Source organism: Saccopteryx leptura, chromosome 2 (genome assembly GCF_036850995.1).
Source record: "Saccopteryx leptura isolate mSacLep1 chromosome 2, mSacLep1_pri_phased_curated, whole genome shotgun sequence".
In the NCBI taxonomy this organism is placed as follows: domain Eukaryota; kingdom Metazoa; phylum Chordata; class Mammalia; order Chiroptera; family Emballonuridae; genus Saccopteryx; species Saccopteryx leptura.
This window is the reverse complement of record NC_089504.1, coordinates 224,070,150-224,212,757: the sequence shown is the minus strand read 5'-3', so window position 1 is coordinate 224,212,757 and position 142,608 is coordinate 224,070,150. Positions and strand designations below refer to the sequence as shown.

The window sequence follows — 142,608 nt, the reverse complement described above, 5'->3', positions numbered from 1 at the left end:
TGTGACGATTTGAGTTTCAGATGAGCCCTTCTCTCAGTTCTGCCTGCACGTTACTTGCAGTTCAAAGGCTCCGTGGGATGCAGATCTACAGAACCTGTCAACCCTAACAGGCTGTCTTTTGGTCTTAGAAGGTGTCCTTAAAATTACTCCCAGGCTTTGGCCCCAAGTAACTTCCCAATCCAAAATGATTGGTTGGGTTCAGGACATAGCGGTGTGGATTCTGAAGCAGCCTCTGTGAGCTCATGGCTGGTAAGTGACACGGTGGTGACGCACATATAGATTCCAACTCAAGCCCTAGAGTCCTCATGAAGGGGCGCATTTTGAAAGATGCCGTCATGAGGGAGCCCAGGCAGGACAGCAGCCTGGAGCTGGTTTTCAGGCTGCGAGACCAGATGTGCAGGGACCCATTTGTCTCCTCCCTCTTCCCGATTCCCCCCACCTTTGTGAGACTCATGGCCAATATCTGCAGATGGCAGTTGGGTGAGGGGGGTCATTGGTGGCCATGAGCAGAGAAAGCTAATAGACTCCTAGAAGGCCTGCCCCCTGGCCTGCACCTCATGCGTGTCTTGTGGTTTGCAAACAGACCAGCTAATGTTGTGGTGTTCCACACGGCAATGCCTCAGTCTTCAGGTGATCAGACACAAATATGTATTATCTTCCTCCAATTTGCTTTTCCTCCTTTCTTTTTGTCTGGGCTAGTGACCCCACCCCCATCCTCCCAGGGCCCCTGGTCAAAGACCCACCCTTTCCCGGCTCCCCTAACCACTGCCCCTTCCAGGTCCTGCCTGTCCACAGCCCTCAGCCCTCGTGTTTCCACGCGTTCTCTTATCACCTCTCTTCTCGAAAAACTCTGCAGCCACACAACTGGCTTTCATAATTCCAATTTCTCCTCCCAATCTGCTGGTTCTCAAATTCAGTATGTGCTAAAACGCAGGAGGTTGTTAAAATGTGGCTTCCTGCTCCTGTCTCCAGAGGTTCTAATGGTGGAAGTGGCCAGGGCTCTGTATTTTAACATGCTCCCAGGGACTCTGATCCGGTGAGGAGAGGACCATGTCCGAGCCCTTCTGCTCTCACCTTTTTGGCCACTATGGTCAGAGAGGTCACCCTAGGGCCCAGCTGCCATGGAGCCTGTTCTTGGCTCAAAGCCCCTGAAGGCTCCTGTTGCTTAGAAAGGGCCCATAGACCAGCTTTCAGAGCCTTCTGGGTCCACGTCCACCACATGAGGGGTTTTCAGCCTCCTTTCCCACTCTCCCCAGTAACTGGGTAGTCTAGCTCCATGGATTTCAGCTTTATTTAAGAGACAGAGAATTAAAATAACTACATAATTAGCTCAGAGTCAGTGGTCTCTTTTATACAAGTGGTAGCAGGGGCCAGAGATTTTATTTTAAATTACCCATATGTAAAATTAAGAGAATTTGATAATGTACTCTGGTTTGGGAAGAGAATAGCACTAACATTTTTCAACTTTGTGTGGGTAATACTCTGGCTCAGTTCTTGCATGCTATGATTGGAAGGTGGTGGTTTGGGGATTGTGGTCTAACTCACCCAGGCTATTTGGTTCAGAGGCTTAAGAATTAAACAGTCCTGGATTTAAAGCATGGTCCACAATCCACTGGCCTGTGAGCTATGGCCTGACCTCTCTGAGACTGTAAAATAAGGACAGTCATGCTCACCTTGGGTTGGAGTGGACATAAGAGAGAATGCAGGTGAAGGACTGAACAAACCATCATGAGTAAGGAGAGAGGAGGCCAGAGATGGTGAGGAAAGGCATGTGGCTTGACCCTGAGGGCCATGAGTAGCTCTCCAAGCTGGGAGGGTAGGATCAGGTGTGTGTCCCCAGGAGCATAACCTGCTGGTAATGTGAAAAAGGGGCTAAAGGAGCCGGCCACAGGAAGACAGGCAAGTTAGAGGCTATGGCCGCAAGTCATCCTTGAGGCCACTTGGGCTGACCAAGATGGTGGCAGTGAGCCTGGTAGGACAGGAGGGCTTGGGAGATGCATGTTAAACTACTTCTTCTCCCATGCATGCTCAGGCCATGGTAGACCTCAGGCTTATCAGGAACCATTTAGTAGATGAGAGCCATCAACATAGAAGTGGTTCAAAACTCTAAACTATGCTCTGAACATCCATGTCCTCCCATGTCCATTCTGTTCTTCATAAAACCTAGAATGAACCATCTGAAGCAACAATTATGCTGGGACATATCCCTGTGGTCATCTTCCTTTGACTGCCCACAGGATGAGGTCCATCCCTTCCAGCGTGACCCCAATGCAGCCCTTTGAGACCTGGCCTCTTGCTTCCTCACCGCTCAGTCCCCGCCCAGACGCCCTTCCTGTGCATGCCATTTGTGCTGACCCAATGCCATAAGGTCTCTGCATGTGCCTCCCTGCACTACCCAAAATGTCCTTCTTCCTCTCTCTTCTCCACAAACCTCTCCTTATCCTCTAGGATTCCACTGAAATATCACCTACTATGAGATGTGTTTTCTATGTCTTTTAGAGAAATTAAGGTACTTTGCTGGGATTCCCGATGGAACTCTCTGTGTGAGCCCCATCACAAGAGTCTGTAAACACTCATGTAAGGATTGCTCTCTCCAGGAGGGGACACCTACTCATTATTTCAAGACTCAGCCCACACACTGATTCTGCAAATCCCCAAGTCCAAGGTTGTATCCTTTGTATGCTCTTTCATGAACCTGCATCTTTCCTTCAAGAGTCCTTAATTCCATTTGTAATTTTGCATTCACAGGTGAAATGACCTAACCAATGCACCTTTCCCCTTTAGACTGTCGGCATCAACTAAGGCAGAGGTCAGATTTGTCACCGAGTCCTCAGTGTCCAGCACAGTATGCCTGGAACATAGTAGGAGCTCAATAAATATTCTCTAAATGAATGAATGATTGAAGTTGGGTCCTGAGGAGATCAGCAGATTCCTTCTTCTGAGACCACCTTTTTCATTAGAGATAGTGCTGGGGTTGCAATTTTTCTTTTAAGTTTAAGCATCAAGGGGAAGTTATTGGTTGCAGAGTCCATAAGGTGTGGAATTGGAAGAAATGACTGTGATGAAATGATGGGGAGGCATGACTACAGTTGGAGTTTGAGAATATTGAGCCATGTGCCTTTAATATCACTCTCTGCATTGATTAAGTTAAAACTGGACACTGTAACCAATACTAAGAGTGTATTAGAGCTCAAGCACCATAGAAGCTTCTTTCTTGCTCTCCTGATATTTGCAATGTGTTTCTGATCTGCTGGGGCCTCTCCTCCAACAAGGGACTCAGGGACCCAGGCTCCTCCCATGCTATGTTTTATACATATTCAATTTATAATGGTGCTGCCAAGATCACTGTCCCCATCTGCACTAAGTCAGTGAAGGGGAGGAACCAGGAAGATCAGACCTTTGAGGTGATGGCCAACACTTCTGCTCATGTGCCGCTAGCTAGACCTTAGTCATAAGCTATGTCCAATTCCCAGGGAGGCTGGGACATGGGGTAAATCTGTGAGCCCAGGAAGAAAAGGTATCAAGTTGGATAAACTGCTAGTGCACCCACTCACTGTCAGCTGGACAAGGCTTCTAGTTGCTTTCACTGGGGAGTGGGTGTGTGTGCTTGCACAGCTATGTCCACACAATGCTATGCAGGGGCACACTTGGATGCACAGGAAGGTAGGTGTGTATTGAGGTTAGGCAGCCAAAGGGTGGAATTTTGGGGGAATGGTTCAGCTTTATGATTTTCTACTCTATAGAAACTATCCTCCTAATCTATAAGATTGGACCCCTACATGCCTTGTTGCTACTATAGAACCTGGCCACCCTGGCCACAATCAGTTGGCACAGGGTTAGACACCTGATTGGCCAATGAGATCCTCTCTTCTGGGACTCTGAGATTTGATCAGAGACTCAATTGTGGAGGTGGGGCTTCCATGGAGTGGGGCTTCCCTTGGCCAGTTGCTCATGGCTTGCATGGCTGGGAGACCCCTATGATTGAATTATTTTATATCTAAGTTACTCAAACTGGTGGCTGTTTCTTGCAACCAAAATAATTTTAATTAAAAAAGAGATATAAGGTTTATCTGACCCTGGGCAAATCATCCTAACAGCCATAGATTTCTCATTTATAAAAACGAAGATAGAAAAAGAGAAGACAAGATGGCTATGGAGTAGGTGGATGTACCAACTTCCACCTCCCAGAACCAAAGTGGATTACAAACTAATTTTAAGAACCATCATCTGGAAAAACCAACTTTGGACTAAACTAAGAGGACTCTTCAACCAAGGAACACTGAAGAAGCCACACTGAGACTGGTAGGAAAAGCAGAAATGCGGAGAGGGCTGCCCAGCTCCCCAGAGTGAACAGCAGCCGGGAAAGACTCCCAAGGCAGGAAGTGAGTTTAGCAGAGAGGGGAGGGTCTTGAGCCCCAGGAACAAAGCCCCAGCCTGCAGCCCCAGAGCATAGAAGAGGCGTATGGACAGTATTTAGCTGGAAACAAGACAGGATACTGTTTGTGAGAAACAGGCTGATTTCTCAGACCCAGGATTCTTTTTAAAGGGACCGCACAGAAAACTCAACAACCACTCACTCAGGGCTTCAGGGGACGGGGATAGAGGAGAGGACCGGAGTAGCAGGGAGAGAGTATAATCTAGGAGGCACAGGGAGAAACATTTTGAGAGGCAGCCACCGTAACCCCTGGGACAAGTCACTCCCCAAATCTGAAGTGAATATTTCCCCTGGAAACAGCAATACCAGCAAAGGGAAGCAGGACACCAGCCAAACAAGCTCTCCTGCGGCACTCAGAGCAGAGTCGCTTAGAAGGAGGGAGCTTTCGGGACTATAGTATTGAGTGTTAGGGTCTGAGCTGCAGCTCCTCCACCCACACAGCTGAAGGCTCGTCTGAGGGCAGGCAGTGGTGGGACACAAGGCATAGTTCTATCTGCAAGGGCGGAAGCTGGCTGACCACCACTGAGGCCCAGGTGTGAGCTCAGTCTTGCCCGGCTAGGGAGGAAGGAATGTGTGAAAGTGGTCAAGCCCAGCTGTGGGCCGCCTGCAATTCAGCCTGTAGGGGAAGGGCAGGAGCCCCGGAAGGGGTGGAGACCCACCCTTGAGCAAGGGCGCAGGAGCACAGCTTTGCCCCACCCGCAGAACCGAGGCTCATGGCCTGTCTTGGGAGCCAGCTCCTCCCTCGGGGATGGAGCCAAAAGCCCAGAACAGGCAGAGTCCTGCTCATGGGCACGCAGTCCCACCTGGCCTGTGGAGCCAAGGCTTGTAGCTGTCCCATGAGTGGGCTCCTCCTTCAGAGGTGGGGCAAAAGCCCAAATCAGGCGGAGACTGGCAGCTAAGCAAAGGTGCTCACTCCTGCCCTCAGGGCCGAGCATAACACCACCCATGGGGGCAGGGCAAAGGCCAAGGCCACCGAGGCTTGCACATTCAAGCGTGTGATCACAGCCACTACCATGAAGGAGAGGCAGAAACCATAGCAATAGCCCCAGTGGGCAGGCACCAGCAATGCCCATACCACAATGTCCTAGGCAGCAACAACAGAGGCCTGCAGACAGACCACACCTACGGAACACAGAGGCCACACCCAGTGGACTCCAGTGGCCAAAACCTTCTTTTACACAGACAAAAAGAGAAGGCAGAGAAATGCAACACAAATGAATCGAGAGAAATCCCCAGAAAAGGACCTGAATGAGTCAGATATAACCAAATTACCAGATGCAGAGTTTAAAATAACGATTGTTAAGATGCTCAAAGATATTAGAACAACAATAGATGGTCATTATGAACACCTAAATAAAGAGATAGCAATTATAAAAAAAGGACATTGAAATAATAAAAAAGAATCAATCAGAAATGATAAATACAATATCAGAAATGAAGAACACAATGGAAGGAATTAAAAGTAGATGGATGAAGCTGAGAATTGAATCAGTGAGTTAGAAGATAAGATAAATGAAGGCACAGAAACAGAGCAGAAAAAAGAAAAGAGACTCAAAAAGTCTGAGGAAACTCTTAAGAGAGCTCTGTGACAACATGAAGAGAAATAACATCCACATCATAGGGTTTCCTGAAGAAGAAGAGAAAGAACAAGGGATAGAGACTTTGTTCAAATATATCATAGCTGGAAACTTCCCTAAATTAAGGCAGGAAAACATCTCACAAGTTCAAGAAGCACAGAGAACTCCATTAAAGAGAAACCCAAAGAAATCTACACCAAGACACATCATAATTAAAATACCAAAGCTAAGTGATAAAGAGAAAATATTAAAAGCTGCTAGAGAAAAAAAGACTATCACCTACAAAGGAGCCCCCATAAGAATGACTTCCGACTTCTCAAGAGAAACACTTGAGGCAAGAAGGGAATGGCAAGAAATATTCAAAGTAATGCAGAACAAGAGCCTACAACCAAGACTATTTTATCCAGCAAGGCTATCGTTTAAAATTGAAGGAGAAATAAAAAGCTTTCCAGACCAAAAAAAAAAAAAAAAACTCAAGGAATTCACTACAACCAAATCAATGCTGCAGGAAATATTAAAGGGCCTGGTGTAAACAGATCAAAGTGGGAAAAGAATACAGCAAAAGAGGAATACAGTTTTAAAGACTAAAATGGCAATAAACAACTACATATCAATAATAACCTTAAATGTAAATGGATTAAATGATCCGATCAAAAGACATAGGGTAGCTGTGTGGATAAGAAAACAGGACCCATACATATGCTGTCTACAAGAGACACACCTTAAAACAAAAGATGCACATAGACTGAAGATAAAAGGATGGAAAAAAATATTTCACGCAAATGGAAATGAAAAAAAAGCTGGGGTAGCAATACTTATATCAGACAAAATGGACTTTAAAACAAAGGCTATAGTAAGAGATAAAGAAAGTCACTACATAATGAAGACATAACCATAATAAATATCTACGCACCTAATATAGGAGCACCTAAATATATAAAGCAGACTTTGATAGATTTTTAGGGCGAGATCAACAGCAATACTATAATAGTAGGGGATTTCAATACCCCACTAACATCACTAGATAAATCCTCAAGAAAGAAAATTAACAAAGAAACAGCTGACTTAAAGGACATACTAGATCAGTGGTTCTCAACCTGTGGGTCATGACCCCAGTGGGGGTCACGACCCACAGTGCTTTGGTCGTTTGACCCCCACCAGGGTCGCGACCCACAGGTTGAGGACCGCTGTACTAGATCATCTCAATTTAATAGATATCTTCAGAACATTTCACCCTAAAGCAGCAGAATATACATTCTTTTCAAGTGCTCATGGTACATCTCTAGGATAGACCACATGTTAGGGCACAAAAGTGGTCTCAACAAATTTATGAATATTGAAATCATATCGAGCACTTTCTCTGATCACAATGGCATGAAACTAGAAATCAACCAAAACAGAAAAACTGAAAAATACTCAAACACTTGAAAACTAAATAGCATGTTATTAAATAACGAATGGGTTAACAATGAGATCAAAGAAGAAATAAAAAAATTCCTAGAAATGAATGATAGTGAGCATACATCAACTCAAAATTTATGGGACACAGTAAAAGCAGTCCTGAGAGGGAAGTTCATAGCATTACAGGCATACCTCAAGAAGCTAGAAAAAGCTCAAATAAACAACTTGTCCCTGCATCTAAAAAAACTAGAAAAAGAACAGCAAGTAAAGCCCAGAGGTAGTAGAAGGAAGGAAATAATAAAGATCAGAGTGGAAATAAATGACAGAGAGGCTAAAGAAACAATACAGAGGATCAATGAAATCAGGAGCTTGTTCTTTGAAAAGGTAAACAAGATCGATGAACTTTTAACCAGACTCACCAAGAAAAAAAGAGAGAGGACTCAAATAAATAAAATTAGAAATGAGAGTGGAGAAATAACAACCAACACAACAGAAATACAAAATATTGTAAGAAAATACTATGAAGAACTGTACGCCAAAAAAACTAGACAACCTAGATGAAATGGACAAATTCCTTAAAACATATAATCTTCCAAAAATTAATCTGGAAGAATCAGAAAACTTAAACAGATCAATTACAACAAATGAGATTGAAACAGTTATCAAAAAACTCCCCCCCCCCCAAAAAAAAAAGTCCTGGGCCTGATGGCTTCACAAGTCAATTCTACCAAATATTCAAAGAAGAACTAACTCCTATTTTTCTCAAGCTATTTCAAAAAATTCAAGAGGAAGGAAGACTTCCAAGCTCCTTTTATGAGGCGAGTATAATTCTGATTCCAAAACCAGGCAAAGACAACACAAAGAAAGAAAATTATAGGCTAATATCCCTGATGAATTTAGATGCCAAAATCCTCAACAAAATATTAGCAAACCGGATTCAGCAATATATGAAAAAAATCATACACCATGATCAAGTGGGATTTATTCTTGGGAGGCAAGGCTGGTACAATATTCGCAAATCAATCAATGTGATTCATCACATAAACAAAAGGAAGGAGAAAAATCACATGATAATTTCAATAGATGCAGAAAAAGCATTTGATAAAATCCAGCACCCATTCGTGATCAAAACTCTCAGCAAAGTGGGAATGCAGGGAACATACCTCAACATAATAAAGGCTACCTATGACAAGCCCACAGCCAAGATCATACTCAATGGGCAAAAATTAAAAGCAATCCCCTTAAAATCAGGAACAAGACCTGATTTTACAGGTGCCCCCTTTCTCCACTCTTATTCAACATAGTTCTGAAAGTCCTAGCCATAGCAATCAGACAAGAAAAAGAATAAAAGGCATCCAAACTGGAAAAGAAGAAGTAAAACTATCATTATTTGCAGATGATATGATATTGTATATAGAAAACCCTAAAGTCTCAGTCAAAAAACTACTGGACCTGATAAATGAATTCAGCAAGGTGGCAGGAAATAAAATTAATACTCAGAAATCAGAGGCATTTTTATACACTAACAATGAACTGTCAGAAAGAAAAATTAAGGAAGCAATCCCCTTCATCACTGCAACCAAAAAAATAAAGTACCTAGGAATAAATTTATCAGGGAGATTAAGACTTGTACTCGGAAAACTATAAAACATTGATAAAAGAAATCAGGGAAGATACAAACAAGTGGAAGCATATACCGTGCTCATGGTTAGGAAGAATAAACATCATTAAAATGTCTATATTACCCAAAGCAATTTATAAATTCAATGCAATACCAATTAAAATACCATTAAAATTAATTTTAAAAAAATCAACAGTAAAAATAGCAGCTAAACACAACATACATGTGGAAAATTTTAAATATACTGCTGAATAATTCATGAGTTAAATGGGAAATCACAATAAAAATTACCAAATATTTATAACTTAATAACAATAAAACTTTATATTATAAAAATGAGGATAGTTCCATTTACCCTGTTTGTCTATGGCATGAAGTTGTAGAGCTTCCTCCAAGTATGAAATAGAAGGTTTTCTTTCTTTGTTTAACTTTCATTGCATTGTGGTCAGTTCCTCTCAAGTGCAGGAAGTCTTTATAGTTAGATGTTTACTTTTCTTTTGCTGGATATTTAATGCTTTGATTATTTCTGACACTAAAATTACCCATTTTGGTGTTGCCTCTGCCAAACCAAGCCTGATTTTTGTATTATTATTGCTGTTTGGGGCCATAGTTTGCAGCCCTGCATTCAGATTCTGAGAGTCTGAATTGAGCAGTTATTCTCAGCCCCATCCTACTCAATGCTCTCTTTTTATAACATATCTCACACCCTCTGCACTTTTCTGGAATAAAATTCTATTATTTCGCTATGGCTGCCATAATAAAGTGCCATTGGTTGAGTATCTTTAAAAACCAGAGATGGTGATTCTCAGAGTTCTGGAGGCTATAAGTCAAAGTTTGGGGTGCTGGCAAAATTGGTTCCTCCCGAGGGCTGTGCGGAAAGGTGGGGTCCCATGCCTCACTCTTGGCTGGTAGACGGCCGTCTTCCCTCTGTATCTCTTTGTATTGTCCTTTTCTAGGTGCACCTCTGTGTCCAAATTTTCCCTTTCAATAATGACACCGGTCATATTGGATGAGAGCCCACTCAGAAGGCCTAATATTGACTTGATTATTATAAAGACCCCATTTCCAAATAAGGTTACATCCTGAGGTCCTGCAGTTTAAGACTTTGGTAGATGAATTTGGACTGGAGTGGAGGACATAATACAACCAAGAACAGGAATTAGTCATATAATCTCCTTATGTGCATTGTGTTTTGAAAAGTCAGCATATGCTCTGACTTAAATAAATGGGAAGTAACTGATAAGAGAATGGCGTGTGTTTCTGTGGGTGAACACTCAGGCAGGAGTGTGGTAGAGATGCAGTAGACACTGGTGAGCTGTGCTAGTGACTCACATACCCTGAGGGCACAGCCAGTGATGACAGGTGTCCCAACACTTGCTAAACAAAGGATAGTCTTCCCTTGATTTACATGAGGGTCTCATTCTCAGAAAATTCAGCGTATTTGAAGCCTTCCAAGAAATACTGCATTTGCTTCAAAGAGTATAAAGTCTAATGAATAGATAGAAGCAAGCCCATTCTGCGTGTACAACAGAAGAAAGTTTCTACCTATGTGAAGCTTGGGTGGCACATTTGAAAATCAGGCAGGATGTGGGATAACTCTACAACCAGGGACTGCTCCCAGGCAGAGTAGGGTATTGAGCATTTCACCCAATTCATACCAGCGGAACACCCCTGTCACGGGACAAAAACACCACACACATTCTGCAATAGTTCTGACCATTTAGAACTGCAGGAGAAGAGGGGCTTCCAACAGCCCCCAGGCAGCAGCGGGAAAGATGAGATGGGAGAGGAAACAATTCTGTATCAAGCGGGAAGTGCCATGTCCACCTTCCCAACACACCCCCAGCATCCCCGGACCAAGAAGGGCAGGACAGGATACAGCAGCCTGCACTCTCCTGTCTGTCACCTCGGAGAACTGTATGTGACTTGGAAGTCTCTCTCTCCCATGGTGCTATTTCCAGGGCCCGGCATAGTGCTAGGCTCATAGCAGGCATCCCATAGGTTGGGTATTGTTGAATGGCATCTCAAACTGGGATTAGGTGAGTGAAGGTGAGGAAATTCATTTGTTTGTTCGTTCACATGAACAGTCATTGAACCATGAGTCGACAGTGTGCTAATTCCTGGAAAAACCCACCAGCAAGAGGCAGTCCCTGACTTCAAAGAGTATAAAATCTAACGAGGGATGGAGACAGGAGCAGGCCCGTTCAATGCAGTGTGAGTGAAGTACTGGGCTCTGTGAGGACATGAGCAGAGGGTCACTCCTCCCAGGCTCGGATAGGGAGGTAATAAGGAAATTCTGATCAAATATCAGGATGACAAAGGGGGAGCCCCAGGGAATGATGTGCTCTCCTCAATAGGGACAGAAGACGATGGGGAAATGGAAGGAGAACCCCAGTTTCTCAGACAGAAGATAGGTGAAAGGATAGGGAGCTGAGATGTCCACATCTACCTCGTTATAGATCCCAGTCCCACCCAAACTCCAGCTTCAACTTGGAGCTTTCAGAGTCTCCTCACCTCAGTTACACCCCTTTTTCTGTTCCTTTCTACACCCGTTCTTAACTCTGTCTTCTGGATATAAACTCTGCTCTGACCAGTGGAGAACAAATATTCAAGGTTTGCAGATCCTGGGTTCTCAGTCTGGCTTAAACTTTGAAGAAGCTGAACCTCTTGGGAGTAGCCACAGGCTCCTGGTCCCCTGGACAGTCCCCTAGGCCCATTTCCTTTTAGCCTCTTCCTATGAAGGTGCTGGTGTGGCGTGTTGTACCTTCTGATGTCACTCTGAGCAGTGGGCAAGTAGCTGGCCCTTTTCGGGCCCGCTGCAATCTGCCATTTGTCCTCTCTTCAGCTTCCCCAGCTGTATTCACCATCATGGGTATTTTCTTCACATCCAACTGTCTAACAAGGAGCCCTGGGCTCTGGCTGGAATGCGGGGATGGAACCTTGCTCAGATGCACTCCTCATGTCAGCAAGCAGAACGGAACTAAACAGAAAGCTTCTGAGTGGGGTCCAGAGCCTCCACAAGACGTCTTTGTGCTGGAGCTCAGAAGAGAACTTTGATGAAGGGAACAAATGGGGGAAATGCGGTCCCTGCTCACTCTCCATGAATCTGGAGGCCACATAAACACTTCCAGCCATTCTTCCCAGCCAAGGAGAGAGGCTGAGCGGTAGGCTGGGGCCAACAACTGCCAGGAGTAATAAGAAAACCTTTTAACTGAGTTTTCTCCATCTGTTTAGTTTCTTATGCTGAAAAAGGAGAGAAAAAAAGATAAATAAATGATTCAAAGAAATGTCACATGCAATTACCTCCACCAGGGAAAAAAAAGTAAACAAGGCCCCGCTTCATTGGGAAAGTTCTCATGTGACCAGTGCCTTCTGGTGGGCGCCTCCCCGGCTGGAGGTCTTCCACCTGATGGGCTTCCAAGTTGGGTTGCTCAAACTCAACTTTGGCTGAAACTTGGCTCCAGCATCCAGGCGGGCCCATTTCTAGTGGTATTTGTCCTACTGTCCCGCCCCACATCTCTCTCTTCAATCAAATTGTCTATAGATGAGATCAGGTTAAAGAAGGCATCTGAATAGCCTGGGCAATGAGGTGTCCGGAAAGGCCTGGCCTGAGGAGGCTGTCTGTGCCAGAGGGGGAGCTGACGCAGAGTGTCCTAGCACCAACTGCACTAGGCGGCTTCCAATCTTCCACTGGCTTCCCTGGGATCATTGAGAACACATTACAATATGGTCCCCATTAGCAACACCTTGATGTGTCATGCCCTTGGGACTGATGCTGTCCGATGACATCAGAGCAAATAAAGTGATTGGGACCTTTTGCTCTAATAGCTAGTTCTAGGATGGTGAGTGTTTGCTCTTGTGAGCCTCCAGCAGGGCCAGGACAGTTGGTCATACAACAACCCCCATGAAAACATCATCCTTGGAAAATTCTCCTCGCATTGCACTGAGCCTCAGTGTCTTATGTGTTTGGGTTGTCAATGAACAGATTTGGAGATGGTGAGCGTTAAGGGATGATTGCTTCCTGTGTTGACATCTCTGTCCCCACCCCCATCTCAAGTGGGTGACCACACTTTTCAAAAAGAGCCAAGGCCATGTACCACCAACAACCTCAACTTTTCTGTTCCATATAGCATAGCTTTTCTAGAGCTTCCCTTTGTGCCCTGTCTCCCATCATTCTCTTTTATCTCAGAAGGAGGGGAGTGGGACGTGTGTCTTCATCACTCTACTGATAAGACCCTGACCTATGTCTCGGTCACCTCTGCTGCTTTCTCATTTGGAATCTTTCTCCAGCATTTAATTTTACTTCTTAATTTTTTCCTTTACTGCTGCCTTCTTTATCTTTGTCCACAAATACACATGCAGGTCTGCCAACCCTACCGCCTGAGCTCTGAACTGTCACCCTGGGCTCTCACTGCTGGTAGCTTGTGAATCAGTCCCATAAATACATAGTTCTTCCTGTGCTTCCTCTCATTTCCCTTCTTCAAGGACTCTAGAGTCATCTCCCTAGTGTACCAAAGAGACTCTTTTCCCACTCAGAGTTTCTCATTGGCTCTTCATTGGATGCAGTGTCAAGTCCATACCCCTAAGCTGGACACTCAAAGTCCAACTTCCACCAGGAGAATCCCACCTGTCTTTTTTTTTTCCTTCTCTTTTTTCTCTCTGTCTACTGAAATTTTCTCTCTCCTCCAAAGTCCAATGCAAATGTGGCCTCCTCCATGGAACACTTTCTGACCACCCTAACTGGCCCAGTTGTTTTTTTGTTTAAAATCCCATTGTGTTTAATTTGGATACTCTCCTGGTGCTTGTGCTCTGGATGGATTCATTGGATTATTTGCATACTTGTCTTAGTTATATTCTTGAGGTGAGAAATAGTTCTACTTATTTTTGTGGCCCTTACAACCTCTGTCAAGTATCTCACGCAAAGGAAGTGGCTCGATGCACGCCATTTACTTCTCACTTATGCCAAGTTTAGTTGATGATGGAGTGGTGAGAGGGCTGCTCTGCTCCACATAGTCAATCAGGGGCCCAGACAGAGGGAGGCCATGCCATCTTCAGCCTATGACTTCCAATTTTGCTCTGGGCATTGACATCCAGACAGCAGGTATAGTAACAGAGAAGGGGATAAGGATTGCATGGGAGGTTCCCTGGCTTGGGCGTGGAAGTGATATATTCCATTGTCTAGAACTCAGTCTCATGGCCACATAAGCCATAAGGATTACTAGGGAACAGGGTCAGTGTATGCCAAGAAAGAGAAGAGATAGGTTTGGTGACTAGCTAATCAGTCTATATTTATGGGGTGAATAATTAATATATTGCTATTTATTAATCAGGGAAGTGGGTTGAATTAGTAATGGTGGTCTCCAAACCAGGGTACACACCCTCCCCTAGGGTGTACAAAATGATGTTAACATGAGGAGTGGTATATTAGAACATCTTTTTAAGAATCTAAATAATCAGACCTTCAGCATTGCTGACATTCAGTATGTGAAATAATACCTGGTCCCTACATTTGGTCCTTGTATGTTAGAGTCTCATGTCTCGTCCAACTTAGGAGTCATCTTGGGCATCCTCTGTATGCAGGGTGGACAGTAGCCCCTGCATTCATTCAAATTCAGGGGAACACACAACTGCAAGCTATATAAGTTTAGTTAAGTGGGTTTATGGTTTATATTATCTTGTTTTAACAAAACCAACTCCTGCAAAATGGACATGTGGCTTTAAATGAACCTATAGAGAAATTTTGCAGATAACACTAATAATGAAGGCAGTGGTGAACCCTTAGCAAGATGCCAGGGCCAACTCTCCAAAGCAAGCTTGTTCTTGGCCACATTATGAGGCAACACAGTAATCATCTAATGTGTTCTGGCAACAAGTCACACACAAAAAATTTTTTTTTGAAATGACCACAAAAACTGCTTGAAGTATGATTTACGTCGTGGCCCATTAACCATGAAACTTAAGCCACACATGTATTGCAACTTGGGTTAATCAACTAAAGCTGGTAAGAAGCCAACACTATTTGCAAAACATTTAAAAACTTATTGTCCATTAGCCCTGGCCAGTTGGCTCAGTGGTAGAGCGTCGGCCTGGCGTGCAGAAGTCCCGGGTTCGATTCCCGGCCAGGGCACACAGGAGAGGCGCCCATCTGCTTCTCCACCCCTCCCCCTCTCCTTCCTCTCTGTCTCTCTCTTCCTCTCCCGCAGCCAAGGCTCCATTGGAGCAGAGATGGCCCGGGCGCTGGGGATGGCTCCTCGGCCTCTACCCCAGGCGCTAGAGTGGTTCTGGTCACGACAGAGCGACCCCCCCCCCCCCAGGGGCAGAGCATCGCCCCCTGGTGGGCAGAGCGTCGCCCCCTGGTGGGCGTGCCAGGTGGATCCCGGTCGGGCGCATGTGGGAGTCTGTCTGACTGTCTCTCCCCGTTTCTAGCTTCAGAAAAATGCAAAAAAAAAAAAAAAACAAACAAAAAAAAAAACTTTGTCTTTTTAAAATAAAAATATTTAATGCTAAAAAAAAAAAAAAAAAAAAAAAAAAAAAAAAAACCTTATTGTCCAGAGTAGGGAGGTGAAATTCTAGAATTTTGGAATGTTTAGAACTATTCACTACTCAACCCAGTGTTTTACAATAGTCATAATAAATTTGGAAGTTTCTGAAAAGGCTTACTTAAGTTTTCCTTAATTGTAAGTTTCTTAATGTGCAGTAAACGGTAAAAAACTAGAGACTGCGGAGGAAATGTGTCATTCCTGTTGCAGTGGCGACAGCTGGGAGGAATGCACGATGTGTCATTCCTGTTGCAGTGGCGACAGCTGGGAGGAATGCACGGGACACAGATTGGCCTTAAATTAAAATGTATCCCTTCGTCAGCAAACACTATTGGAAGATGCCTTGAGAGTGTCACTGAAGGTTTGAAGACATGTGGCTTAGGAGAAATTAGACTGCGTGGGAGGTTTATTTACCCTACAGATGTTTCTAACCTGTGGAATTCGCTGATTCCACTCAGTGATGAAAGCGAGACGGACTGGAGAAGATCTTGCTAATGCTAAGTGACTTCTGTAACAAAAACCATATTTTGTGAGAAAATGACATTAGTGTGACAACCCATTTCACCAAAAATATAAAAGAAATCTCCAGGTAACCCTACCAGGATAGAGTCAAAGGTGATTCGCATAGACTTCTGTCTTCACAGGGGAGCTGTCTCTGGGAAGAAGTTGTCACAGGAGGGTATGAAGTTTCCGAGGATGCCACTGAGGAGGCTCACTTTCAAAAACAAAGAATATTAACAAAACAGATGCAAAGAACCTTTAAAATATGCAAGCTTCTTTAGCGTATTCTGGAATGGAAGGGAAGTAATCGTGAACACGTTTCACATTGCACAGGCTTCCTGTTTATCTTTTGTAAAATATTTCAAAGGGGGTCCACCGTGGAGCTGAGGTGACCAGTGGTGACCAGCGGCTACTCGGTCAGTGTCTCAGATTCACAATTCCCATGGCCTGTGTTTGCCTGGGCTTGCTAGCTGGCAGATATTTGTTCAGTAATAAATAAACATGAGCTGTCGAGGTAAAGACTACGTTTTAACTTTGCGTAAGAAAGTTACTAATTCTCAAGAGTAAATCATGCTATGGAGAAAGCATTTTGAAAACAGATGTTTGGAAATATTCCACTACTATGTAGCATTGTTGTCGAAAATGATTTGTTACCCATGAAAACTCGTATCTCCCTGTTAAAAAAATAATAATAAATGGAAACTTTTAAAAAAAAAACTTGTTCCGAAATCTCCCAGAAGACATATTTCAGTGATTTTTTTCACCTATTGGTAAAAGTACTTGAAAAGTTGATGTCTTCTAGATTATGAGAAAGTTCTGTTAAAGTAAGGAAAAAAGAAACTTAGTAAGGCAATTTCAAGAAAAACTGACATGGTCGGTATAAAAGATTGAACAATGGTCTCCTGACCTGGTCAGTACAAACAGTCATATCTTCCATTGGATTCTCTCCTAGTTGGGCAGTAATGATTTTAGCCATGACACCCAGCACAACCAGGTCTCTAAAACCAGATTATTTGTTGTTTCACAAAATATAAAACTAAAACTTGCAAAATGATGAAATATATTAATCACTTCTCATTAAAAATACATTTTTAAGTACCTTTTCATTACAGTTCATTTTCTAGGAAAGACACATGTTGCTTTAATTCCATTTATAAAACTCTTCTGAGCATGTTACCACTCACCAGCTGACTGGAGGTCAGGAGCAAAAACAAAGTTTCTGGGTGATTTGAGGAATCTAAAGGATAGATGGCTTCACACCAGGGTCAAGAAGTTGCCATTTTCATAAAGCCATCCATTGGATTACCTGTGTGGAATTAACATTTGAATAATGCCTGAATTGGGAGATAAGCTGGTTAAGAAGAAACACTCAGTAACATCTTTGTTCATTCAACCTCTACTCAATAAGTACAGTGTCTGCCACATGGTGAGTACCTAAGGCAATGTTCTGCCCTCAAAAAACTTAGAGACAAGATTCTACCAATGACTGAATCTGAGAGTTGTGCCAGAATGCTGCCTAAGAGTCTTTCCTCCTCTTTTACCCCCACTTTCCTCAGTTAAGATTCTTTCAGAAAATGACTTAACTTCAACTCTTCCTCAAATTTCTGCCCTTGCTTTCCCTGATAAGAGCCAGAAAAAGGTCTGTCATAGGATCTAGAAACGTTGCCCTGATCAATTAAAGATCTTTCACCATTTCGGTTAATCTCATCTGCTTTCAACCTGAATATGCTTATAGTCTTGAGATTTGTGTTTTCTGGCTCATTTTTCTTACAGCTTCTTATTAAAAGTCCCATCTTGGAGCTGTTGTTGACAGCTTCCTCTCATCTTCCTCTGGTAGGAAAATAGAGTGACAGGTTAAATTGACACAAAAGGCCATGATCATAGACAACAGTGATCTATGAACATTGATTGTGTTCTTGGTAGTGGGCTGGGTCCTTTATGTACATTATTTGATTTAATCCTCACTTCAACTTTTGACTTCACTGGAGACATTCAGACTTAGAGAGTTATTTCATGGCCCAAAGTTATACAGCGGCAAAGTCATAGCCCATGTTAGTGCAACTCCAAAGCTTACGGTCTAACCACTGAGTATCCTATCTTCCCTCTTTAATTGTACACCAATTCTAACCCCACATATAATACTTAAATTAGTTAAATCAGGCAACAAATATCCTCAGTGATGAGATGCTCCTAGACTCCTCTACCACCTAATCAATAGGTCATGGTTTTGTAATTCAAATATGCAGGAAAATGTACTTTGGTTTTAAAAACTGCACTTGCCACTCCTGTTAGATGCCAAGGGACTGTGCCCTCTCCCTACCACCTCTTTTCCACTTCCTTTTATACCCTTTACTGTGACCACACCAAACTGCTTGCATTGCCAAGTTGGACCACACCTGTCCAATTACACACCTAAAAGTAGCATTTTCCTGGGGTGGAGTGGGAGCTGGCTAGCTCACAGGACAAATACCATAGTGTGCAAGAACTAGAGGCAGTGGGGGAAGAGGGGTGTATTCATTTCTAATTGCTGCTATAACAAGTTACCATAAATTTCATGGCTTAAAACAAGATAAATTGATTGGTCATCTGGTGCTTTACAGTTCTGGAGGCCAGAAGTCCACAATCAGTTTTACTGGTCTAAAGCCAAGGTGTTGGTGGGTGAGGCTGCGTTCTTTTTTTTTTTTTTTTTTTTTTGGAGGTTATGGGGGAGAATCTCTTCCCTGCCTTTTTCAATGTGTGACTTTTTCTGAAGCTCCCCTGAATCATTCTGATTCCCGGATAGCGTGAAAACACTGAGAGCCCTGTCATTTGTATTCCAGCATCCCAGAGACTGGACTTCCAGAACTGGACCCCAGGCTCCGGTGGCTACATTTCTATGACACCCACTGCCTGGTCTAACATACCCCCAGGCGGCATCTGCCTTCCTCCCCATCAGGTCTTCCTTGAACACCTTTAGAATGCACTGGTGCTTGAGAAACACTCTAAGGGGACTCCATGTCCACGACCAGGATGGTCTGTGCTTCTTTGAGCCCCAGAGAGAATGGACTCCTGGTGGAGTCGACAAGGGGAAGCACTTAGTCTCACAGGCATTGGTCATCTGGTGGCTGGCCTTCCCTGGCATCACTGATCCTGAGGGACTTGTCCCAGCAGTGTCTGCCCAAACAGGCCTTGTGCAAGGAGGGTCTTTACTCACCTTCAAGTTGTCTCTCTGCTTACCACACTGGGCATTTCCCAATCCTGACCCCATGAGTGGTCACCCTGCATGACCTCTCCCCTCCCGCAGCTGTCCTGAACTTTGCCTTATACAAAAAGTCTCCATTTCCCTGGCCTCCTGGACTTGAGTTTGACTCCTGGTGTGGCATCCCCATATAGAGACCCATGGCTCTCCAACACTGGAGTCCGCTTGTCTTCGGGTTCTGTTTCCCCCAGCTCTTTCTTTCCCTCTGCTGCCCAAGCCTTGCTCATGACAATTGCTTTTTCCAAGTGTCCCCTTCAAGGTTTCTGTAGGGAACCAAATCTGGTCCCCATAAATATGTGGTAAGCTTGAAACAAAAGCTCACAGTGGCGTTACGATAATGTCCACCAGACACAACTCCGAGAGAACGGGTGGAAACTCAGGGTAGATGAGACCGTGGTTTTCATCATCAGTGTTTTAAGCACAAGGAACTTGGTAATTGGAAAAAGAAGCTCTGTTGTCGACTTAATGTCTTCCTCGGTTCTGCTTGAAGACTTCTTGCTGATAAAGCATAAAGATGCAAATTATTTGTGGGCATTTTGTGGGCTTTCCTATAATAAAAACCACCTGTTTTCATGGTGTTTCAACTTTATTCTATTGTGAAACTTTAGGTAAAAAAAATTGGATAAACTCTTAGCATTCTTTTTTGCACAAGTGGAATTTCACCAGGCTCAAGAATGTCTGTTCTTTCCCTGTCCCCTCTGAATTCACTATCCTCTGTCAGAGAGGCACTGGTCCCAATGGCGCCTTTCACCAAAAAGCAAGGAAGGTGATGATGGTGGTTTGATGTCACCTGGTTCTCAGGTTGTGGCCTTACCACACAGAAGGGCTACCCTTGCTGTGACACTATAAAGAGGGTGGATGTGGGTAGAGCAAAGCTTCAGTAGACACCAGTGCAGGAGGTGTGTCCTTCAGTGGAGGTCAATGTATTCAGGGTGAATAAGGAAGAAGACATCAGCTTTCTTCTTCTAGTCCTCGTGTCTGTGAGAAGTTGAGCATGAACACTCTGTCGCCCATTTGCCCCACCCCATGTCCACACTGCAGCAGATGCCTCGGGCCAAGGCTTCATAACTCATCACATCTCTTCCTTCTTCCCTTGTTGGTGTAGTTGGGCTTTGCCAAGACCCTTCATTACCCTAGAACTGTTTACAACAAAATCAGCTGTTCACAATGTTCGCTTCTCCAGCCATCCAAGTGGCTTGGTATTTGGTTAGTTCACTTATTGACAAGTCTTTCCTTCAGGAGAGAGATAAAGGAAACAGAAGGAAGGGAGGGGAAGGCTTAACTTTGGCTTATTTGAGTGGTTCAAGGAAGTCAGCAAAACCATGCCAACGTAAGAAATGTCCAGACTGAAAGAGAATTTTTGTGAGTTTCTTTGAGCCAAACTGACGACCATTGTCGGGAAGCAAAATCTCAAAGGACTGAGAAAATGCCCCACAGAATGACAATTTTGCAACTTATTTTACACACTAGAATAAAGGAAGAGGTGTAAGAGGGTTACATGAAACCCATCGATGGTAGATTCAGGGGGTGGGAGAAAGCAAAGTGGGGAGAAAGCTCTGGATTGGATAAAATGTAAAATGATGGGACACCTACTTCTTTCACATTGGTGGGGACAGGAGAGTTCATAACATTTGCAGCATGTGGAGATGGTGTGGGGGGCGGGGACAAGATAACAAGGAGGGCTTCTGTGATCTCCTGCTCTTGTGGGAGGTTATGGGGTCTGAGGGATGTGGAAAAGGAGATTACTCTGACATTCCAAAGCCATGTTATCATAGATGCAAAGAGACAATAGACAGGCTCAGTTAAGGCAAAGATTGATCTACGTCAAAAAAAAAAAAAATCTGCAAGCCTCAGATGGGTCTGCCTGCCATGACCCACTTTAGTTAGGAATTTTTATTTCACAACTGTGTGGTGATTCCCTGTCTCTGAGTTTGTAAGGCCCACCAGGCAGGATCCCCCCCTGAGCTTGTCAAATTTAGTACGTGACACTTTGTTGTCCAGAACAGTCTTCCCTGGCTCCATGTGCCCCCTGTCATTTAATCTGCATGCTCCAGAATACCATACATGACATAGACAGAGTTTTAAGAACTTATTGCCTTTCTCCAGGCCCACTCACCAGCAATACAACGAGGAATGCAGCAACCTGTGACACAGTGCTTCTCACCTGAATGAGAGCTAGACTCACTTGGGAGCTTTTAAAAAATGCCAGTGCCCAGCCCTCATTCCAGATCTACTAGGCGAGACTCTCTGGGGGTGAGGCCAGACCATGATATGTTTTTACAAGTTCCAAAGTGATTATAAAAGTATGACCAGGGTTGAGAACCTCTGGTCTAGTAAATTAGTCAAGAGAGTGGCTCTCAAACCACTTTAATATGCGCTGAATATTTTGGAAACTACTGGGGCTCAAGATGTTGCATTTTTACAAGTTCCTAGGTGATGCCAATGTTGCTTGTCCTTATTCTGGGTCTGACTTTGAGAACTATTGGTTGAGAGGCCTGAGATAAAATCGTAGCTGTGCTGTTACTTCACCATAAATTCTAATAATTACTTAACATCTTCTCTTTGCTTTGATAGTTTACAACAGGATGGGCCAACTTTTTCAAGGAAGGGTCATATAATGAATAGTTCTAGTTTCGCAGAACCTACAATCTCTGTTTCAGGTATTCAACTCAGCCATGTAGCATGAATGCAGCCGTGAGCAATGCATAAACAAACGGTGTGGCTGCATTCTAATAAAATGGAATTGTCAGGCAGGATTTGGCCCATGGGCCATCATTTGCTGACCTCTGCTCCCACTTTCACTACCAATGCAGCTAAGTGAGGATTTCTTTGTATGTGTCTTGTTGGGTATGCTTTTGGCTTTCCAAATCTGAGGGTTGGCATCTTTCATTGGTTCTGTAACATTTAAAGTTATTATCTTCTTAAATGTTGTCTTTCCCACACTGTTTCTATCATCTGTTCAGGAGCGCTGGTCTGGTGATATGTAAGGTTTCCCTTCAGCCACACCCCCCTGCCACATGACCATTTTTCCATTTCAGCCTCTGTTTTTCTTTCAGCTGTGTTCACATCTACTTTTCACTTCTAATACAGGGGTCCTCAGGTTATGACACAGTTTTGTTTTTACAACAGTGACGTAACTAGTATTTTGGTATAAGTCAAAACACACACTAACCTAAGTCACTTACCTATCCTAACACAGTTGTAAAATCATATTCTAGAACATAAAAACACAACTAAACCACAGAAAAAGTAAAAGGACATAAATATACTGTACTGTACACTGTACTATGTATTCTCCCATTGCACACAACCAGTTTGTCCACATAGTCCATAAATACAATGCTAACAGCCTAAGCTGAAACACTCACATCTCAATTTTTTAAGGTTTTTACAGGAGTGAGCATCATTGAAATGTCATATGTTCAAACTGTCATAACCTGAGGACCCCCTGTACCACTATGGGCTCCTTATCAAATCTGCCTGACATATTTGATAGCCTCTTGTATCTTCATGCTATATTCAATCCTATCATTTTTTTAAAAAGTATTTTTTTACGCAAACTGATTTTGCACTCTGTGTTCTTCCAATGTCTGTGACCCTTGCAGGGCTCGTTGTGTGGTCTGTGATGTCTGTGGTTATGATCTTTATTCATGGTGGCTCACTTTGTTTGGTGAATTTTGATGCTGAGCTCATATTCCTCAGAACTTGATCTGTGATAATTCTTTGAGGCCAAGGCTCAAATAAGGTCTTGCGTTTGTTCCTGTCAGGTGCCTGAAAGGACTCCCAACCTGGCATCACTTTGTGTAAATTCCTGGTTTTAATGCTACTCAAGTAGTATAAATTTTGACTTGCTATTAAAAAATCCTTAGGGGACACTTCTTTCTGGCCCCACCCAGAGCTGAGGTGAAGAGAGAAATGTGCCCTCCTGGGCCCCTCTGGGGGCAGGCTCTTTTCCTCTGGTTTAATTTTCAGGGTGTTGCCCTTTGGTGGTCTTGGCTTTATGGGAGAGGTCTCCCAATCGCCTTCTCATGTTACCTGTCCCTGGTGCCTGCATAACCCATTAAAACCTTAGTTAGGCCACCAAGAAATGATCCGTGCCTCATAGGCAACCAGTGTCTTCAACATTTGCTTTCCTTCCTGGAGTTGTGCTTTCTCAAGATTTCTGACCTCCTGGGAATGCCTCATTCTAATGTCCGTTCAGCTGTGCCTTACAAAACCCATTTTAATTAATGTGACCTCCAGCATTCTTAGTGACCTATTTAGAAGTGGTGTTTCCATATGACCAGGAACACCAGTGGCTAAGCACTTCTTATTTCTACTTCCTCACTCTATGTGGAAACGCCAGCAGAACCAGGATTTGATACTCCTCTTACAATAAATGGGTCAGTGGTCTTTGTGTTGTTCATGGCATCCTTCGTGGAAGACTGTCATTCTCCTCCTGTGCACTTTGAGGGCAGATGAATGAAATGTTTCTCAGATGAGGCCAGGTTAGTAATAGGAATCTATTTCATAGGTGCCTTAAAATAAAAGGTGCTCAGTGAACATGGTGGATATCTCGTTGAAGTTCTGAGTTCCCCTGTGTGGCGTTGCAATGGGTCATTCTAATGGGGCACCAATGGGAACAGGCTCTGCAGAGAGCCTTGTGTTGGGAACAACAGCTTCATGAACGTACTCAGCTCCTCACCAGCAACCTCATCCTCTGACAGCCTGTCCATCTGCTCTCCATTGCTTTCACAACAAACTAAGGCTTTTGAAATTATAGAACAACGCATTAATTTGTGTGCACATGGAAAGGGGTCAGCAAGCAAAAGCTAAACGTTTTTGTGCGAGCTGACAAGGCAGATAGAGCATGTTGTGCAGGATGGGCAGGAAACACAGCTCCCAGTGGAACTGTGATTCAGGAAGGTGCCAGGAGCCTGTGCAGATTTTCCACATTCTTGACTTGGGGAATTCTGGAAGGACCAGGAGTGCTGTCCCCTGGGGATGACAAGCACCTCCCACACATTAATAAATAGCTTTTTGAAAAATAGAGCTGGGCAGAAATGTTAAATGTAAGAAGAGTCTGCATGCTTTGGCAGATTATTGCAAAACCAAACATGCTCTAACCATACTGTCCAGCAATCTCACTCCTTGGTGGTTACCCAAAGGAGTTGAAAACGGATGTCCGACACAAAAACCTGCACACAGATGTTTATAGCAGCTTTATTCACAATTGCCAAAACTTGGAAGCAACAGAGGTGTCCTTCAGTAGGGGAATGGACAAGTGAACTACGGCACATCAAAACAAGGGAACATTATTCGGTGATAAAAAGAAATGAGTGCCCTGGCTATCTAACTCAGTGGTAGAGCATCGGCCTGGCATGTGGAAGTCCTGGGTTCAATTCCTGGCCAGGGCACACAGGAGAAGCGCCCATCTACTTCTCCATCCCTCCCTCTCTCTTTTCTGTCTATCTCTCTCTTCCCCTCCTGCAGCCAAGGCTCCATTAGAGCAAAGTTGGCCCCAGGCACTGAGGATGGCTCCATGGCCTCCACCTCAGGTGCTAGAATGGCTCCGGTTGCAACAAAGCAACGGTCCAAAGGGGGCCAAGCATCACCCCCTGGTGGGCGTGCCGGGTGGATCCCAGTCCGGCACATGCAGGAATCTGTCTCTCTGCCGCCCTGCTTCTCACTTCAGAAAAATACAAAAAAAAAAAAAAAAAAAAAAAAAAAAAAAGGAAAGAAAGAAAGAAATGAGCTATCAAGCCCTGAAAAGCCATGGAGGACACTTAAATGCATGTGATTAACTGAAAGAAGCCAATTTGAAAGGCTACATACTATGTGATTCCAATTATATAACGTCTGGAAAAGGCAAAACTATGGAGACAGTATAAGAACCAGTGGTTTGCAAGAGTATAGGGGAGGGAGGTGAACAGGAAGAGGCAGGACGTGGGATGTTTAGGGCAGTGAAACCATTCTATGCAATACTGCAGTGTGGGATACATGTCATTATATATTTGTCTGAACACAGAGGATGCACAACACCAGGATCAAACCCTAACATAAGGATGGGCTGCATGATGACAAAGTGTCAGTGTGGGTCCTGTGATCATAACAAACGGACCATTCTGGTAACGCAGGAGGCTGGGGGGGGGGGGGCGGCAGGGGTATATGGGAACTCTCTGAACTTCCTGCTCAATTTTGGTATGAACTGAACACTGCTCTAAAAAAAATAAGTTTAGCCCTGGCCAGATAGCTTGGTTGATTAGAGCATCTTCCCGAAGCACAGAGGTTGACAGTTTGATCCCTTGTCAGGGCACATATAGGAACAGATGTTCCTGCCTCTTTCTCGCTTCCTCCCTTCCTCTCTCTAAAAATCAATAATATAAACACTTAAAAATAAAATTAAAATTAAAAGGTAAAGTTTATTCATTAGAAAAATTAAAAAAAAAGAGTCTGCAGAATGTAATGAGTTGGAACTTCAGTGACTTTATGGAGTGCTTGTTTTCCCCTGGGAAAAACAACCTACCTGAAATAAGGTGCAGGACTCTGCCCCAGTGCCTGCCTCTTCGGGTTTCCACCTGGCGCCTGGCCTGGGGACATAGACTGAAGTGGGGGCCTTCTCCCACCAGGTTGAGACGTTCCCCTGCAGAGAGGTGAAGGGAAGCCAGGAAGCAAGTCAGGTCACCTGGCATTTCCTGCCTCCCTAAGTATTATAGGGGCAACTAACTGGGAAGGCTGGAGTGTTGGGCAGAAACTTGCAGTTCTGGGAGTGTCTGGATGAGCAGGGAGAGGCTAGAGGGCAGCTGGAAGATTCCACCTCTAGCCTGCCTTGATTCTTAGCAAAAAGTAGAACCTATGTATAGACATACACATTGGCATATATGAGAGCAAAGGCACAGAGGTAACCAGATTGATGGGCAGATGTTACACCCACATGTTCTGCAGACATTTGCACAATCACGTGTGCGTGCACATTCAGAGCTTGTATCTGTTAGAGATGTGCACAGATGATTGAGGCAGCTTGCCTTCCAGAATATAAGCAGTAGCTGCTGATAAACAGTCTCTCTCTGTGGCCTGGGGAGTTAATTGTTCTAACACATGTCCCCTAGGACAGCAATAGCCTTCCGGAACACTCAGCACTCCCTCCTCCACTCTGCGTGGTGGAGCTGTATCTGTGTCTCTGTTGGAGTCGCCCGGGATGGTTCTGGCAAGTGCACATATGTGTTCGCCTCCACTGCCTGCAGGTGTCTTCCCCACCCACACAGCTGTAATGCCCTGGGCAGGTTGTAATTTAACAGCTGTCAGTTAATGACACGCTTTCCCCCACAGGACACTAGCATTCTCAGGGGCAAGAAAGTGGCTGCCCTAGGAAGTCACTTAACAGGAGCTGTGGGGGCTGACTCAGGCTGGGCCCCAGATGAGTCTTTGTTCCTCTTGGCCCTTGGACTTGCAGACGGACTCCTAGGCTTGCATAAGTTGCCTGGAGAGATCAGCTGTCAGATGGCCTTCCCTGAGTTACGGACACTTCTGTCTCCAGGCTACTCATTGGAGAGCCTCTTGTAAGTAGAAACAGGCCCATCTGCACATTGGCAGATGGAATTCGACTGAATATGGAAAAATGCTCAACAGAGAGCTCAGACCAAACACAAAATTAACCAAAACAACACCTTTTAAGCATCCCAAGGACTTAAAAACTATTTTGACAAAAACAAAAAAACTTCTGGTACTAATAGACAGTTTTCAAAAAAATTAATTTGCAAACTCTTCTGCTGAGTTTGGAAGTAGGAAGCCTTTCAAGACTTTCATCCTTTTAAAACTACTTTTGAATGTATCAAAATTATTCTCTTTTGAGATGATTTTACTGCATTGCTTTGTAACTGTGGTAGACAGAAAAATGGTTACGGAGAGATGTCCGTGTCCCTACCCCTGGGACCTGGGACTATGCCACCATGTGGCAAAAGGCACTGTGTAGATGTGATTGAGATCAGGGTTCTGAGGTGAGGAGATGACCCTGGATCATCTGGGGTGGGGGCCCGATGTCATTCATTACAAAGGCCTTAGAAGGAGGGAGGGGGGTCAGAGTCTGAAAAGGAGCAGAGCACGTGGGAGGTGGTGGGAGGGGCTGCCAATAAGGAAACCACAGCCCCCCCAGTCCATGCCCCCCCCCACCCAAAGCTGAGCAAGGCAAAAAATCACAAGTCCCTCTGTAGTCCCACGAAGAAACACAACCTTGCCCACACCTTGACTTTAGAATTTCTGACCCCTAGAATTGTAAGTTAATAAATTTTGTTTTAAGCCACTACATTTGTGTTCATTTGTTTCGGCAACTATAAGAAACTGATACAGCCCACCGTGCTTGATCAGATCCTGCCCCGCAAGCTTGAAGAAAGACTGGTTTACTGACAAATAAATGGGCGTCTCCATGTGGACCCCTGTACAGCCTTCTTGGCGGCCCTCCTTGGTTCAGGTGAGTGCACAGTAGGACTTGTTCACATAGTCTTCCCTACACCACATGAAAAATCCATATTGAAGGCTTACATCTAACTGTATCTAATTGCAAGCATTTCCATCCATTCTTGTCGAGGATCATCTCACTGTATTCGTTTTATGGGCTGCCAAATCAAAGTACCACAGACAGGGAAGCTTAAACAACAGAAAGATATTTCCTCACAGCTCTGGAGGCTGCAAGTTCAAGAGCAAGGGGCCAGCCAGCAGGTGTGGTTCCTCCGAGGCCTCTCTCCTTGGCTTGCCCATGGCTACTTTCTCGCTGTGTTCCAATGTGGTCCTTATTCTGTGCACACAACCCCAGTATCTCTTTGTGTCTGGGTTTCCTCTTTTTATAAGGACACAAACCAGATTGAATTAGCGCCCAGCCTAAAACTACCTAAAAGATCGTTTTAACTTAAGGTCCCATCTCTATTTTTCAGCAGTTCACACAATTAAAGAAAATTCCTCCTTATTTTTGAGATGAAACATATCCCCATAGACCCCCATCTCTTGGTTCCATTTCTTTTTTTCTGAAGAAACAGCAATTAAATCTACTGCCCTTTCATGGGAATGTTCTTCCACATGTGGAGACAAGTAGCCTGCATTTGTCAGCTTTTCGGACGGGTTTTCATGCAAATGCAAACATGTGAACCTCACAGTGACATCACCATACAATATTAAAAGGGCTGTGAAATTACTCTAAAAATCCTCTTTGGAAATATTAGAAGACACTAACCACAGAGAGGACGGCCCATCTCAGGTCGTGAATTTTTCTGTGCGCTGGAAGGTGAAGGAGTCCTCTTGGGAGGCAGAAGTTCATAAGGGATGAACCATCCTTATCAGACCCAAGAAATACAAAGGGGAACTGGATGCCAAGTACCTCAGCAGACATGAGAGGAAGCCACATTGTCTCCTTATTAATGCCATTGTATATTTTATAAAAGAGTAGCAGTGCCTTGCCAATTGCATTGACAATGTGTGCTAACCGATTCAATGGCTGATGAGGGTCAATCCACCTTAAAGGGAAGGAGGGCCTGTGGAAACACATTCTCCCAACTACACTGTTTATTGGTTGGTTTCTTTTTCACTTGCTTGAAAAGTGACCAATGGATGAGAAAGACTGTTAGCACTGTTGGAGAGGGTTGATATAGTTCGGGTTACTCTAGATGTTACTTAGAGTTGTAGGTAAGAGGAAAGGGGAGGGGAATAACTTGAAGTCAAGGTCCCACTGTTAATGGTAGGATGGGGATTTGAACTCAGCTTCTGGGAACTCAAACATCTTCACCTGGTTTCGTTTAGACTTCACCACTCTCCGAGAGACTGTGAAGGTATCAATAACAATACTAAAAATATTCAATGACTGGTATCAACCAGTCAAACTGCACAAACGTTGCTATGCCTCATGGGTATATCCTGGAGGTAGCTGCCCACCCACAGCTCTAACCAATCAGGCTCTGAAAAACATTTTGGCTGGTGAAATGCAAGAAGCGTTGCTCCAATAAAGCTGATGGTGTTGTCCCTGATTTCTTTGTGTGGCTTTATTTCACAGTAAGGCTCAATGAAATTATATTCTTTGAGTTAAATCACTTCTTTTTCATATTTCTCTGTAGAGGTCACTTCAATTTGACTTTAAATATAGAAGAAAATAAAGGAGCAAAGATATGGGGGAAGGGATGGCTTAATTTTTCTGCATTTTGGGGTGATTGACAAAGCTTGCTCATTCTCAGAGGTCTTTGGGTGCCCTGAGTTAAGAGAGGTGGTGTAAGCATCCTTCATCCCTCACCAATAGTTCCCCATGGTGGTTCCATCTTTGGAAACTGTTCTCTTCTTAAACCCCACTCCCCACCCCACTGTGGCCACCCTACCTTGGAACCATTTCCCACGTGGCTTCCAGCACACAGCCTTCCTCTTCTTCTTACCACATCCCATCTGCACCTCATTTTCGTGTGAGTCCATTTTCTAATCCTGACATCTCCCAAGTGGGGGAATCAGTCTTCAGATGGCCATTCCCAGGCAGCATCCTCACATTTGGGGGTGTTAACAAGCTACGATGGAAAACAATGATTTCACAACCTTCTCCTCACCAGCCCCTGCCTCAATTGCCATATGTTTATTTGTTTTTGACTAGAGGTGAATTAAAATTGGTTCTGTTTAGAGGATTTTGCAATGCTCCTTGACAATTTTGGGAGAGACGATAAAAGATTGAAGACCAAATGAAAACCTAGGGGCCGTGCAGCATCTCCCGCGTCTGCAGGGCTTTTCCACTCGGTTGTGCAAACTCAGTCCAGTGGGATGCACACAGAAGTGAAAAGGGGAAGCACTTTTCTGTTTGTCAGAAAGCCGGGGTGTTGGCATGGCTTGAGAGACCGCAAAATTTCATTTCTCCACTCAGCACTGGGAAAACGTGTAATGGGAAAGTGTGTCACCAATTTGTATCAGCTGGGTCGCCTTATGGCCAGAGGGAAAGAGATTCCAACCCAGCCATTAACATGCAGAGGATCAACTCAGTGTGCGTGGGGTTTTCTTCTACTGGGTCTTTGTGCTATCTTTTGATTCAGCCGTATAATCACCTCAGTTAGGCAGGGAGATTGCCTGGCTCCTCAGTTTGGGCTGCTTGCCCCTTGAACTTACATCTTTCAGATTAAGGAGAGATGAAAGCAAGCAGGAATATTCTGGATTGGGATCACCGTTGATAGAACCTTAGCATCAGCCCCAGCTAGGCCCCTCCCCACCCACATTTCAGGTGTATAAGGCCCGCTGGTTTTTCAGAAAGGCCCACGGTCTGATGCCCACATGAGATGTTAGCTCTCCAAAATGCAAGCCTTGATAATTATAAAAACTTATTGGAAATACTTTCAATATTTTTGAGCTGAGAATATGCCCATATATTTTAAACAACCCCAAAGGGGATGCAGAATTGGGGAACTGGCAGGGCTGGGGAGGAGGCAGCCTCATGCGGAAGGCCCAGGTGGGAGTGTGCCAATGTCAAGTTATTGGATGGGGTTTCTGGGCAAGAATCAAATATTTTTTGTCAAAAATTTCCAGCACTTGTGGAAATTATTTTAGCAGGGAGCAGAGGTGGCGCGTAGACAATGATTTGTTTTCTCAAAGTCCAAATTAAGAAATCATGTGGCTCCATCCATGTTTGCCTTCTCGTTACAAGCTTAACGTTTTCTTTAAACTATTCTACCTGAGCCGTGAGAGCCCGAGAGATTGAGCTCGGTGTTTTTTAATGACTGAGTCTTGGAGACCCAAAGAATTGCTTAGTAATAGATCGGTGATCTCCAGCCTCAGATCACTTCCACATCCCATAAATTGCAGCCAGACGAGACACTGAGGAGAAGAGCAGAGGGTTTGTTTGGAGAGGACGGCAGATAGTTAAAAGTTATGGGAACAGAAAGGAAAATAAGGCATGCTGTTGAGAAACATCAGGATGAGCTGGCCTCGGTTTTGCTGCATAATAGAAAATTTGTTTCAAATTTCCTCCCAACAGATGCACAGCATGGTGAGTGAGGAATTACATTTTATTCCAGGTTCGAATTTTAAGTTCGGAAGAGAAACTTTGGAAGGTATGCCTCATTGCACAGAAACTAAGCCAATCTCTGAATATGTTTATATGAGGCATCCGAGAGAGGGCTGATTTCATTAATTAGTGTCTGTAGGCTCTGGAAAAATGTGTTGTCTTGGTTCTCAGTTTTCATATACGTTCAGCCCTTTTGTTGTTGTTGTTGTTCACCAGCTGCTGCACCCTGGCATCCTGCCCTGCAAATCCATGCATGTTCCGTTCCAGCCTGGTTCTCGCCACTTGTCTCTTAGAAAGGGGGAGTTTCAATGACGCCCTTGCGTGTTACACCGCCACAGAATATTAAAGCTCACATTCTGCTCTGTTCATTGGCAGCTGTTAGTTCTCTTTCAGGTCCTTAGTAATTGAAATAAATACAAAAGTCACACGAGTGGTTTCTTTTTCTATGTGCGGTACTAACCAACGTAGGCTCATATTAAGTATTCCTGTGTCCCTGCTCAGGGGGTCCTGCTTGCATGGTCACACTCAGGAATCTCTGCACAGCTGACGATTACCCTGAGAACTCCCACTCTGCTGCCCACAGTGCTTCTCCTGCCCTAGGGGTCCTCGGTGTCCTCATCACCTCCCATGTCATTCTCAGCACACACCTGGGCCCTGTGAGAAGACAGGGCAGCCCACTAGAAGAGAAGCACCATGAGGGACTGTGATTGGGCATCCTGAAGCTCCTGGTCCTGGAACGGTGCCCAGACATAGCCCGTGCACAACGAAGTGCTATTTCACATTGAACAAACCCTCTGTCCTTCTCTTTCCACCCTCCCTTTGCTTCTGAACAGGGGTGAACCCCTCCTGCCTTGTCATGCTTCTCTCCGCTAGGACCCTGCTTTTCTTCCCAGACCATCAACTTCTTCTTCCTCTTGCTCTCAGCATCATCCTTCTCTACGAGACATTTTATCCTCCCCCGCACCCCAATTCCATACCAAAGGTTGAATTTTGTTTTTAATCAAGGTGAATAAAAGTACTACCACTTAAAGAAGGAGCAGTGCTCTCATACAAACATCTAGGCCCTGGCTGGTTTGCTCAGTGTTAGAGTGTCAACCTGGCATATGGACGTCCCGGGTTCGATTCCCAGTCAGGGTACACAAGAGAAGCGACCATCTGCTTCTCCACACCACCCGCTCTCCCTTCTCTTTATCTCTATCTCTCTTTTCCTGTCCCACAGCCATGGCTCAGTTGGGGCAAGTTGTCCCTGTGTGTTGAGGATGGCTTCATGACCTTGCCTCAGGCACTAAAATATCTCAGTTGCCAAGCAATGGAGCAACAGCCCCAGCTGGGCAGAGCATAGCCCGGCAGGGGGCTTGCCAGGTGGATCCCAGTTGGGGTGCATATGAGATGAGGGTCTGTCTCTCTGCCTCCCTGCCTCTCACTTAAAAAATAAAAAGGACATCGGGGGAAACTTTACAGAAGTGACATTGGACATTGGCTTTAAAATGTTCTTTATTAAAATGTTTGGAATTCATTACCAACATTGAAAATCAGATAAAAATCAAGACTTTGGCTACTCCTCAAATAAGAGACGATCTGGTTCCTTCACATCTCAGCAGGCACCCGCTGTTCCTTCAAAGGAGGTCTCGGGTGCAGGTGCAACACATGTCATACCCTGTGTCCTCTCCTTTGATGGGACCTTGCCACTCTGCCACCGGGAGGCAGGTTCCAAATACTCTCTTGAATTGAACTCCCTGAGCGATTTGCTTGTAACCAGCAGAATGCAGGGGAAGAGGGACTGCTTGACTTCTGGGAACGGCGTGGCCACAGAGTGCCCACCTGGAATGCACATTTCCCTGACACTCCTCTCGGGGACTTTCTCTTGGAACCCAACTGCCATGCTGTGAGGAAGCCCAAGACACACAGAGAGGCCATGAGTAGGGTCTCTGGTTGCTTGTTCTACCTACGCCAGGCCTCAAGTCAACCCAGCTCAGGTGTGAAAATGCCTCTAGGTCAGCAATTTTCAACCTGTGTGCCACAAGAATTTTTACAACATGCAATACCTATTCAGTCAGGGGCACTGACCTCTTTTCCCTTAGATTGTCAAATTAAAAAATGACAACAGCAAACACACAATGGCTGTCCAGTGTGAATGAATCAAAATGATACTTTTTTTTTGTCATATTGTCAAAAAATATATTCTTTGGCGTGCTGCAGAATTTTAGTAATTAGGTTGTGTGTGCCATGAGACGGAAGAGGCCAAAAATCACTGCTCTGGGTAGTTCAGTCTCCAGCTGCAGCGGAAGACGTCCCAGATCAGGGACAGACCCCCTGCTGTGCCCTGTCCAGCTTGTTGATGCCCAGGCTCCCGAGCACAGAACAATCACTGTAGTGTGGGTCACTGAGTTTGAAGATTTTTGTTACATAGCAATAGATAACAGGAACATTATGCCTTTACAGGGTCACCAACAGAGTCATTTCTCATTATTTTGAATTAATTGGGTCTTGGAGGCACTTCATATGTTCACCTATTTTATTTCTCTGTTCTTGTTCTAGAAGAACATCCTTGGATGCAAAAAGCTGATAACACACTGGAGAAGGGAGCTATGTCCATGGCAGGCATGTAGACATCACGGTTTTTAACTTTTACTGAGACATTGACAGCCACATAGTCCTGTGGACAGGTACACACGCAGGTCCCTGTACAGTGGCGGTTTTTATCTGGGCAGCACGTGGTTGTGGGCTGCTCACATTACAGGTGCAGAGGAGGACAAGGAGCCACTACTGGCTCTTCCACTCCCTCCTTCTGTCCCAGCAGTGACCTCAGCTCCTCTCAGCTCCTCCCAGAAACACATCCCAACTATCTGAACAAACTGCCGAATTTCCCCAACATCTGTTCAAATCATACCCCAAAATACTTCAGAGCCAGCCAGAGAGGAAAGACCCTTTGGTTATGAGGTGTTTACTGACACTTGTCTGAGAGGTTAATTGACAAAATGGACAGAGGGCTAGGTGTAAAGTCCTCCCATAAAAATATACCATCTGAAAACCTGATTACAAGCATAGCTCACGTTCACTGCAGAAAACAGTCACACAAAGAAGAAAACTGAAATGACTTCTAACCTCAACACCTGAGGAACAGCAGTGTAAACATTCAGGCTACATACTGCTACATTTTTTTTTTATTCATGTAAATCAGGGGTCAGAAACCTATGGCTCGCGAGCCAGATGTGGCTCTTTTGATGGCTGCATCTGGCTCACAGACAAATCTTTAATAAAAAAAATAATAATGTTAAAAATATAAAACATTCTCATGTATTACAATCCATTCATTTCCTACTGCTTATGTTCATGGTTGCAGGTAGCTGGAGCCAAACACAGCTGATCTCTGGGAGAACACCAAATTTTTATTGGATAATGCGTAACAAACACAGGTGGTTGTATGGCTCTCACAGAATTACATTTTAAAATATGTGGCATTTGTGGCTCTCTCAGCCAAAAAGTTTCCCGACCCCTGATGTAAATGAAACAAATGATGTTCTGAAGGTCAGATCTTACTAGAACCCTGCCCTGCATTGTCATATTGTACACATTGTCCCATGTTACTAAGTAATCATTCGCAGTATAATTTGATACATAATATTCTGTTGTATGGATGCCTCTTAATTGGTCATCAGCTCCTATTGTTTGATATTTAGGTCCTATTATCCATAGCAGTGACGAGTACCCCATCTCACCCCCATATCTTCTCCCCTGTTCATGACTATTTCCTGGATAAATATTCAGAAGTGGGATCACCAAGTCAAAGCTACCATGTTTTCAAGACTTGATACTTATTGTCAAATTGTCCTTTAGAATCACATTCTCATCTATAACGGGTGTGAAAGTACAGCCTACCCACACACATCAACTGGAATACATTTCTATGGTTTGGGAAATCAACAGCTGTGGTACTTTGGACTCAGCAATAATATACCAACAGACAACAAGGAAGCTCGGAGAATGGTCAGGAGAGCAGAGGGATTCTCTGAAAATGACAGATGGCTCCTTCTAGAGGAGGAAAGCAGGACCCAGAGAAGTACACGATTTGCCTCAAGTTATGCGGATAACCAGTGGGTGTCTCATTGACACTGTACATGAGCACACTCTCTAGCCTGCAACACAGTGACCCATTCTTGTTGCAGGATCAAATCCAGGATTTAATGATAACCCTGGGGTTACACCTCCCCTGGCACTTGACATTTCAAATCATTGTCTTCAGGCAGCTGAAGTACTGTTCTCAATGGATCTCACTGGATGACTAGATGTTCTCTAGGACACAGTACCTAGGCCAAACCCTCTTCCTGTTTGCTTTCCAATAGGTCCTCCGTGTCTGGTTGAACTTGCTCACAATGGGCTTTGTTTCAGGCTCAAAGGAGGGCTAATAGTCAGTGAGCCAGAGCAGCAGTCTCCTTAAAGCGCAGGACGGGGGTGACCTCCTCGCTAGGAGTCCTGGCAACAGTGTCTTCTCAAGTTCAAGATGCATGACATGCTGCAAACAGGCAGCTGGTGGGGGCAGGAGAAGTGTTGTCTGTGTCCCTTGAAAGCCTGCCACCACATTGCTCCCAGAATGCTAAGGGAAACTGTGGCTTGGGCAGGGGCGCCCCACACCACTGCCTGTACTTTGTTTCTCTTTTCTCCCTGGATTTCTGTGACACTATCTTTCTCTTGTGGTGTGTGTCCTACCTTCCTGTGTCTATTTCAGTGTCTCTGCTTTTCCTTGTAGCCTTTAATATGTAGCACAAATCTCACACCATGAACCCAACAATGTGCATTTTAAAAAATTTTTTAAAGAACTGATTTTACATTCTGTTTTAAGCCTTTCTTTTTTGCCAGCTGGTGGAAACAGACATGTTGGTGGACTCAGGTCATCTCAAATCCTTCCCACAGCCTTGCTCACCCCTCCCCCTGGGGCCCTTGTTCCTTCCGGGGGACCTGGCTGGCATCTGGTTCCCCCTTCACCATTTCCCACACACAAATGGTACACCCAGAGGCTTCTGTCATTTCTGTCAGGCGCCTGTCCTCAGCAATGTGTGTGACCACAGTGTCCTCCTGGCGCCCCTGAGCTGTTGTCAGAGCTGCTCTCTCTCTCTTATTTCTGTGCTTCTCTGGGGCACATGGGAAGCACCGAGCTGCTCTCGGAACAAAGGTCGGCTCCAGGAAACCGTGACATATTATGGACGGTCTGCCTGGTGACGTGCCATCCTGCCTGGCTTCCCCAGTCCCCAGGCGTGGTGTGGCAGCTCTCTCCCAGGCTCGCCTCCTTTCCGGAATCCTCCTGAGAAGTAGTTCTTCCGGAAGGGGAGCAGCACTGCTCACGGTGCCCCTGGATGCCTGGGTGTTCCTTTTCCACTCCCCCCACAAAAAAATGGGTCTTCACTCCCCCCAACTTTGGCTGGCGAGCAGAAAAGGAATGTCTGGCATTAAAAACACGATTTGTAACACATCACACTGTTGTTGAGCTACCTGTGGGTTGTGTCTCAGCCCTGGACGCTTGGGAGTTCTTCCTGAGATGGCCCTCATTCAGGTCTGGTCTACTTGTGTCCTCTCTGAGAGCTCCACTCTGGGCAGTGCCCCCTCAGGGGAGGGCGCCTCATGTGAAACCTGGCCAGGCAGAATTTCTATCTCTCTGCTTATGTTGTTCACCCCAATAGAGTAAGAGTACATCACCTCCCCACCCCCCATCCATCCCCTCAACTCCCTATGTTCTGCTGTGCTGCTTGTTCCTTCCTCTGGGGGACTTTCCCTGACACTTTGTCACTCAAATCCTGAGCGGGAGCTGCTTGGCATTGTTATGTGAAATGTTGACTAAATCATGACCTTCTAAGAGGCGGAGACTGCCTCTTCCATTGCAGTATCGCTAGGACCTCGTGCAGTGCTGGGTTCACCATAGGCACTCAATAGATGCTTTTTTTTTTTTTTTTTTTCTTTTTCTTTTTCTTTTTTTCATTTTTCTGAAGCTAGAAACAGGGAGAGACAGTCAGACAGACTCCCGCATGCGCCCGACCGGGATCCACCCAGCACGCCCACCAGGGGCGACGCTCTGCCCACCAGGGGGCGATGCTCTGCCCACCAGGGGGCGATGCTCTGCCCATCCTGGGTGTCGCCATGTTGCGACCAGAGCCACTCTAGCGCCTGGGGCAGAGGCCACAGAGCCATCCCCAGCGCCCGGGCCATCTTTGCTCCAATGGAGCCTTGGCTGCGGGAGGGGAAGAGAGAGACAGAGAGGGAAAGCGCGGCGGAGGGGTGGAGAAGCAAATGGGCGCTTCTCCTGTGTGCCCTGGCCGGGAATCAAACCCGGGTCCTCCGCACGCTAGGCCGACGCTCTACCGCTGAGCCAACCGGCCAGGGCCAATAGATGCTTTCTTAATAGATGAAATCTGTTAGCAAGGTTTGAGCTTCCTCCAATGAAGAGGTTGTACCTTACCTCTAGAGAAAACCCCAGAGCTTGAAAAGTCCATGGCTCTGAATGTGTCTTTGTGCATGATAGTGATGGTGAAGTGGGGACAGTGGTCATCCTAGAAATGGAAAAGTATTCTCCAATTACAGATGCCTTGATAAAGCATTCCCATCACCCAGTACTAAAGCAGGCCACATCAGGGTCCTCTATGTTAACTCCTTCCTTGACAAAAACTTTGATTACATTTATTGGGGTACCTTCAGTGTAACAGAATCATCCTACACATGTCTAAAACTAGCCAACCAGATAACGAGCATGTATTGAGTACCTAATATGAGTCTAGTCTTGGCCTTGGAGAAAGGGAAAATGGAAAAGAAATGAAGGTTCTTTCAGATGAGGTGCTTGTTTCCCAAAGAATTTACAGTCTAACTGGGGATTCAAGGCATATATACCCCAAATAAAAAGAGAGCAAGAACTAGGTTACACAGAAGAGACCCCAGAACAGGGTCTAGCAGTTATTCAGTTCAGCGGTTCTCAACCTGTGGGTCGCAACCCCGGTGGGGGTCGAACTACCAAAACACAGGGGTCGCCTAAAGCCATCGGAAAATACATATTTCCGATGGCTTTAGCCGCTGAGAAGCCACACTACCGTCTGCAGCAGCGCTATTCAGCTTGCACGCACGCCGTTATGGACGTGTGTTCCAAACTGAATGCCTGCGGTCATGCGCAGACGTGATTGCATCATCCCTCCGGGGCCTAAGGAGCGGGAAGCGGGGGAACGCTCCACAGTCCATAGCAGCAGGCCACTCGTCCATAGCAGCGCATTACGTGTGTCCGGCGCTTGCTGACATCATCAGTGGGTGGGTGCAGCAAGCGCTGGAGGACAGAAGCCTAGGAGGCGGAGAGACAAGAGGCGGAGAGCCAAAAGAGCCTGCAAGACAGCCTGCTGGTGTAAAAAAGGTTAATAATGTAAAAACAGAACACACACCATACACACACTACTGTGTAAGTGAAAGGTGCTTTGTGTGTAATCATTACACAGTACACAAAGCAGCTTACACTTACACAAAGCACCATACATTTACACAGTGTGAACTACATCAGTCTTATACTATAAGAGACCACTATAAGATGTAGTTCACACTGTTCCCCAATGTATAATTATCTCCCATATCTCCCACTATTTTCCCATATTCTGAATGAGGAAACTGCTGAAATCAGCGGTTTCCAGCATTGAATCCGCCTCCTATAGATTTCATTGGGAGTGCTGCGGATTTTGTGGAAGAGAGCTCCCGAGAATCTCGGGTTACCACACAATCCGCCGCAGCCTCCTTTTGATTTCAATAAGAGGCAGAGAAATGACAGTTTCCGACACATTTCTTCCTCTCCTATTCAAGTCAATGGGAGGCCGCAGCAGATTCTGCTCAAATATAGAGCATGTTGCTTAATTTTTCCCACACTAGAACTTTTCCTGGAGCAGAAAAATTCCAAAGGTGGAATCCGCCACCTCCAATAGACTTCTATAGGAGGCAGATCTTTTACACTGCAGAATCCGCACAGCAGATTCCTCAGTGTGAGGCCTCTTTCAGTCAATTAAATATTGTTTTTGTGATTAATCACTATGTTTAAATTGTTTGATTTGTAGCAATGAGAATACATAATGCATATCAGGTATTTACATTCCGAATCATAACTGTAGCAAAATTACAGTTATGCAGTAGCCACCAAAATTATTTTTTGGTTTGGGGTCACCGCAACATGAGGAACTATATTGTGGGGTCACAGCATTAGAAAGGTTGAGAACCACTGAGTTAGGAGATGAGAAAACCCCAGAGGGTCAATGAAAGCTTCACAGACATGAAGGAGCTTGGAACAGTTCTGATGTTACTAGGTCTATCATAACATGAGACAACCCTGTGAATTTCCAAAGGCTTTGAGCATGAAGAGCAACATTCAATACTATGCCTGCTTAATCTGATTTATTAATCTCATATGCCTATTAAATGCTGTCTTCAAACACCACTTACTGAAACAATAACATAAAACTTAGGCAGTTGCAAATTTTATTTCCTTTCCTTTCCTTTTTTATTCAGTGAGAGGAGGAAAGGCAGAGAGACAGACTCCTGCATGTGCTGCTGACTAGGATCCACCTGGCAAGCCCACAACACGGCAATGTTCTGCCCATTTGGGTCATTGCTCCATTGCTCAGCAACTGAGCTCTTCTTAGTGCCTGAGGCAGAGGTCATGGAGCCATCATCAGTGCCTGGGGCCAACTCCCTCAAATCGAGCCATGGCTTCAGGAGGGGAAGAGAGAGAGAAAAGTGAGAGGGGGGAGGGGTGGAGAAGCAGATGGGCACTTCTTCTGTCCTGACCAGGAATCAAACCTGAGACATCCACATGCCAGGCCAATGCTCTACTACTGAGCCGAACGGTCAGGGCCTATGGTTACAAATTTTAAAATTCCATGATATTTAAATATTGATCACAAACTTCTTTAATCAAAATTTTCTTCTCATTCCATTAAAAACACAAGTCTACTATACTGGATTCTTTTACTTGCTTCAAAAAATTTGAATGCTATCACAATGATAACCAAACTCTATTACAATTGCAGTTAAAACAATGATAAAAATACTAGTATTGTGAACCTATTTTTTCTTTGTTATCTTTCTATGTATTTTTATCTTTAGCCATTCCTGAGATTATAGGAACTCTATAAATAGTCATTTCTATACCTTCACATAAGGTTATAATAATTTATCAGACCAAAAGTCAAAGTGTCACCTCAGCTCAGGCAAGAAAGCAGATTCTAGGTTCTACACCAACTGACTCTTGTTGGGATATAGGATGTGGTTACAACACCCAAAAAAATTGAATTCTGAACTTCCAAGTGTTCCTCTTTAGAGCTGAGTTTTGATTGTTATGTTTGTGACCGTCTCCACTTTTCTGTGTGACACCCCTCCTCCCCTTCCTCTGCCTTGCTCTCTGCTCGGGGGCCTGACCTATGTGGGCTCATGGATAGGGTCTGGGGGCTCTGCCTTCTGGTTGGTTTCAGCAGGTGGGGTGCCCAGCCTGAGATCAGAGGCAGGTGGTAGGGTGGCACCATGGTCTGATTCCCCTGGACCAACCCTGTAACATGTCCTCGGCTGGTTGTGTCCCTCACAGCTCCTGTCAAGATGGCCTGCTCGGCATAACCCTCCAGCTCTGTGTCCTGGGAAGCTCCCCTTCCCTCATCAGGGCAAGTGGATGGAGGGGCTGTGACAACACCCATGCTGCTGATTGGACTCTGGTACCACCCCTGGGGTTCTGCTCAGCCGCCACACCTGTGTGATGACCTCTGTCTCTGCATACATGGTCCCACGTGGTCAGGCTGCCTGTTTCCTGGTGGGTCCTGACTCTGGCTTTGGTAGATAGGAGATGGGGCTATGAATGCCCAAAGGGGTTGAACTCTGATTGTGGCCAAAAGCAAGGACAAGAAGGAGGTCTCAGAGGAAGTGTGCTGACATTGCAGGACACATCCAGTTTGATCAACACAACCCAGAGAGCTGACCTCAAGAACCAGACTGAGTGGATGGCCCCCATAGTGAGGGGCCAGGGAGCAAGGGCAAAGACCTCCATGATGACAAGCTTATTTGGGGGACCAAGATGACCTTCAAGACAGGAATTACACCTTCCAGGATTATCACGGACAACCGCAGTAAAAACATTCATCAAGCCCACTGCCAAATGAATCCCTTAGATGTAAGTTCTTAAACACCAGGCCGCTGCTGTAGCTGAGGCTCAGCGAGCCCAGTTCTTTATTAAATTGGCATCACCCCTGTCATCGCCTGACTTCAGACGTGCTCACATAAGCAAGCTGGTGATCTGCAAGGCTGCAGCCACAGGATGCACTGGGGAACTGAGGCCGGCAGCTGACTCCACCAGAGCCACTTAGCTGATGCTCTGCATGCACCTGAAGGGCCTGTTTCTCAGAGTGTCTCCAATGGTGCAGTCTGACAAAAACAATTTTGTTTTCTGGGCAATTGCCTCACTTTTTTGGCCCATGTGATCTTAACCCCAGCGCAAAAGTGATATTTATCATGCTCCAGTCCTAGAGCCTGTGGAATCAATAAACAAGACATCACGGTTGGGACTGGTAACAGTTCCAACTGCGCACAGACAAAAAAGAAGGGGGGTGTACCCAGAGCTGTTCATTCACCCTCTGCAAAGCTCCCTTCCCGCCTGCCCCTGCCCCAGAATGCATGCAAGGCATAGAAAGCCAGCCTGGAGCTGTGCCCTATTTCCCCCACCTCCCATCCCCATTTCTTTTCTGCAGTGATGGTCACACTACAGAGGCAAGTCTTGCACTGAGCTCATTTAAGTAGCACAGGAACCTCCCCTCACACATCTGACTAATGAAGACCTCAAGTCACTGGTGGGGAGAGGCGATCAGCCACTTTGTGCAAACCAGTGTGCTGGCTGTTACTTGGGCCATGAGTACACTCAGGGTGTGGGCAGCTGCTTTGAGGGTATGATTTGCAGGTGCAAAGAGAGCCCATTGGCCTTTCAGTGTGCCTGTAATTCTATTGTTAGAGATGCATTTCTTTAGCTCATCAAGTGCTTCCCACCTCTTAGAGCCCCCTACTGAAATATCACCTCAGAGACATGGGATGTTTCCTTAGGACCACATGAGTGAAAATAATGAGGTAAATGCTTATTCTGCGCTATGCTGTGCCACTCCATCCTCACACCTCTGCACGGAGGAAGTGCTGTTATCCTCATTTTACAGATGTGAAGTCCAAGGCACAGAGAGGACTCCACACAGCAAATAAGTGCAAGGGCCAGCATTAAAGCTGGGCGGTCTACTTGAAGTCTGCGGCATACTCCTCTCTTCTGCCTCTTAGGACAAAGTTACATCCCTCTCCAATGCTGACAACTCAGCAGAAGTGGGTTTGAAGTAGGAAGTAAGGGAGGAAAATGGGGGTGGAACAGAATCCAGGAGGGAGGCTAAGTAATGAGGGCTCTCAGCCAGAATGTCAAGGTCTTCTCCAGACAGCTCAGGGAGACACTGGGCACATATAGTTTAAACTCTTTTGAACTTGGTTTTCTCACCTGCAAAGCGGGAACAGGGTCAACCACAGTGACCCATCCACGGGGTTGTGAGGACAGAACACCCACAGAAGTACTCAGTGGTGCTCATCCATGCAGCAGGGCAGTGCCACAGGCTGAGGGGCCTCTGGTGGAGGTGGAGGGGCTTGCTTAGAATGGAGAAAGGGTGGGGAGCCCCTCTGAGGAGAGGGGAGATGGCCCAGGTGGGCTAGCACATCAGGGTCACAGAGAGAGACAAGGAATGACACTTCAGCAAGGAGGCCGTTGACCTCCAGGTGCATCTGATCTGCATAGAAGTTTGCTGTGTTGGAGTCTGCCATTTTCCCAAGAGAAAGAGCATCTCAGCCCAGCCTGGCCACTCATCCTCCTGCTCACAGCCTCGCACCATCTGCCTCCTGCCCACTGTGGGAGTTAGCCAGTGGCTCAGTCCTTGGCCTTGAAACCGAGTGTTGCTTTGGGCCGAGTGGTGGGCTGGCAGTCAAACTTCAAACATTTAGGAGTGAACTAGGCATGGTGAGATGTGGTGGGGACGTGACCACCTTGTGGTCGAGGACCTTGGTGTGAGGAAGAAGTGGCATACATTTATACAATGGAAAATGACCAGATCTGAGAAAGAAGGAAGTTTTGCCATTTGCAACAACAGAACGGACCCTGAGGACATCATGCTAAGTGCAATAAGCCAAACAGAGAAAGACAAATCCCGTGTGATCTTACTTATACATGGAATCTAAAAATGGCAAACTCATTCAAACATAGAGTAGAATGATGGTTACAGGAGCAAGGTTTGGGGGGTCTGGGGGATGTTGTTTAAGGGTACACACTTGGAAATAGTAGATAAGTAAGACCTAGAGCTCGAAGGTCCAGCAGAGAGATTCTAGACAACAATACTACATTATAAAGTTCAAAGTTGCTACAAGGCTATATCCTAATTGTTCTCACCACAAAGAAAGAAATAATTATGTGACATGATAGAGGTGTTAGCCAACACTACAGGAGGCCATCATATTGCAATATATAAATGTATCAAATAAACATGTTGCACACCTCAAATCTATACTGTCTTTTATGTTCATTATATCTCAATAAAAATTTAAAAATTAAAGTTAAAAAAAATTCTTGGCCACAAAAAATTGTCAGCAGGGGAAGGTCCAGGGGCTCAGGGAGAAGACGGTTTTGTCACTTCATAAAGGAGCCTGTGGCGGAGGTGGAGCAGAGGCAAGAAAGGGGAGAAGGAACATCCTGTGAAGGGAGGGTGTCAGGTAATGGATAAGACTTCAGGTAGACGGGGGCCCTCGGAGACTGGGGGATAATGCTGTCCTGAGGCTGGCGGAAGGAAGTGACGTCAGACATGAGGGAAATAATAAAGATAGGCATCAATACTTGAAATCAACTCACTTTTCACAATCACAGCCTTCTCAGCAGTCCTGGGGGTGAGGTTATCAGTCAGGAATAAGAAAATATATTAAAAGTAGAAAAAAAACCCCAGTAGTTGAACATAATACTTGTATTCATCTCTGGTGTTGCAGTTGACTGAGTGTTTGCTGTCTCCTGTCTCATTTCAGAACGGAGAATTCTGAAGTGCTGTGGTGGGAGCCGACTTTGCAGGGACTAAGTGTTTACAGAAAGATTTGTCCAACAAGAGAAACCCACACAGAGATCTGCAGCCATGAGAAACCGAAGGCTAAGAAGGGCCTTTCATTCAGAGATACTAAGGTAGAGAAACGGTCTGTGGCCAGGATTTAAGCCAAGGTTGTTTGGGAGAACTTTGAGGGAGATTCTAATTTATCGGTTTAAATTCAGAGGTGGTCAACAAGCAGTATTTTCAGGGACAAGCAAACTAAATGTAGATCAATGGCCAGGAGTGTTGGAGAAGGATGGACCCTGTCATTACGTGTGGTTGCGATGTCCCCGGAAACCCTACTACAGAAGAGAAGGCTCAGTGTGAGCTCACTTCTCTGGCACATTGCACAGCACAGGCAAGAGGGGAGACAGAATCCCCAATACTTATTTTTAAGTTATTTCTTTGGGGAAAGAAAATGGATTCTACCAGGGCACAGTCATGCCTAACCAATGTATTAGAGTTTGATCTGAAGGTGAGTAGCCTTGTGGATATAATTTACATAGACTTAGAAATGAAGCTCTGTCCTATCCATGACTACTATGAAATACTGACTTTCTGGGAGGGAAAATGGGTGAGGACATAAAGTGATGAAGAGGCACTTAGTTTAGGGGCAACAGACATTGTAAATGTGCACAGTATGGTGGCCCAGAGAGCACAAAATCTCTAGGGTTACTAAAATCACTACAGTCTTTGGTGCAAAATCATCAAATCAATGGAGAGAGAGTCTAGGGTTGACACTGGCTAAGGATCCATGAGTGACTCAGAAACACTGATTTGAGTCTAATCATGAAGGACAACTTCAACATGCAGAATCATGTAGGATTGGCTGCTCTTGCTCAGACCCCACCTCAGGTGTCTTGTCATCTGTATTCTTAACCCTTCCGAGAGCCCTGTGGGGCAGACACAAGTATTGCTAATTTATGGGTCAGGAACAGAAGTTTGGAGAGAGCTCCAGGGTCTCTGTTCTTGAGATAGTATGTTAAATGGCTAGGGCTCCACACAAAAGACCACAGACCAGGAGGCTGAAACATCAGAATTTTATTTTATCATGGTTCTGGAAGCCGGAAGTCCAAGATTCAAGTGCCACCAGATTTGGTTTTCTCTGAGGCGTCTGTCCTTGACTTGCACAAGGTCTTCTCGCCACATCCTCATGCGGTCCTTCCTCTCTGCACACACATGTCCTGGTGCCTCTTTGTGTGTCTGAATTTCCTCTTCTTATAAGGACACCAGTCACATTGCTTTAGGATCCACCCCACTGGCCTCATTTGCACTTACTCTATAAAGTCCTCTTCTCCAAATACAGCCACATTCTGATGCACTAGGGATTAGGGCTTCAACATGTGAATTTTGTGGGGAGACACAGTTCAGCCCAAAGCAGACAGCAAGTAGGGTGAGCTAAGGGGGAAATGGGATGAGCATGGTCATGGAGTCTAGTCACATGGCAGGAAAATATTTCCCTGGGGGTGGGGGAGTGGGGAGGAAGGCTTCAACAGTAAGCCATGAGGAGAGAGCACCTCTCTCCCTCCTTCCCACATGCCCTTCCTTACATCCTCCAGTGAGATCATTGCTCTATTCACCTTCTTCGCCCTTGAATGTAAAATACAGAGTAAATATGAGAGGCCTGCCCACCCCGCCCCACCCCACTCCAAAGCCAAATGGGGTGATGGGGTGAGGGGGACACAGCTCTGGTCCAGACTTCATCCCACAGCTCCCAGTTGAGGTGGGGAGCGGGGAATGGGCTGAGGTTGCTCGAATTCTTTTCGAGGCTGACATCTCTGCAACCCCAGGCACAAAGCCCTGTCTCTGCATTCCCTTCCTAGCAAAGTAAACAATTTGTAGCAAATAAATAGGGTGTCATTGTGCCCGTGTTCTGCAGACTGGGCTTCAAAGAGACCTTTTGTTCTAAAGGGTATTTTAAAATTCTTCATTAGCTATAAAAGGTTTGGTTTAAAAACTCCTTCCCCAAACACCCAAATACCTCTCATATGAAAAAAAAAAAAAAAAAAAAAAGCCCACAAAACTTATGAATAACAAGGCTCTGACTTGTTATTTCTTGTGTGGCTCTGACTTCTAGTTTGGTCCGGTCGGCAGGGTTGATGGAACATTTTGGATTCCCAGTCCTGTGTGAGGCTAAGAGCCTCTGGTTGGGAGAAAAAGGGGGACATTGATGAGAACAAAGTTGTTCAAAGGGGACTGCAGAACTCTCCCCAGCTATCCTCTGGCTGGGGTAGGATTTGAAGGAGAAGGCAGGGTCACTGCTTTGCACCAGTATGGGGGGTCCCTTCACCCCAGCAAAGCTGAGCCATTCATCTAAATGTAGTGTGAGTGGTAGCCCTGCAGGGGAGTAAAACTGAGGCACACCCTGTCCCTGAGACCCCCCTAAGGACATGGGAGAAGCCCCAGCATCTGTGCTATCAAACCCTCTCTATGACCCCAAAATGCTCCCATATGTACCATGAAAATAATAGCTTGTGCGTTGGCTCCGGGGGCCCAGCTGACCCCCCAGTCAGGGTTCTGGAGGCTGTGGCAGGCTGTCCACCAAGGTGGTACGACATCTCTTGGGGTGGAAGAAGCACAGGGGACGATCTCCGCCTCTCCGTGGACATCCCCATGACCTCTCGCGGGCTCGCCTAAGTCATGCCTGTCCTCAGACAGGAGGAAACTGAGGCCAAGAGAAGGAAGCCGGTGCCCAAGGCCCCACAGAAAGTAACAGTCAGAGCTGGGTGAGTGTCCTTCCCCGTCCCTCAGAACCATATTGGTTATGTCACTGTGACTCCTGCCTCCTTCTTTTCTAGTCCAGTTCCTCAGTTTCTACAGTGAGAATTTAACCCTGTGGCTGAAGGCATTGCTTTCCGTTACTGGGTAAGTGCAGGAATGCCGGACCTGTGCTCAGTGCAGGAGGATGTGTGCCAGACCCTTTCCTAGGAGCAGATTTTGGCAGGAGGAAGGGAAGACCCACAGCTGTTCCTGGGCGGGGGGGAGGGGGGGCTAGAGGATGTGGACCAGCAGGAAGATGGGCAGGAAGCAGCAGGGGGCAGAGAGGAGCCCAAGACACATTTGTATGCTTCAAAATATTGCCTCCATCTGGCCTGGCTTGGACGGTCTGAATGACTCTGATATTATCCAGAAGACTCGGGACGCTGACCAAAGCCTTCTCCAGATGCTCAGAAGTTGTACTTCCAAGCATAAATCTTGGCTATCTGAGAACCACAAGTAATTGATGACACCCCTGCTTTTTGCACATTCCATCCTTTCCAGCTCCTGGACCGATGGCCTTTACTTGTTTGTAGACTCGTTTGTCCAGGCTTTGCAGTCATCTCAGATTTGACCAATGCCAATGCAGTGTGGTCGCATTCATCCACTGTCACCTGGTCTTCATTAGGCCCATCAGAGGGGACCAGTGCCTGGTTTGGCCATTAGCAGTTCCTCCCCCAAGTAGGCTTGGACTCTCTCAGCAGCATCTCTCTGTTTGCATGGAAGCCTCAGGGGACATTGCCCGGTTGGGCTCCACATTTTCCACATGACTGATCGCGTTCAAAGCTCTGCCATCCCAGTGGCAGATTTCTTGACTGGCTTTTGTTCCTCTTTGGTTCAGGTAGAATAATAAAGCTCTTTGTTTTTTCCCCCTACCAGAAATGTCAGTGTGTGGTTGGGAATTTGGCATTTTTCTTTAAGAAGGCCGGGAAGCTGACTGGTAGGTGCCTGGGTACCTGGCACCAGCGTTCAGGAGGGTGGCTTCAGGATTTCTCATTCTGAGCTAGGTAGAGAGATGTGTGCCATCTGGTGGGGTGGGCCAGACGGAGTCTTCCCCAGGCTCTGCAAACACCTCCCACTACCAGCAAGCTGTTGTTGGCAAGCCCTACTTGGCACTTTCTCCTGATGCCAGGTGGGGCCTGGGTTTGGGGAAGGGTGGAACTCGCCTTGTGTCTCTGCAGCTGTGTATGAGAATGGTTTGGCCTCTGCCAGAGCCTCTGTCCCATTTTCCTCTTGCTTCATTGGGACATTTCCGGAACCAAATCTATTCAACAAGAGTCCTCAGCTTCAGGAGGTAATTGAATACCAAGCTTGGGTCCTTCCATGGTCTGATGACCAGAATCAGCTGAAAATATCCAATGTTGCAACACATTACTCTCCAGCCGTTTCCCTAATGATCTCTTCCACACATTGAATGTCTTCACATCCTCTTCTTCTTGAGGTACTTGAGGCCAAGTGGACTCTGAGAATTCTTAGGACACATTCCTTTTTCCATCTCTCAGAGTCACTTGGCAGAAGCCACGTTCTCTGGGGGCGCTTTGTCCTACTGTACTTTGACATGGATTGCTGCGTCTCCATCTTGCCGCGCCGGCAACTGTTGTAAGGGTTATGTTGAAATGAATGCGTTGCTGAGCCCCTGGATCTGAGCCTGAAGATAAACATGAGTGCTCAGGGGCTGTGAAACCCACACTTGCTCATCCTTGCAGGCCTGTTAGACCACTGCCACACCAAAGAGGAACCTGGCACTCTCTCCAGGGGCCAACACTTGGGGCTGTTGTCAACTGGGAAGGAGTGCAAACCCTTGAAGACAATCTCAACGAAAAACCTGTTTTTTTATGGCCTTTGGCTTAGGCCTTGGCCAGTGTTGGCAACATGGCCTTGAGCTGCCCTGGGGTGGGGGGAGGCTTGCCATTTCCTCATTGGGGCCTCAGGGGTCTTTGCTCCAATTCAGCTGCAGACCTCAGAGCGCAGAAAGGAGGGGTAAGCCATGGTCTTATTTCTTGGCCTCCGAATGCAGAAGAGACCTCCTGGTTAGGAAGTGTCCCAGGCCTCAGGCCTAGGCCAGTTTCTGACCAGACAGATGGAGAGGAAATCGGAGGGGTGGGCTTTAGAATGGTAAGGTGGCAAGGGGATCTCTCTCTCTCTCTCTCTCTCTCTCTCTCTCTCTCTCACACACACACACACACACACACACACACACACACGGCATAAAGTGTGTGTTTATTTCCCTGTACTAAAGGAGTATGTGTCACTCAGAGCCATGAGCACTGGAGAAATTGCACCTTTCACCAGGTGTCCCCAGACCTGCAAATAGATCAGCTCTGCTGCCACAGTGCTGATTGGAAACCGTGCTTTGTCAACACAGTGATGTTCCAGCCTGAGTATGGCTCCCAGACCTCCTGTGCTGTCCTTCATCAGGTGCTGGCCCTGCAGGTCAGTGTCCTGGGGGACAGCTCTCCACAGGTCTTCCTGTAGTGGCCACTGCTTCATTCCTCCCTGCTGACTCCCCCTAAAGCCTTCCACATGCCCACGCTCTCCCCTCACCAGAAGGACACAGAGAAGGAGAAACCCTCTTATTCAGGGAGTTCCTTCTTTTAATTCTCTCTTCGGTTCTTCTTCTTTTTTATACTGAAAAAAAAGCTTTATTGTTTCCATTTGATCCAGTGCATGGGAGAGGCTGCCGGGTGGGGAAAAGCCTTTCTAGGGGCTGCACGGAGAGATCCAGGCAGGAGCCAGACACCAGGGGGCGCAGAGGGGCTCTTCCAAGGCCTTGGGCTCCATATGCTCCTGTTCATGCTTGAAGGGGAGCCTTCTGAAGAGATCCTCACCCAGCCTAGGGGCTGCCAGATTGCAGCGGTAAGCCAGGTGTCGCCCATCTTTTTGGTCAGTTTCACCTGCTCACCCAGGAAGTGGTTCTGCCAGAAGTCTCAGAGCTACAGGCCAGTGCGGTGGAGCCCGGGGCCTACAGCCCCACGGGGGTCTAGTTCAGGTTTTTCTCCAAGGCCATGGCAGCTTCCATGTTGTCCTGAGTGTCACCCCTCTCATCTCAGGATGGCTTCCATTTTGTCCTGGGAGAGGAGGTGGCCACTGGGCTGGTTTTGCATCTTTAAGAGATGCTCGGTGCCCTTGGCTTCTCCTCGGCCAGCTCAGGGAAGAAGAGCCCACACCCCCACGGCCACATGCCGCAGTGGACACAGAAGCTCAGAGAGAGATAGGTGTGGGGGGCCCGAAGATGCCCGCTGACCAGGCGGTTGATGTGGTAGGAAAATTCTGATGAATCTGGGAGCTCGTGGCTGGGCGGCAATCAGGAGCTGAGCTTGAAACCGGTGTTGGCTGGTCTCAGGCTGAGGACGGCTGAGATGGTTCTGAAGGTGGTGACTGGAAAAGAGGTTGGAGGGTGGCCGGAGGGTGGCCGGAGGCTGGAAGAAGGAGTGTCCTGGGTCTGTGCTGTCCAAACACTGTCAAAGCAGGAGACAGATCCAGGGTGACTGCTGAGGGCACTGCCTTCTCTTTGGTTCTTAACCTCAAGCGGCCCCTTGTCCCACCTGGGTGGCACTGCCTTGAGGTGGCCTGCTTCTGGGCACTGTTTTCCACAGTCGTTCAAAAGGAAGCCCTCGGAGGTGAGTCAGGTTCAAATATAGAACATGCTCCTGAGAACAAGGAAATCCCCACATCCATTGTGACTGGGGTAGTGGGGGGGACGTGCGTGAAGAGTGGGTGCAAGAAGAGGGGAGGGAGGTGGGATGGTAGGGGGAAGCCAAGTCACCACCTTGTCTCAGAAGAACCTCAGCTGGGTCACAGGAACTGCTGGCCTGGGTTGTCATGGAAACCAGGGATCTCATGTCAGGCTATTTTCCTTGAGTGAAGGGCCAAGGCAGGTGGATGGAGGAAATGTTCATAATCGTTTATGATTTCACCACTTTCCCTAGAATCAAAAAGCCTTGGCCCCATGGAGCAAATTCAGCATCTCTGCATTTTCCACATCAAGCACAGTTCCAGGCACAAAGTAAAGACATAAGGAGGGGTTGCTGGTCTGAAGGAGCCCAGGTGTGAGAAGCAGAGCCAAAAAACAGGACAATCAGCAGGCACTGGGTCCAGGGCCGTGTGCGTCTTTAGATGCTGGGCTAAGAGAGTCCACAGACAAATGGGCATCATTAGAAAGGCATGAAAGTATTTTTCTTTGTCAATTTTAAAATAATGAGTATTCATTTTTACTAGAGAAACAATGCAAAGATGTAGCAAAAAAAAGGGGGGGAGGCCCTGGCCGGTTGGCTCAGTGGTAGAGCGTCGGCCTGGCGTGCAGAAGTCCCAGGTTCGATTCCCGGCCAGGGCACACAGGAGAGGCACCCATCTGCTTCTCCACGCCTCCCCCTCTCCTTCCTCTCTGTCTCTCTCTTCCCCTCCCGCAGCCAAGGCTCCATTGGAGCAAAGATGGCCCAGGCGCTGGGGATGGCTCCTTGGCCTCTGCCCCAGGCGCTGGAGTGGCTCTGGTCGTAACAGAGCGATGCCCTGGAGGGGCAGAGCATCGCCCCCTGGTGGGCAGAGCATCGCCCCTGGTGGGCGTGCCGGGTGGATCCCAGTCGGGCGCATGCGGGAGTCTGTCTGACTGTCTCTCCCCGTTTCCAGCTTCAGAAAAATACAAAAAAAAAAGGGGGGGATCTCTCTTCATACCTCTTGATTCTCTCTCATCTTGGTAAGCAATTTTCTTTATCCTTAGAATTCCAAGATGTCAGGTGTGTGACTTTTTAAAAAAAAGTATCCTCTCTGGGACTTGGGCCTTCCCATGTATAATCTTGTATGAGTTCATGGAAATTTTCTTCTCTTATTTGTTTAAATATTACTTCTCCTCCACCTGTTTCTCTCTTTCTCCCTCTCCCGCTCTCTCCTTCTGGAACTTGTATTATTTAAGTGTTTTGTCTCCTGTCCCATTCTCTAGGTCTCTCCTGGTCCTTGTGGTTTCCATCTATTTGTGTTTTCATATTGTAAACTGTTTCTTTCACCTGATTTTCTAGTCCTCTAAGTCATGGCTCAGCAACAATCATCCTATTTTCTGTTTATGTTCCAAGTTTTTATAATTTAAAAAAAAAAACACAAGTTTACTTTGGTTCCAGGAAGTTCCTTTCCTCAGACTCCAATGATGTCCTCTTGAGCATTGTCCTTACTTGTTTGTTCCAGCATTTTCCGTCAGCCCCACTCCAATGGAAGCCTCTGGGGTTGGGGGCTTAGTCTTCCCCTCCTCTTCAGAGAGACCCTTAAATGCTCCTGATTTTCCTGATGCTGCCATCTGCTGGCAGGCAAAGCCAGCAGGCAATAGGAGGTTTGACATTTTATGTTCTTAGGAACCAGCAATAAACCGACTAGTCAACCACTTCTGTGTGGACCTGGACAGGGCATCCTCTCTTTGGGCTTTTGGGATCAAGGTCTAGATTTTAAAGAAGATGGTAGAATGGAAATTATGAGCACAGATGAGAGAACTAGCCTCAAAGATGAGGGGCCTATACCTTCCTGTGACCTGCAAGACTGGCAGGGTGGGATTATACATATAGAGCCTGTACATTCATCAGTTTGTGAGCAGAAAGTTGGGAGAGTTCATGGCCAATGATAGAGATGGGCTTGGGGTGACCATCTGAGTGTTTCTTCTAGTTCCAAAAGAAACAGCCACCAAGCTGTTGCCTTTGACCTCATCCCTCATGGGCAACTCAAGCACTTGATGGCTTGAGCAACTTCTCTTTGTCCAGCACCACGCCAGGTTTCGTGAGGAAGGCAGAGTTGCCACCACAAGATGCTCCCGTACCAAGAACTGACTTTGCAGCAACCTCCTCAATTCTCCCACCTCTGAGCCACCAGGATGCTGTCACTCCACCTGCCCCCTCTCTGGGTCTCTGGAGGGGTGCTGGATCTGCCCGGGTCACCTCACCCATGCAAACATGGTGGTGCAGGGTGGTTTGGCAGGAAAACTCTGTGGCTTTTTAGCTGTTCTTGGTTTACCTGTGGTAAAAAGAAGAGTCAGGAGAAGCCAAAAGTCTGGCTAGGGTAGGGTGGGCTCTCTGAGGAAGGCCCAGGGGAAATCACAGCCAGACCTCACAGGGGAGGCTGAGTCGCCAGAATCAGGTGGCCTCAGATGAAACCAAGAGAAGCCTGACCACATGGCCACAGCCTTTGCCCACCGTTTCTGGTCTGGTGAGGTTTAACCAATAGACAAGAGACATGGCCCAGGAGTCCAGAGGAGGCAGAAGTCACCGTACCAAGGATGCTGAAAGGTTACAAAACCACCACTGTCCCATCCTCTCAGAGGCCATGATCACCTTGGGGAAGAGAAATCTCAGAGACTTAGAATCTTTTTTTTGTTTTTGTTTTTCCTAGAAAGACAGAGCATAACTGGGATGGCTGTTTAAATGTCAAGATCTAAGCTATGAAGCATATCAGATTAAAAAGTAATCTTCCCTACTAACCAGTAATGAAGTCCCAGAAGGAAGACAAATAAGTTTTAGACAAAATAAAAGAACTAGTGTCATTCCCTGCACATCCAGTTTGTAGAGGGAGTTTGGAAACCACACACACACACACACACACACACACTTCATCTCTTTAGATTCTTTTTCCTGATCCCATTGGTTCAAAAATGACCTAAAATTCATAGGAGAAACCACAAAAAGACAAACAACCTATTTTAAAAAATGACTAAGTGTGAGTAGACATTTCTCCGAGGAGAGACGCAAGTGGCTGACAAACACAAGAAAAGGTGCTCAGGGTCATTAGTCATCATGGAAGTGTGAATCAAAACCACAAGATGCCACTTCCAATCCCAACCCACTAGGATGGATGAATAAAAAAGTGGGGGGGGGGGATAACAGGTGTTGATGAGGATGTAGAAAAGCTAGAACCTCCATACACCGTTGAAGGGAATGTACCATGGCGGGGCCACTGTGGGAAACACTTTGGTGACTTCTCAAAAAGTTAAATGTAGGATTGCCATCTGACCTAACAATTCCACTCCTAGGTAGCTACCCCTCTCCCCAAATTGAAAACAGGTGTTCAAACAAAAACATGTTCCCACATGTCTAGAGGTTCCTTTTTTACAATAGCCAAAAGGTCAACAGAACTGAAATGTTCATCAACAGGTGAATTGAATAAAATGTGGTCTATTCACATAATGAAATGTTATTTAGCTATAAAACAAATAAAGGCTAAAACACTGATATATGTTATGCCAGAGGTGAGACTTGAAAACATTATGCCCAGTGAGAAAAGCCAGACTGGAAGACCATGTGTTATGTGATTCTGTTTATTTGAAATATCCAGATAGGCAAATTCATAGACACAGAAAGCAGGTCAGAGGTGGCCAGGGGCTGGGGCAGTGGGGGAGGAGAGATCAGGGTACAAGGTTTTCATCTGGGGTGATGGAAAGTTCTGGGACTAGATCATGGTGATGGTTTCACACTGTGAAGAAGACTGTACACTTCAAAATAGTGGATTGGATGTTGGGTGCATTTTACCACAATCTAAAAAACAATCCACAGGAGGGGTGCCCTAGCTGAAACACTGACCCCAGGTTAGTAACAGCCTGCCTCCATTGGGCATGCACTGCATGGTAGGCACTCTGTGTGGACTGTCTCATCTGGCCCTCAGAGCAATCCTAGGAGGTGGTGTCATTATTCCCAGTTCACAGGTAAGAAAGCAGACTAAGAGAGCTAAAGTGACAAACCAAACCCCAGGGAGCATGACTCAAGAACCCAAGCAGCGAGGTGAGAGGAAGGGAGGGGCTGCCAGGGTACTGCTATTTCTTTGCTAGGAGGTCAGGACACAGTCCCCAACTTGCATGTCCCAGGAAGCTCCTCCCTGCATCAGTATCCTCGGGCTGAGCAGCAGGAGGTACTGTTGTAACTGCTTCAAGCTTGTATGGAAAAACGGGTGGGAGCCTGACAAGGCAGTGGTGCAGTGGATAGAGCAGTGGTTCTCAACCTTTCTAATGCCGTGACCCCACAATACAGTTCCTCATGTTGCGGTGACCCCAAACCAAAAAATAATTTTGGTGGCTACTTCATAACTGTAATTTTGCTACAGTTATGATTCGGAATGTAAATACCTGATATGCATTATGTATTTTCCGATGGCTTTAGGCGACCCACAGGTTGAGAACTGCTGGGATAGAGCATCAAACTGGGATGTAGAAGACCCAGGTTCAAAACCCTGAGGTCGCCGGCTTGAACACGGGCTCACCAGCTTGAGCGAGAGGTTGTTGCCTTGAGTGTGGGATCATAGACATAACCCCATGGTTGCTGGCTTGAGCCCAAAGGTCACTGGCTTGAAGCCCAAGGTTGCTGGCTTGAGCAAGGGGTCACTCTGCTGTAGCCCCCCTTCCCCAGTCAAGGCACATGTGAGAAAGCACTAAGGAGCTGCAACAAAAAGCCGCAACAAAAAATTGATGCTTCTCAGGGGGCTTTGGTGGCTGTGTGGTTAAGGCATTGGACTAAAAAATTGATGCTTCTCATCTCTCGCTTCCTGTCTGTCTGTCCATCTCTGTCCCTCTCTTTGTCTTTGTCACACAAAAAAAGAAAGAAAAGAAAGAAAAGAAAAGCAGGTGAGAAAGGGAATCTAGAAGGAGTTACCTTCCCAATGCCCACCAGAAGAAGCCCAAGGTCACGAGGATAAGTGGCCATGACAGAATAGCTTGTGTTCCTTGGAGCTTGAACAAAGAGCCATCTCCTCCATGGAGAATGTGGGCTTGACCCTGTGAGAAAGGAGCCTAAGCAGCCTGCTAGAAAGGGTGATGGGAGAGAGGGGTGACAGGGATCCACTAGGGGGGGGTCATCCCCCAGAATGACCTTATGGTGGCTCCAGCCCTGTCCCTGCTACAGCAGACTGGTGGCAAACACTATAGTCGAAGAAAGACAAGCTTCACATGCCAGTGCAATGAGCAGAAAGGACATGCTCTTGGCATTGGTTGTCTCATCCCTTGGCCGCCGTGCCTGTATGCCCAGTGAAATCAAGTCCAGTGTCCCCTCCCCGAGGATCATCCGCACAGCCACTCTTTGAGAGCAGGGATGTGGGTTCTTCATCTGGGCAGTCATTGGTGTCCAAGCCTCAGTCCTGTGGTGTGGTATCTTTGCAGATACTTTCTGGTGAGATTGTAGCATTGCCAGCTCCTATTAACCTGGAATGGCTTCCTGGGCTCCAGTGTTGAGAAGGATGCTGTCCACATTCTCAGGCTTAGTGGAAAAGATAGCCACTGATGAGTTATATCTGCAATGGCAAATGAAAGCCCAACCATGGGGGTGGCCGATTCCTGGACCATGGGCAGGAGATGGGATTAGATGCCAGCGGAGTTGTGGGTCGAGATGTGTGTTCCCATGATCACATGTAATTGTGAACAGTACTGCGAGGGTATCCATGCCCCAGGAAGTCTCTGGAGGGGGTGGTCACTACTGTCCATCCCAGGAACCAAAACGAAGAATCCACACACTCCCAGAAAGACCCCTTTCTGCACCACCACCACCTGGTGCTCCCAAGAGAAGCAGCAGATCAAGGGCTGTTTCCCCCTCTTTCCCAAGGAGAGAACTGATGGCTGTCCAGAGGGGCCTCTTCCCCCAGGCTGTTTTGGAGCGCCTGTCTGCCCAGGCAGCTGCAGCCACGCCGTGTGTTTCTCGTCATGGAAAGCTGAGGCTTCTTGGAGCCCAAGCTAAACACTGGCTGCGGTGGAGCATCCAGCTTTTTTTTTTTTCACCAGACCCCAGAGAATTGAAACCCAGAAGCCAGCAGCCCACCTGCCAATTATTACAGTTAATTCTGTGCAGCCTTGACTCAGGAACCGAGACAGAGAGTCCTGTTTGCAGCCGGGGGTGCGCAGGACGGGCGGGAGGGGCCATGGCCGTGGGGCTGTGAATGCCACTGTGTGTGCTCGAGCTGGCTCTGGCCGCCGCGCTGCCCTCTCTCGCTCAGGGAGTCTGGCATCCAAGTGTGACTTCAGCGGACCCTGCTCCTTGGGCCTGTGACTGAGATCAGAGATGTCAACTGTCAGGAGCTTTTCTTCCTCCTGCTGTGGCCACAGGCCCCCCATGTTCCTGCGTGGGGAACACTTGTGTTTATCTTTCCCGAAGAAAAAGAGAAAAGGACATTCAGCCTAAAGTTGTGGGGTCTACTGTTGCCGTTCCTCCTCTGACCCATTGCCTCATGGGATCCTGTTGCTTCTGGCAGAGAACAGTCACCCTTTGTTCCCCAGAAACACCTTCCACAGTGGGGGGCTGGGGTCGAGTTCCCGCCTGGCCTGCCTCAAGGTGACCTCAATTCTGGGTACACCAGGCTCTCTCTCCTCACGCCCCCAGGCTCTCCTGAGGTTGATTGATTAGTTCATCCATTCATTAGTTTGTGTGTTCCAGGAAGCCAGGCTACTGGACTGGGTGCTGGGAAGAGGGTGGAGAAGAAGATGCATCTCCTGCCCTCCAAAGTCGAGAGTGATTACATGACGGCCGCACACCATCATGATGAGCGCTTGGAATGGGTGCCCAGGAAGCCACAGCCAGATGCCAAGCCCAGCTCAGTCTGCCAATAGGGGTAGGAGCTCATGTGAGATGCTGCAGCAGCCCTTGGGATGCGGTGCAAACAGGTAGTAACAGGGGACTTAACTGGGACAGGGGGGAGGTGCTGTCAAAGTTGTCCCTAAATTCCTTGACAATTTAACCAGGAGTAACCTCTGCTCCTGCTCTTGCCCTATGGCCCCTGGTCCTTGTCCTCCTACATCACAGAAACACAAGCCATTTGTCAATGTGACTGCCCACATTGCCAGGGCTGAGGACACTATAAAGATGATGAGACACAGACCTGACTCCAAGGAGCTCCCTATGGGTGGATGGACTTAGAGATGAATGACCACTATGCCCAGAAGGGTAGACATGACCGCTTGCAGGTGGAGAAGGATTGGAGAATGTTCAGAGAGAAAACGACACTGAGCTGAGTCTTGATGAAGAAGTCTAATGGAGTAGGGCCATTCCGGTCATGAGGCCAGGGGGCCAGTGGTGTGAAGGGCACAGCAAATTCCCGAACAAGTTTGGAGGGGATCTTTCCTTGAGCTGCACGTCTCCTGGCTCAAGGACATTTGAACCTCGTTATTGGCCCACTGGTGGTGGGTAGCTGATTGGAACCATATGTTGGAATAAGTCTCCTGGTGATGCAAGATGGGGCTGTCACCCTGAACCCTGTGCCGGGAGAGATGCTGTCTGGGAGGAGACAGTGCTGGGCTGGTCCCTCTTTGATGAAATATCCGCCGTGACTGACAGAAGTAAAGGGTGCCAGGTTGTGACTTCTGAGGCTCTCCCGTGTGTCTTCCGTGTGCCTACCGTGGGTGATTTCATACCTGTCCAGGTCCCAGGGGACCCTGTGCCCTGCCCTCCCCTCTGGCCTCCGTGGCAGCAAATGTCTCCTCATTGTGGACCAGCTCCCAGCAGCCACCTTAATCACATGGTTAAGTGTCTATTTTAGTTACATAAACAGAGTTGTCTACATTTGGATCCCGGGGCTGGCTGCAGGAACTTGTAAACAGCATGGTGGACGTGTTTCCCAGACGGTTGCCAGGATGTGCTCCGTTCCCGCCGCCCGCTGTCCAGTTTTGCCTTTTATAGAGAGTCTGACTGGGAAAGAGACAGAACTTATTTGGGAACAGAGCACAATCTCTCAGGCAAATTCCTCTCCCCCATCCCTGCAACCACCACCTCCTCTTCCGAGATGTTGAGGTCTGGTGCACAATTAAGACTGTGCCTGAGTTCCTGAGGTATGAGTCTGTCCTGAATGCTAGCTTCTCACAAAGAGAAACCTCGCAGAAAACGAATTCAGGGTGAATTTATTCCCCGGAGGGATAGCAAGGACTTTTGAAGTTAAAGGCAGGTTCTGGAAACTATTGGGATGCAGCAGCCCCTCTCAGGAGCCAAGACCCTGTGACATCATGAGCTCCCAGTTGCTACTCCCTCCCTGGAACTTTCTTTAGCTTCAAGTAGGGGCTTGTAAGGTTCTAGGCTGAAGACATACTTGGAACCATGGACAAATGGTTAGGATCGAGGGACACAGAGGCATCCACTGTCTTCTTTCATTTAATAGCCATTAGTGAAGCATCCTTTTGAATTAGATGATGCTGGGTTCAGCTCTGTGGGCCTTAGAAGATGTATAACAAAAATTTTCAGCATCAAAAAACTTCAGTAAAAGGTAGGGACATTCAGAGCCACTTAGATGGTTTTGGGATGGCAGAGGGAGTTGTGTTTTACTTATTATATGTTTGGTGAATGAATGAATAATGGGTCTGTGGTTGAGAAAGAAGCCTACTACAGTGGTTGAAGTTGAAACTTAATCTTAAATTTATTGCCAGTTAACTTTTACTCAACTTAAAACTAAAAAAAAAAAAAAAAAAAAGTCAGAAATGCCTCACTTTGCCTGGGATGAAAGGGGGGTTCTGAGGAAGAAATGGGAAAAAATGCCCAGGCAAATTAGTACAAGTCAGTCCCCTGACTTGGAGCGTCAAAGAAAAGAACTACAAAATAACCAGGAAGAAGACAAATTTCTATCCAGAAAATACCTAAGTTAGGAATATGAGAAGTCATGGGGGACATGATGAAGAGTCATCCCTTGTCCTTCTCCTCTCCTGTTCTGGTACAGGGCAACAAAGAACCACGAGATCATTGATAGTCACAGAAAGAAACAGGGATATTAGCAGGTGCTGAGGAATTGGGCAGGGACAAGCCAAACAAGGGGGCTTCAGTTCCTAAAACATTCTCAGACAAACTCAATAGCAAACAAAGCTACGGATTCCTTTTTTTTTTTTTTATTACAGCTATTTATTTTATTTATTTATTTATTTATTTTATAAATAATTTTATTTTTTTTAATGGGGCGACATCAATAAATCAGGATACATATATTCAAAGATAACAAGTCCAGGTTATCTTGTCGTTCAATTATGTTGCATACCCATCACCCAAAGTCAGATTGTCCTCCGTCACCTTCTATCTAGTTTTCTTTGTGCCCCTCCCCCTCCCCCTTTCCCTCTCCCTTTCCCCCCTCCCCCCCGTAACCACCACACTTTTATCAATGTCTCTTAGTTTCACTTTTATGTCCCACCTACGTATGGAATAATGCAGTTCCTGGTTTTTTCTGATTTACTTATTTCGCTTCGTATCATGTTATCAAGATCCCACCATTTTGCTGTAAATGATCCGATGTCATCATTTCTTATGGCTGAGTAGTATTCCATAGTGTATATGTGCCACATCTTCTTTATCCAGTCATCTATTGACGGGATTTTTGGTTGTTTCCATGTTCTGGCCACTGTGAACAATGCTGCAATAAACATGGGGCTGCATGTGTCTTTACGTATCAATGTTTCTGAGTTTTGGGGGTATATACCCAGTAGAGGGATTGCTGGGTCATAAGGTAGTTCTATTTTCAGTTTTTTGAGGAACCACCATACTTTCTTCCATAATGGTTGTACTACTTTACATTCCCACCAACAGTGTATGAGGGTTTACGGATTCCTTTTAACAGGGGGCTGCAGAGAAATTTGTGGCTTTTCATCGCTCACAATGCTGCAGGGGTCCAGAACAGTTATCTATTCTTCAGGAGCATCTATATGCAGAAAAGCCAAAGTTAGAATAAGCAGCAATGTAAAACCAATTGCCATTTAGTGAAAAGGTTCTTTCTATCTTCAACCTTGATGTTGTATTTCTTTACTTTTTGCTGGAAGAGTAACCCTCCTAGAAACACGGGCAGATGTTAAACCTTAGTGATTTGATTTTTAAGAAAGCAGGGATGTCTGCTATTTTCATAAGGAGTTTAGCCTGCCGAAAGTGCTGTGGCTGGGTTGGAAGGCTGCAGCCTGATGTGAGGATCAGTAGGGCTTCTGTGACAAGTCTAGCTGGTCCGCAACACAGAAAAAGCTCCGCTTTGGCGCCACCTGGTGTCAGCTACCGAGTTTCAGGTATAAAATCGAGAAAGTGAAAGAAAGAGGCACATTGCACACGCAGGCTCAGAACATTACAGGAAAGGCGACTGTGATCACCAAAGACAATAGTCAATGCATTTTGTACTGAGCTATTATGCAAAACCAATGACCTAGAGCTGGTTCTTTGGTTCTTAAACCTTTGAGTCTGAGATTATGACTATCTGGCGCCATTGTTTCTTACCCGTCAGAGAGAGGCTCATTACACCAGTTTTGCAGGTTGGCGTGAACACCAGAGGCATGGTGCGTACAGTGTCTCACGCAAGGCCTGGTGCATACTCAGTAAATGGGCGTAGCTGTGCTCACGGCAGTGCTGTTGACATTACTGACAGGGCAGGAGCAGGGCAAACCTGGGAGAGCCGGCAGCAACTTCAGCTTGCACTTGAATTTTGACGTTGTCGGTGATTACCAGTGAGAGGACAACGCAGTGGTGCATCGAGAGCCGTGAGTCCTAAAGCGCAGCTGTCGCCTGGTTTCTTCAAGGGCGGCATAGCGCAAGGTCACATTTTGTGGGCAAGACTTTGCCCCAGGACTGAGCAAAGCTCTCGGATGATGCCCAGCCTTCCACAAGAGTCCAGAGACGTCATAGGGAGGGCTCAGCGCTGCCTGAGATGAGCAAACACAGAAGGCAGTAATAATAGCAAGAGGATTGGACAGAGGAGAAATGAAGGTCCCGGCTCAGCACCCTCCCTGTGTAGAATCAAAGGGCTGGACAAGGTCATCTTCAAGGCCCCATGTCATTCTAACATTCTACAATCCTTGGGGTCCATAACCATGGGTACAAACAAGGCTTTTCTGGAGAAAGTATGGAGAAACTGGAATTTTCACTCATTGCTGGTCAGAATGCAAACCGGTACAGCAACCCTGGAAACTAATTTGGCAATTTCCTATAAAACTAAACTCACATCTGCCACATGACCCAGCAACTGTGCTCTTGAGCATCTATCCTAGAAAAATGAAAACTTAGGTTCAGGCCAAAAGCTGCATGTGAATGTTGATAGCAGCTCTGTTCACAAGAGCAAAAACCAGGAAGCAACTCCCGTGTCCTTCAGTGGGAGAAAGGTTGAACATCTGTGGGGCAGAGTACCACTCGGCCGTGGGGGGAGACTAGCTACCAACAAAGAAACCTAGACGGGTCTCACAGACATCGTGCTAAGAGGGGAAAAGCCAGTCTCAGAAGGTTCTACAGCGTATAGAACTGCCTGCAGAACATCCTCACGATAACAGGTTTCTAGAGCGGGGGACAGGGGAACAGGGAGAGGAGAGAGGGGTGCAATGTGAAGGGCCTACCAGGGAATTCCTTAGTGATGGTCATGGGGCAGTTCTGTACTTTGATGGTAATGATTGTGGTTCCACAAATCTATACATCAGATGAAATTGCATCAAACCCCCCCCCACACACACACACACACACACACAGACACACACACAGGTACAGGTAAAAACAAAACCTGAATAACTTCTGTGATCTAATTAACAGCATTGTATTGAAGTCAGTGTCCTGGTTTTGATATTGTACTACAGTTCTGTAAGACGTCACCACTGAGGGGGGGGGTACATAGGATGTGACGTTTTTTGCCATTTTCTCTGAGTTAAAAATGATTTCAATAGAATGGCTGTATCCATCTCTCTCTAGAATACAAATTTAAAAAGAAATAAGCCCAAAGCCTTGCTCAGATTTGGTGGCAGTTAGAGCCAAGGGTTAGAAGAGAGGCCTGGAGGCCCCTTGTCATCGTGTCCCTGGAGCCAGACTCCTCCTCCGCTCTCCGTGGCTTTGTGAGCCATGCACGCTTGACAGCAATGTGGGGACACCATGTGGTCGTTTTGAACACCGCAGCCTCTGGTTTAGATTTTCTTTCTCTGGCCCTCGCAGCCAGGGAGCTCTTAGAAACACCCTGCCTGGTTAGGCTTGAAAGACCATAAACTCAAAAGGGGTCATCGGTTCTTCAGAGGTGGACAGCAGGTTCCTGGACATCTGTTTTCTGGACACTCACAAGGCTCTGCTACCTCCCTGAGGTGGCTAACCCGAAACCACTGCTTTTGTCTGTATGGTGCTGTGTAGCTGGTTCTGGATACAATGTTGTAGGCAGGTCCCTGGGGCTGGTTCATCCTGCTGGACTGGAAGTTGATGCCTGTGTCCCTTCCCCTGGCTCCCAGTAACCATCATTCTGCTCTTTGAGTCTCTGAATTTAACAATTTTATTTTTTTCTTTTTATTGAATTTATTGGGGTGACACTGGTTAACAAAATATTACATGATTCAGGTGCACAATCCACAACACATCTCTGTACATTGTATTGTGTGTTCACCACCCCAAGTCAAGTCTCCACCATCACCATTTATCCCCCTGCAGTCACTATACTGTTGTCCTGTCCACGAGATTTTTCTCTTTTTTTCCTTTTTTGCTCAATCCCTCCACCCCCCTCATCCAGCCTGCACCCTTGACAGCTGTCAGCCTGCTCTCTATCGATGAGTCTGTCTCTATACTTCTTGTTAGTTCATTTTGTTCATTACAGTCCACATATGAGTGAAATAATTGGTTGTCTTTCTCTGCCTGGCTTATTTCACTTAATATGATGCTCTCCAGGTCCATCCATGTTCTCACAAAGGGTAGGATCATCTTCTTCTTCTTCTTCTTCTTCTTCTTCTTCCTCCTCCTCCTCCTCCTCCTCCTCCTCCTCCTCTTTCTTCTTCTTCTTCTCCTTCTTCTCCCTCTCCCTCTCCCTCTCCCTCCTCCTCCCCCTGCCCTTCCCCCTCCCCCCTCTCCCACCCACTCCCCTCCCCCCTCCCCTCCCTCTCCCCCTCCCTCTCCCCTCCTCCTCCTCCTCCTCCTTCTTCTTCTTTTACAGCTGAGTAGTATTCCATTGCATAAATGTACCACAGCTTTTTTATCCACTCATCTACTGATGGACTCTTGCGCGCTTCCAAATCTTAGCTATTGTAAATAACGCTGCAGTGAACATAGTGGTGCATAAATTCTTTCAAATTAGTGTTTTGGGTTTCTTTGGATACATTCACAGAAGTAGAATTGCTGGGTCATAAGACAGTTCCATTTTTAACTTTTGTGGTAACTCATACTGCTTTCCACAGTGGCTGCACCAATCTTTATTCCCACCAACAGTGCTTCCAACAGGGTTCCCTTTTCTCCACACCCTCCCCAACACTCGTTGTTTGTTAGTTTATTGATGAGAGCCATTCTGGCAGGTGTGAGGTGATATCTCATTGTGGTTTAAATTTTCATTTCTCTGACGATTAGTGATGTTGAGCATTTTTTCATGTGTCAATTAGCCATCAGTATGTCCTCTTCGGAGAAGTGTATTCAGGTCCTTTGCCCATTTTTTAATTGAATTGTTTGGTTTTTGGTGTTGAATTTTAGGAGTCCTTATACATTTTGGATATTAACTCCTTGTCAGATGCATTGACAAATATACTACTCATAAAAATTAGGGGATATTTCAAAATTAATATGAAGCTATAAAATGTCCCCTAATTTTTGTGAGTAGTATGTGTTCTCCCATTCAGTGGGTTGTCTTTTCATTTTGTTGATGCTTTCCTTTCCTGTGCAAAAACTTTTTAGTTTGGTGTAGTCCCATTTATTTATTTTTTCTTTTGTTTCCCTTGCCTGAGGAGAAATATCAGGAAAAAAATTTGCTATGAGAAATGTCTGAGATTTTACGGCCTATGTTTTCTTCTAAGAATTTGGTGGTTTTGTGTCTAACATTTAAGTCTTTAACCCATTTTGAGTTTATTCCTGTGTATGGTGTAAGAAGGTGGTCTAGTTTACCTTTTTTTTTTACATGTCTCTGTCCTGTTTTCCCAACACTACTTACTGAATAGACTATCTCAACCCCATTATATATGTTTGCCTCCTTTGTCAAATATAATGTACTATAAAGACGTGGGCTTATTTCTGGGCTCTTAAGTCTGTTTTGATTACTTATAGTCTAGTCTGACATCAGGAAGCGTGAGCCCTCCCACTCTGCAGACGTTTCAGATGATGAACGTGTATTGTTTTGAGCCACTGCATTCACAGTCATTTGTGACCACAACAGCAGGAAACAAATCCAGATACTGAGGCAGGAAGCAGAAGAGCAGGGAAGCAGGATGAGGCAGTGAGCAGGGGAGGGCCCTAGGTGCGGACATGGGGCTACGTCCTCCATGGCCCGGTGGGTTGCACTAAGGGGGCTGGAGTTTATTCCTTAGGTGATGGGAAACCCATGGGGAGTTCTGAGCAGGGGATTTGCCTGTTTGGTTTTATGTTGCTAGAAAGATCATGCTGGTTGCTCTCATAGTAGACGAATGGGGGGCAAAGAATGGGAAGCTGGAAGGTGGTAGGCAAGTTAGGACACAGTCCAGCCATGAGCCAGTGTGGTTTGAAGAGAGTCGACGGAGTTGGGGTGTGCTTTGAAGTGCCAGATTAACACAAAGCAGCATAGTGGGAAGCAAAGCTGAATTTATTGCTTGCTAAGCAAAGGAGGCATGTTCAAAGGGCCGCCGGTGCCGAAATGAGAAGAGCCAGACTTAGGGCGACATGAGAACACAGACCAAAGGAAGGGCGGATTCTGAGGACAGGTGTCTGGTGGGCTCTCTGGGTGGAGGGAGGCAATTCTTTACAGTTGACTATTAAACTAGTTTATGACATCAGAGCCCAAACACAGTTTTCAAAGTGGTAGGGGTGGGTTCCCATGGTCTGACAGGTTCAACACTAGTGGGAAAAGTCATACACCCTTCTCGAGACTTGGAGAGACTTCTTGATGAGAGGCAGTTGACAGTATTTGATAATGGATTGCATGTGGAAAGTGAGGGGAAGAAGAGAATCAAAGCTAATTCTTGAGTTTGGGGCTTAAGAAACTGGGAGGATGGTGGTGACTGACTACAGAGAGGGAGCAGATTTTGTGGGAGAATTGAGACTTCTGTTAGGACCCTTGAAGACGAGGTGTCCGTTGAACATCCAAGTGGAAATGTCACAGGAGCATTTGGACAGTTGGGTCTGAAGTTTAGAGGCAAGGAGTGAGCTGCAAATTTAAATTGACGAGCCACCTACATAAACATGGAGTTTTAAGAAATCGACTTTATCATGGAACGGTTTACATTAAATTGCATGTACCTGTTTTAAGTGTACAGTTCAATGATTTTTGACAAACGTATACACCCAGGTAACCACCACCACAATCAAATTATAAAAAGATTTAGTTACTCTAAAATTTTCTCTTTCAATCACCCAGGAAATAGTTATCTCCTTTCCATCATTATAAATTTTGATTACTTTATTTTCCTGGAATTTGAAAACATGGGATTATACAGTATAATCTCTTTTGCACCAGACTTCTTTTGCTCGGATGGTTTTGAGATTCATCCGCACTGTTGCATGTATCACTAGTTTATTCCTTTTCATTGGCAAGGAATATTTAATTGAATAGGTATACCACAATTTGCCCATTTTTCTGCTGAAGGATATGTAGGTTCTTCCTAAATATTTTTAGCTATTATGAATAACACTGCTATGAACATTTATGTGTAAGTCTTTGTGGGAATCTACTTTTTTTCAAGTATCTTGTGTAAATGCCTAAAAGTGGGATAGCTGGGGTCCTATAGTAACTTTCCAAGAAACTGCCACAATGTTTCCAAGTGGTTGTACCATTTTACATTCCCACCAGCAGTGCAGGACAGGTCGTTATCAACGCTTGGTAATGTCAGTCTTTTACAACTTTCCCGATTTTACTAGGTGTGTGGTGCTATTTTGTTACCGCTATAGGTTACTTTTCCCTTTTCAATAACGATGTTGAGCCATTGAGGGTTGTAGGAAGAGTTTCAAAGATTAATAAGTAAAAAGAATTTTTTTTAATTATTAACTCCATGGGAAAAAAAGAACTAGCATAGGAGAGATGTAATTACAGCCTACTCGATGGGTCATCAGAGAACAATATTTCTATCATCATATAAGAGTGGAAACCCTGAAGCTGGATTTAACCCTGAACTGTGATATAATTATGTTGGGAGGCTGTGGAGGAGGAAGGAGGGTGTAGCGTTACCTACGGGAACAGGAAGTCAGTAGACAAAGCCTATGCAGGGCATCTCCTAGCAGGACTGGCTTGAGGCAGAGAGGCAGTAACGGATTTAGAGATCTTCAAAGACAATGACCCCACTGTCTGCGTTCCCTTTACCTGCCATTAGAAGGGTTCTATTGAAGTGGTCCCGTTAGCTTGTTGGTTTGTATCCTCAGCAGGGCCCTAGGAACAGCAGCATTGGCAGCTCGACAGGCAGACTCAACTCAGAACAGTCCTCCGTGGCTCTTCACTTTTGGAGGGAGTTGGGGTTTTGTTAATGCTGGATATCAGACTGATATCCAACACATCTGACTTCAAATCCAAATGCAGATGGAGCTCCCTGGGTTTAAAAAATGGACTCAAATGTAGGCAGAGTTCCATGAAGATATAGGCTGCAATTTGATTCTCAAAGAGAATGTTGGCTTTTGTGTACCTTGCTTTCCGGGCAGATACCATCTCTTCTGTTGGGGATAATGCAGAGTGAACCAAGAGCCTCCTGCAGAGGTCCAGGGGCCAACGGATGTCTGTCAGGGGAACACGAAACAGCACTGCCCCTTCCTGCTTGCTTCTCCAGCTCATCATGGAGACTTGGGTCACTCTGTTCCTGCCTCCATCTCATTTCAGTCACGTGAATTGTGTCAGAGCCCAAGGAAGAGCTATCTAAGGATAAGTCATTAAGTGTGGGTTCTGGGCACACCATGCTATATACCAATGATGTATCATAGAATTGCCCACGTGAAACCTATATAGTTTTAAATTTTTTTATTTATTAATTTTTAGGGAGAAGGAGGAAGGGAGAGAAAGAGGGAGAGGAACATTGATTTGTTGTTCCACTTATTTATGCATTCATTGGGAAAACTGTATAACTTTATTAACCACTGTCACTCCAATAAATTTAATTTTAGAAAAGATATAAACATGGAAAAAATACAAAATAAGCTAAAAGGGGCTTCTCTGCCCTGGGCGCTAGACTGTTCTTTTCCTCGGTGAGGTCTAGTCTAGCTCTGCCCCTCACTGCCGCATCTTCTTGCTTTAAAATCACAGCAACAGCTAAAACATAGAGGGCATGTAGCCCCCTGCTGTGTGCCACGTCCTATGCTCAGTGCTTTCTATCCATCATCTCATTTAATTTTTATGATGACCCAGTGCAGTAGGAACTCGAATTCTCTCCACCTTACAGACGAAGGATCCAAACATCAGAAACCCCGAGTAACTGGCTCACCTGGTTCATCAGCCTCCAAAGCCACACTCTCAGCCTCAGGATACATCGCCTGCCAGTCCTGCCTCTACGTACCAGAGTGCATGCCTGCACACTGTTTGGGTTCTCCTCCCCTTTTCAAGGGGAAAATTCAGGACAGGACATTAAATAGCCCAGGCTGCTTTGGGAGCAAGGAGACTGGACACTGTTCCTTACTTCTACCAGCAGGTGGCATTATAACCCCAGTAGATTTCCCCTGGCGCCTTTGGAATGATTTGCTTAGGTTTCTGCGGAGGCACTTTCAGTCCAATTGGACCATCAAACCATTTTTTTCTGGTTGGGTTTGGCATGTCTTGTTCAGGGAAGGCCATATACCAGGACAAATGGTGTCATGAGAAGCCAGTATAGAGTCACAGAGATTCTTCTGTTTGTTGTGATGGCACCCAATTCATTAACTACTACAATTTGTAGACAATTTTAAATCCTGGCCGTCTTCTCTTGCGCCTTCCCACCCCAGTGGACCTCAAACCACACTGTTCAAAGCATCATTTCATTAAAAAATCCAATTGTTAAACAATGTTTTCTTGACACAGCTGCATCACAGAGCTGTGGCCAGTCCTGTGACCTTCAAGGGATTTTGCTGGCATGTAACATCTGTAGCCCCCACTCAGGATTAGAGTCCAATGCTGGCTCTTCCTCCATGTCACCCTGACCTCCTGACCCCTCTGTGCCTGGTAACGATGATGGAACACTAACACAATAGCAGCGCCCGAGAAGAACCAGGTGCATGGTTGGCACTCAGTAAATGGTGGCCCTTAGTAAGCCCTACTCAGCCCAGCTGCCAGGACCTCCACTGTGACAGAGAAGGATCTTTGGGTGACTAGAGTTCACTCAGCTCCTCTGACACCTTTGCAGATTCTGCCGGACTCGCTTCCATCTCCTCCGGGTAGCATCTTTCTTGTTGCCTGTTTCTATGCCAACAAGACGACAATGTTTTTTCTAAAGTCTTTGGACATTGTCCTAGCGAGGAGAATTTCAACAGCATTTGGCTCATGAGGAGAAGGAGGTCAGGGCAGGGGCAACTGCCTCGATCATACGAGCCTTCTCTTTGACCTGTGCCCACCACCCGGAGACGGCCACGTTCATCTCAGCTCTCTGGGACACTTGCCCTCTGCACAGGTTCCTCAAGGAATGCTGCTGTCCGCTGACCCTCCCTGGAGATGGTAGCTCATGGTACCCGGGCATTGCCCCGACTGGAGCCTGCGTCACGGGGCCTGAAGAGGGAACGTGTGCCCTTTGCCAGACGGCCAGCAGGCACACCCCCCTCGGGCAGCAAGGTGAGTTCCCACTGCCAGTCAGTATTTAACTTTCCACGTAAGATTAGATTAAACATTAGGGGTTCATAAGAGCCCGGGATTGCAGACTGCAGTTGGCAAGGGCTCGGTTGGCTGCAGGCTGAGGGTGCCCAGTAGGCTGAGGTTTACGCACAATACTTCGGAGCTCGCCAACCCAGCAAGAGGGTTCAAAGCCCAGCTTTGCAGCAAGGATTTCACGTGCTGCCCAGGTAAGTTTCCATTGCAAAGCCTTTATTTATTTTTATTTACTTCTTTGAGAAATTATGTAACGAAGCTATTTTTCTTTGCCAGAAAATGATAAAAGGAGTGATTTTTAAAAAATAATTCCTGACCTTTCTCTGTCTCCTCCTGTTTTTGGTAATGGTTTCCTCGTTTTGCCGGTGATTGCCTTTGGATGTACATTTTTGAATTTACTTTTTTAATGGGAGTCTCATGGTAAACATAGATAACATACCTTTTTCTATTCTTTATATAAAAAACGAAAGACTTTGTTGCCTTTTGTAGGCCCAGGCAATGCTAACCATCCCCCATCTCTTAAGAAAAGAGAACTTTGGCTTTGGGGATTGAGTGGGTATCACCTCTCTCATCGTGTAATTCAGTTCATTGTATATGGAATTACACATGTTTGGGACAGGCACTGCTGGAAACGGGGTCACTATGTATCCTGAAGATAGGGAACAACTTGTTGATCTATGTGAGCTTAAACCAGGGTCTTGGTCTCATTTCTTTTGCCATGTTGAGCTGACCAGCCACAGACAATGCAAGTGGGGAGGTATTAGAAGGTGTGGCTTCCGCTGAGACAGGCTGGATGCTGGGCACTCACCTGGGTGGCGGGTCTCTTGTCCTAGCTCTGTGGCCAGCATGTAAGCCTGGTGACCTTGGTTAGGTGATTAAGGTTCTGTGCACTCCAGTTCCACCTGCCATGTGAGCAGGCCAGCCTCCAACATCTCCAAGGGCATGCCCTGGTTTGTTTGTTTTGAGCAATAACTATTTATTGAAAATATCCAAAATTTGTAGGTTCCCCTTTATACTAGGTTGAACCATATGAAATTGCCAATGTTTGGCCATTTTAACCTATATAAATGGCAATTTTACATGGTTTAACAGAACATGGATGATGGTTGCTTTCACATTACTAAAGTAAATACCCACTATGGTGTCCTTCTTAGGAGAGAAATAAGGATGTCTCCCAAGTATGGCCAATGTCTCTCACTTACAGGGTAATTCTGGGTATCAGCAGTGTAAACCTACTTGAATGTTTTTGCATGTCCGTCAGTGAAATAGCTTTCACACGCTGTGATTTGGTGGTTTCTGGGGTTAGGGAACAGACAGCCAGTTAGGGTTCAAGAAGGAGGTTCACCTTGGACCTGACTTTTTCAGCCTGGCCAGGAGGCCTAATCCCCGGGGTCCTTCCCACTCTGTGATTAAGTCTTATCGAAAGGCACCTCCTGGTCTGCTCAGCAGGGGGCCTTTGTCCCTGTTGGGGGCCAAACAAACAACCGGCAGAGTTAGCTCTCAGGCCGGGGACTCTGCCAGGCCCGCATCTGAAACCAACCCAGCCGGCTCCCGTGGATTCGTGGATTCGGCACTGAAGGATTGTTGGATTCGTGGATTGTTGCAGAGATTCTTGGATGGCCGTTAGGGGGCCCAGGAGGCCCCCAAAACAGAATGGAGAACATTATGTGTGCCTATGTACACTTTTCAGGGAAAAAAATAAAATGAAATTATTACATTTTTCAAGAGACCTGAGAACCCTTCCCTTTCCCTGCCCCGTAAATATGTGAAAAATCACTGCTGGAGTTTCCATTTGCATCGCACAGTGCACGGGACAGGGAATCTGCTACGATCAGAGGGGAGTCGAGCAGTCCCCACCCTCCAGCAGCTTGGGCTCTCCTGCAGTTCTGGATCCAGTGATGGGCTCTCTCTAAGCTTCGGGTCCCTCCTTTGTCAAGTGGAGGGGATGGCCCCCTGTCGGAGAGTGGTCTCCAGGACCCTGTGGATGGGCACACTCTCAGTGAGAAATGAAAATGGACAGACCTGGCAGCCTGCAGAGGAAGCCCAGGAAAGGGAGTGCTTAGGCCAGCCTCCGAGGTTGGAGCCCTGCTTGCGGACGATGTGTTCCCCAGCTGGGGTTTCTGAGATGACAAGAGCGTAGTGCCATCTGTGTGAGTGGGTCAGAGGGCACTCGGCCCCTCCGTCCTGCAGCCACTGTGTTCCCTTCTCCTTGCACAGGGCAATTCAGGGAAGACCACTTAGAGGGCCCTGGCGGCCTCCTTGGTCTCTCACTATCTCCGCCCCACCCCCACACTAATGTAAAGTGCCCCGTCCTGTCCAGCGGCAAGATGAGGCTCCCCTTGAAGTCCCCTGTCCTGGATGACCTTGGGAAGAAGCCTCTCCTGTGTCTGGGGTTCTTTTAGTCCCCTGTAGGAACAGGGGACTAACAACAGAGCCCTAGCCTGGATTCTTCACAGGTCCTAAAAGCTAATGAGTTGCTTTGATGAAGATATTCACCAAACAGTGTTGGCAGTGAGCATGGCCATCCTGTTGTCCTTTCTGTAGAGCACGGGTGCCTTTACTTCCTCCTCTCAAAGGAGCTCCTCCATTGACAGAACCCAAGTTGGAAGGCATATCTGGGCGGCCCAGTGATCACAGGAGCTCTGGCCACTCAGGAGTCCGCAAAACCACCGCTTCTCTGGGGGGACCAGGTGCAAGACCGGCCACTCGTGGCCCAGTGCACGCTGTGATTGCTTCAAAGATGCACTGTCCAATATGCAAAAATGGACATAGAGAGATTCCAACCTTGGCAGCACCTCAGAAAGAACACACAAGGCACTGAATCCCCTGCCCGGCAGAGGTTTGCTTCTCCCTCTCCGTCCCCCTGGTCCAGGTGCTCAGGATTCCCCACTCTTCACACCCCTCCCAGGGGCTCCTCTGCGCTCCCCCACCCCACCCCAGCCCTGGGTTTGTAAACTTACCTCAGGTTCCTTTTCAGTTCTATGTTCTACCCATCCTTTTTAACCTTAAATTATTTTATTTCAATATGCTCATGGACAATGTCTTAACAAAAAGTTTTATATAAACTTTTTTAAAATTGATTTGAGAGAGAGAGAGCAAGAGGAAGTGGGGGAAAGAGTGAGGTGGGTGGACTTCTTATTCCCCTTATTATGCATCATTGGTTGATTCTTGTATGTGCTCCGACTGGGGATGGAACCCACAACCTTGGTGTATCGGGACGATGCTTAAGCAACTGAGATACAGTGCTAGGGCTTTGCTCTACCCATTTTTCAATTTGGCTTCACAAAAAGAAACAGAATTCTCTGCAGAGGTGCAGCAGGGGGAATATACAAGCTGCCAAAATGACGGTTTTCGTTATTGGATGAAGTTGTGGGGGAGGGCTAGAAGAAACCGAGGGAGGTGACCTGTTCCTGCCCTCTCTCCTCTATGAGACAAACCTGACTTAGCACAGAGGGCAGGGGCCATTGTCTTCTGAGCGATTAAACTAACGTGAACTCCCCCCAAATGAGTATAGGTCTTGTCTCTTCAAGGGTTAAGGGGTCAGTGGTGAAGTCTTGAGTCGAATGAAAACCAGCCTAGCTATACTTTTTCACAGTGAACTATTATTTTAAGGAAAAAGCACATCTCTGCTGTATTGCTAAGGAAGTGTGCTTGGTGTGTACTTTAGGGCAATCTTATCTATTTGTTAAGTTTCCTTTCAAACCACTAGACTTTGTGTGGTGGGAGGGAGAAGGATCTGAGAGCTCTTTGAATAACAGAACTTAAAACATTAGGTTGAGAAACATAGTATCTTAGTTACATTAATTCTCAATGAGGGAAATGTTGGGAAGGCGTGTTCTATAGGGGGAAGTCCAGGAAGTTTATCTGAGCCCCTCCCTGGGGGCAGGGGGGAGATCTGAAACACTCCTTTCCACCTGAGGGAAGGACAGATACACGTTAGAGAGAGGAGACACTGCTCTCAGAGGGCATAGTCAAACCCACTGTTCGGTTGTTTGGGCTTTTATCAACTTGGAGGATCTGCAGGTCCCTGCTCATCACAGGGTCCTTCCTGCCTCCATTCCTCCAGCTCTGTTCACACCTGCTTGCCACATCCACGAGCCATGTTCGGCTCTGGCTCTGTTCTCGGCGCTCCCGATCACGTTGTTCCTATCTGTTGCAACTACTCTCTGCACCTTGTACTGTCGTTTGCACGCACCTCTGCTGCTACACTGAGCTTCCACACAGAATCCTCATGCTCATCATCTCCGCATTGCCCACGTCACAGTGCCTGGCACGTTAACTCAGTCATCAAACATCCATCGTGTGCTACTGTGTATCAGGCTCCATGCTGGGCATTCGCTAGACCAACAGTGATGTGAGCCCTGCCCTCTTGGAGATGACAGTTGAGTGGGAAAGAGGAGACCATAAACCAATAATCTCACACACACACACCAGCGATATATACTCATAATTACCACATGTTACAAAGAGTGCTTGGAACAGAAATGATGAGATACGGATAGAGAAAAGTGGTGATGGTGGGGAACGATGGAGAGCAGGGCAGGGGTTTCTGTAGGGACAACTGAGCTGGGACTGAAAGGTGGGGGCAGGGGAAAGAGGAGGACACACGTATTATAGGCTGAGGGACCAGAACATGCCTACTTCATGCAGCAGGAGAACGTTTACTGACTTGGAGGGTAGAAACGCCCGTGTGACCAGACAGATGGTCAGGAAGGTGGAGTGTCCAGTGAGGTGGGCAGGGGCCAGTGCCAGCCGGGCCAGGTAAGCCCAAAGGAATTAGGATTTTATCTGAGATTATTTTAAAAATCAAGGCAATGAGATGGTTTCATTTTCCTTTTGAAATTTCAAGACCCACATGGAGTGCTGTGCAGGGCAGAGAGGGGGCAGGAGTGACCCCAAGGAGATGGTCTGAGAGGCACTGCATTGCATTGCGGGTGACACGGCGTCATCTGGTGAGCGGCACACAGAGGCTGGGCAGTGACAGTGAGGGCACAGAGGAGAGCTGGTGGGAGAGACATGAACCATCTCTCAGGTGCTTCTCTGTATCACTCACCTAAAATGCTTCTTTCAAATGTGGATGCCCACAGCCATCTCTTTGGTATACTCGGAAAAAGCACTGCCTAGACATAGGATATGACACAAATTCTGAAGGCCATCAATTTCCCTTTGAAAACTTCAACCCTACTAATTCCCTAAAAGCACAGAACATACATGAGCCATCACTTTAGTCAACAGACGTCTGTTGAATGCCTGTTATGAACAAGGTATTATACTAACTACTGTGAGGTTACTCATCTCTTTTAAAACAAAGTAATGCAAGAATACTGATGAAAATGTGAAACATGAGAAAAGTACAAAAATTAAAAAATTTTAAGTATACCACCACTAATATTTTGAACGATTTATTTGCCATCTTTTCACCATTTTCACATGCGTGTGTGTGTGTGTGTGTGTGTGTATACAGTTTATACATATATATAAATTGGGGTCATACTATGTGTTGGGGGAAAGCCCTAAACGTCTATATTCAGGTTCGATTCCAAAGAACTGGCACGTAGCCTTATCCAAACTCATAAGCGCTTTAACTGGATTCACTTCCTTGCGTGAGCACAGCAGCTGCTCCCGTGGTGGCAGGCAGGATGAAATCCACACCCATCCCAGAACAGGGTCCCCTTTTCATAGGGTGTTAATAGCACAACCACATGATGGGTGGCCACATACACCACTAGAAAGAACAATCCTAAGTTAAAAGACAACATCCGGCAGTGGCTACACTCTATACATTCATTAACCCTCCTCCTGAGACACAATGTTTTTCTTTGAGGGCAGCATCCCAGCTTCCAGCTTACTGAGCAGTCAGCCCAGCATGAGGCTACAGAGTCAGAGGGAGAAATTACAGAGAGCACACCACTTCCCAGAAGCCTCTGCTGTGGGAGCCATAGTGCATCTCTATAGTGAGTTCCTCCCTACATTATATATAGTTTTATTCTTCCATTAAACTTTTGTCAGATATCATGCACGCAAGAAATGCATATGAAAAGTTTAAAGAAAAACAAAATAAGCACTCAGCTGTTCACCAGCCAGGTTAAGAAGTAATCACGTGACTTTCCCCTCACACACCCCCTCCCTCCATCCCTCAGTGTAGCCAAATGTGGAAAGGGCCACTTCTAAAAAAAACATGTTCATGTACTTTTACTCTTTACTCTGCAGCAGGAAGGAGATATGCCTCCTTTATCCAATTTGACACAGACCCTGGAAGATGCCTTCAGAAAGATTTTCATCACATACATGGACAACTGGCGCAGGAACACAACGGCAGAGCAAGACGCCCTGCAAGCCAAGGTTGACGCCGAGAACTTCTACTACGTCATCCTGTACCTTATGGTGATGATTGGCATGTTCTCCTTCATCGTCGTGGCCATCCTGGTGAGCACGGTGAAGTCCAAGAGGCAAGAGCACTCCCAGGACCCCTATCACCAGTACATTGTGGACGACTGGAGGGAGAAGTACAAGAGTCAGATTCTAAACCTAGAGGACCCCAGGGCCACCATCCACGAGAACCTTGGCGCGGCGGGGTTCAAGATGTCTCCCTGACAAGCGGGAAGGGCAGGAAGCTGACCTCTGGTGTCCAGATAGGAAGGCACGCCTGCACCGTGGAGCAGATCCAAACTGTCCGCTGCTCAGAAGACACTACGTCCCTTGCTCTTCGCTGAGACTTTCACAGAGACCATGTGGTTGGTCAACTAAGACAGGTGGTGTTTGCATCTTAGCGCCTGATGCTTGCGCATTGGAACAGAATTCTCTGCTGAAGACTTCTTTTACTTTCTGTGCAGTGGAGATGTCACTTTAATCAGTGTCAACGGTGGACCTAGAGCCCGGCTGGACATGAAGTGTCTGGGCAGGGGCAGTGAGAAAAGGAAGGGGAGGTTTATAGGCACTGAATATTCTTTCTCATGAAACGTTATTTTGTATGTGGCTAATTCAATTTGTAGATAGGGTATATAAGCCAGAGGTTCAAAATCTAGCGCTTGCTCACTGGACTGACATAGGAGCACTTGTTAAGTCATAAATGTAGAGTTTTAAGTGAAAACAAACAGATTCATAGGAATTATGTGTACTGTTTTCCTGGCATTTAACTTATTTGGAAGTCTGAAGACAGAACAAACATTTCACAGGGCGACAAGTCCACACCAGACAAGTAGAATCTTGAAGAACCACCCAGTACAAACATATTTTTAAGGAACATTTAAAGTTTTACAGAACACTAACTTTTAAAAATCCTTGTTACTATGGGAGAAAGTTATAAAAGGTATGACACTGCTTTATAAACAACCTTTTCTTTTCATTCACTTTTATTTTCTTCTCTTTACAATTACTTACCTTTATTCACGTTTGAAAAGACAAAAAGTACAGGAGTGTCTGAATGGCCGATGTCTGTGGAAAAGTTAGACAGCAGCTGCTTAATATTTGGTACCATGGTGTTCACGAGCTCACAGAAGGCGAGGTCTGGAAGGCACTCAGAGATCCTTGTATTCTTGTCAGACAGTTTCATTGATAGATGACGCATCTGCAGTCCACAGATTAGGTGGCTTCATTCACTAATAAGCAACATTTAACCTCTGTCTACTTGGGTCACTGGCCTAGACCTCAGCAGTGTAGAGGTGACTGGGACTCCCTGAGCTGGAGGAACCCACTCAGCAAGGAGTAAGTCAGAAACTTAAACATCACGACAACATGATGTGACAAGGTCACAACAGAGATGGACACAAAGTGGGCAGAGAAGGAGCAGGGACAGGAGGGCAGGCCTAACTCAGGTCACAGGCTACTCTCTCAGGGGCTCAGAGCAGGCACTCAGTGGCCAGACAGGCGCATGAGGCCTCTCTTACCCTTCCCCCCTCCCCATCTCCCCATCTACTCAGCACAGGGGAGCAATGGGTGCAGCAAGCACCTCAAGGCTCAGGGCCCTAAGACAAAATTCAAAAAGGGAGCCCTTCTTCAAGGCATGCTTGCTTGTAGGATGGATTGCATCGACTACAGGGTTTATCTGAAGTGAGATGCGTACCAGGTATCTACGTCCTAATAACAAGCATGCAATCATGCTACTGAGGCAGGACAGTGAGCATAGGGAACAGAGGCCCCGGGCTCTACCCCTCCCCTCTCCTTCCACATTCAAACACTGCGGCTGTGACTTCTGACTAGACACCTGTCCCCCGCTGCTCCCCTCCCAACTTTCTGGGGTAAGAAACAGTTGAGACCAATGAAAACCAGCCTCAGTCAGAGCTGGCAGCCATGGTGACCTATGTAGCAGTTTTAAAGTTGCTCTCCCCCCTCCATATCACCCCACCACCATCCAGAGAGGAGGGACTGTGATGAACTGTGCTGACGACTAACCTGGGCACAGCATCAAAGAAAACGAACCGGCCCTGGCCGGTTGGCTCAGTGGTAGAGTGTCGGCCTGGCGTGCAGAGGTCCCGGGTTCGATTCCCGGCCAGGGCACACAGGAGAAGCGCCCATCTGCTTCTCCACCCCTCCCCCTCTCCTTCCTCTCTCTCTCTCTTCCCCGCCCACAGTGAGGCTCCATTGGAGCAAAGATGGCCCGGGCGCTGGGGATGGCTCCTTGGCCTCTGCCCCAGGCGCTGGAGTGGCTCTGGTCGCAACAGAGCATCGCCCCCTGGTGGGCAGAGCATCGCCCCCTGGTGGGCGTGTCGGGTGGATCCCGGTTGGACGCATGCAGGAGTCTGTCGGACTGTCTCTCCCCGTTTCCAGCTTCAGAAAAATACCAAAAAAAAAGAAAATGAACCACCCTCCTCCCTCCCCTTGCCTACCATGAATAAAAATCTCCTCCCAGACCCGTCACTCTCTGAGTCTGCCGCACTCTCCTCCCCCTTCAGTGTGTACTATCACTTTACTAAACCCGCTATGCTTTACGAAATCTCTGTTTCGCCCTTGAATTTTTTCCTGCGTGGTGATGAGCACCTGGACACTGTCGCTGGGTTGAAGCCTCCCTGGGGGCCCTCTGGCATCAGCTCTGGTGAGCCAACCACACCTTCCTCTCACAGCGGTGCCTGGGAGACATGCAACGAGGGGAGCAGTAGGCAGCGGCAGCTGTCCCAGGCTAACCCCTGATCCTGTCTCCAGAAACCCGTGTCTTGTTCTCGCTCTTCTCTGACTGTATGTCTCCCCCTGGGCCTCTCTCAAGCCCCCTTCCCTCACCTTTGCCCTGAGGAGACGTGGACCTGAACTTCAGAGGAGTGAGTTGTCTGCCCACTTGAAACCACTGGTGAGTCAGTCCATGTGGACATGCTTTGTTTTATCTCTGCCTTTTACAAACACAAATCTTTTTGGAATTGTCTGTTCTTTTGGGGACTGGACACCCTTGATCTAGTCCAGCGATTTTCAACTGGTGTGCCATGGCACACCCATGTGCCGCAAGAGTTGTTCAAACATGCACATTGACTATTTAAGGCCAGGTATTGCATGTTTGAACAATCTTGTGGCACATGGGTGTGCCGCAGCACATGGATTGAAAATCGCTGTGTTGGACCACCATGTAGCCTGAAGGCTGAACAGGTCCATTCAATGTCCATTTGTTATCTCAAGGACACATTCCAGGACCCCTCCATTATAATTTACATGGCTCCCTCACTACTCTGAGACACGTGTCCTTGTTCTTACCTTGTTTCCTGCCACTACGTGAATATCCCTCACCTTCCTTTTGGGGAGCAAATGAGATTGAGTAGAACCTGGTCTGAATGTAAGCTGTCACTCTTACAGTAAATTATTTTATTCTGTGGTCACTGGGGAGTCTCTCCAGACTGATCCTTAACTGCCTGAGTTCCTGGACTATCTTTTCTTTCCTTACTGACCATGGTGGCAACCTCCATGATTGGGCTTGTAACTGGAGCGAAGCCTCCGCATGGGGCACCCACCTTGGCATCCCAGATTTAATAATTGGCCATAACCTCTATCAGCCCCAAAGGAAGACAGGGCAAAGTTCAGGTTAACATGGACCAAACCCCTCCAGAGCCCTCCTTCCTCACTCCTCTCCCTATGCCAGACAGGTCAACAAATCCTCACCAGGTGGGGAGCCTTGGGCCCAAGGTAGGATTTAGGATCACACTGGTCACTCCCAGGAATGCCCAGGACAAGCTGGCCAGACTTAGTGGTATGGGGGATGCCCTTCCTCATAGGTTTGGACCCTTAGTGCACCCTCAAAGTCCCCTGCCTGAGTGGAATAAGTCCATCATCAAAGCAGCTGGTCACTGCTGTGACTGTTGGTAAGTCTGTCCTCAGGACAGGGTCTCACTGGTGCACACCCTCTTCATTCCCCAGGCATTACAGGAAACTCTGTGTCCAATCTTGAGGAATCACCATTAGGCTACAACTTAACCAACTGAAAGGACTTCAAGTTAGGTTGTTTAAAACAAACAAAAGCCCCCTCATTCTCCTGTATGATAATGCTTGGCCACTATACAAATTGGGGAATGGGGAACCTGGCCTGAGGGTGAGACACTAAATTACAATACTATTCTGCAATTAGACTGTTTCTGTAATTGACACCCCCCCCCAAAGAAAAGGACAGAAATTCCCTATGTCCAATCTTTATGGAATTATATCAGGATCCAGAAAAAAAGGTCTTCCTGCAAAATTTATTATGCTCATTCTACCCCCACCAGTTCCCTTCGGTAAAACCTAGACATCTTAGATCAGTGTTTGTCCATGGACTGGTGCTGTTCCACCAGAAATTTTGTGCCAATCTGTGATAGAATTAACCACCTAGAAGTTCTATGAAGACTACTCTGTAATCATTAGGTCTGTAATCTTCAAAAAGCACCTGGATGGTTGACTATTTTGCAGACTGGCATGACACTTCTGGTGAACCAGTGCCAGTCCACAGACCAGCAGTTGAAGAACACTGTTCTAGCCTTGGCCAGTTGGCTCAGTGGTAGAGCATCGGCCCAGTGTGTGGATGTCCCAGGTTTGATTCCTAGTCATGGCACATAGGATAAGTGACCATCTGCTTCTCCACCCCTCCCTCTCCTCTCTCTCTCTCTCTCTCTCTCTCTTCCCACAGCCATGGCTTGATTGGTTCAAAAGCATTGGCCCCGGGCACTGAGGATGGCTCTGTGGAACCTCCGCCTCAGGTCTAAAAATACCTCAGTTGTGAGCATAGGCGGATGGATCCCTGTTGGGGTGCATTTGGGAGTCTGTCTATCTCTCCTCCTCTCACCTGGAAAAGAGGGGAAAAAAGAAAGAAAACACTGTCCTAGACAACCCTTTCCCTCTTGGGACCACCCCCATCACACCCAATAAAAGGAGAGAAGGACAGAGAACAGGACCCTCTCAGGGCTCCCTGAATACTTCCTCCTCAACACCTTCTATGACACTTCTGGCTTTGCCTCCTCTTATACACCTCTACACCCTCCACCTCTCGTGGAAATTGTGAAACCCAGCCCCGCAGGACACACCAGGAGGGCACGTCGTACCATCCAGACCCCACCAAACTGTGATCTCTCAGCGAGGTCACAAATGGAAAAACGAGAACCACAATGGGTCGCGTCCCATTAGCTCTGACTGACCTCGCCCAAGGTAAAACCAAGATGGGTCGATCCTCAGAGGACCCAGGTTGGTTTACAGATGAGTTTTAAGCTCTGACATCTTTGACCTGGCTTAGAGAGCCATTCATATTGGCCTATCCACCTGCTGTACTCCTAAGAAAAAACGCAGGATCTGGTTAGCGGCTCAGGCATAGGCTGAGGGAATGGTGGCAGCCCAACTGGACCGACACCCAGTGAGGGCGACTGCAGCTCCCCAAGGTCCAGCCTGGAACTCCCAGGTGGGACAGGCAGCCCTTGCGAGGAAAGACCACACACTGTATGACAGATTGCCGCATAAGCAACATGAAAAGTGTATCATCCAGCTTGTCACCTATAAAAACATAAAAGAGGTAATACACACACACACACACAAAAATAAAAAAATCCTACTCTATTTTAGGGCAGACTGATTGAGGCCATTAGCAAGTACACCAATATAGACCCCTGTGCCCTTGAAGGACAAGCATTATTAGGTCAACATTTTATTAGCCAATCCAGCCCAGATTATCAGGCAAAAGTGACAAAAACTTAAATTTGGCCCTTGGACCCCAAGGACTCGGTTACTGGATTTGGCCTTCAGAGTCTTCAATTATCTAGAGCAGGGGTAGTCAACCTTTTTATACCTACCGCCCACTTTTGTATCTCTGTTAGTAGTAAAATTTTCTAACCACCCACCGGTTTCACGGTAATGGTGATTCATAAACTAGGGAAGTAACTTTACTTTATAAAATTTATAAAGCAGAGTTACAGCCAGTTAAAGCATATAATAATAATTACTTACCAAGTACTTTATGTCGGATTTTCGCTAAGTTTGGCAGAATAAATCTTTATAAAACAACTTACTATAGTTCAATTTATCTTTTTATTTATACTTTGGTTGCTCTGCTACCACCTATCATGAAAGCTGGAACGCCCACTAGTGGGCAGTAGGGACCAGGTTGACTACCACTGCTCTAGACCAAAACGAAAGGGATGAAAGGACCTAGCATGAGCCCAGACAGGTCAACTGCTGGCTCAAAGAGTAGCTGTCGCCATCGCTGGCACCCTGCAGCCTCCAGGTCACCCAAGGGAAATGCCGGGAACCCCTCAGGGGACTTGCTTTGCGTGTGGTGAGCCAGTACACTAGAATAGGGTCTCCAAAACCTGAGACCTTGGTGTCCTCTCCCCAGGAAAGAGCCACCTGGGTCTCGCCCTCTTTGCAACTAGCCAGATCATTAGGAGAGGGACTGTCCTCGGCTCTAAGAGAGAAAGGGATTCCTGAACCCATGACGGCCCTAAGCGAGAAAGACAGAAGGGGCCCAGGGTTCCTGGTGGCTCCACATGAAAAACATCTCGTGACTACCAAAAAGGCTGGGTGACTCATGATGTAGCAGGTAATGTTGATTTTTTTAAAAACTGACACAAAAGCCACCTACTTGGTCTTAACGGAACACATGGGGCCCTTAACAGCTACGGTTTTCACCTTCACTGGGTGTAGACAGACAGCTTTCCCCCGCAAAAAAAAATTTTTTACTTCATTCCTTAGCTGCTGCCTCCAAGATTGTTTACTTTCTCCCTAGGATTACATAGCTCATGGAGACCTCAATCTTCAGAAAAAATAAAAGAAGGCTAATCATCACTTAAAGAAAATCTTTGCAAAATTATGCCAAGAGACCCAGAATACATGGCTCCATCCCTTCCCCATAGTCCTCTTAAGGTACAGGGGCTCCCACATCAAACTCAGCCAGGTCCTTTCACGATGTTATACGAAAGACCCTGCTAAACCTCTGACACATACTTTTACCCAGAATTCCAGGAGCAACTCAAATATATTTCCAACCTGGGACAGGCACGACGGGCCCTCCAAAATGTGGCAACCAAGTCCTTCCACCCGATCAATCAAGCATATCCCACAGGGGACTGGGTTCTTCTCAAGACATAAAAAGAGGGCTTCCCAGAGGACTAGTTAACACCAAAATAGAAACGACCATACCAAGCCTGCTAGCCACTGACATGCAGTCAAATTACATGGCATACCACCCTGGATCCATCCATTGAGAGCAGCGATTTTCAACCTGTGTGCCGCAAGAGTTTTTAAAACACGCACTATACCTCACATATTGCATGTTTTAAAAACCCGCAGCACACGGTGGGAAATCGCTGCTCTCAGTGGATGGATCCAGGGTGGTAGGCAGTGCAATCTCACTGCCATGGGAGCAGCAGGCAGGGCTTGGTATGGCACACTGGTTGAAAACTGCTGATCTTGAAAAAAAAAATCCTAAGTCTTTGCAGAAAACAAAAGGAGAACAACTACACATGTGGGCCCCTAGGGTCTTAAAGTTACTCTTTAAAAGACAACCCAGAAAAAAACCAAAACTCAACAGATAAGACAAATTTTAAAAAGACATTTAAAGTAATTCTGTGCTCAGGCAGAATGCTTCGTACCTTTACCCAGGAAAACCCTCTGCTGCCTCCATCTGGAACGCTGTTAGCTCAGTCGTCCCCTCTGTGACCTGATTTTTACCATTACTTGACCCTATAATGTTGAGGACCGCAAGCCGACAAGAGTCCTTGCGGTTTAGATTTTGGGGGGACAGGAGTCTTATGAAGCCCCTTAGGGGCACTGGAGCCTTTAAGGGCGTATGCCAAGAGCTGGTATTTTGCCTGCTCTCTTTGGGCTCTGCCTGCCTTCTGTTCCTCTCGGTCATTATAGACCTTAAAAGCCATGCTCAGGAGATCTCCTCTGCCTTTTTAAAACTGTTTCTGAATATCTAGGGCTGATTGGAAAGAGACAGAAGGACAGCAGAATTTGCAGGAGGAGGAAGTTAAGAGGATTTGATAGGTGGAACAGAGAGAAGGCTGAGAGCAGAGTAAAATAAGCTTTATACAATTGCTCTTGTGCAGTGAATCTCTCCTGCTATTTTGCTACTGCTTGTCTTTGGCCCATGCCTTTTTAATCTCTTCGTTAAGTTTGTATCTTCCAGGTTACAACAGTTTCACGTAAAAAAGATGCTTCAAGAGTGTCATGCATCAACATCCTGGGGACATAGGGCTCCAGCCCTTAGCTCAGGCAGAGAGAGATTTTTGATCCCAGGCTAGGCAGGGTCTACACGCAATCTCAGCCTGAAGCAATTACAGAAGACTGACCTTCGGTCCTTCATCTCCCCATAGGATGATGGGATCAAAGTCTCTCAGGGGGCATTTTTGAGGCAGGCAGGGCAGTTAGCATAGGGAACAGAGGCCCTGGGCTCTACCCCTCCCCTCTCCTTCCACATTCAAACACTGCAGATGTGACTTGTGGCTAGACACCTGTCCCCTGCTGCTCCCCTTCCAATTTCAGTTGAGACAAAAACCGGCTTCAGCCAGAGTTGGCAGCCATGGTGACCTATGTCGCAGTTTCGAAGCTGCTCTCCTTCCTCCAGATCACCCCACCACCATCTGGAGAGGAGGGACTGAGACGAACTGCACCGACAACCACCCTGCTAATACAAATCTCCACACAGACCCAACCGGTGCAACTCACTCTCTGAGTCTGCCCACACTCTCCTCCCCCTTGAGTGTGTACAATCACTTTAATAAACCAGCTATGCTTTGCTAAATCTCTGTCTCACTCTTGAATATCTTCCTGTGTGGTGACAAGAACTTGGACACTGTCGCTGAGTTGTGGCCGCACTTGGCTGCCACAGGGGCCCTCCGGCATCACTACCAGAAGCATTAAATACAGTGTTAGAAGAAGATATTCCTATTTTAAGGCAACAGTGGCTCCCTTCCTCAGATCAGAAACCCAGAAATGCTGTTGCACACAGAACATCCACCCTAACGTGCCCAAGGCAGTGACTCAGGCTACAAAAAATCTGGGCCTTGGGGCTGAATCCAGAAGGGGATGCAAGGTTTCCTCCAGGTGGCAAAGGTCAGGCTCCTCTGAGCCCTCTTGTCACACTAAGAGACTTGACCAAACACTAGCATAGTGTCTAGCAGCTCAAGGCTGCATCCCTAAGATGACCCCAGCCCTCTTTTTAAAATTTTTTTATTTATCTTAGTGAAGAGAGGAGAAAGAGAGAGAGAGAGAGAGAGAGAGAGAGAGAAGTGGGGAGGAGAAGGAAGCATCAATTCTCATATGTGCCCCTGGGGTTTCAAACCAGGGACCTCAGTATCCCACGGTGACCACTACGCCACCACAGACCAGGCTCCAGCCGGCTTTCAAGTAGTGCCTCCCTGAGAAAGTTCCACCTGCCAGGTTGTTCCAGTACAAACCTGATAGGAAAATCAGCCCCCAGATCCCCTTTTAACACAGTTACTTTAGAAACCTTGCGATTATATTCCTTTGTCTCTACTTTTGGGATGTAAATTTTTTACCACCCAGAACTGTCCGGTTTTTGAAATGGCAAAGTTCAAGGAGGTGAACTCTACCTGCCTGGTGGGTTACCTTGCTCTGCTTGCAACACTGCCTTAGGTCATAAAGATAGAAGCTGGTTCTCCTCCAGATAATTGCCTGTTAATAAGTCCAGATTAGACTGACCAATGCCGTGCTTTTTGTAAATTGCTGCTGTCTTAATTCTGCTCAAGTGTCCCCATTCCCTCATTCTCCCTTTAAAATGCCATGCACGTTACTTCTGCCTCAATTGAAGTTGAATTTAGTTCATGCTGGACCTTTCTGCCTATGGCAATACTGACTACATCAAGTTGATCCTTAACACCTTAACTAGATCACCAGTTTTGTTTATCTTTGATGCATGAAACAAACGGGGGGGGGGGCAGGGGGGTAGGGGAGATCTAAGTTTTTCTTAATTAAGTACATTTTGTCATCACTGAAAGTATATAATACCGACATGGATGGCTATCACCCACCTTTACTTTGGTGGAACGGGAGAAATGAGGGATCTTTACAAGAATTCTGGATATGCAGCTGCGGAAACCGTCCGCCCCGGTTCGCCACTCGTTTCAGTCCTAACCAAATCCAAGCTTGGCACTTTCGACCCCAAACGAAAAATGTCAGTTCAAACGTGTTTTTCGTTCCCACCCGCGTTTGCTTTCAGAGCGCCCTCTGCTTGGTCCGCTGGCTCCGGAAGACCTGCATCCGACTCAGTGCTGAGAGCTCAGGAGCGATTTGGGAACAAAGCGTGACTGCTAGGTCCAGACCTCCGGGTCCGGTGTAAGCTCTGGACACGCTGGCGTTTAGTCTTGGACAGGTTCCCTTAACGTCCTTGTGTTTATCTACATTTGCCTCATCTGTGAAATGGTCATAATTACATTCCGTCCTTTGCAGGCTTGGTGAGACTTCCATTAGACCTGAGCCTCAAAGTGCTTAGAACGTAGCGATTTGTTCCTTTCTCCAGGAAAACTTGGCTGGACAGAACCATTTCCCTGCCCCGAGGGCTGTCCTTCCCTAACACCTACACTTCTGCACCACGCAGTCACAGGGGTCAGGTTGAGCCACTGCGTCTCCACGACTCCTTGCACCGAACAGTCCTCTCCCCGGGCGTCAGTCTCAACCCGCCGAGGGGTGAGCAGCGCTCAGACCGGCACTCCGTCACCTTGGGGCTCCCGTGGTCCGGGGCTGAGTGTGCTCCAGCTCTGCACGCGTGAACCTGGGAACCCAGCGCCGGGGCACCCACGCGGTCCTAAAGGACTGCGCGCATTTTGTCAGAGAAGATGAAAACTAAATTTGGAAACGTCGGGGGATCCCAGGATCCTCCGCGGCACATTGTAGCGAACAGCATCCAGGGAATGCAGGGCAGCTGAGCGCGGAGGGACCCGGAGACGCTCGCTCCTCTGTCCTTCTTCCGCTCAGGTAAGCTCAGAACTGGGGCAGGAGCCGGACCTCCCTCGCCCCCCGCCCCCTGCGCCCAGTAGGTGGTCCAGGCCCACTGCGCCGGCGCGCGGAGCGGGGCATTTCGGAACGTGGAGTTTCCCCGACGCATTATGGGAGTCCTGGTTTGCACACCCGCGGGGCGGAGCAACCTCCGCGGCTTGGATCTGTAAGTGTGTGAAGTCTGAATTAGCGGGATCCTGACCCGAATCTCGGGGCTTTTTAGGGCGCTGGGGTGTCCGGAGGCCGGCCCCGCGTTCACGCTCCCTCCAGGGTGCCCGCCAGTCGGCCCGTGGCCGCGGGGCGCCGGCTCCCCGAGTGGGGAGCGGAGGGTGACGGCCGCCACGGCCCCCATCTGCGTGCCTACCTGGCTAGGTCGTCCAGGGGCCGGGTGCGGCGTGGCACGCGGCCCGGGAGGGGCCCGGAGTTGGTGCTGCCAGGGGCTGCTGGTCTCCGAGGAGTTTGGGGGACGAGAGAATGTTCTGGACGCCCTGTTCTGTGCAAGGGTGGGGGAAGCAGTGGCTGCCCTAGTCCTTCCTAATCCTGGGGTTTGAGCGGGGCGGGTGTTGCTTCCCAAGTTCGGGCCGTAGAAGACCCTGGCTGCGTTACAGAGGAACTGCGACCCTCTGGCCCTGGGGACCCCCGCTGACCCGCAGTGGGGCCTAGAGGTCGACCACGTAATGCCCAGGATTCACCTGGAACCCCCTCCTCCCTCACCTACTCAGATGGTTGGTTGAGGGGCTGTTAAAAGGGTAGAGACTGGGAACAGCTGCAGAACGTTCAGATTAAGGATACAGCGTCATTAGTGGCCAGGATGAGTTTGGACGCTAAGCGGGAGAGACCATCCCTAAATTTGCTGGGTGTGCCAAGAAGAGGAAGTAGATTCCAGACAATACCTTGCCCACATTGCTTTCATCGGCCTACCCAGAACCAGCGAGTAGTTAGTTTTGTTTTTCGAGAAATCCGGCAAAGGAAAAAAAAAATCAGGATATTTTTACAGTAAAGAAAATAGAACTATTTCTATCTAAGCCACAATTTTTGAGTTTTAAGCTAAGACTGAATAGTTCCAGGGAAAGTTGAATATTGCCTGCACTTCTTACATTGACTTTATGTCCAGAAAATGCCCCATCTTATGGGCTTTGCAGTTTGACCCTCAGATAGCAGCTGCCTCCTGTTTCTAATTTTGCATTAGTTCTCTATTTGGCCAGAGAGCAGCCAGCCTGCTGGTATTTTTAGCTTTCTCAGCTCTCATTTGCTGAAGTCCTGCAGGGTGATCCAAAGCGGCCGAGTGGAGCATGTAATTAAGGGAGATAGGGAAACTGTGGAGACAGTAGGTGAAAAGGAGTTGCACAATCTTACCTGCCTTCTCGCCCACCTTCACCGTACCCCTTCTGCTATATGCAGGTTGACTTTAAATATTTTATTGATTTTTATAGAGAGAGAAGGTGGGGGAAGAAAGAAGCATCAACTCATAGTTGCTTCACTTTAGTTGTTCCTTGGTTGCTTATTTTATGTGCCTTGACCAGGCAAGCCCAGGGCTTCAAACTGGCAACCTCAGCATTCCAGCTCGATGCTTGATCCACTGCCCCACCATAGGCGAGTCTGCAGGTTGACTTTAAATGTTTCTTTACTAAAGAGCTTGAATTTTATCACTCTACAGTAAAAAGTCAAGGCAGCTGCCTGTAGAGTTCTACTATCTAATTCTGTGATATCAGAGAGAATGGTGTCTTCCAAATTCCAGAGTTCCAGCATTATTGTTTGGATTCTGATTTTTAAAATGAGAACACTGGTTCAAAGAGGTTAACGACTTGCCCCGGGTCACATGCCTTGCCACTGGTGCCACCAAGAATAGAGTCCAGATGCCAGTTCTGGTTCGGTTTTCTTTATACCCTCCCTGCTGTCTTAGAGAGACAGCATTTTGCCCCGGATGGCACTTATGTATGTTCTCCAGCTTGGCATGACCGTTAATGGAAGGAAAGAGAGGTACTTCTCATAACCATAATGATTGCTATTCATTTGGTACTTTCCATGTGCTGAGTGTGTTGTTTAGTGTTTACAATCAGTTTTGAAGGAGAATTGACAGATGAGGGAGCTGAGGCTTAAGGGAGGCTAAGTGACTTGTCACACCACTAGCAAGTGTAGTACAACAACAGATCCTCCAACAAGTCATCTTATTCATTGTTGCATTATGACATTGATGAGATGTTGTAGGAACTTTTTTTTTTTAATCAAGTGAGAGGCAGGGAGGCAGAGAGACAGACTCTGTCATGCACCCTGACCAGGATGCATGCAACTCCTGTGTGGGGCTGATGCTCTGTTGCTCGTGCAACTGAGCTAGTTTAGCATCTGAAGCGAGACCGTGGAACCATCCTCAGTGCATGGGGCCAATTTGCTCATTGGAGCCATGACTGTGGGAGGAAAAGAAAGAGAGATGGGGAAGGGAGGGGTGAGAGAAGCAGATGGTTGCTTCTCCAGTGCCCTGACTGGGAATCAAACCCAGGACTTTCCCACGCCAGGCCAATGCTCTACCGCTGAGCCAGCCAGCCAGGATCATGTTGTAGGAACTTAACTCTTGTTTATGTTAGCCTCCTTATAAAATTGGTTTCATTTTATGGCGTTTCACTTCAAGTTGCAGAACCAATTGACAATGTTGTGTGTCTGTGTTTGCCAGAGGGCCAGACCACTGGAATTTAGTTCCTCCCATAAGTTTTTAAACCTATTTGTTGTCCTTGACTTTGGGAGTCAGTGTCTTACATCACTTCATCAGGTATATAGTGGGGAACAGCCAAACTCACCTACTATATTTGTACACAACTCAAAGGAGTTGTAAGAATAAAATGTACATGACCCTAAACATTTTATTTTCATTTACAACATGGCTAATCCCTGAGATTATTAGAGGTTACTCAAAGTGGGAATTCTAGCAACAGGTTATAAAATGTTAGGAATGCATTTCTTCAATGCTGGTCAGACTTTGCTGCCACTTAAAGTCAAAAAGGCCGTCTTACAGGAAGGTAATGAGCACTTTCAATCATTGTCATTTCATTTAAACAGATGTGTGGTGTAAAATCCTATCATTAACTTATCTCACTTTGAAAAAACATCATGGGGAAAACTTGGCTATCCTGTGCTGGCTGCTAGCTAGTTTTCAAGGTGACCTTGCCTAGATGAGGTCTGAACTTTTTGTTTAGGTGCTTTGTAAGTGAAAGCTTTTATAAAAATCTTTCTTCAGATTCATCTTATCTCCATCTAAAGGCCTGTGAAACTTTCTGCTGTTTTTCTTAATTTCAATCGTAAGTATATTTAAAGAAAGGCATCCCTGTGATTTTCGAGTGCACAGCTCTCTGCCTGCAGCAGGGTGAGACTCTGGAGCCAGATGGAGGGGTGGAGTCCTGGGTCTCCGCTGTGTGACCCTGGCCATGTTACATAAACTCTGTGTTTCCTGGTGTGATTACTAAATGATTAGTGCCCCAAATGCGCTTTCGCACAGCTGAGCACAGAGAAGGGCAGCTACGATCACTATGCTGTAAGTCTCCGAATTTCAGAAAGAGCACATCTAGTTGACACCTCCTTTCTTCATTTACAGATGGGGCCGAGGCCCCAGGAGTGGAAGTCACTTACCGGAGCAGGTGGTTTCTTCAGCCAGAGCTCAAGTCTCCTGACTCTTGAGGTGTGTGTCACAGTGTAAAAATAGTGACAGATGAGGCCTCGGAGCAGAGTCTGCTCCGGCTGTGTCCCTGTCCTGTCCTGCCTCACTTCCCCTGGGTCCCCCTCATGTTAGAGGGAATTCTCGGAAGGAATTGGGTCTTAAGACAGTTTTTTCCCTGTCATTTACTCCCTCCCTCCAGACAGTTTTTAAAAACCTAAATTTGCTGAATTAACACCCAGAGGACCTGAGAAACAGTCACTCACCCACAGCCCAGCTCTTGTTCAGGGTGGGAGGTGGACGGGAACCGATTTTGAACCTGGGCTCTCAGGTCCCCAGGTGAATGAATGGGATGGGAGTGCGTGTCCCCTTTAGAGCAGCACTGCCACCTCTGCTTGGGGCTGTGCTCCCGCGCCTGGCTCCATCAGCCGAGATCTTTCTGCTCGGCAAGAGCCAAGCCTTCTCGGCCCTCACCCAGTGTCTGCTGGCCACAGGCTCTGGGTCACGTTGTTGGGGACACTTGCCCCTCCTGTCTTTTGCCCTGCTCTTTGCTCATGTGCCCTCTCTCTCCATCAGAGAGGCCTTGAGAGGTGGTCTGCCCAGCAACCCCAGCTGACCAGTTCCCTCTCTTCCCTGCAGACCAACGGGGCCTGACCTCCCAGCTCCTCCTCCTCATGTGCTTGTCCGGGGCCTCCACTGACCAGGAGTGACTTCACAGTTGGTCCAGCATGAACTGGAAGGTGATGATAATTTTAAACATTGATGGCTCGGGTTTATCTTCTTTCTTCTGATTGTAAAAACTCAAGAGTAACAAAAAGTAAATTCAAGTGGGAATCATAATAACAGTTAATATTCTACTCTAAGTTAAGGCATGCAAGTGTATACTTACCAGACTTCTGAAGGAAGGCTAGGCCTTCTCTTTAAGGGCATCCGCCGACCTCAGGTCTGCCTCACTTTTCTTGCAAAACCCATGCCTTTCAAGTCACCTCCAGTTTCACATTCTGGTTTCTTTCAAGCGGATTAAGGTCTTATGAAGCAGTCTACATGTAAAATCTTTCTGTATTGCTATGCTTCGCTCCTCTGATCTTTTACATTTGTGTGGCCCACAAGTTTTGTTGTTGTTTATTTTTAACTCAAACTTGAAAATGCATTGAAAGTATTCACCTTGGTCTTCATAGAAACAATCTTTTTTACAGAGTCATACTTCAAAAGTGTTGTGTTTAAATAAATGATCTACTTTAACATCAAGAATAGCTTAACCTGGCTGGGAGTAAACACAACTGAGCCCTGTTAAGACATTAGATTCAGCTGCTGGAAGCAGAAGTTCAAGGGTAAGCGCAGAGGAGCCTGCTAGCCGAGCATCGTGGAAGAGGAGTGTCTCTCGTGTCACATTAAATCCCTGGAGCGGGTGGGGTGAGCTGGAGGCTGGTAGCAGCACAGCCACTAAATTGTGTATTATTGGAGATTCTTTGAGAAGTAGAAAATCAAATAGCATGCATCGTCATGCTATCCAGAGAGGTACTATGAATAATTTTGGTGTATTTTTTTATATATGTAAGTCTAGTGTGTGTGGTTTCAAACTTAGGATCTTCTATGTACTTTTTCAACTATTATAAACATTTCCTTGTTCAAAAACACCTGCTAGGTTTCTATTGCAAGAAGATCTGGAGGCCCTGGCCGGTTGGCTCAGCAGTAGAGCGTCGGCCTAGCGTGCGGAGGACCCGGGTTCGATTCCCGGCCAGGGCACATAGGAGAAGCGCCCATTTGCTTCTCCACCCCTGCGCCGCGCTTTCCTCTCTGTCTCTCTCTTCCCCTCCCGCAGCCGAGGCTCCATTGGAGCAAAGATAGCCCAGGCGCTGGGGATGGCTCTGTGGCCTCTGCCTCAGGCGCTAGAGTGGCTCTGGTCGCAATATGGCAACGCCCAGGATGGGCAGAGCATCGCCCCCTGGTGGGCAGAGCGTCGCCCCCTGGTGGGCGTGCCGGGTGGATCTCGGTCGGGTGCATGCGGGAGTCTGTCTGACTGTCTCTCCCTGTTTCCAGCTTCAGAAAAATGGAAAAAAATAAATAAATAAATAAATAAATAAATAAAAGAAGATCTGGGAAGGTCTGGAAGGAGGATCAGGGAGCTGGGAGGGTACAGCTCCTGCTTCCTAGCTCCTTGGGGCACAGGGTTTGGGGACCTGCAGGAGGGCCGTGGGGACTGCCCTTCGGGAAGAGCCTGGTCACTCCTAGTAACTGGAGGCAGAGTGAGGATTCTATGAGGAGGGTGAGAGTGTGGGAGCATCGGTTTAGCAGGTATTGCATTCCAGAGCCCATGGTGCCAAGGCCGGGAGCGAGGACGAGGCAGTGAGAGGGTTGAGGGGGAGCAGAGGGCAGCGTGGCCAAGACCCAGGGAGGCACTTTATCCTCCGCAGGCCTGGCATCAGCAGGGCGACACAGCGGGTCCGCAGGCCCTGTCGTAAGGGTCAGAGCATTGGCCTGATGCCCTGAGGTGAGGCAGTGGGTCTCACCCCTGTGAGGGTGTCACGGCCACCGGCCACTGATAGGCCTGGTTAACATGCCTTGGTTAAATACACGGTGCGGCCCCACCCCCAGAGTTCTTGATTGCTGGGTCTGCGGTCCACAGTGCCCAGACAACGGACGCCTTGACCATCCAGGCAAATCCCACTTGTGACAAAAGGAGTCCTTCCTGTGCCGGGAACAGATCTGCCCAAACCTCCCCAACTGTGAGCAGACACAGGCCCCGGGAGCACCCTCATGTTTAAAAAGGGGGCCTGCCCCTTAGTGTCAGAAAGGAATGGCCTGTCCAAGTGCCCCGACTGCCCCAGAGCAGGAGGCTGGAGGAGTGTGGACTCCCGTGCGTCCCGTGGCCTCTCTTTTGTGCCCGGTAAGCTGGGGCCCAGTGTCAGCCACAGTGTCGGCCACTTGCAGCAGATCATGGCCTCAGCCTGCAGGTCAGCCGTTCTCAGTCTGCGGTCCACGGCTGGGTGTGAAACACGGGTCAGCACTGGTCCTCCCAGCTTTACTCATTTACCTCCCTGAAGGTTTGCACGCTTTGAGAGAGAATATGAGGGACTTGTTTGAGAGAACTCAAAGGGAGAGATTTAACCCAGCTGAAGCTCAGTACCTGAGAGGCAGGAACGGGCCCAGGGACCTTTGCTTTAGCCCTGTGGTGTCCTTGACCCTACGCACTGCTCTGCCCTCAGTCCCTACACTTCTGCCTCCGGCCGCCACCTCTCCAGAACCTGGAAAGAGAAAGTGAATACAGAAACCACTTACCCGGTTCTGTCTGTGAAGTTTCCGTTTCAGTGGGTTTCTGCCTCTGCTAGTGACACACAGGCTTGTAGCTGCCGAGGCGGTTCTGGTTAAGTCAGCCCCGGGGACTGTGGGCTGTGCTGTGGCCCCGTCCAGTAGGGCTCCAGAGCTCTGCACGTTCTGAGAAGTGGAAGCGAGTGGCCTTTCCCTGTGTCAGTCAGTGCTCAGTTATCCCAGAAAACCCTAGTGAACATCAAAAGAAATTTATTTACGTCAACAAACTGGTGACTTTTGCCTCCACAGAGATAAAATAAGGTAACATTGAACATTTTTTCATAGCTGTTATGTAAACATGGAGTCAAGCCTCATCTCTAAACCAAGAACCTTCAAGAAGAGGTGAAATTAGCGCAGTAGATAGAACATTGGACTGGGACGCGGAGGACCCAGGTTTGAAACCCCGAGGTCACCAGCTTGAGCGCAGGCTCAACCAGTTTGAGTGCAGGGTCACTGGCTTGAGCATGGGATCATAGACATGACTCCATGGTCACTGGCTTGAGCAAGGGGTCACTAGATCTGCTGTACCCCCCCCCCCCCGGTCAAGGCACATAGGAGAAAGTAATCAATGAACAACTAAGGTGCCGCAACAAAGACTTGATGCTTCTCATCTGTCTCCCTTCCTGTCTGTCCCTCTCTCTGTCTCAAAAAAAAGAAGATGAAATTAGAGGATTATTTGGGGAAGATGAGGAGGTTAGCTATAGGTCTGAGGGAGGATGGACCTGGAAATCAAATCAATATTCTAAGCTGCTTATGTTTGTCTGGATGAAAAGTTCATTTTGTGAGTTTTTTAGTCTTTTATACTCTGCCAGAAAGATCTTTCTGAAGTGGGTACATTGTGTTTATTCTTTACTGTTAGTATGGCTTTGTGGTTGCAAGCTGCTGTCTAGTTAGTGTTCCTGTGTTTTACTACTTCAGTTAAATTAAAACAATTTAAATATCTGGCTCCTTATTTTGATTTCCACTTTATGCCCATCGCATTATTACACCTTCCTCAAATATCCCTGAGTAACTAGTAAAGTAACTTCAGAGGAAGTGATTCCAGTTGCCTTTGGTAGATTCAACCAACAAACATTTATTTATTTACACAGTTTAGTAGTGGAATTGGTGAGGGTTGGAGAGAGCGTCCTGTATGCGACAGTGTGAGATGGCATTGAAGAGTTCAGGCTTTGAGCAGTCAGAACTCAGTCACACCCTAACCGTTTCAGCCTTGATGTTTTTCAGCCATAACTTCAGGACAGTAGCTGTTTCATGGGAATTACAGGGATTAGAGGGGGGTGCTGTGCGAGCTTCACTGTGCTTACTTAGCCGTGGTAAGCTTTCTGCATGGTGACTATGTGCTTCACTTTCTAAATTTGAAATCTACATCTAGGTCTGAGTCATAGAAAAATTTGAATAAAATCATAGGAACATATATGTACATAATTCGTGATGTTATTTCATCTCATTGAAAACCAGGACCCAGTGGAAAGGAGATGGGCATAAAGTTAAGATGTTCTCTGTCCATTAGCTGTGGGTGGGATGTGCATGGGCCTCCCCGCCAAGGTGAGCTTTTCGTTCCTTGTTTGTAGAACAAGGTGGTAGGCTGAGTCATCTTTAGAATCCTTCCAGCCTCCCAGGTCTCTGAGCAAGTCCTTCTCAGCTAAAGCTTTTACTAAGGGGTTTCAGATCAACTTGAGTTAAACTTTAGAGGGAGAGACAAATGTGCTCCCTTAGCAGAATCTCATCATATTGGAGTTACTTGTAGTAAGTGAAGTTTGGTAGTTTAACCTAATAATTTCAGTGGAATTAAGTCTATCTAGTCCATTAGAATAATGATTACTCAACAAAAGCATATCTTTTCACTTTATTTGGGAAGGAATTTTTAAATTGCTTTTTTATTCAATGAGTGGAGGGGAGGCAGAGAGACAGACTCCTGCATGTGCCCTGATTGGGATCCACCTGGCAAGTCCACTAGGGGCGATGTTCTGCCCATCTGGGGTGTTCCTCTGTTGCTCAGTGAATGAGCTCTTCTTAGCGCCTGAGGTGGAGGCCATAGAGCCATCCTCAGTGTCCAGGGCCAACTTGCTTAAATCAAGCCATGGCTTCAGGAGGAGAAGAGAGAGACAGAAGTGATAGGGGGAGGGGTGGAGAAGCAGATGGGTGCTTCTCCTGTGTGTCCTGACTGGAAATCGAACCTAGGACATTCATACACCAGGCTGACACTCTACCACTGAGCCAACCAACCAGGGCCAGGAAGGAATTTTTAATCACATGCAACGTATACAATTTTAGCTCATCATAATCATGTTTATGAGACTAGTATAGGATTTGCCTTGTGATAATGTTGTTCTATATAGAATTTTATAATCAAACCTGTTGGTGCACAGAGTTCAAACCCACAGTTATTCTCCAGCCTTCATTGAGCCCAGTGTATTACAACTTCCCTCCAACAGGAAATTACAGGAACTGTGAATAGGTAGCTAATAAAATCTTAAGTTTTATTGTATTACTTTTGGATTCATTCTACCTTCGAGTGCCAGTGCTAATGTGTGGTGGGAACCAAGAGGAAACTGTAGCGTACCAAAGCCAGAGACTCAAGAAAGAAGGTCTGGTCCAGCTACTTCCAAGGTGAAGAGACAGTCCCATAGCACCGCAGGGCACACACCCAGTTGGTGGCAGAGCAGAGCTGTCCCCCAGGTCCCCTGGCACTGGCTCCTTTTACCGGACCAGCTGCTGCCTCAGTGGCCGAGGGCCTAGGTCATTGTTCACGTACACAGTCAAGGTGTGAGGGATCAGGCTGTCAGGTCTGCAGTCCACTGGTGGGACTGCCTGTGAAGCCAGGAGCAGGGCAGACAGGAAGCCAGGAGCAGGGCAGAGCTAAACGGGACTGGTGGAGACACAGGGCAGGACCTGTCTGTCCTCGCCTGGTGCCGGCGCCACAGGAGATGCACAGTGGCCATCTGGTGAGGGAACACATGTTCCTCGTCCACAGAGAACACTTAGCACGCTTCTTTCTTCTTTAAGGTTTTAGAACACGTGCCCCTGCTGCTGTACATCTTGGCAGCGAAAACACTCATCCTCTGCCTGGCGTTTGCCGGGGTCAAAATATACCAAAGGAAGAGATTGGAGGCAAAACAGCAACTGGAAGGTGAAAAGAAGAAGCAGTCAGAGAAGAAAGATAACTGAAGGGAAGTCGAAGGTACGAGATTGGCCAGTGTGAGATGCACAGGGGTTGGGGCGGGCCAGTCGGGGAAGTGAGGTCCATGATCACAAGGAGGGGAGTGGTGGTTCTGAGAATTAACACCACCACCCCCCACCAGCTCTAAGGCTGTGTGGGCCTGCAGCTCCGCCTGTCATCACAGAGCTCTGTTTGAGGCAGGGGTGCATCCCGAGCCTTGGCCCTGTCTGCTCCTGGGCCGGGGAGTGCATGTGACAGTTCACGCTAAGTCTGCATGGCTCTCCCCGTGGACAGCAGTGGTGCTTGCCCGGTGTGGGTCACAGGACTTCAGTATTTCATGAAAGTTGCAGATTTCCTTCAGAAGCACACATACTAGAACACTTAAAACTTCACATAAAATTGCCAATGGGGATGGGGAGGAGGTGCGGTCACAGGCCATTGGAAACCCCCACCTGTACATAAGATTAGGAGACCCTGCTTTCTACAGGATTAAATCTGACTTGCAGGTACAGCATAGGACTCCCTTCTCAGGGAGTCCTGAACCCTCTGCTGCTGCTTCTCACACTCCTGCAAGCCACTCTGACCACAAGAGATTTTCATGCCCCACCCACCCCCACCCCCACCTCCTACCCCCACCTTTGCTCCTTAGATTCACTGGCCAGAGGGTCCTTCCACAGGACCTCCCACCAGGCATAAAGTCTTATCCCAGAGCCTACTGTTCACACAAGAGATACCCAGAACTTGTTTGTTGAGTTGAAGCATCAAGAAGTTGTTCTTCAACCCACATTACAGATTGAATATATGACAATGAGCAGTTTCTGTAATTCTGGTTGCTGGTCCAGTTTCTTCATTTATCAGATTGAGTTCTGTGCTTCTGTAAAAATTAGAGGATTCAACTATGGCAGCTGGGATTCTAGACAGTGGTTCCCAAACTTGGCTGATGACCAGAACTGCCTGATTGTTAAAATGCAGATTCCTAGGCTCCGGCCTGCAAGAGATTTTGTTACGTGTATGCTTGGGTCTGGGTGTCAGTTCTTGAGAACCCATAATCCTCTCAGCAACAGGTGGCTGTAGAAAGCATTGGGCTGGGGACCTCCAGACCCCTGTCCACCCTGAGGTCCCATGCTTCAGTGCATGTGGAGTCTCTGATAGTGTTTTTAGACTTGCTGAGGGTGAAAGCATACTTATTAGAAATGATTTCGACACTTGGTGAATGGTGATCACGTGCTAGCATTTTGCTAAGCGTCTCATATACCTCCTGACAACTCTGTGAGGTCCGTTCAGATTGAAAAATGGCTACACTACACGTGTGTGCGCAGAACCAGGGTGCAGGCCCTGGGCCTCCCGCCCCATTGCTTTGCACTCGCCCCTGGTGGAGAGCACCTCATCCTCAGCCATCACTGTGGTCCTCAGGGAGCTGCAGGTGTTTGCCAGGCAAAAGCAGTGACTGTCATGGAAGCTCGTCTTCATGAGAGATGGTTCATTTAAATGTAGGAGCACGCACTGGTGGGGAGGACAGAGCATGGGGAAATTAAAAGAGGAGGGAAGGCTGTTCATCTAGAAACGTTGAGTGAATTTTATGTGTGAAACCAAGGAGGGGAAGTGAGTCTCCTATCACAAACACTCCTCCCTCCCACGAAGGCCCCAGAGGCCCCTCCGGGATGTGGCTGGCTGGCAGCTGAGTGAGAGTTGGTGGGTCATCAAAGCCTGGAGCCTTGTTTTTAACAAAAGGGATTTTTCGATGGAAGGAAAATTGTGATGCTAAAAACACATCCATTGATGAGTTCAGTGGTTTCTGCAAGTTTAAATGGCTGAGTGTGAGCATTAGTGCTGAGCAAGTAAGACACTCACCCTTATTCATCAGACGTTTCCCCCTTACCACCAGTTTTACATCAGGCAGTTCCCACTCACCACTGGTTCTCCATCAGACGGTTCCTATGCTTCACTGGTTCTTCAGTTTCTACTCACCACCGGTTCTCCATCAGATGGTTCCTACTCACCACCGGTTCTCCATCAGATGGTTCCTACTCACCACCGGTTCTCCATCAGATGGTTCCTACTCACCACCGGTTCTCCATCAGATGGTTCCTACTCACCACCGGTTCTCCATCAGATGGTTCCTACTCACCACTGGTTCTCCATCAGATGGTTGCTACTCCTCGCTGGTTCTCCATTAGACTGTTCCACTCCTTGCCAGTTCTATCCTAGGTTTGCACTTTACATGGCAGCTTAGTAGACTCAGCCAAGAAGAAAGAGAAGAAATTCTTAATTGCAGTGATGTATCAGGAGATAAACTCCCAGTCCCACAGCTTTAACTTAAAATGATGTGAACTGTTACAAGCTTTTAAAAGAACCAGTATTTTCTTTAGTAAAATAAAGTACCTTTGTAAAAAGGGTGTCTCTGGTCTTTGGAATAGGCCAAAGGGGTGTGTGTGTGTGTGTGTCTGTCTGTCTGTCTGTCTGTCTCACACTCACACCTGCACGTGCACACACACGTGCTGTGAGAGCGGATATTCTACAAACCCAGGCCCTCCGTAGGCCCTGCCTCCAGAGGGCTGGGTTGCAGCAGTGGCCAGTGCTATGGGCAGGAAGCCTCCACTGCTCCCCTCACCTACCCATCCGCCCTCTGACCTTCTCCCTCCTTACACTTGTTTCTCCTCTTCCTCCTGCCAGCACCTGGCCCGTTTGCCTGTTTTCACTGAGGTGGGGGGGGCGGCGGCAGGTGCACTCATGAAGGGTGGAGGTCAGCATGCAGAGTCTTACTGCACAGCCATTTTGGACAATGAAATGACTTGTGTATTAGCCCTGAACTGCCACTTCTTGTGGGTGTGGGATGAACCTTCTATTTTGTTTAAAGCTCTGTGGTTAGGTCTCCATGCTAACAGCCTAGCCTGGTATAGGCCACCAGCCTGTTTCACTTGTTCAGTGAGCCTAATGCACACTGCTGGGCCAGGGCGCTTGTCTGAGCCAAAAGCTTGTATTTGTAAAATGGTGAAACGAGCGTATGTGCCTGGGTGGGCGACAGCCTGATTGGCCAGGTGAGGCTCTGCTGACCCGGCTGAGCCTGGACCTTCTCAGGCAGGCAAGGCCAGAGCCATGGCCTCAGGCTCCACTGGCCCACTCACCTCTGGGTCCTTCCAGGGCAGCACCTGCCATCACCTCTGGGGTCCCCCAGCCCAGCCGTGGCAAGGGGGTGGATGTGGTTGTTGGTGACGGCAAGGGCCAGATTGGCTGGGTGTTCATTGGAAGGATAATGTCGCCCCCAACGACGTGAGGTCTGTTCTAGGGGACCTGCCCACACACACGGGGTCACTGTCATCGTCACCCACCGTTTCGGCTGCTCCTAAAGGGATTTTGGGCTGAACTCACCACCCTCCCTGTGCACTGACCTGAGAAACCTCAGTACCATTGATTGTCACTGCAGATGGTCCTAAAGAACTAAGTTTCCTTTGACAAACTCTCTCAAGCTGTGTCTCCTCTTATGCCTGGTGATAAAGGGAGGATTCCCTTAGCAGAAAGGGAAATGAGGTCAGTGATACATACCAGGTCTCACTGGACGCACTTGCCGAGCCTAGACTCTAGCAGGACCATCACTTCGCATGCCTGGCATGGTCAAGTGGCGTGTGCCAAGCATTTTAAAGCCCTCAGCCCTGTCTACAAGTTGTTACAGGGAAGCAAAGTAACTTGTCCAAAGTCTCTCAGTTAATAAGTGGAAATTCAAGATTCTGTCTCGGCCCATCTGACTCCCAGAGCCCTGTGCACCAGGCACTGCTTTCTGCTGGAAGCCCCCTGCCGAGTAAGGAGCAGCTTTCTCAGCGGTGAATGCGATGTCGTGTGAGTGAACCGCACAGACACGCCCCTTCTGACCTCTAGTTGTGGGGTGCTCTCCTCCCCGGCTTGCTTTTCTCAGAACTAATATGGCTGCAAAGGAATAGAAAACCTGAACCTCATGCTATTAGAGCTGATTTTGGTTTTCAAACAAAAATATCTCGTTTTGATTTACTTTGTTCGTCAGAGAATCTAAAAACCTTTCATTTTCTTTTTCTCTCACTGCAAATTCATGTGTCTTTAGAAGGTATTTTGCCTCTTGCTCAGTTTTGTGCTGAAATACGTTTTTGTCGAGGTGTCCTGTTGGTGGCTGTCTGGTGTGGTGTCAGAGGTGAACCTAAGGCCACGTGAACCATAGGGGCGAAAAGGAGAAAGGGCTTGGGCGACTAAACCAGCCATGGTGCAGGGCACGTGGGATCTGGAATCGGGCTGGCCCGAGGGACCGCTAAATGTCTTTCTCATTTGAAAAATGGGAGGATGGTCGGCCACACCTGATGGGGCTGTTCTGAGGATTCAGTGAGCTTCTTGTTAGTAGTGGCAGTGTGGGCAGTAACTCTAAGTGTGACTCTGGGTGTGAGCCTTAGTCCCCCCGCACTGGAGCAGGTTACATAATCTCTGTGTGCCTCAGCTTACCCCATCTGAAAGATGGAGATGATAGTAGTTGCTACATCACAGGCCTTGATGAGGATCAAATGAGTTAAGCATGTGTAGCTGTTAGGGCTTTTTACTACAGAACGTCGGGTAGGTAGGTGCGCAATGAGTGTGATGTCGAGGCAAAACACTTGTGCCCAGACTCAGGCCACCCCTCCTGGGACCTGCACAGTGCCTGTGCAGTGACATCACCAAGGAGGCTTGAGTCTTACTACTTGTTCTCAATTGATTTATGTTCTAAAACATACATGAAACGGGAGGTAGAAAAGGCCACACAAGCACACCCCACACAGGATTTGTTTCAGCAGGGTGACTGCCCAGGGCTGGGCGGGGAGGGGTGCAGTATTCCTGTGGTCGGCTGAATAGTGGTCCCCAACAGCATCTCAATCCTAATCCCTGGAACCTTTGCAGACATGATTAAGTTAAGGCTTTGAGATGAGAAGGTGATTCTGGAGTACCTGGGGTCAGGTGGGGGGCCTAACCGCAATCACAAGTGTCCTCACTTGAACAAGGCAGAGGGAGATTGAGAGGCAAGAGGAGAAAGTGATGTGGCCAAGGGGACAGAGATCGGAGTGATGCTGCCGTAAGCCAAGGGGCGTGGCATTCCCCCCCCCCCCCCCCCGCAGCTGGAGACGCAGGAATGGGTCCTCCAAGAGCCTCCAGAGCAGGGGTCGGGAACCTATGGCTCGCGAGCCAGATGTGGCTCTTTTGATGGCTGTATCTGGCTTGTAGACAAATCTTTAATAAAAATAATAATAACATTAAAAATATAAAACATTCTCATGTATTACAATCCATTCATTTCCTACCGCTCATATTCATGGTTGCAGGTGGCTGGAGCCAATCACAGCTGTCCTCCGGGACAACACCAAATTTTTATTGGATAGTGCAAAACGTATACGGGTCATTGTATGGCTCTCATGGAATTACATTTTAAAATATGTGGCGTTCATGGCTCTCTCAGCCAAAAAGGTTCCCGATCCCTGCTCCAGAGGGAGTGTGGCCCTGCTGACACCTTGGTTTTGACTCAGTGGCACTGATGTTGGGCTGCAAGCCTCTAGAACTTGGAGAGAGTAAGTTTCTGTTGTTTAGGCCACCAGGTGTGTGGCAGTTTGTGACGGGCCCAAAGACACTAACAGCACTGTTGGCTGTCAAGTGGGATGACCAGCAATTGAAACTGCCTGCTCCCTGGTTCCCAGGGGTTGGCTTTGTAGGTGTGACTCATCCCCAGATAAAATGCATAACAACAAGACATTGCAGCCCTTCACCACTTAGTTACCAAACAGCATTGACCATCTTGTTTCACAGCACTTCTTAATAATCCAGGGAGGTGCAGGAGGGAGGCAGGGCAGGAAGACAAGCAGAGAGCCTGACACCTTCTGTGCTGGGCTGTCAGGACCCGGCCTCCCCATCTAACATGCCGTGAAGTCTGTTAGGACTTGGGTAGATGTTTTCATAAGTAATATTTGACACATGCCGGTATAATTACTGCTATTATAAAATTACTGCCTGAACATATATAAATAAGGGTGAACTTCTTAGTTAATAGGAGGCAGAGCTTTCTCTATAAAAGTGAAAAATACCACCCCATCCTCTCAACCTGCTTGAGCAGCAGCCCCAGCTGTGGGTACGGTGGCTCCACTGTCAGAGCCCTGATGCAAGTCCATGCAAGAGTCCAGTGACCCTTGGAGTCGGGAAGAGAGATGAACTGGACAAGTGGGTTGTGCGGACCCCTGTTCACTCCACTTCTTCACCCACCAAGCCCACTGGAACCAGTCACTGTCGCAGCTTTCCCGGGTCCTGACTGGGACCGCCCACTTGCCTGGGAGCATCTGGCTGGGGTTTCGCCTCCCTGGATGCCTCTCGCTCACCCCCCGCCCCCCTGCTTTGGAACAGTGGGAGGCGAGAACCTGTTCAGCCCCATCTGGACCTCACCTCCGGCTGATGGTGCTCGCGCCCTGCGGGTTGTTTGGGTGGCTGAAGCTGACACTGGTTGCACGCTCCTTAATTTCAACTTTAGGGGGGGACTGCACACCTGATTCCCTTTTTTCCTGAGACCTAAATTTTGACCACACACTCTTTAGCTTTGCTCACCCTTGCTCACCAAGCTCCTTTGAGCTGGGCTAGCAATCCTCCCACAGACCTAGCCCTCCAAGTCGCCTTCACAAGATGGGAGTCAAGACACCTACTTTACCAAGAAGCTGTAATGATCCTGAAGCACTTTGCCAGCACCCTTGGGAACCTCAGTCCTCGCAGCACCCCCATGAGGTCTCTTTCAGAGAATCTTCAGCCACCATGGTCCAGAGTCAAGCGCAAGGGAATTGGTAGAGAAAGACCATACCTGCCGGTTGGAGGAGTCCCCCTTAAGGACATTTACTGAGATAGTAGTTCTCCCATCTCCATACTTTGTTAATGAGCATCCTCCATTTGCCTGGGCTTATCCTTTCAATCCCTTTGCTAATTAAGTCACTGAAAAGCATATATTGATAAGAGTAGACACTGTCAATAGACTGCAGACAAAACTCCTTTCTGTTGTTGATGATAAACCATTTCAGAGAAGACCAGGCTGAGTCTAAAGGGTTCAGGTAATTGTAATGGAAAGGCAGAGTGAGTAGTTCATGACCATAGGACTTGGCCACCTCAGGACAACACGCGACACTCATTAAATTAACGACTGGTGGCACGTGGGCCTGGGCCTCAGACTTCTTGTCTTCCTTTGTTCTCCTCTCTTCCTGCCACCTTCTGTCCTTGAGCACAATGACACACTTCCCGTAGGCCTTCTTCACCACATCACAGAACTCAAGGAAGAGGCTCTCTTCTCGTTGGACACCTAACTCATCTCTTAGGAACACCCGGTATTTCCAAGGCACCCATCCTTGGCTGCCACCAGCGTGCACAATGTACCAGGTCGGGCTTTGCATGAAATACTTGTCCCTAAGGTCTTCTCCAGTCACAAGACTTTCAGGGATATCTGTCTCTCCAAAATATACAGTCTTAAACCCATCATATTGCAGCGTTCTCAGAGTTTTCAAATATTGGAGGTACTGCTTCCTCATGATGCTATCGAATGGGCTTCTGATAATGATGTTTCTTAAAAGAGGGCTTGCAAAGTGAGGCATAGTGGCTCCTCAAGTGTGTTTGAGAGTGCGCGTCTCCATCTGCGGGGTTCTGGACAGGGTGGGGTGATGACCTCACAATGGGCTTTCTTACAGCTGGCCAGTCCCAGGGATACACTTTGGGTTTGAAGGCATCGTGGGACACATATTCAGAACCATTCCCTTCTGGCTGATATGACATGGGAATGAGAAGTCCTATCTGTATAAAATATGCCTTGGACATTGCCTCTGCCATAGGTCTGGGGCAGAGATGGGCAATTGGATCAGTCTGCAGGGGCTGCTGAAGAAAAGGGCACAGGCTGCTTAACTTAAACAATAGACTTTTCCCCCCCACAATTCTGGAGGCTGGAAGTCCAAGATCAAAGTGTTGGCAGGTCTGGTTTCTCCAAAGGCCTCTCTCCTTGGCTTGTATATGGTGCCTTCTGTGTCCTCGTGGTGAGGGAGAGAAGAGATAAGATCTTGCGTTTCTTATAAAGGGCACTAATCCCATTCATGAGGGCACCACTCTCATGATCTAAATTACCCCAAAAGGCTCAACCTCCTAAAACCACAGTGGAGGTTAGGATTTCAACATATGAATTTGGGGTGGGGGTGCATAGACAGTTAGTCCATAGCACATGGTTTGAGAACCTGCTTCAGCTATGTGGTAGCTGTTTAGTACAGTTCCACAAGTGTTTTGACTCTCGAACTTTCAGATACATGGTCGGGAGGGTGGCAGTTCTCTGCCCCCTTGTGATTGGGAGTAGGCATGAGCTAATTCTAGCCAATAAGTGACAGGTGGAAGTGATGGGGTCCCTCTAAGAGGGAACATTTAATCATCCAGGTGAGACCCTCTGTCTGAGCTCTTCCCATCAGCACTGAGACCAGCAATTGTTCATAGAGTGGCTACCATGGAAACCTGGGTCTCAGAAGGGGGACAGTAATGACATGGAGTGGAGCCCAGCTGACCTTCTGTGCATGTGACATAAGAGAGAAATAGAGCTCATGAACAATGGAGTGAAACAATGAGTTGATGCTTCTCTCCTCCCCCACCCCCCTTTCCCCTTCCTCTCTCTCTCTCTTAAATCAATGGAAAAATTAAAAAAAAAATACACAGAGCCCAAACTAGTAGCCTTCCCAACTCCTCACCTTGAATGAAAATAAAGGCATATTTTGGACAACGGCGAATGGAAACATGAACTTTGGAATCTGATGGACCTAGCTTTGAACTTCTTGCCAGCTGTGTGACAATATACAGATTTCTTAGCTTCTCTGAGCTTCAATTCCCTAACAGTTCCCACCTCATGGAGTTTCTAAGAAGGTCACCTCAGCTAGCACATGTCAAGCCTCCTGGTGTTTGGTGTTTGGTGGTCATTACATGTTAGGTTTCCTCCCTCCCAATTGCACCTTCAATGGACCACATGGTTGCCAACCAGCCTCCATCCCCCCTCCCCACCAGCACCATATGACAGGTCAGGGGTTCACTTGTCTGCCACGGAACTCGGGTTCCTTCAGAGGAAGCCACACCAACTCTTGCTTGTGACGTCAGCAGCTCGACAATAAATCTCAGGGTTCTTGCTTGGACCTCTGGGCACTCAGGCTGCAAGAGGGCCAAACTTCCTGTATCTCTCTCTCCCTAGGAGCAGATCTATCCTTTGTCCTCATGCAAGAGGCCTCACCAGCCCTGTTCAGACACATCCGACCCCAGCAGGGGACACCGCCTGAGCTCCCGCTGGAACCCTTTTTAATTTGTTTTCTGCTAATGTAACAACTTCCTAACATAACTCCGTGCCAAGTGGGTTTGCAAGGCAGGGGTGCACCCTGCTGGGCCCAGAGAGGTGGCCGTGCCCCTCTGCATCTCCTGCTGATGTAGACACATGTACGTGGAAGTGCCTCTCTGGGCCTTGGTGGCAGCTTGGGGCCAAAGGCATGAGGCAACCAGGGTTTCAAACACCCAGGAAGAAACATGCCTGGGGCCGACAGCTTGACCTCTCCCTGGGCAAATGACAGTTACAACTGTAGTATTTGTACACACACAAAGCAACACAGAAATCCATGTCACTGAAACGTGGCTTAATTTGACTTGAACTTTTACTGGAGACTCGTCAGAATCCTGAGGGTGGGTTTCACGTCTTTGGATTTTCTATTGTGTCGAGTTGCATTGCTAACACTGAGGGTGGATGACATAAATCTCTTTTATCGCCCTGGGCTGATGTTTATTGATCAATTTTTCAGTTCTGTTATAACAGAGAGACCCGAATTATCAATACTTTGGGCACACTTTTCTTAGCTCGTAGCCCGTGGAATGCTCTCCTCCTGTGACATACTGATGTGGTTACCCCACCGGGTCTGGAAAGGGGTCTAACATGACGGGGATGTCCATATGCCACACAGGATCTAAGGGAGACCATGACGCCTTCTGAAAGTGACCCGCCCTCAACCTCTCCCTCTGTAGGACTTATTTACGACAGGCCAGGTGGGTCCGAGGAACCTCTCTGACATCACCCCCTCCCTACTACTTCTGGGCAGGGTCACATCTCTGCTCCCACAGGACCCTAGCTCCCCCAGCTTTGCTCTCACTGGCCTGCCTTGTAAGTGGTCCCCAGACTCTGCCGTATCCAGGAGACTGACTGCATCCCCAGCCCTAGTGTAGCGCCTGGGCCTCTGCATCTCTGTGCCATAATTAGAAACGTACATTTGGTCTTTGTCCCCGGTTCCTAGCACAGAGCTTCTGAAACCATTGGACTTTCCAAAGTGATAGGAGTTTCTCTCATTATTCACAACAAACTGCTGTCTACCCTTGCCTGAGTCTGTGCTAACGAGGTGACTCTTGGTGTGCCCCTCGATGGCTGCGGGCTGGGGCTGATGGCCAGAGGAACCAACCTGTGGTTAGAGGGTTGGAGCTTTTCGCCTATCCCCAACCTCCAGAGACGGGAGAGAGGCAGTGATTGAATTAATCACCAGTGGTTAATGATTTAAATAACCATACCCACATAAGGAAGCCTCCATTAAAAACCCTTAAAAAGTGGGATTCGGGGTGCTTCTGGGCAGGTGAACACATGGAGATGTTGGGAGGAGGGGGCATGTAAGCTCAGCTCCTGCCCCCACCTTCCCCCACCCCTATCTCTTCCCTCTGGCTGTTCCCAAGTTGCATCCTTTATAATACCCCTGCCCAGCAGGCCAAGTGTTTTCCTGAGTTCCTTGAGCTGTTCAGGAAACTTACTGAAACTGAGGAGGGGTCGCGGGAATCCCTGATTGATAGTGAGTTGGTCAGAAGCACAGGTGACAGCCTGGGACTTGAGACTGGCATCTGAGTTGGGAGCAGTGTTAGGGACTGAGCCTTTGGCCAGAGGGGTCTGCACCGGCGCTGTTAGCATTGAAACAGAACCGAACTGTAGGACGCTCAGCTGGGGCTAGGAAGGAGGAGGACTGGTTGCTGGTGTGGAAAACCCACACATTTAGTGTCACAAGTATTGAGTAGAAGATGTCTGGGGAATCACGTGATCTGAGATAAGCACGTGCACTGTGCCGACGTGGCGCGTTGCCTTGACGGGGCTGCTGCAGACGCCATCCTGCCCTGTAAGCACGTGGAGCATCCAGATGGGCCTCCACCCCACCCAGCTGCCTAAACACAGCAAGCTCTGTGTGGGAACCTGTGAGAGGATGCTGTGTAAAAGGTGAGAAACAGGAAAATACCTGGAAGGTCATCTCACCCTCCCTAGAATGAAAGCTTGGAGTTTCATTCTAACCTTTACAGCAGTGATTTTCAACCTTTTTTGAGCCGTGGCACATTTTTTACATTTACAAAATCCTGGGGCACACCACCTACAAAATGACACTCTAACACAGTATATATTATACATATAGTTAATAATATAGTTTCTAAATGTAAATATTTATACTCACACCTGACCATGTCTCACGGCACACTAGTGTGCCGCGGCACACTGGTTGAAAAACACTGCTTTACAGAATCATGGGGCAGGTTGCAGACCACTGTAGGCAGACAGGAAAAATATTTCATTGTAGTCCAAGGGGCATCACCAAAAGCCAAACTGGATGAACGTCACAGTAAGTGGCATGAAATACAATCCTTCTCTTTGCTTGCTGAAAGGCACTTGTAGGAGTTCAGCTAACCACAATCTCTCTAATCAGCCATCTAGGCAAGATCTTACTTCTTTAGGCAGAGACAAGGGTATAAGTAACAATTATGTGTAACACATCAAAATGACTCATGCAATGGCTACGGTAAGGAACCCTAAAAGTGGCCCCATGGAAGACTTGAGTCTCAGTGGCCTCGCCCAGAGTACAGGCATCGGCTGTGAGCAAGTGGGTTCTCCGCTAAGGCAGGGTGATATAGCCATTGCTCACAGACTAACTGCCAGGGGACTAGTTGTTTCCTGTTCCAAAAAGCATCACCACCACCCCCACCGCCATCCACCACTATCACCTATGCCACCACCACCATCTGCATCAATCTCCCCAACACCCCCACCACCACTATCACCTACACTACCACCACCATCTGCATCACCTCCCCAACACCACTATCACCTACACTACCACCACCATCTGCATTACCTCCCCAACACCCCTACCACCACCACTATCACCTATACCACCACCACCATCTGCATCACCTCCCCAACACCCCCACCACCCCTACCACCACCGCTATCACCTATACCACCACCACCATCTGCATCACCTCCCCAACACCCCCACCACCCCTACCACCACCACTATCACCTCCAGAGGTCAGCAAACTCATTAGTCAACAGAGCCAAATACCAACAGTACAACGATTGAAATTTCTTTTAGAGCCAGATTTTTAAAATTCATACTATATAGGTAGGTACATTGTTATTAACTTAATTAGGGTACTCCTAAGCTGGCCTTTGAGCCACACTCAAGGGGCCAAAAAGCTGCATGTGGCTCACAAGCCACAGTTTGCTGACCACTAACCTACACCACCACTACTATCTGCATCAACCTCCCAAACACCCCCCTCCCCAGCATCCGCCACTATCACCTACACTACCACCTGTATCACTGTCACTGCCAGGACCACCACCACCATCACCACCATAAGCATCAACCATTATTTTATTTTTCAGAACACATTCATGTGTACGATCTCATTAGCTGTTATCTACTTTGTAAGATTCACAGAACTGGCATTATTATCCTCATTTTATTCATACCAAAATGGTGGATGCTGAAACCCAGTTACAGTTTGGTTCTTCTGACTCTAAAACGAATGCATTTTTCTCCCCAAGGGACCCCACTCTTTCAAGAAAATGAATAACTTTCAATACTAACAACTTTAATTCTATATCCCAGTCAGCATCTTTAGAATAAATGGCCCTTTGAGTCCATATATCCCAACCCCCATGTGTCCCAAGTAAGCCACTCAAAGTTCATGTAACCCCTTGCAGCTGAAGTTTCATCCAGGGCACTGGACTCCAAATTCAGCCTTCTTTCCGTAACAAGAGGCCACCTTCCCGGATACCCCAGAAGTCTCCCCAGTTCCTCTGGGAACAGTGGATGCCCTCCCCCTCCCCTGGTACACGGGCTTTTCCAGTGAAGGGTTAGTATGGCTGGAAGCTCCTGCTGTCTCATCTCAAAGCACCAGAGAGCCTGAGAAGGACACAGGACACTGACGTCTGTCACATGCCACCTGCCGGAAGTGCCCAGAGCTCCTGGTGGTCTCCTAGCCCCACCCCAAGTAACCGCAAGATGCTCCCCCGCAGGATGGCTGAGGCCTCTTCTGTGGAGACCTGCTCACCTTGCCTTTCAAGCAATCCCTTGGATTTCGGTTTGGGGTCCACTGGTGCCACACTTGGGCCCCTGGCTGGCCCGGCTGGGCTGCACGACAGCTCTGTTGCTAATGGTCAGTGCTGAGCATTTGGCTACCTTGCTCTGCAGCCCTTTCTTTTTGAGTTCAGAGGTCAAGTTTGAGTAATAAACATCTTCTAAGGACTTATCGCTCTGTCTGAGGATGTTGCTGGCCAAACGGAAGAGGAAAACCACTGCATAGATGCCAATGATGGTGAGGATGTACCAGGCGGCGCTGGTTCCGTCTGGGAGCTTCAGGGCCCTGGTGGAGTTGGTGCTGTTCCTCCCCTCCATGCCGTCCCTCAGCAGGTGCCCCAGGACAGTGTGGACAGTCGGGGGCTCCCCGAGGACTTGACTACTGAGAAACAGAAAGATCCAGATGAGACCCAGCATCCTGGGCTAAGGGCTGCCTGGCCAGGCCAGTGACAGCAAGGTTGTCCCATCAGTGGGAAACTCAGGACAGCTGACAGTGGCCTTCTTTGTCGATGAGCCTTACAACATTCATGTCAATATATTTTTAAAAACTAAAAGAGTTCAAAACATCAAGTTTTTGACTAGAAGACAAGACATCATAAAGATGTCAGTTGTCCCTAGAATAATCTACACAGCTAACCTTATTGCAATAAGAACTGTCAGTAGAATTTCTTTGTGAACTAGACAGGCTATGCATGTTGAAAATTAACTGTCAAGACTGGTTAGAAAGAATGTGGAAAAAAAGAAAAAAAGAATGTCGGATGGAAATGAGCCTAGCCAAAAATTTAAAACTTAGCCAGTCAGGAAAATAATTTACGTTTTTTCAGAATGAATGAGCATTTCACTTGCCGACAGTCCCGCTGTGGCTTACTGGGCTTTGCAAAGGGTGTGAAGGGCTCTAAAGATCCAGGCACAATTCTCCCTAAAAAGTCTCCCCATAAAAAGACAATAGCTAAAACAGTGTGGTACTGACACATGGACAGGTAAACCAGTGGAAAAGTCCAAAGCAGCCTCAGGAGTTACGGAATTGGAGTCTGGCAGATAATAAAGGGACATTTCTGCTTGGTAAGGGAAGGGCGGGTTGTTCGATGAGGGCTGGAGCAATGTAGCACTGGGGCTACGTTCCTCACGTTGTGTCCAAAAACAGTGCCGAGAAATCAAAGACTCTTAACCTAAGAAAGAAGCAATTTAAAGTACTAGAAAAAGAGCATGGTAGATTTTGTTCCTTTATCATCTCAGTGTGGGATAGCCCTTTCCAAGCATAACACCAAATTCAGAGGAGGAGAAAAGAAAACAAATGTTAAAATCAACTATATAGAAAAATTTAAAGTTATTGTATACCAAGAAAAAAATTATAGTTTATACCACTGAATTTCTCTTAATACCTTTCTGTTTCAGAAGAAAAAGTCCAAAACTCCTGTAGAAAAAAATATGCTGAGGCGATGGATAATTAAGTCCTAGAAAAAGAAATGGACCTTGAACATGAAAAAGAAAGCTTTTCCATATCACTCATAATAAGAAGCATGCAAATTAAAACTACAACAAGGTAATGGTTTGTTATCTCTCCGTTTGTAGATTCAGGATGTCCCAGGATGCACCGTGTGGATGTGTTGGCAGGGTGACCAGGCTTTGCTTGGTTGCTGGTGAGGGCGCACATCTATGCATCACACACGCACTTACCGTTGGCCCAGCAACTCCACCTGCAGGGATTTATCCCAGAGATACCCTGGAGCCTGTTTGGAATGACACACCTTTAAGGTGAGCCACTGTGGCGGAATGACCAGTGCCCAAGAATAGCCTGAACAGCTTCGATTTGGGGGGTGGTTGAATACAATTTGGAACCTTCTTGCCATGGAATACTACGCAACCATAAAGATCAACAAAAGGTTTTTTTAGAAGATACTAAATATTGATAAATTAAAAAGTAACCTGATTGTGGCCCTGGCCGGTTGGCTCAGCGGTAGAGCATCGGCCTGGCGTGCGGGGGACCTGGGTTCGATTCCCAGCCAGGGCACATAGGAGAGGTGCCCATTTGCTTCTCCACCCCCACCCCCTCCCTCTCTGTCTCTCTCTTACCCTCCCACAGCCAAGGCTCCATTGGAGCAAAGATGGCCCGGGTGCTGGGGATGGCTCCTTGGCCTCTGCCCCAGGCGCTAGAGTGGCTCTGGTCACGGCAGAGCAACGCCCCGGAGGGGCAGAGCATCGCCCCCTGGTGGGCAGAGCTTCGCCCCTGGTGGGCGTGCCGGGTGGATCCCAGCCGGGCGCATGCAGGAGTCTGTCTGACTGTCTCTCCCCATTTCCAGCTTCAGAAAAAAAAAAAAAAAGTAACCTGATTGTGATGTAGTGTGTAATCATACATGTAAATAAAGGGCAATATGTTATCTGCTGGAAGCTTTACGCACACGCACGCACACATACATATATGTTATCTCTGGGAGAACACAGACATTGGTACCAGTGGTTGCCCATGGGGAAGAGAGTCGGGGGAGGGAGATGTACTCTTCACGGACATTTTGGACCAGGTGCATTTATTTTCTTTTTCTTTTTCTTTTTGTATTTTTCCGAAGCTGGAAACGGGAAGGCAGTCAGACAGACTCCCGCATGTGCCTGACCAGGATCCACCCGGCATGCCCACCAGGGGGCAATACTCTACCCATCTTGGGGCGTCGCTCTGCCGCAATCAGAGCCATTCTAGCACCTGAGGCAGAGGCCATAGAGCCATCCTCAGCGCCCGGGCAAACTGCTCCAGTGGAGCCCTGGCTGTGGGAGGGGAAGAGAGAGACAGAGAGGAAGGAGAGGGGGAGGGGTGGAGAAGCAGATGGGCTCTTCTCCTGTGTGCCCTGGCCGGGAATCGAACCCAGGACTCCTGCACGCCAGGCCGACACTCTACCACTGAGCCCACCAGCCAGGGCCATATTTATTTTAAAAAATCAATATAAAACTGGAGGAGCATAAGCGGACACATTCCTGGTCTCCTTGGTAACATACCCTTGGGTAAAGATACCATGTGCCCTTCCAAGACTAGACGATTAAGATCTTGATTGTTGTTTAATTCAAAACTGTTTTCTCTCCTAGAGGACTGGTGAACAGGAGATGATGAAAGCCAGAGAAGCAGCAGCTGAGGCGGTGAGACCTTTCCCCCAGAGCAGTGCTGGTTCAAGTGCCAGTCTCCTGCTCTGCGAGCACAGCGCATTCAGACCCTCAGCCTGCTGCTGAGTTGGCCAAGGGACTCCAGGCATGCTTACAATCTGATGTTTGTTTGATGCTAATTCATTTTGCTAATGCAGGATTCAGAAAGACTGGTATTTTTTAATGACACTTAATTGTCAGAATGAGTGAATAACCTTACTACATTTTTTCCCCATTGATTTAGAAAGGGAGGGAGAGAGAGAGAGAGAGAGAGAGAGAAGCATCAACTAGCTGTTCCACTCAGCTGTACACTCATTGGTTGCTTCTCATATGTGCCCTGACCAGGGCTTGAGCCAGTGACCTCAGGGTCAAGCTGGTGCCCTCAGGATCGAGCTGGTAACCCTGGGAGTGAACCAGCGACCTCAGCGCTTCTGGGACAACGCTCCTTCCACTGCGCCACTGGCCAGGGCCTTACTACTTTCAGATGAAGGGTGAAAACAGTTGAAAATAATTCTGCAAACCATATCTGACAAAGCCCAAATTAACAGATTTAATGACAGAAAATTGATCAGACATAAGAAACACTAACCATTAGGAATCTGACACTGCAGTTGGTGGAATGTTTGCGAGCTTGAAGTAAAGAAGAAGGGAAATTGCCATAATTATTAAAAAACAAATCAACCCAACAAGAACATTAGAAATTTAATTAGTACAAGAGGACTTGTTTAAACTTGGACCCCACTTGTATGAGCTCATAGAACTTTCTGCGATTTGTTATAGGATGATGTGATACTTTCAGACACATCTAAAATACAGCCAACTAGAAACTACAGAACATTATTTTAAAACCAGCCCATTTTGCACATGAAAGAAGCTCGCTATATTAATTAGTGAGGTTCATTGTTCTTTGCCTTTTTTTATTCAAAAAACAGAAATGAACATGTTAGGTGGTATATCAGTGGATAAGCACGCCCTGTGGAAGAGACAGACCTCTCTTCTGCAGCCTGTCGCACTTGGACCAACGTGAAACACACCAGCAACGCTAGAGCTGCCCGTCCCTGCGTCGTGGAATACTCACATTTTGGGAGGGGTCTTTACTTGACTCACCGGAAGAGGACAGAGGGGGAGCTCCTCTTTGCAAACGGTCACAATGCCTCTGAAGTCAGGCTGCACAGAGGTTCCTGAGCAGGGAGTAACATGACACCCCAACAACAGTAGGCAGCACCATCTAGAAACTTAGCAGAAAAGAACTGGGTGAACTCTCTCATTCAATTAATCAGAGAATTGAAGTCGATCTGTCTTCTGTTGGCTTGGAACAAAAAGCACTTCCTGGCTTTGGCTTGTTTGAGAATGTCTAGAGAAAAAGAACTGTTGAACACCTTGCTGATACTGAGGATTCTCCAGCCCTCCCAGTCCCATCTGGCCCTGCGGTGCCGGGAAGCTCTTCTTGAGATTGGCTCACTGGCTTACAGCCTGGATGGTTCCTGAATTCCCCAGTTTTGCACCTGTGGCAGGCGGGGCAGCGGGGCAGGTGTGGCAGAGGCCCATTGTCACAGGGCCAGGAGACTCCATGGGCAAGAGTCACCAACTTCCTCTTGGATGCGGAAACCAGACAGGATGGGGCAGGAGGACACAGCCCAAGAGCCTGTTCCCCTCAGGGATCAGTGAGCAATGGACCACATTGGAATAGATTTAATCAAAGTAGATTTATTCTAGCACCGGAAAGGTCCTATGATGTAGCCATTGTTCCCAGCTCCACTTCTCCCGAATCCTCACTGTCCATGACATGCCAAAATTGTGAGGGCTGCTGGCTTTTAGAATGTATTGATCAAATTTCTACCAATGGTGGACTAGATAAGTAAATGGTAAAATAGGCCATATGGTCCAGCAATTCCACTCCAAGGTCCATACCTAGGAGAAATGAAAACATGTCCAGGCCCTGGCCAGTTGGCTCACTGGTAGAGCACTGGCTTGTCACACAGACATCCTTGGTTCGATACCCAGTCACGGCACACATGAGAAGCAACCATCTGCTTCTCTCCTCTTTCCTCTCCTCCTGCTCTCTCGCTTTCCCTCTCGCAGCCAGTGGCTTGATTAGTTCGAGCGTCAGGCCCGGGTACTGAGGATGGCTTGGTTGACTTGAGCATCGGTCCCAGATGAGGGTAGCCAGGTAGATCTCAATAGGGGTGCATACTGGAGTCTGTCTCGCTCTCTCCCTCCCCTCCTCTCACTTTAAAAAAAAGAAAGAAAACACATCCAGACAAAATTTGTATACAAATGTTCATAGCAGCATTATTTATAATAGCTAAAAAGTGGAAACAGCCCAAATGTTCACCAACTGATGAATAAATAAAATGCATTTTATCCATACAATGGAATGTTATTTGGCAATAAAAAGAAATGATACATACTACAAAATAGATAAACCTTGGAAACACTATGCTAAGTGAAAGAAGTCACTTAGCATGAGCTCAACATATTGTGAGCATGAGCTCAACATGCTAAGTGTTGAGAAGTTGCAGAGCTCAACATATTGTGTGCTTCCATTTATAAGACATGTCTAAAACAAACAAATCTATAGAGACAAGAATAATTTAGGGGCTGCCTAGGTCTGAGGTGGGGGTTTAAGGGAGGTGATGAAATTGATTCTGGTGCTTGTTGCACAACTCTGTGAGCATACTAAAAGCCACTGAAAAGTACACTGTGAGTGAGTGACTTTTATGGTATGTGGGTTATAGTTAATAATAAATCTAACTTTACAATGGAATAGTATGCAGCTGTGAAAAGGAATGAGGAAGTTATTTGTGTACTGATGCAATAAAGGTTTCCAAGATGTACTGTTCAACAAAAACAGCAGAGAATGTTACCATCTATGCATAAAAGTAGAAAGAAAATCATCTAGATCTGGTTTTGCTTGTATGCACATTGAAAAGCCACATTAAGGATGCCTGAAACATATGAGCAGGAGTTCCACAGGAGGAGAAGAGAACTGGGAAGACAGTGGGCATGCTGGGAGGGAGAATATTCACTGTATATTCTTTGTGCTTCAAATAATTTTAGTCTGACCAGGCAGTGGTGCAACAGGTAGAGCATCGGACCGGGACACAGAGGACCCAGGTTCAAGACCCCGAGGTCACCAGTTTGAGTGCAGGCTCATCTGGTTTGAGCAAGGCTCACCAGCTTGATTGAGCCCAAGGTCGCTGGCTTGAGCAAGGGGTCACTCAGTCTGCTTTAGCCCCCCAGTCAAGGCACATATGAGAAAGCAATCAATGAACAACTAAGGTGCCACAACGAAGAGTTGATGCTTCTCACCTCTCTCCCTATCTGTCTGTCCCTCTCTGTTCCTCTCTCTGTCACAAAAATTAAAAAAAAAATTTTTAACTTTGTGTCTGTTTCCTACTCAATAGTAAGTGTATCCATTGATTACCCATAATCTTTGTCAAAGTTCTAACTGGCTCTTCCTGTTCTCCTGCCATGGGCTGGCCAGACCATGGCCTCTCTGGCTCTGCCACAAAGACGGGAATTTCCAACACTGACCTGTGCAGTGAGAGGGGACAGAATGGAGCTGGATGAAAAAGGGAGAATGGTGAGGAGTCAGGGCTCCGGGCCCAGCCATGCCCTCCCTGTTTAGCCCCGGGTAAGTCCCCTGCCCTCTGTGAGCCACAGTTTCATCACCTGTGAGATGGGGAGGCACAGGTCCCATTGCCCCTGGTCCCAGGAAGGCAGCAGGAAGCCTGGGGCCCAGGGAGGGGCTCCTCCTTGTGGAGGTGTCTGAACGGGAGGGCTGCCAACACAGGCACCCCGGGACAGGGAGGGGCACTGGACAGCTGGTGCCTAAGAGGTGGAAGCTTCAGAGGACTGAGTCATCTGTGGAGTCCCAAGGCTTCGCCACAGCTTGGCAGGACACAGGCAATGAAAGATAAGCTCAAGAAAACTAGGGAGACAGAAGGAAAAGTGACCTTTTGTCCCATCCTCACAGTAAAGGGCACTGAGGCTAGAAGACAGCTGTGTGTCGGGTGCTTCCCACATGGTTTCTACCTCCAGGAGCCCTGCAAGGTGGGAGTATTGTTCCCGCTTAAAGGCAGGGACACACCCTGTCAGGCGCAGAGAAGTGAAATGACCGATGTCGAACAACTCGTAGGTGCTGGAGCTGGGATGTCTGACTCCAAGGTGTTCTCCCCACACAACCTACATGTCACCTTCGAGCTGGACCCAGGGTGAGTTCTCCCCATTGCCTGCCCTACAAGTTGTATTGTCACCGCTCACGCCTGTCCATGACCTTGAAACCCCCCTTGTTGGCTTAAGTCATACTGTGATGGATGATGGACATCCTTCAGCAGAGGATAAGTGACTGGAGGTGGCACAAAGGGGACTCTGAGGTGCTGGTCATGTCCTGTCTCACGGGCGTGTTCAGTCCGGGGCACTCACAGAACTGCACACCTGTGCCATGTTCACATTCCTGCCTGCACCTCGTACCGCCACGTACCCTTAACCCCAAGAGCCCTGACAGGAAGGGGAGGTTAAGGTTTATATAGAAAAATACAAATGCTCTTTTTAAAAAGGATTTCCTACTTGTCATGGCTGTGGCCACACGGTACCATTTGATAAAAACTGCCCTGTCCCTGGGGTGGGGGTGGGGGGCAGTGAAGACCATGGTCACAGGGCTGGCTCCAGGTGCGGTGTGGACCGAGCTGTTTGCCACTCTCGAATGCTTACATAACAGTGAAATGGAACAACCTGTACTCCCATGAGGGTCAAGAACTTCCTTCCTCCTTGTGTATGTCTCCTTGACCTCTGGTTCAGTCTAGACAAATACTGGGCTAAGCGCAATCATGCAGAACCACTCCCCAGTAAATATTTGTCTGAGCTGCAGTTCTGGGAGAAAGGACCGCAACACCCCGGCTCCTTTAACAGAAGACCTGAGCTCTCTGAGAGCCAAGCCTAGAGCCCTTGCTTTCCTCCCCTCCCCCACCCCCTCTGCTTTTTCTGGTTTTGGCCATTGAGGAGCCAATGAGACTTGAAGATGTCTAAATTGGGAGCAAAGTGGAAACGATGTGGATCTGACTTTCCAAAGAAACGGGGAAAAAAAGAGAAACAAGTGCTTTTGAATTTCAAGGTGTCAAAGCTGGCATTTAAAAAAAAAAAGTCAATAAGTAAATGCTCATATCCACAGTTGGTATTCTTTTTAAGGAGTATTTTCTGGGGGGGACAGACCTCACCACCCATTCTGACTCCCTGCAATGCATAAGGACATTAGAAATGACGGTTCAGGAGTCCTGTGGGGAGCAGCCAGCCGCTCCTGGCCCCGCAGTCCTGCTCAACAACAGGCTCTGAATGTTTCTGCCGCTGCAGGGCACAGCCAGGGGACATGTAAAAGATGTTTTGTGTGTTTTAAAAATCTTTAAACATCATTCCTGCCTTCCCTGTTAACCTTATTATTGTCTTCTCCAGCATTTAGTGACATTTTATGTCACCGTCTCTCCAGGGAGGTGCAGAGGAAGGCTTTGGAATTAAAGGACCAGAAGTAGAAGGTAGAGTGCGCAGAGTTTCATTAGTTGAATGATGCTTGCTCTGAACTAAATTGTCCCCTCTAAAATTCCTGAGTTGAAGCCCAAACTGCCAATGTGATGGTATTTGGAGCAGGAGCCTCTGGGAGGTGATTAGGTTTCAATGAGGTCGGGAGGGAGGTGAGGCCCTCATAGTGGGATTAGTGTGGCAAAATCCAAAGGAAAAAATGTCCTGTCTTCCTGGGCAGCTGCTGCTAAGGAGAGCAGACAGCATCTGGCAGCCCAGGCCCCTCCCCGCAGATATCACTCACTCCATCCTGCAGCCCAGACTCCTCCCTGCAGATATCACCCCATCCTGCAGCCCAGACTCCTCCCTGCAGATATCACCCCATCCCACAGATATCACTCCATCCTGCAGCCCAGACTTCTCCCTGCAGATATTACCACATCCCGCAGACATCACTCCATCCTGCAGCCCAGACTCCTCCCTGCAGATATCACCCCATCCCGCAGACATCACTCCATCCTGCATCCCAGACTCCTCCCTGCAGATATCACCCCATCCCGCAGACATCACTCCATCCTGCAGCCCAGACTCCTCCCTGCAGATATCACTCCATCCTGCAGATATCACTCCATCCTGAAGCCCAGACTCCTCCCTGCAGATATCACCCCATCCCACAGATATCACTCCATCCTGCAGCCCAGACTTCTCCCTGCAGATATTACCCCATCCCGCAGACATCACTCCATCCTGCAGCCCAGACTCCTCCCTGCAGATATCACCCCATCCCGCAGACATCACTCCATCCTGCAGCCCAGACTCCTCCCTGCAGATATTACCCCATCCCGCAGACATCACTCCATCCTGCAGCCCAGACTCCTCCCTGCAGATATCACCCCATCCCACAGACATCACTCCATCCTGAAGCCCAGACTCCTCCCTGCAGATATCACCCCATCCCACAGACATCACTCCATCCTGCAGCCCAGACTCCTCCCTGCAGATATCACTCCATCCTGCAGCCCAGACTCCTCCCTGCAGATATCACCCCATCCCGCAGACATCACTCCATCCTGAAGCCCAGACTCCTCCCTGCAGATATCACCCCATCCCACAGACATCACTCCATCCTGCAGCCCAGACTCCTCCCTGCAGATATCACTCCATCCTGCAGATATCACTCCATCCTGAAGCCCAGACTCCTCCCTGCAGATATCACCCCATCCCACAGACATCACTCCATCCTGCAGCCCAGACTTCTCCCTGCAGATATCACTCCATCCTGCAGATATCACTCCATCCTGAAGCCCAGACTCCTCCCTGCAGATATCACTCCATCCTGCAGATATCACTCCATCCTGCAGCCCAGACTCCTCCCTGCAGATATCACCCCATCCCGCAGACATCACTCCATCCTGCAGCCCAGACTCCACCCTGCAGATATCACCCCATCCCACAGACATCACTCCATCCTGCAGCCCAGACTCCTCCCTGCAGATATCACTCCATCCCGCAGATATCACTCCATCCTGAAGCCCAGACTCCTCCCTGCAGATATCACTCCATCCTGCAGCCCAGACTCCTCCCTGCAGATATCACTCCATTCTGCAGCCCAGACTCCTCCCAGCAGATATCACTCCACCCCACAGCCCAGACCCTTCCCCGCAGATATCACTCCCACAAAGGACCCCACAAATCTCCTGGATGGGCCCATTCCTGTCCTGCCCTGAGGAGAGTAACCCTTTCTTCTCCAAACCTGGAATCTGGACAGGCTGTCATGATGAGTTACGTTGACCCTGGCAGAAATACATATTTTAACTGATACCTGTTTCCTCCAAGCTCTACGCGTCTGTGAACTTTCTCTGGCTTCCTTCGTCTCTCACAGGAATGGGGTGAAGACATCTGTTAGGTTTCTTATTTAAGCAAAGACTTTGAGAGCCTTGCCCCATTCCAATTAATATGGGCAAACTGAGTCTAAAAATTATGTGAAAAACTCAACTCACGAGAACAGCCAAGAAAATTCTGTTGGGGGTGGGTGACAGTGAAATAATGAGACATTCCCACAAGAAGCTTAAATGTGCTGTAAAGCCACAGAAATAAAGAGCACTTGATCCCAGCACACAAACAGGCAGACAGATCAACAAGAGAACTACGCTTAAAAACAGTCAGGAAAAAAGTGTGAAATAAAGGGCATGTTTCAAACCGGTGGACAGAAGGTGGGTTAGCTCATAAATGCATAGGACAACTGGGAAAGAGTAAAAGACCTCTAGTTTGATACTCTAAGCAAAAATAATTCCAGATGGAGATGTTATAATTTTTTTTTAAAGCTGTAACAGAGCTAGAACAGACACAGATTTATTTTTATACTCCCAGATTATGACAGTCTTTCCCCAAAGTCAGAAATCCCTAAAGACAAGACTGAAGAATTAAAATTTTCTTTGCGGCAAAAACAAAAGACTATTAACAGATTCAAGAAATAAATGATAAACTCAGAAAAATAATTTGCAACACCTGTGATAAAGTAGCAGATTTCTTAATATTCCAAAAGTTTTTAACATTTAGAAACAGGTCGGCCTCTCAACAGAAAGATGGTTAAAACACAGGGACTAGTAACAGAAAAGAACGCAAATGTTTTAAAAACAGATAAAGATATGCTCATTTTCATGCATAATGATATAAATGCAAATTAAAATTACCCGGAGAACTCCGTTACTACTTGCCAACGAGTAAAGGTCATCTATGAAATGGATCTGTCCACCGGGCCTTCACCACAGTGTATAAGCAGTCAGAATAGTCAGGATCTATTATCATCATTACTGAGGAGAAGGGACATTATTAAAATTGCGTAGCATACATACCCTCTGACCGCTCAGTTATGTAGGAATTTGGGAGACTTAGATCTGTGTGTGAGCTGCTTCCCGGACATATGTGCAGGTGTTGTCACTGCCCCATTGTATCAGCAAAAGATCAGAAGCCTTCTAAATGCCCATTGAGGGAGCTTGTTAAAGACGGTGTGGATATCCATGCAGTGGGACCGTATTCAAGTATTAAAAGGAATGAGGCAGGGGTCTAATTGGATGTACTAATAAGGAGCAATCTTCAGTGTGTTGCTAAGCAGGAAAAAAAATAAGCATGGCCTGACCAGGTGGTGGTTCAGTGGATAGAGCATTGAGCTGGGACGCTGAGGTCTCAGGTTCGAAACCCTGAGGTCACTGGCTTGAGAACAAGCTTATTCACATGATCCCATGATCCCTGACTTGATGCCCAAGATCTCTGGCTTGAGCAAGGAGTCACTGGCTCCACTTAAGCCCCTATCAAGGCATGTATGAGAAAGCAATCAATGAACAAGGGCTACTTCTCATCTCTTTTTCTCTTCCTGTCTATCTCCCTGTCTCTTGCTAAAAAATTTTAAAAATAAGCACGATGCCGATTGGTGTGTACTGTATTTCATTTGTACATAAAACCGGGATATTCTTGCATATGCATAGACTGTCTCTGAAAGGAGATTCAAGAACCCTTCCATCGGCTCTGAGCAGCATCCCTTTAAATAATTTTCTTTACATGGGCCTTTTTTTTTTTTTTTTTACCTCTTGAAAGGCAAATCTAATTTTTTGAGTTTGTAAGGGACGTTATTAACTAATGCCTTAGGGGAATCAGCCATTTCTATGCCAGGCAGTTGGTTTGAAATCCTTGCTGTTAGACATTTTAAATCTGATTCCCCAGACTTCTTTGTTAGAGAAATGGCCTGCCTGACAAATGAGGTGGGAACACTATACCTGCGGAGGCCCAGACTTTCAACAGCAACAACAAAAAGCCCTTTGAAATTCAGCAATTCATTCTCGTTTTGATTCAGTAATTCAGTGTAAGCTGTCCCGGTGCTTAACACCGCCCGCCTGGTCTCTCCACGCGCGCTCGGGGAGCTACCCGGAGGCCGACTCCGGGACGCGAATTATCCCGCAGCCGCAGTACCTGGGATTACTCTGCCTTCTAGTGGCGAGAGGTTGCTATAACAACCAGGTCACCGCCGCAGAGCTTGCCAGGGCGGATTCCCTGGGTGTCCAGCCTTAGGACTTTCAATAGAGGGCGCTGATGAGACGGCTGTGTTTGAGAGATGGAGCTACAGATGTTTTCCCGCGTAACAGTGGTTACTCTGGATTTTGCACATGCACACACAAAAACACTAAAAAGACTCTTGAACTGCATAATTATGAGCCTAATGAGTTATTGTGTTTTTTTTTTATTCCAAATTCTGATATTCTAATTAAAGTAAATTTAGCGAGAGAGGAAGGAAAGGAGAGAGAGGAATATCGAGCTGTTCCTGTATGTGCTCTGACTGGGGATCAAACTGGCAACCTCCGTGCACCTGGATGATGCTCTAACCAAATGAGCTATCCAGCCAGGGCCAAATTCTGATATTCTATACTTAACCAACAAAACTCCTGCCTAGAACGAGGGCTATGCTTATCAGCTGCCTGCCTCAGTTTGACTTCAACCAGTGCCCAGATGCTTCTCACCTGTGGCTCCTGTAGTCATGTGCTCCCCAATATCCATCCACAGGGCTGTAGGGGGCCCACGTTACCAAGTCTGTCCACATAACCAAACATTCAGGGTGGGTCTAGAACAGCGGTCAGCACACTTTTTTTTCCCCCTATAAAGAACCAGATGGTCAATATTTTTGGATTTGTGATACACACCCTCTGTAACTGGTACTCAACTCTGCCTTTGCCACGTACATACTGCCCTAGACAGTATGTAAGTGAAGGTGTGATTGTGTTCCAATAAAACTTTATACGTACTCCTCACTGGCAGTGGGTTTCTGTGGTCTGCTATCCCATGTAGTCTGGGGCAGTTCAGCAGTGGCACATGCACAGGGAATGGCTGCTGTTTGCTGAGTCAGCATGCCGACTGCCAGTCAGTCCCAAATTCAGTGTGTCCAGACCTCTTGTGCCCAAGTGAATGTATAACCTCAGTGAGCTGGGGGAAGTGACACATGAACGCCTCTGGGCTGCATTAAACCCCAATGTCTTTGACTCAAGAAATCAGGTTAAAAAAATGCAGCCACCCCGTGTTCTCATCCCCACCAGGCTGCATCAAACCACCCAGAATTCCTCACCTGCTCAGCTTCTTCCAAAGAGTCCATGAACGCAGAGCCCAGAAAAATGCCTTCTGCCTCATTTTCTCCACGACTCCATGTGGGCCTCCCTCCTTCCCTTTGATGGCTTTCTTTCTCCTTTTTGTCCTTTTCTCTTTAATTTTTTAAATTATTAATTTGAGAGAGAGAAAGAAAGGGAGAGAGAGAGAAAGAGAAACATTGATTTGTTGATCCACTTATTTATGTATTCATTGGTTGATTCTGCTATGTGCCCTAACTGACCCAGGATGGAGCCCAGAGGTGGATTAAGGTCAGTTGAGGCCCCGGACACAGAAGAAAAAATTGGGCCCCTTAAAAAAGAGAAACAGGAAAAATAAAAATACATGTTAACCATAGTTTTAAATAAATAAATATTATGTACTATTAATGTTAAAATTGCACACATGAAACCAAACTTGGTGTCACTAGAAAAAAAGTGTAAAGTTGGGGTTTTGCGGGGCCCTTCACCAGTCGGGGTCCAGGACACGCGCCCAGTGCGCCCGCCATTAAATCTGCCTCTGATGGGGCCCCCAGCCTTGGGGTGACAGGATGACACTCAACCCAGCTGAGTTACCCGGCCAGGGCCCTTCCTTCTCTCTTTTAATGTCAGGTCAGCCCTTGAGTATGTGCCCTCCACTTCTTCCCGAATTCCCAAATTCCTGACTGGAAGGGGTTCAGTCCTGCCCATTCTTGGGAACTTGCTTAAAATACCTGATGCTTTGAGGGTTTTCTTTTTATTTACCGGAAGTATCAAAAGGCTACCCTTTATTTTTACTTTAGTGAGAGAGGAAGGGGGGAGAGGGAAGGACAGAGAGAGAGTGAGAGAGGAACATCAATCTGTTCCTGTATGTGCCCTGACCGGAAATTGAACTGGCAACCTCTGCGCTTCAGGAAGATGCTCTAACGCCAACCAAGCTCTTCGGCCAGAGCAAGGCCATCCTTTAAAGCAAAGTAGGCAGGAGGCATCGATGTGGTATGTGTCCAGCACACAGCCTTGGAAGGCAGCCACTGACCACTAAGAGGAAGCTCCCGTGGTTCATTTACAGGTTAGCCCCAAAGGAGCAATCTAATTTTCTGATTTCTGGCATACAATATTATATTAGTTACATTAGTTTCTGGTGTACAATATAGCGAATCAAAATCTGTATACCTTATAATGTGAAAATCCCACTAATTCCTGCAACCATCTGTCACTTTGCAAACTTCTTGCAATATTATTGACTATACTCCCCCTTCACCTTTTTTTTTTTTTTTTTTTTTTGTATTTTTCTGAAGTGAGAAGCAGGAAGACAGACAGACTCCTGCATGTGCCTGACTGGGATCCACATGGCAAGCCCACTAGGGGGTGATACTCTGCCCATCTGGGCCATTGCTCCATTGCAACCGGAGCCATTCTAGTGCCTGAGGTGGAGGCCATGGAACCATCCTCAGAGCCTGGGCCAACTTTGCTCCAATGGAGCCTTGGCTGAGGGAGGGGAAGAGAGAGATAGAAAGGAGAGGGGGAGGGGTGGAGAAGCAGATGAGTGTGTATCCTGTGTGCCCTGGCCGGGAATCGAACCTGGGACTTCCACTCGCCAGGCTGATGCTTTACTGCTGAGCCAGCCGGCCGGGCCCCCTCATCTTTTTCATCCATTGCCCACCCCATTCCCTTTGGCAAGCATCCCTTTAATCTCTGCTTTTGAGTCTGTTTTTGTTTTGTTTTGTTCTATTTTTAAGATTTCACACATAATTAAAATCATATATGGTGTTTGTCTTTCTCTGTCTGACTTACTTCACTGGGCATAATACCTTCTAGGGTCCATCCATGTTGGAGCAAATGGCAAGATTTCATTCTCTTCTATGGCTGAATAATATTCCATTGTATATAGGTACCACATCTTCTTTATCCATCTATTGAAGGACACCTAGGTTACTTCTATATCTTTGCTATTGTAAATAACACTGCAATAAATGTAGGGGTGCATATAGCTTTTTGAATTAGTGTTTTCATTTCCTTTAGATAAATTCCCAGAAGTGGATTTGCTGGGTCACATGGTTATAGAGCACCTAGCTCCACAGAAATGTTGAGTAACCTTAACCTTTTCTTTTTGTTGTTTGCTGGCTTCTTCCTGAAGTCAGTATCTCCATGCTTCCTAGCCTCTGTTCCCTTTGTCGCCTCTTCTCTTCTTCAACAGCGTTTCACCAGTTCTTCATATTAACTTCTCTGCCAACATAAACAGTGAGGTTTCTGTTTTCTTTATCGGGCCCTGAATGATCAGCTATAATGATTAAGTGTGTTTACTGGGGGATAAGAATACACAGTGAAAACCTCATGGTGAAAAATCACAACTGGGTTTATAGTAGCAACTTCCTTTTGGTGAGAACAAGTCACACTGACCATATATTGAATGCTTGTTACATGCCTGGCATTGTTCTAAACTGTTGGCCCAGAATCTCAAAATTTGGCTTTATTTGGCCCAGTAAAGTCATTACTGATGTAATTAAGGTAAAGGCCTATAAATGAGATCATCCCGGATTAGGGTGGGCCTTAGATCTAATGATTGGTGTTCTTATAAGAAGAGGAAAAGACACACTTGAGAAGAAGGCCACGTAAAGACAGAAGCAGAGATTGAAGGGATGCATCCACAAGCCAAGGACAACTAGAGCCTCCAGAAACTGGAAGAGGCAGGAAGGACCCTCCCCGGGAGCCCCAAAGAGAGTAAGGCCCTACCAATGTCTAGATTTTGGACTTCTGGCGGGTTGGCTCAGCGGTAGAGCGTCGGCCTGGCGTGCGGGGGACCCGGGTTCAATTCCCGGCCAGGGCACAAAGGAGAAGCGCCCATTTGCTTCTCCACCCCCCCCCTCCTTCCTCTCTGTCTCTCTCTTCCCCTCCCGCAGCCAAGGCTCCATTGGAGCAAAGATGGCCCAGGCGCTGGGGATGGCTCTGCCCCAGGCACTAGAGTGGCTCTGGTCTCAGCAGAGCAACACCCCGAGGGGCAGAGCATCGCTCCCTGGTGGGCGTGCCGGGTGGATCCCGGTCGGGCGCATGCGGGAGTCTGTCTGACTGTCTCTCCCCGTTTCTAGCTTCAGAAAAAAATAATAATAATAATAATAAAAATAAATGAAAATAGATTTTGGACTTCTGGCTTCTAGAACTCTGATAGAATAAATCTTTGCTGCTCCAAGCCACAGATTTATGGTAAGTGGTTATGATAGCCACAGGAAACTAATGTAATCACTCACTGATTTCATTAACGCAAAGTCATTCCAACTTTGCGTTTAAAGAGCCATCTGCAAACCTGGGTCTTTTCTACGGCTATCCTGGGTCTTCCCGGAGCAAGCACATGCTCTGTTCTTCATGCTACCTTCAGGACTCTCCTAAGCCAAGTTCGGGGACTAATGAGACTAATCCGCCGCATGGACCTCATCTGCTCACTGTTGGGTGTTGTGTACTGGGTCACCCCATGGCCTAGAGTGGGACTCTGTCCCTTACCAGTGCTTGGAGACCCTCTGTGGTCACCCAGGGGTGGAGTCCTTCCTCCACACACCCCACGGGAGCTTACAGGCCTGGGACTGAAGGGGGCTTAGATTTTGCTGAGAAATTGATTTCTAAGAGCTGCTAAAGCTGGGAGAGTTATCCTTGGAAAGAAGGGAGGGCGGTCCCAGCAACTTCCCAGGAATTCTGGGCTCCCTGCTCAGAAGAGGTACCATCAGTGCACTTCCAGAAGTCTGTTGCTCTCTTTCTAGATTCCACTACTCATTGTCTCGCTGAACTTGACAACTGAATAGAAGTTTAGTGACCCGAGAGTGTCTAAAGCTTACTTGGGGACCTCACTGGGCTCCAAGCAAGCATCCACCAGGCTCCAGGTGCTCAGGGCTCCCGGTGCAGGCACTTTGAAATGTTCTCAACGTGACCACCAGGGGGCAGCCTCACCCAGAGTTCCTTCCTCCACACGTGGAGCCCAGCAGATACACAGCAAAGGAGTTGGTACCAGGCCTTCAGGTTTTGCTGACCTCAAGCAGGCAGACACTCAGGACACCTGAGGAGCAATTACTCAAAACCTTGACCACTTGTTATCCATTCGTAGCTTTCTGTACATTTCTTTTGTCCTCAGGCTCTCATAGCCCATGCTTATCCCCCTTACTCTGCCTTATTACTTACCTGCCCATGGAGAAGTCGCCAGGGGATGCAGATTTAAGATAGGGTGCACTGGAGAGACACACGCATTGGTCTGCACTTACCTTGCCCAGCGATGCAAAGATTATGAACTTCATAGTCGTTCTCTCTGCCCGCCAGCGTACTTATAACTCTTGCTGTGGCTGCTGTCCCATGGTGGTAGCATCCCAAGGGGGGATGGGGTTCAGAGCGAGTGCGAAGGCAGTTTCCAACCACATCTCCCAGCCTGCGGCTGGGCTTCCCTTCAGCTCAGTGGGCTTTCCTTTCCCTTCTTAACAGCCCGGCAGTCTGCTGCACTGCCTCTGTCTCCCCGAGCCGACCTCTGGGTGTACAGTGCAGGGGCATTCTGACCTTTCTAGAAAATGAATCGTCTGATACTATTAAATGGTATCCTTAAAAAAATACCATTGAGTTAGTGTACACAAGAATTGAGTAAATTCACAGCACCCCCCCCCCCCCGCACCATTCACTCAGTCCCTGCCCTTGTGGTCATGGTGAGTACCTGTCACCTCTGCGTATGGCCTGTCCTCCTCCCCCACCTCCCCAGTGTCCAGGAGCCCCTGGCCAGTTAAGCCAGAGAAGGACAAGAGCCAGAAGTTAGGGAGGCAGGGTTCCTACTGACTTCTAATTGGTTCATTGAGCAACCGATAACCTTGGGTGGGTACTTAAAACTTCTCTGCCTCAGCTCGCTCAGCAGTTAAGTGACAGTTGATGTTGGAGCTAGCTTTTCAAGGCTAACTGTCCAGTGATTGCATATCTATTCTGGAGAAGTTTTCAAGCCAGGCCAGGTGGCTCTAGCACAGGTGAGGTATGAAGGTTGGTGAATTTGCCCCAGTCCAAAGCTAGCTCTCAGTCTTGCAGGCGGTTCAGAGGTCTGAATGTGTGCACATAGTAGGTCTGCCTCTCCAGGGCAGACTCTCACATAATGAGGAGCGAAATTGGAGTCATAACACACAGCTGCACAGTGACAGAGTGAGGGGACTGGTCCGAAGAGAGAGTCATACCAGTGTGATGTGCCAGGTGAGGGCTGCCTGATGCAGCATCTTACGGTGGGGCTGGGGCCTGGGGTCCCCTGGCCAGGACCACGTTGAGGACAGTGCTGCCAGAGATCCTTCCTGCTTCTGCCACCAAGACTAGGCAGCCCTTCAGATGCAAGGTCCTCTCTCTGACTGCTTTCTTTGAACTGCGACCTGGGGCTGGAGGGGAGCTATTCTTTCTCTTTAAAGCAGAGGGTATAAATCCATGGTCTTTGGGCAGAATTCAGCTCAAGGTCATATTTTGTTTGGCCCACACAGTTTTAAAAAATTGAATTAGTTGCCAATATATTTTTTAGTTGCCAATATTTGAAAATCAGGACATTTCAAATAAATATCCAGATTTCCAGTTTATTTTTAAAACCCACAGGTTCATCAAGACGGTGCCACATTTTTGGCTTGCTGAGAACGCATTCAGCTGAGGAACAAAAGCACCTATCCTGGGAAGGCGGGGGCTGTCTGCCTCTTCCTCTGCCTGGGGCTTTGCTCCCGTGTCTGTCTGCTGGCACCAGCACGTAGACACAGAGTTTAACCACCCAATAGCAATCTGACACCCTTATTTCCCCTGAGGCTGCCTCATCAGAGCCTCCCAAGAACCTACATCCACTTTCTAAATATATTCTATTGATATTCAGAGAACACACACCGCAGATCCTGATAAAAGACTTTAATGTTTAAAAACAATCTTATTAATACCACAAAAGGCATGTTGCCCTATCCACTGAACATATAAAGTACTGCATATCAGATATGTATTCAGATTGCATTTTTAAAGAGCTCAGAACAGTGCCTGGACATAGGAAGCAGTCTGTTACACCAAAATTTAAAATATGGCAACAAGCATTTGGAAACTTGCAGCTTACAAGAGGTTTGAGGGGCGCAAGGAGTGAGCAGAACAGCTGGTCCCTCAGGGACAGAGAGGATTGGCGCTTGTGACATCGCCCTCTTTGGGAAAAGTCACGGGAGTCTCGGGGGGAAGTGAACTGGTGATATCAAAGTCGGTGTGACGCTGTGATCGCACGGTGGGTCATATGCGCTCTGGGTCCCTCTCTATACCCGAGCTCCCAGCCTGCCTTTCCTTCAATAAGGGGTGATATGTGTCATCTGAAGCAAGGAACCACAATGGGGCCCAAGATGGTGGGGAAAATATTGTGTGCATGTGAGTATTTCTTGGGTTGTGTGTGTGGGATCATTGGCTTTCATTAGATTTTCAGAGGACTCTATGGCTCCAAGAACCAGCCTTGAGGACTCTAGGAACCCATGCCAGGGCTCTGCCCGGGGCTGTGCCAGCAGGAGCCTCCGTGCACACCCAGAGGCATCACTGTCCATTACAGGAAACCAGGACTGGCATCAGACAGGGATGGATTTTTCCATCTGAGGATGGCCAACAGTGCTCTGTGTTGCTTTTAATTTATATTATGTGCAGGTTGTGAACAATTATGTTTTATTTAAATATTGCACCCTCTTCCAGAATGCCCAAGCAGGCCAGGGTGCAGGGAGTCGCAGCATGCTAACAATGCCCAAGGCAGCTGGAGAAGGCTGAAACCCACAGCACATGTGCCTGTGACTCTCAGGTCAGGTCATGCTGACAAGGCTTCCTTCTCCGGCTGTGAGCCACCCTCCTGGTTCCATCCACTTCCACCCCTCTCCCTTTCCCCTCTCTCATCTGAGAGGAGGAGGAGGGCAGAGGGAAAGGCAGGGCCTTTTAAAGTCATGTGCCCATTGTGGTTGGATTGTGTCCTTTCAAAAGATTTGTTCAAATCCCTGGTACCTGCAAATGTGACCTTATTTGGAAATAGGTTCTTCGCAGATGTGTTCAAAGTACGATGAAGTCCCTGGGGTAGGCGCTAATCCAATGACTGATACCTCCGGGCTGTGGGGAGAGGCAGGCTGTGCATGGCTGCCATAGCAGAGAATCTCAACCACATGGCCTAAAGCCACAGAACTCGCTGTCTTACAGCTCTGGAGGCCAGAAGTCAAAGTCACGGTGTCATGGGGCCGTGCTTCCTCTGTAACCTGCAGGGAGGGTCCCTCCTTGCCTCTTCCAGCCTCCAGTGGTCCCATCACCTTGGTGTCCCTGGCTTGTGGCTGCATCATTCCAGTCTCTGCATCTGTCATCAAATGGAGTTCTCCCCATGTGTCCACACCCAAATCTCCTTCTTCCTCAAAGGATATCAGTCATTGGATTAGCACCTACCCCAGGGACTTCATCATACTTTGAACACATCTGCGAAGAACCTATTTCCAAATAAGGTCACATTTGCAGGTACCAGGGACTTGAACAAATCTTTTGAAAGGACACAATCCAACCACAATGGGCACATGACTTTAAAAGGCCCTGCCACCTCAGTCCCACGTGTTGCTACCTGCGCACGGCCACACCTTCCCCTGAACTCTTGAGGTGGTGGTGGCACCCTTCCCTCCTGCCATGATAACTGAGCACCTTCTTCTTGTATACTTTCTGAAGGGGGATTTTTTCCTCTTGCATCTTCGTTCCATAAAGTAGGAATATTAGTTAGAATATTGATTCTGCTGTTGTAACATAAACCAAAATAACAGTGGCTTAAAGGAGGTTGGAGCTAGTTTCCTTTTCTTATAGAATCTGAGGTGGCAGGTGTCCAGAAAGGTTGGGAGACCGTGCCCCATGGAATTGCCCAGGGACCCAGACTCTGTCCACTTCTAGAGTAAAAGCTGGATCACCCTTTCATCCATGTCCCAGCCAGTGGGAAGTAGAAAAGGGGAGTAGAACACATCCTTTCCTTTTCAAAAATCATTCAGAAGCTGCCCTCATCATTCCTACTTCTACTGACTCCTACTTCATCACATGACCACGGCTAGCTGCAAGGGAGTCTGAGAAATACAGCTCTCATTCTCAGAGACCACAGTCTCGGGGAGCACATCCTGGGGAGCAGCTGACAGTCTGTGATAGAAGAAATGTGATTTTAGAGAAACAGTGTTATTAATCTCTTGTAATAGCAAAAAATTATGTCCATACAATAAAGAGTATAAGAGAGCATAGGATTAGAAAAATCAGATTGTCCAGGAGACTTTGTCCAGTTTTAAGCAGTCATAGGGTCATGATTCAGGCTTCATCTCGGGAAGGTATGTGTTGGGTCGTTCCACAGCCAGCTGGTTTTCAATGACGTAACACATCCTGTAGTTCTCCAGAACACGGGCCTGGAAGTACGCCTTGTCTTTCTCCTGCCAGGTGTCGGACTCGATGTATACATTGAAAGGGTCGTGGGAGTGCTCCAGCTTCTTGGAGCGGATGTAACTCAGCATGATGCCCAGGGTGAAGAAGCCGAAGAAGCCAAGCACCATGAGAATGTAGAGAGCCTCCATCTCCCCGTGACCGCCCCCCGGGGACTTGCGGGCCAGGCCAGACGTATGGTTGCCCTGAGGAATCATCTCCTGCCACAGGGTGGTCTGGAGGGGTGTCACAGCCGTGGTGTTAGGCAGGATCATCCTGGACCTCAAGGTTCCACTGTGGGAAAGTGAACTTCCTGGGCAAACTCTCTAAAAGAAAAGTGCAACCTGAAATCAAAACGTGTGTCCTGGCCAAAACCCACACACACATCACACACATAAATGCACATGTTTATGGTCTCAGGTGAGAGGTCGCCTTAACACAGCCCTCAGGTCATGCCATGTGGCCCCCTTGGGTCTGCACCATGGCCTCACTTGATCAATCGATAAATCAATTCCCTTTTCACCAGTCCCACCCCCTACCTGCACAGGCAACCAACAGAATGAACTGCTTTAGTATACACATTGTATGTGTGGGTTTCAGTCCATGTGCTACGGACCAAAATGAGTCCGTCCCCCCAATTTATATGTTAAAGCCCTTACCCCAAATTGACGGTACCTGGAGACAGGGTCTTCAGGAGGTGATTAAGGTTAAATGAGGTCCTAAGGGTGGGCCCTAATCCATTAGGACTGTGGCCTTCTAAGAGGAGAAGAGAGACCTATCTATCCTTCCCACGTGAGGATACCTTGAGGAGGTGGCCATCAGCACACCAGGAAGAAAGCCCTTATCAGAAACCAGACCCCACCAGAAACTTGATCTTTGCTTTCCAAGCCTCCAAAACTGTGAGAAGAATAAATGCCTGTCGTTGAAGTCCCCCAGCCTCTGGTATATTTTCGCGGCAGCCTGAGCGGATGAGCATGTCCGGTACATTGTATAGGGATGCACATCTCCCCTCACACCGCAGCTTCCCAGCCCACTCATGTTCTACGTGCACCTGCACTCCTTTCTGCCCCCTGCTGGGCAGTACCTGTGGCGTGTGCCCATGCTTCCCTGTGCCCGTCCCCCAGCACTGGACACTGCTGTGCCACTAACTCCTCGAGCAAGGGGGTGACACACAGCCTCCTATGGGCCCAGGCAAATCACATGTTTCCCACAGCTGGTGCCTGGTGGTTGACTAGACCGGTCAGACTGGGCACGTGATTCCACCAGGGAACATCATTTGAGTGGGGAAGCTGTCCCATCACACGGTAGCCTGGGAACAGCCTGCGGGTTTCATGGTGTGCTCCCCGCCAAGGGGCTGTGTCCCAGCTCATGCCACGCTCGCCCCTCTCTGCCCTCCCCACACCGCTGGGTGGCTCCGTTTCCCTGTCACTTTAATCTGGATGTCACTGTGCCTGAATACCCATGGCATAGGCCTTGGAACTGAAAGAGTTGTCTCCAGGAATTCTGACTGGGGTTTTGTTCTCAGAAAAATCCTCACCTGGGTGCCCCTGCCATCACTGATAAGCTAATGCAGGTTTTAGTAATTTTTGTTTGTTTGAGAAAATGCTGGTCTCTACCCCCAGTGCCTACTGAGAAACAAGATCCCCAGGGCCAAGTGATGAGCCCACACTCCAAACTCAACCCACAGGGGCCACCATGAGCTGAGCAGGCACAAGTGGTCTGACTTCCCAGGACCTGAGAAGCAGCTGAGAAGCACACCCCTGGGTGGCCACTGGGGCTAAGGGTAAATGAAAGGGAGATCTGGGAGCAGTGTTTCTGGCAGATATGCTGAGGGGAGAGAAATTCCCATACATTGGGGGGGGGGTGCTCAGCCCTTCACAGCTCAGATGGGGCTGTGACATCACACAGTGTCTTGTCTAATACAAATGTCAACCTCAGAAACCTCTGGAGCTACTTCTTTGTACAACTGGCTTAATTTTCAAACGTTGACTGAACACATTGCCAGATGAAGACGTGCAGCCATCCCTGGGCGCTCCTCTACCCCCCCCCCCCCCAAGGTGGTGCTGCCTCCCAGAATGTATTGTCGGCCCTCCTCTCTTCTTACTCCAGCCTCTCCCTGGTCATTCATGTGGCCGTGACCCCAGGCACCCTTCAAGCACCAGAGCAGTGTGCCCAGTGACCTTCCAAGGACTCGTTTCCCTTCCGCCATCCCAGGCTCCTCAGAGCCAGCTCCTGACCCGTTCTGGTAGACAAAGCCTGCTCCATGCCTCTGTGAGCCGTGTGGTCACCCACAAATCAGAATCGCACTCACTGCAAAGCCAGTCGCATCCATCCTGGCCTTCCTTGGCCTCCCCACCTTTAGGAAGAAGTGTCCCATTTTCAATATGGCTTCTGAGTCTGTGCCCAGAGATCTGTCAGGGGCAAAGCTGCAGGGAACTCCTAGACAAAGCCAACAGGTTGCCCCATTCTAACCAGGGGTAGGCAGGAATCGCTGGGTAATAATTTTTTTTTTCTTAAAAGCTTAGACCCAGAGCTGCTGGTCTGTTAGAAATCATTCAAGATACAAGGCTCTGGGCAGCTGAGCTTTCCAAACATGATGTCCAACATTTTCTTTTTAAATTACTGGAAACCACGTAAGCACACATAGAACCCTGCCCAGAAAACAGACAGGCCTTGAGCTGATAATATAATTTTCCCCCCAAAACCCAGAGTGACCACAATTGGCAAGCATTCCTGCAAGCAGCTAGTGTAAGAGCTTCATCACCACGAGAGACCAGAATTAGGGCAGGCAACTGCCCAAGGTGAGTTGGTGTAGAATCCACGTCAAATTCCGAGGAACCGCAGTTGACTCGTGTTGGTGAGTTCACCAAGAAGACCTGTCACTTAAAACTCGACAGACTTTTCTATGGCCAGAGGAGGCAATCAGAAACATCTGCTTGAAAACTAGCCAGACCAGACATTCTCAGCCTCTAGGTCAATCTGCTCAACCTTTAGCATGCTTTAGACCAGCGGTTTTCAACCACTGGTCCGCGAAAGAGTTAACCACCCTGATGTCGTATGAAGATTATAGTCTATAATCATTGTGTTGAAAGCCACTGCGTTAGACTCACCTTGTAAAAAGGCGGGCTGCTGGCTCCACCTCCAGAGTTTCTGACCCGGAGAGGGCAGGACCTGAGAAGTTGCATTTCTAACAAGTTCCCAGGTGCTGCTAATTCTGCTGGTCCGGGGATCTTCGTTGGTGACTTATTAGAATCACCTGGAAAGCTTTCAAAACTTTTGAAGCCTGGATCCCACCTCCAAAGACTGTGCTGTGCTTGCTCAGGGTTTCTGTCTGGCACTGGCACTGTGAAAAGCTGCCTAGGTGAGCACCACGGGGCTCGGTGTGGGCCCTGAGGAAACTGAACAATCAGGCTTTTGAGTGGCGGGTTACTGGGAAAATTTTTTATAAGAAGAGAAACACGATCTCATAGCACAATTTTCCAATCTCATTTGTGTTTCACATTTTGTCTTTTGGGTTTACATGTCCCTGGTGTGATCTAAAGAGAAATTGTGGAGAGAAATTCTCAAGCCTTCCCAGTAACCTCAGCTGCGCCCGTCCTAACTCACATTGACATCTTATGTTATGAAGAGCCTGTCAGAGCTTTACATTGGACCAGAAAACTCAAAAGTTAATAAACTGCCTTTCAAATAACAACTCCAAAATGTTAAAAAAAAAAATCTGTATCTTACTTTTTACTCTTAATGTATTGGATTGTTTTGCTAAATGCCCTCTGTGCCCCCCAAGGCCCGTATACTGGGTCACATGGTGTTTTTGTGTAATGAATCTCAGAATGAGTGTGCCCGCATCCTCTAATGGTCAGCGTAGTTTTCATGACACAGACCCCAAGTCTGCATGTCAGCTGGGGGTGTAGGCCCTGTTCCCCAAGTTCACGTCCATTATAATGACAGCACACTGTCCAATGGCCACTGTTCTAGACTTGGACTCAAAGGAACCCGAAGAGCTGATGTAACAATCTCAACATACAGAAAACTGGGCTCCACAGATGTGAAGTGACTCACCCAAGGTCTTGTCTTTTATCAAAAATACATCTAAAATTTAAAGATTTGGAAGAGAAGAGGCAGTTCTCATGTCATTGCACAGAGAAAACAAATTCTTCACGTAGGCTCAAAGGACTGAGGAACAGCTACTTGTATCGAGTCAAACTGAATCTATTCAGATGGGGACCAGCATTCTGACCAAAATGTGCCATCAGGGGACCCCTCCCTCATCTAGGAAACCCACACTTTTTTACACCTTGCAAAGTGAACAGAAGGCTGGGGAGCAGGAGCAGCAGGAACCGGGGGCTCCAACTCCAAACACAACCAGTGTGATACTCAGACTGCTGCACATTCTAGCTCAGACCCAGAGCTGCTGGAAATCGCTGGGGACTCAGGACTCCAGGCTGCTGCACTGCTGAGCTGACAGCTGCAAATGGAGACCAGCTGACGTCCACCACCCGGGCTCCGTAAGGCCCCGACTGTGCAGGTGTAGAGGCTGTGGGTGACATCAGGCTGCCCCACACCCCCCAGTCTTCTGCATTTCTCTCACCTGTTCCAGCTTTGTGTCCATCAGCACTGACAGCATCCTGGAAGCTGTTAGGACACATTTCCCAGCACTGCCAGTTTTCATTCTTTCCTAAGCGCTTTCTGGTCGGGCCAGGCTTTTGTAGCTGACTCCAAGCTCTGTTCTGAGAGGGGCAGATCCGGGGCTGAGTAGGAAAGGGGGAAATGTCAGTCTCAGAGCTCAGGGATCTGAGCTCTGGCCTGGCTTAGTCCTGGATGCACCACATGCTCCCCTGGGCCTGTGTACTTATCTAGGTAGAATGGGGATAACATTCCTATTATTCTTAGCAGCATTCCCTAAGCATTTTCTAGAAAGCATAAGGTCTTGAAAACACCATAATTTGTTTCAGGAAGTAGACTCAAGTAAAACGAATATGGGTAAACCTGATTCAGGTGAACATGATCTCACTGAATCAAGAATTCTATAAGCCAGTTTTCCTTAGAAGTAGTTAGCAACCGTTTGCATCATAGTCTCAACAGTACTCCCACATTGTGGAGGCATACTTGCCTCTTGCAGAAAGGGAGCCAACAGGAGCCCCCCCCCCCCAGTCCCTCTCAGGGAGTTGGCTGGCTTTGTCTGGTCTCCTCACGCAACCCCTCCTGGGAGGCATCCAGTCGTTAAGGTGGCCAGGGTCTCAAGGAATCAGGGTGAAACCTCCTCACAAATCTCAAAAGGGCTTTCTGCCACCTCCCCCCCTCCCCCGGGCATGGCGTGTGGCTCTTAGATCCGGTCACAGGACCAGGAGCTTCCTGGACCTCTTCATGGTGGTGCAGAGGGGGCCTCAGGTGTGAAGGATGAAAATGAGAACCAATGAGTTGGTGAGAGGCACTCAGTGAGAGTCACCATGGGAAACAGGGTGGGCATACTGGCGTGGAGAATGGGCAATAGTAAAGATTCCCAGGTCCTGGGGGGGTACAGCTAACCTCACACAGAAGGAAGGCAGACAGAATCTCACCTCCAGAAAATTAAACTAATTTGGGGAGCCTTTGTTTCTCATCTGAAAATGGATACTAACGCAATCTACCCTAACTACAGCACAGGGTTTTGTGAAGCTCCTCACCCACCCCCAACTTTCCAGTCTCTCTGCAAGGAAGGCGTGACCACCATATTTGCTCGTCAAAATTCCACTGGTCCTCCAAAAGTTTGTTCCTATGCCAACCTGTGGGTGAGCCCCCATCCTGATGTCCCCAACCCTCTCCAACCCCTCATAACACCCTATCAGCTAGTATTCTAACTTGGGTTGTGATAATTTGTTGACCTGTCTGGGCATTTCCTCCCAGGAGCTCAGCAAGGTCTGAGACTTGCTCACCTTGGTCCCACTCCCACACTCACAATGTTGCAATATGGGTTTGCCCAATTAAATGAGAAGGCAAAGTATCAGGTCCAAGACAACGGCAATGTGAGAACACATAATAGGTAAAGTATAACACACTCTGGAAAGACATTGGGGGTGGGGACCAAGTGATAACCTCTATCAAAATAGCATGTTTTCATATAATAAAATAAAACTATTTTTACTTATTTATTTTATTCATATTATTTGCTTTGTATAGAAAATGTATATGGTTAATATCATTATATATGTACCTGCAATCCACCTTACTCCTAAAACAGTTTAAGGCAGTCGGTAATTGTTAATGAGACAGCATAATTTTCATTCTCCTACCCCACTCCTGAGAAAAAAGGTCCTGCTTGCCTTTTTTCAGAGTACTTATCACCTGCTAAGATAATATAGTTTTCTTATTCATTACTTTCATTGTTTATTGTTTGTCTCCTCCATGGAAGACATAAGTTACTGAGGGCAGGGACGTTTGCGTGTGTTGTTGTTCCCCATTGTAGCCAAAGGCTAGAACAGTGTTTGGCTTATGGTAGGAGCACAATAAATATTCATAGGACGCAGCCATGCATGCATGAATGCACGGACAAATCAATGTTCTATTCAGCTCCCAGAACTCCCCAAACACACAGAATGTGTCTCCCCAGCTCTACCTGCCAAGACTTGGGATGAGGGGCACAAGTCCCTCCAATGTCTTCAGAGTGTTCTTTAGTTCCAAAACAGTTCCTTTTCTAATAGCCTGTCAAAAAGCATGACATACTTGAATATTCTGGAAACTCAGAAAGCCTTCCTGAGGCCAATTTCCCCAGCTCACCTCTGCTGGGGACATGAAATGGGGGGACTGCAGCAGTTTCTATCCCATCATCAGAAATCCGAGACCGGAGCCATATATATAATGATATATGGCTCTGGTGACTCGCTCATCGCACATGAATTAGAGCAGCTGTGTGACCACACAGGGTTCCCCCCATCCTGACCACACATGACAGCGTGGTTCCTAACAAGGCCCTTCACTCATGGAGCTGGAAGTTCCTTCCTAACTGACAGAGTTCACACACAGCAGTCTGGGACATGGGGGGGAGGGGGGGAGGCAGTAGGAGGGGTTCTCACTGCTGACCAGCCAACTTCTACAAGTTGCACGTTGTCCCCAATTACTGTAATCAAGATCAGATACCAATAAGGCTCTCCATGTCCCATGCTTTTTCCCTAGGACGATGCCAAGACCTCAGAACCTGCCAGGTCAAAAATAAAAATAAAAATAAATTTTGAGGCCTGTGTCTATTGCCTGAGCTGGAAGTCTTTGAAACCAGGTGGGGACTGGGACAGTGGGCAGTTTTGGTATCCTTTGGATGCTTTTAGGTATTTTTCAAATTTTCTGCGAGAACGCCTTCATTTCACAATAATGGGAAAGTGCTGCCGTCACTTGGTGGTGAGATGAGTCTCTGTTTTGGCATTCCGTGAGTGGAGAGGACAGAGGGCATGGAGGTTGCAATTTCCCACGACAGGATCGCCTGGCCTCCTACCTGGGGGTGCCCGGTGCGCGCCTGAGCCTGGGGCTCAGGCAGGGCCCCTGGAGTCTCACTTAGGGTCGCCCGACGGGGGCACCCGCGCGTGCGAGGAACCCTCGACTTACCGGGTCTGGGGCGCCAAGAGAGCCGGGTGTGCAGCGGGGTCCGTGCGGGTGGAGCGCAGGACACCGACAACCCAGCGCCAGGCTGCGCCGTCTGCGGCCAAGTGCGCGGCGCGGGCCAGGCGGGGCTTCCCCAGCCAGCGGGCGCCCCGCCCCGTCCCCGTGCGTCCCAGGTGACCCCAGGCCAGCCTCGACCCCGGCCCTTCGCTCTCCCACCCCGGCATACTGCGTCCTGGCCAAGCGCTTTGGATCACGGCCCTCCAAAGTCCATTTTACAACAGCCAGCCAGACCGACCGACCTACCTACCTACCTTCGTTCAGGTGTTTGAAGTTGGCAGGCAAGAAGCTGCTGTTGCTAAGAGAAAGTCCAACCGACCGGGTGACCCCGCCCTCGGCTAAGCGCCGGACAAACCCCTGCGGACAGCTCCAAACAATAGCTTCAAGTGCGCTCAAAACCCCAGCTGTGGTCACGCCTCGCGCTTTGCTGATCACCTTCCGAGCAAGCGGTGTCGGCTCTGAGCTGGGCTGCCCGCAGCTGTAGACGAGGCTGGGGGGCCCCAGCATGTAGGGACCCAGGCCTTGGCACCTACACTCCAAAAGGCTTGGGGCCCCGGGCACTGCCTTTCCGATTCAGAAGGACAAACCGGCCAAGAGCCTTGGTGACCTCGGGTAAATTCCACAGCAGGTGCCCACCAGCTTAGGAAGTGAGAGTGAGACGGGGGTCCCATGAAAGCACTGATAATGAGGTGCGGGCAGGTAGCCTGGGAAGGTTCTGCCCTAGAACAAAAAGACTTTCTAGCGCTCCACTGTTTCATTGCTTTGCTGAATCATAGGAAATGTTATTATTGTCTGTTAGTGGTGGGCTTACAAGAGAACTAACTTATTTATACTATTCTGCTTTCCTTCTTTTTGTAATAACTGTATATGCTTTAATATTTAGGAAAAAATGCATAAAGTTGATCTGAAAACTCTCTGGATCCTCCCTTCTCAGGGTCCTGTGCCGTGTATGTAGTATCTGTTGCCTATCTTTCCAAAGGACTCAACCAGCGGGGAAAATGGATTAAAGCAAAATGTTTGTCCTATCAAAATATGCATAGCCCTTTTAATAACAACTTTCAGGCCAGGTAAACACACATGGAGCCTCCCAGACTAACTGGGGAGATCACTGTGTCTGTCGCCAGGGGGTAGGATAACGCCTGCCCACCTGTCACCCAGGTGAAGATAGTGTGTACAGACATGTTTTCAGAAAGGTGAAGTGTTAGGTGAGTGGTGGTTTTCTGTTTCTCTCCCCACATATGGTGAACTAGTTTATGGTGATTCTTTTTTTTTTTTTTTTTCATTTTTCTGAAGCTGGAAACAGGGAGAGACAGTCAGACAGACTCCCGCATGCGCCCGACCGGGATCCACCCGGCACGCCCACCAGGGGGCGATGCTCTGCCCATCCTGGGCGTCGCCATGTTGCGACCAGAGCCACTCTAGCGCCTGGGGCAGAGGCCAAGGAGCCATCCCCAGCGCCCGGGCCATCTTTGCTCCAATGGAGCCTCGGCTGCGGGAGGGGAAGAGAGAGACAGAGAGGAAAGCGCGGCGGAGGGGTGGAGAAGCAAATGGGCGCCTCTCCCGTATGCCCTGGCCGGGAATCGAATCCGGGTCCTCCGCATGCTAGGCCGACGCTCTACCGCTGAGCCAACCAGCCAGGGCCTGGTGATTCTTGTTCACATTTCTGTTTGTAATGATGAGACAGCATTACAGATGAGAGAGTGTGTCTTTACCCTTGGTGACTTAGAGATGGTTTCTTCTTTCTCTTTCTCTTCCTCTTCCTTCTCCTTTCCTTTCTCATTCTCCCGCCTACCCATTCTGCAACTATGATTGATCTTAAGTATAACAACAGAGCCATAGCACACAAGCCTGGGGCAGGAAGCATCTCTCTCTCTGACTTCTCTGCCTTCTCCATCTTCTTAGTCCCTTCGTGGGGGACTGTCCCTTGGGAGAGGGGTGGAAAACACATCTTCCCAATCCTCCAGGTGGGTTTGACTTCACCTTCTGTGAGCTCCCATCTCAATGTAGGTAACATCCAAAGTCAGAGCTCCAGTCGCTTCTTATTTTTCTTAGGAAAATCTCAAATCTCAACTCATCATCGGGGTTTCCTGCTTACACTCTTAATACTGCTCTCATGCTACAGGAGCAGGAAAGTCTCTGTCCAGACAGGATCAATCCTCAGTGTAAGT

At 47.6% G+C, this 142,608-nt stretch overlaps 5 protein-coding genes and 1 long non-coding RNA gene across 12 annotated transcripts; 2 read left to right on the top strand and 4 right to left on the bottom strand.

The window, feature by feature from the left end:
- The first annotated feature begins 69,860 nt into the window (after window positions 1–69,860).
- On the top strand, window positions 69,861–76,382 carry KCNE2 (potassium voltage-gated channel subfamily E regulatory subunit 2). Its single transcript, XM_066370271.1, has 2 exons — window positions 69,861–69,972; window positions 75,989–76,382. Exon 2 carries the CDS (start codon window positions 76,001–76,003, stop codon window positions 76,370–76,372), a length of 372 nt encoding a protein of 123 aa, XP_066226368.1. The 5' UTR covers window positions 69,861–69,972; window positions 75,989–76,000; the 3' UTR covers window positions 76,373–76,382.
- LOC136395451 (uncharacterized) lies at window positions 76,190–87,142 on the bottom strand. The gene is made up of 4 exons (XR_010749336.1): window positions 86,203–87,142; window positions 77,159–77,345; window positions 76,398–76,672; window positions 76,190–76,272 (listed from the first exon to the last, which is right to left on the bottom strand). It is a non-coding gene; the product is annotated as an uncharacterized lncRNA (long non-coding RNA).
- Window positions 87,143–87,260: 118 nt separating this feature from the next.
- SMIM11 (small integral membrane protein 11) lies at window positions 87,261–114,071 on the top strand. 4 transcript variants are annotated; one of them, XR_010749335.1, is made up of 6 exons: window positions 87,261–87,332; window positions 90,750–90,833; window positions 91,449–91,549; window positions 97,125–97,299; window positions 112,239–112,421; window positions 113,739–114,071. XR_010749335.1 is itself a non-coding variant. In XM_066370272.1 (5 exons), exons 3-4 carry the CDS (start codon window positions 91,538–91,540, stop codon window positions 97,284–97,286), a joined length of 174 nt encoding a protein of 57 aa, XP_066226369.1. In that variant the 5' UTR covers window positions 87,262–87,332; window positions 90,750–90,833; window positions 91,449–91,537; the 3' UTR covers window positions 97,287–97,299; window positions 99,164–99,476. The 4 variants fall into 4 exon arrangements, 2 of the variants coding, with proteins under 2 accessions (XP_066226369.1, XP_066226370.1); XR_010749334.1 differs by lacking the exon at window positions 112,239–112,421 and adding an exon at window positions 112,062–112,209; XM_066370272.1 differs by lacking the exons at window positions 112,239–112,421; window positions 113,739–114,071 and adding an exon at window positions 99,164–99,476 and having other exon boundaries at window positions 87,262–87,332.
- On the bottom strand, window positions 104,121–104,876 carry C2H21orf140 (chromosome 2 C21orf140 homolog). The gene has a single exon (XM_066363718.1). The coding sequence runs from the start codon at window positions 104,874–104,876 to the stop codon at window positions 104,121–104,123; it is 756 nt and encodes a 251-aa protein (XP_066219815.1).
- Window positions 109,669–115,575, bottom strand: SMIM34 (small integral membrane protein 34). Its single transcript, XM_066363717.1, has 3 exons — window positions 115,569–115,575; window positions 114,871–115,027; window positions 109,669–111,048 (listed from the first exon to the last, which is right to left on the bottom strand). Exons 1-3 carry the CDS (start codon window positions 115,573–115,575, stop codon window positions 110,649–110,651), a joined length of 564 nt encoding a protein of 187 aa, XP_066219814.1. The 3' UTR covers window positions 109,669–110,648.
- A 14,701-nt stretch (window positions 115,576–130,276) lies between these two features.
- KCNE1 (potassium voltage-gated channel subfamily E regulatory subunit 1) lies at window positions 130,277–140,826 on the bottom strand. Of its 4 annotated transcripts, none has more exons than XM_066370268.1 (3): window positions 140,695–140,826; window positions 139,407–139,492; window positions 130,277–133,140 (listed from the first exon to the last, which is right to left on the bottom strand). In XM_066370268.1, the coding sequence occupies exon 3, from the start codon at window positions 133,087–133,089 to the stop codon at window positions 132,700–132,702; it is 390 nt and encodes a 129-aa protein (XP_066226365.1). In that variant the 5' UTR covers window positions 133,090–133,140; window positions 139,407–139,492; window positions 140,695–140,826; the 3' UTR covers window positions 130,277–132,699. The 4 variants fall into 4 exon arrangements, with proteins under 4 accessions (XP_066226365.1, XP_066226364.1, XP_066226366.1 ...); XM_066370267.1 differs by lacking the exon at window positions 140,695–140,826 and adding an exon at window positions 140,387–140,520; XM_066370269.1 differs by lacking the exon at window positions 139,407–139,492 and having other exon boundaries at window positions 140,695–140,801.
- Between the last annotated feature and the right edge of the window lie 1,782 nt (window positions 140,827–142,608).

Coding starts and splice junctions, on each gene's coding strand:
- SMIM34 (XM_066363717.1), bottom strand. Junction 111,049..114,870: donor GTAAAGACCCCTCCCAAAAT/GTGAGTATTCCA, acceptor TCTGTTTCTCAG/TAGTCAAGTCCTCGGGGAGC.
- KCNE2 (XM_066370271.1), top strand. CDS start 76,001: ATGCCTCCTTTATCCAATTTGACACAGACCCTGGAAGATGCCTTCAGA.
- KCNE1 (XM_066370268.1), bottom strand. CDS start 133,089: ATGATCCTGCCTAACACCACGGCTGTGACACCCCTCCAGACCACCCTG.
- C2H21orf140 (XM_066363718.1), bottom strand. CDS start 104,876: ATGCCTCACTTTGCAAGCCCTCTTTTAAGAAACATCATTATCAGAAGC.